A 144,179-nucleotide genomic window follows, 5' to 3' on the forward strand; every position below is an offset into this window, starting at 1 on the left:
CAGCCCTAGCCATTGGCCATGCTGGCTGGGGCTAATGGGAGTTGTAGGCAAAAACATTTGGAGAGATACTGTTGGCCACCCTGGACTACATATAAATTTCCCCGTTAGGGAAAGAAGTGGCTCCTTGAGTCAGGTCAGGGAAATATTATGGGAGGGGGGTGAAGACCATTCTCACAGTGTACTACAGTCATTATATCCAAATTGGGCCCCCATATGTCTGGGAGTTAAGTTCCAAGTATGGAACTCCCAGCCAAATCTTGTTGACAGGACAAACATGAGGACAACATAACCAATAAGTAGCCCCTATTAGAAAGCAGTTCTTACTCATTATTTGGGTCTGAATGATTGCTGTATTTCAGAGGTGGCCAACGGTAGCTCTCCAGATGTTTTTTGCCTACAATTCACATCAGCCCCAGCCATTGGCCATGCTAGCTGGGGCTGATGGGAGTTGTAGGCAAAAAACATCTGGAGAGCTACCGTTGGCTACCCCTGCTGTATTTGATCTAGGTAAACTTTCTTTCCAGTCATAATGGCTTGGATCCTATGACATTATCCTTGGATCCTATGGCATCATCATATTGCTCTATGGCTACTATGGAGGCTTTCCGCTACTGCAGAGTTCACTTACTTTGCTGTGATGACTGCACATGGAAGTACTAGCAGCAGAGAAAGCAAGCACTGGAATGGAGGAAAGTGTCCACAGGAACCAGGGTGAGGGAAATGATGCCATAGATTCAGGAATACTGAGACATTTAGAGTTGATTGTGTAACATGTTGATGTGTGGCTTGTCTTGCTTTCTTATATTATCTGAAGCATACCCATTCTCTATTTGGTAGTGCCTTACTCTTCTCCTACACCTCACTCTATGGATGACATTATGTTTGTGGAAATTGTCAAGAAATTGAGGTCCCAAGATGTAAGTCTTGGCAGGTTGCATATTGTACTGTTTTAACCCTGGTCTGTAAGTCTTTTGATGGGTTAGTCTTTACTTCTGTATTGTTGAAATTCTTGTATTAAGTGTAACCACCTGGTGAAGTGCCAAAAAGGTTGGGGACCACTGATATATAGGGAATTCATGTTTCAAGTCTTTATGCCAGTTCTTAATGTACGATGGAATGTCAATTAAATAATTAGATAATATTTTATATATGATTGAGATAAATTTTTTGCTTATGGATTTTAATTAAAAGTTCAAAGGGTGTAAGGCTACTTATTTAGTCTGTTTAAGAGAAGACTTGGAGATTGTGGCTGATTTCACACTGTGAAATTGACATGATTATATCCTGTTCAGAAAAAATCTGCTAAAGTTTGTACCATTTCTGGGCAATCAGACGGCTGCTGCTGAAATGGCAGGATCCTGGCAGTGGTTGCCCATTCACACTACTAGCCCAGCTCAACCACGGACCACTACAGAAAGGGTTGTCTCTTTAAAAAGCCCCCCCCCCCCCCGTGTGTGTGCTCAATCAGAGAAGCAGAGAAGCACACCTCGGAGAGAGGTCAGGGGGGGAAAAAACAGACCTTGCTGGAAATGGCTTGGCGCGATCACAGAGCTCTTCCGCTTATGAGTTGCCCCAGGGCATTCAGACAGCAGCTGATTATACAATCTACATCTGATTCAGGGGGATGTTACAGGGAAAAGCCACGTAGCTTTTTAATGTAGACAGAAGGTGCCTGGAGATGGAGTGAGAACGGGTGCAGCTCAGAGGGCAGATGTGCTCATGTGATCGTGCACTTTTAATCCAAATGGGCTAGGTCGGGGCAAATCTCCTGTGTGAAACCACCCCAAGTGTCTCATTTGAAAATATTGATACCATGCTATGTTGAAATTGCCTTTCTTTTCTAAATTTTGTTTACTTTCAATGACTCCACCTTTAACTATATCTATGCTCCTGTGTCACAGAGTGGTAAAGCTGCAGTACTGCAGTCCTAAGCTCTGCTCACGACTTGAGTTCGATCCCAGCAGAAGCTGGTTTTAGGTAGCCAGCTCAGGTTGACTCAGCCTTCCATGGTCAGTAAAATGAGTGCCCAGCTTGCTGGGGGGAAAGCGTAGATGACCGGGGAAGGCAATGGCAAGCTACCCCGTAAAAAGTCTGCCGTGAAAACGTTCTGAAAGCAATGTCACCCCAGAGTCAGAAACGACTGGTGCTTGCACAGGGGACTACCTTTTTATTTCCATTGGAAGGATACAAAATAAAAAGATATAAAGAGGTAAAATAAAGGCCCGGATTAAATCAAGTTTTTTTTACCAAGACAGGCATAGATTTTTCCAGTGCTTTATTTTCTCAGAGATAGTGTCTTGGATTTTGTTAATGTTTAAGGCTACAATATCATTAATTAGAAGTGGGATCAGTAAAACAAGATGTCTCCAATATTGTTGGACTCATTTATATTCAAAATGAGAAGTGAGTTCTTGTTTTAGAGACGTAGATAAATAAACTAGGTAAAGTTTTGATTTTTTATGATTAAGGCTTACTGACATTTTACTAAAGTTGTTAAAACATTCGTTTACTGCATATAAAGAAACAATGGGATTGGTTACGTATAATACTGCATCATCTGCGAAAAGGGATAACTTAAATTCATTTTGGTTAATAGTTATTCCTGAAATTCTTTTAACATCATGTATTAATTGAGCAAGTAGTTCTAAAGAAGAAGAAGATATTGGATATCGGATTTATATCCCGCCCTCCACTCCAAAGAGCCTCAGAGTGGCTCACAATCTCCTTTACCTTCCTTCCCCACAACAGACACCCTGTGAGGTGGGTGGGGCTTTCAAGGACAACCTCTGCCAGAGCTATGGCTGACCCAAGGCCATGCTAGCAGGTGCAAGTGGAGGAGTGGGGAATCAAACGCGGTTCTCCCAGATAAGAGTCTGCACACTTAACCACTACACCACACTGGCAATAATAAACAATAAGGGAGAGAGGGGGCAACCCTATCTGGTTCATCTAGTAGGGAAAAAATAATCTGAGTGTGAACTGTTGATTTTATTTTTAATTTTGGGAGCTTTATGAATGGTACAAGGTTTAAAAAGGTGTGCCAAAATCCATTGTTTCTAATAATTTAATTAAGTACTGTAGTTAATTTCAATAGAATCAAAGGCTTTTTCCAAATTGATAGATAAAAGAATAGAATGAATTTTCTTTTGTTGGCAATAATTAATAATGTTGAGAGATTTGCTTGTGTTGTCTGTCATGTTACGGGAAGGAATAAAGCCTGTCTTGTCTTTATGTACATATAATGAAATAAAACAATTTAATTGAGCTACTAAAATAAATGAAGATATCTTGAAATCTTGATTCAGTAACGTGATGGGGCAATAAGCTTTTACATACGTTATGTCCTGACCTGGTTTTGGGATTAATATCATAGATGAAAATTTCAGGAATGTTCAGTATTCCTTAGTTTTGTTTTTGTCTAATCTCACTAAATATACATATTTACACTCTTTGCATGAAAGTTTCATTGTTTCCAGTGGATATCTTATATTGTTTATGTTCACACCGGTTCCAGTTGTATTTATTATTAATATAACAATTTAGGGCTACAGTCTTGATGTGATGGAATTACTGTTGCCCGGCAGGTAAGTCAGTTTTTCTATGTCAGTGCTGCTCTGTGTTGTAGGTAAGTGACTGGTGTCACTGTCCCTCTCTCCCTCCCTCATAATGGGAACATTTTCCAACTGTTGTACAAAATGGCTGGGAGCCAATTGAATGCTCTAGGCCAAGAGCCACAGGCCAAGAGCCCTTATGTTCTCACCCTTTGGCTCATGCCTCTTTCAGAGGCCTGTCTTTTTGGAGTGTTCTACAGTTTTCCTAATGGGAGTATCCAGTATCCTATTGGGACCCAATTTGGTGTAGTGGTTAAGTGCACAGATTCTAATATGGAAAATCTGGGGTTAATTACCCATTCCTCCACATGAACCTGCTTGGTGACCTTGGTTCAGCCACAGTTCTTGCAGAGCTGTTGTCTCAAGAGCAGTTCTCTGTGAGCTCTCTCAGCCCCACCTACCTCACAGGGTGTCTGATGTGGAAAGAGGAAGGAGACTGTAAGCTGCTCTGAGACTCTGAGGGAAGGGTGGGTGTAAATTAAATCTCCTCCTCCTCCTCAACAGGATGAGAATGACTGGGCTAAGGATCAGCATAGGTTGGGTAGTGTCATGATCTGTGCTGTGCTGAGACAGAGGCCTAGTGGGCCTAGGGAGCCTGTGTCTCAGTACAAAGAGACAGCCTATAATCCTCAGAATGCTTGGTGCTGGTTTCAGCCAATCAGCGTCCAAGTAGGCTCCGAGGAGAACTGCTTAAAAGCACTCCCTGGAGACAAATGCTGTTCTTTTCCTCCTGAGAGGTCGAGCAGGAAGAAAGGCTGCTGTTCAGAAGGAGGACCCTCACTCCGAGGGAGAGAGTGAGCAGGCCAAGACCTAGGGCCTAACAGACTAGGACAGTTAAGTTTAGTCGCGTTAGGGGTAGGCTTGCCAATCCCCAGGTCCCAGCGGATCTTCCGCTTTCCCAGACTCCTTCTCACCCCCAGTCAGCTGGCCGGTGGGGGGAAGCCCTACCCCCAAAGGACTATGTGCCTTTGCACCTCCGGAAGCTTCAGTCTCCGATTGAAAGGCTTCCTCTTGGGATGGTGTGTCTGTGTTGCTGTGAAGAAGCTGGCAGCAACTCATGAGTAGAGAGGCCAGTCCCCTGCTTGACTCACCAGAAACGGGTGGGGGAGGGTGGGGGGAGGGAAATGTCTGCTGAGCACTTCATTATTCCCTATGTGGAGATCGATTCTCATAAGGTATAATGGGGAATTGATCTGGAGGTTTCGGGGGCTCTGGGGGAGCTGTTTTTTAAGGTAGAGGCAACAAATTTTCAGTATAGTATCTAGTGCCTCTCCCCAAAGTACCCCCCAAGTTTCAAAATGATTGGACCAGGGGGTCCAATTCTATGAGCCCCAAAAGAAGGTGCCCCTATCTTTCATTATTTCCTATGGAAGGAAGACATTTAAAAAGGTGTGCTGTCCCTTTAAATGTGATGGCCAGAACTCTCTTGGAGTTCAATTATGCTTGTCACACCCTTATTCTTGGCTCCGCCCCCAAAGTCTCCTGACTCCACCCCCAAAGTCCCCAGATATTTCTTGAATTGGACTGAATTGGAATGAAGCCATTGGTCCATCAAAGTTAGTATTGTCTACTCAGGCTGTCAGTGACTCTCCAGGGTTTCAGGTGATGTCTTTCACATCACCTACTACCTGATCCTTGAACTGGAGATGAACTTGGGACCTTCTGCATACCAAGGAGATGCTCTGCCACTGAGCCAGCTTTTCCTCCTCTTATTCCTGTACCTGCCCGGTTTCTGCTGCCCTGTGCTTGCTCCTGAGTAGGTCTTTTCTCCTAAGGAGAATTTTGCCCTCAAGTACATCTTTTCCTTCCTTGGGAACTGTTTCTAACTGTCCCTCCTCCTATCTGCTCCTGCCATGCCCTCACCAACTTCCAGCATATTTCATTCTGCTCTATTACCATGCTACTTGGGACTTACGGCCTATGTTTCACCCTTTTCCCCCAGGGTTAGGGGACCCAAGGATATTACACACTAATTAAAAAATTATAGAAAAAAGCAAAGTATAAAGGTTCTACAAGCAGAGGACCAGGTTTGTGTTAAAGACCTCCCTTAAAGACTTCATGGTACTATTCTAGTATAGGCACTGAAACATCACCATTATTAAATTGTATCTTACTTATTGTTTTTGTAAGATGCTGATAGTGGAAGATCATTCCTACCACTCTGAGCTTCATCATTTCCTCCCATCTTTGAATGCTGAATAGGCAATGCTGGTGATAGGGGGGCACAATAGGGTAGTTGCAGTGCAGACAGACAATTTCATCAGCTTTCCCCTTTTCTCTGCAGCCACCTGTGTTGCCTGGCAGGTCCCCCAGTTCTTGGCATTGCCTTTTGGGCATGAAGAATGGACTACAGGGAAACGGAGAATTCAAGAAAAATCTGTTGCTATCAGAGGAAAGGTCCTTGCCCTAAAGAGATAACAATCTAAACTTCAGCATAGAAATATGACAAATGAAGGAGAAAAAGGTGGGAATAAACAGCGGAAGAATATGTGATCTATAGGAAAATCTGAAAGTGATTTATTACACGAAAATGCACATCTCTCACAGAAATCCCATTTCTGTGGATGGGAGCTGCTTAAGAATAGGGGATTGGTTCTGTGCAGATGATCCCTATGGATCATGTTGTTTTTCATCTATCACTACTTGTTCCTTATGCATATTTATTTGCCAAATATTTATTGTCTTGAATTTCAGTCTTGAATTTCAGTCTGTTCATTGGTAAGCAAATTTCCATCTCCCTTCTCTTGCTGTTTTGCCTTACTGTGGATTTCTAGCCTCTCTTTAGAATTTTTTTTCAAGACGGGAGTGTTTTACCTAAAATATGTAGCTGAATGTGTATGTAAATGTTTATCTTACTTCACTGTTTCTGAGTGCTAAAGTCATACACTATTCCCTGAGGTTATATGAACGGGTGGGTGGCTTTCTTGGGGTGAGGAAAATGGGAGACATAAAAGCACTGGTCTATGAGATCACCAGCTGCTGTCCAGCCTGGACATCTGTGCATTCTGGCATCACATCTATTGAAAGAGATGAAGCCTGTTATGCCACTAAATATGTATTCAATAATAATTCAAAGAAACAACAACATAACCCCCCCCCCCCTGTTTTTTCTTCATTGCATCATGCTGGTGACTGGAAGATCATTTTTTTTGTAATACATAATTTTGAGAGTATCTCTTGATTATGTTCATGTCTGTTCAAGAAAGGTTCTAGAATAATGTATGGAACAATAATGCTATTCTAACTGGTGAAACATGGAGTACTGTTTAATTTAAAAAACAGTTTCTATTCAGTACAGTCAGGTACTTTAAAGGCGTTATTCTGGGTAGGGGGACCTATACATTTAAGTGCTATGTGTGAGTGATGTCATTATTTTTTTTCAAAAAGCTCCATGACTATCTGTAGGAGCTAGAACATGTTACAATGGTTTTGAAAAATCAAAGTATAAACGCCTTTAGTGAACATAATGGTATGAACATCAATATCATCTAGCTAATCATTATCAACACTCAGTGAACCTTTTACATACATATGGCACATATGCTTCAGCTGGTGAAAGAGGATGATCTGGAACTGGGGACCACTGTCAAGGCCACCTTGGACACTGTTCCCTCAAGGTGCAGTCTTTCCTGGAGACCTGCTGCCATCTGGTTGCCCATTTCTGGTGCACCATCTAGTCTGCCTATCTGCTGCATGAGAGGCAGGTGGAGGAGGAAAAGGTACTCCATGTATGTCATTATTGTGCATTTGATAGAACGGAACACCATGCAGGATTTCATCTCCTCCATGGCCATCAGGGAAGAGGAGTTCAGCATCTGCTCCAATGACTGGCTACTATCCCAAATAGTGCATATCCTCAACAGTCGGCTTTTAATTCATGAACTGATTCATGCCCATCCCTATTTATTAACATATTTTAAAACCCTCTTTTCTCCCCAAAAACTGGGACCAAAATGGGTAACAAGTAAAAAAAAAAATTAAAATAGATAATTTAAAATCCAACAACAAAATGTAGCCAATGGAAACAATTCTTCAGCCTACAAAACTGAGAACTGATGATCCACAAGACCTTCTGAATATCTTCTGATATAATTCATACTTAAATAAATGTCATTCAAATGGTCTAAAACATTCATCAGACTTATCAGTGACAAAAATATGTGGCAGGAAAAAACATTCACAATAAAACATATAGAAGTAGTAGCTATACATAGTCAGACATAGGTTGGACTTCAGAAAGGCAAACTTTGACAAACTTAGAACTATGCTGGGTAAAATCCTACGGTCAGAAATACTTAGGAAGAAGGGAGTTCAAGAGGGGTGGGAGTTTCTTAAAAGTGAAATACTGAAAGCACAATCACAGACCATTCCTATGAGAAGAAAAAATGGAACAAGCCTAAAGAAACCAAGTTGGCTCCATAAACAGCTCTCTAAAGACTTGAGAAATAAAAAAGACTCCTTTAGGAATTGGGTCTTATAACCAAGGATGAATATAAACAAATCACTAGTGCTTGTAGAGAAAAAGTTAGGAAGCTAAAGCTCAGTATGAGCTTAGGCTGGCCAAAGATGCTAAAACAAAACAAAACAAAAAAAGGTTCTTTTCTTATGTTCAGAGTAAGGAAAAGAGCAAGGACATGGTAGGCCCATTGCGAGGACAGGAAAGTGAAACTGAAACAGGTAATGAAGAGAAGGCAGAACTGCTCCTACTTTTCCTCAGTCTTCTCTTCTGAGGGAAACAATGCTCAACATGGCAAAAACAGAACATATAAGGAGGGTATGAAGTTCCAACCTAGGATCAGCATAGGGGAAGTACATAAACACCTAATTTCTTTAAATGAAACTAAGTCCTCAGGGCCAGATGAACTGCATCCGAGGGTTCTAAAAGAGCTTGTGGATATAATTTCTGAGCCTCTGGCTATTCTTTTTGAGAATTCTTTGAGAACAGAAAAAAGTACGGGAAGATTCTTGGAGAACAGGAGAAGTACAGGAAGATTGGAGGCAGGCGAATGTTGTCCCCATTTTCAAGATGGGGAAAAGGAGGATCCGGGCAATTACCGTCCTGTCAGCTTAACATCTATACCTGGAAAAGTTTTAAAACAAATAATCAAACAATTGATCCTGGAACATTTAGAAAGGATGGCTGTGATTACTAAGAGCCAGCATGGTCTTCTCAAGAAGAAGTCATGTCAGGCTAACCTGATCTCTTTTTTTGAGAAAGTTATTTTATTGCTGAATCAGGGGAATGCTGTAGACATTGTTTATCTTAATTTCAGTAAGACTTTTGATAAGGTTCCACATACAATCCTTGTTGACAAGTTGGTAAAATGTGGTTTGGATCCTGTTACCGTTAGTGGATCTGTAACTGGTTGACAGATTGCACCCAAAGAGTGCTTGTGAATGGTTCCTCATCCTCTTGGAGAGGAGTGACAAGTGGAGTGCCTCAAGTATCTGTCCTGGGACCTGTTTTATTCAACATCTTTATAAATTATTTGGATGAAGGAATAGAGGGAATGTTTATTAAATTTGCAGATGATACTAAATTGGGAGGGGTTGCAAACACAGAAGAAGACAGAGACAGGCTACAGGATGATCTTGACAGGCTGGAAAACTGGGCTAAAACCAATAAAATGAATTTTAACAGGGATAAATGTAAAGTTCTGCATTTAGGTAGGAAAAATCCAATGCATGGCTATAGGATGAGGGAGACTTGTCTTAGCAGCAGTATGTGCAAAAATGATCTATGGGTCTTAGTGGACCATATGCTGAACATGAGTCAACAGTGTGATGTGGTGGCTAAAAAGGCAAATGCAATTTTGGGCTGTATCAACAGAAGTATAGTGTCCAGATCACGTGAAATGATGATATCACTTTACTCTGCTCTGGTAAGACCTCACCTGGAGTATTGTATTCAGTTTTGGGCACCACATTTTAAGAAGGATATAGACAAGCTGGATCGGGGCCAAAGGAGGGCAATGAAGATGGTGAGGGGTCTGTAGACCAAGTCCTATGAAGAAACATTGAAGGAGCTGGACATGTTTAGCCTGGAGAGGAGGCAGCTGAGAGGTGATATGATCACCATCTTCAAGTACTTGAAGGGCTGCCATATAGAGGATGGTGTGGAATTGTTTTCCGTAGCCCCAGAAAGTAGGACCAGAACCAATGGGTTGAAATTCAATCACAAGAGTTTAGGAAGGAACATTAGGAAGAACTTCCTGACTGTTAAGAATGATTCCTCAGTGGAACAGGCTTCTTCGGGAGATGGTGGGCTCCTTCCTTGGAGGTTTTTAAACAGAAGCTAGATGGCCATAAAGTAATAAATCATGAAGTCCATCAATACATCTGGTGCTTTAAAACACATATGACTCCACCCCCCCCCCCAAAAAAAAGATAAGATTTTGTCACAAGGATTTTACAATCTAAAGCTTAACAGATGACAGAAAACAGACAACAATGAGTGATAGGAAACATCCATACACATTTCTATCATTTTAACAGAGGGAATGTCAAATATTAATTATCTTGCCTTCCAGAGATATATTTTAGACTCCCAGTCCATGGATGAGTACAACATTTGGGGGCATAAAGTCTTCAATATAAATATTAAAAACCCTGTCTTTAATGTGTATGTTCTTAAACAGAGTAGCTGCACCTGAAACTATTCATGCAAAAGTTTCAAAGTACATCCATAAAGTAAAATTGGTTTCAATAAGTACTGTTGCCTGTATAGTTATCCAGACAGAGAAAGAGAAAGCAAGAGAAAGTTAGTATTTGGCAGATTCCAGACACAGCTGAAGACATGCTAAAAATAAATCTTCTTTGTTTCTCTTCTTAATGGCCAGTCATTAAGGCAACTGTGCAAATGTAACATATCGTGAAGGTCCCCTTAAGAGCTTCTTTCATCCATCTTTATTATTTATTGGTTCAAATCAGATGACACATCTGAGCTACTTTATAGCTGGAGGTGCGGCTGATGGACCGTTTGCCCTATCTGACCTTGGAAAGGGCAACTGTAGTTTAAAGATGTTTATAAATGGTAAATTTCATGGCTAAGAATGATGTGAAAATAAATTGAGTGCACTCCTGCAATGATTAAAAGGAGGACGTTGTATAAACAGGATACTGCACTGGGTAAGCTTCTGAAAAGTACGAGACTATGCTGGGAGCCAAAGTCGGCTGTGAATCAATATGTTCTACAAGTTGATCATTATAAAGGATTTCTGTCATTGCTGTTGGTGGAAACAGCATTCATTTTGAGGGTAATGGCCACAACATATAACAATTGATTACCTGTGGTCTGTTGACGCTGAACATTACAGAGAAATATGAGGTGAACTGTAATGCCTTTAGTAATTGAACAATGGAACAATTCATCACCACTCTAAACAATCTCAGCCCTACCTAGCTAAGATATTGTTTCTTTCTTTTTATCCGCTGATCGATGAAATAGTGCATAGGTTTGTGCTGAAAATATTTAATTTGTTTTGAATTCATCGCCCTGAATGTTGCAACCTGCTTCCTGCTTGCTTTGAGTTTCAGCAAGCTCTTCTCTGTACCATTTTACTTCTTCACCTCAGCTTAATTTGCCTGCACTGCCATGTTATCTAGTTGATAAAATTTTGCCAATGACATCAATAAATTATGCTGGACTTGAGTATGTCATAGATGTCACTGTGTAATGTAAACACATTAATCTGGGCCACTATGTAAGCCCTCTTATTTCCAGTTTAGCAGTGCTGTTGATGGGCCTAAAAGAATGACAGCAGAAAGCCACTAGAAACCCTCCATTGAAGACTTGACAACTTATACTACCACAAGGTTCTAAATGTATGGCTTGCTTTTCTTCCATGAAAGAACTCAAGCACCTTGCATAGGATTCCTAGGAGGTCTCCTGCCCAGGCAGTAATGAGACCAACTTAACTTCTACAAGATTGCTGTACTATGCATTTTCCATACCTGCGACCTTATAGGCACTCAAGAATCATTGTGCATTCAGAAAATACATGACAAATGTTAATGCCTTTCCTGTTATCAAAGATGACCCCAAATGCATCACCCACATTTTAAAATTAGTGAATGTAATGGAAAGTTTTTACTGGGATATCTCCAGAGACTGAGGTTGTGTCCACACCCTCCTCAGTGAGCATGAAGAGTTTATCTCACAGAGGAAAGCCAAATTATATTTAGATCATTACAGAGATCTTTAACAGTGCAGGGAAGAAAAGAAACTACACACTCTATTTCCGTCATGATGTTAGTGAACCTTATCTGGACTGTGTTCAGAAAAAAATATATATAAATGCATGTCTCACTATATCATAGTAAGTTGAAACGTTCGGGCTAAAAACAGAGGAAAGATGGAGTTAAAGAACTCAAGATAGAAACAGATGCTCAGAGTTTGGAATCTATCACGATATATGCAGCATCACCAGCAGGAATTTCTGGGTTTGAAATGGTGTGTATTCAGACCCCTCTTTCTTTTGGAGATAAATGTGCTTATGCATCAGCTGAAAATTCTTACCCGTTATAAATTAAGCAAAAACTGCCCTGTTACTCCATGGAAGGGAAATATTATCCATTGGAAACCGTTATAGCTGATCTGCAGTCCCTGAAAAGCTGGGAGTAAATTTCCATTAATTGGAAATGACTTCTGGGAGAAGGGAGAGTTCTGGTTGGGAAGACTTGCTGTTCTCTCCTGACTGACAGGTCTCCTCATCTACAAAACTATTAGTCTGCAAGGGTCTTGAGATTTTGGAATAAATGTTCACAGAGTCAGAATGGCTTCTGAGGTATGGGGGGAAACTACGGAAGACCAGCAGCTGTCAGTACTTTCCATTGCAAGTTCCAACCCAATATCTAGAAATGGAACATTCTAACAGACCATGCAACAGTAGTCATTCCCTTATAGTTTGCTTTTGTTGTCAATGCAAGGGGCACCTTAAGTATTCAATATGGATGTGGTCTGAAAATGGCCTAGGAGGTCCAACACATTTTGAATTCAGAACAGGGAATTTCTCAAATATGAAGGAACTAGATGAAACATAAATGAAAGGAAGAGACAAGAGTGTCAAATAGGGACACTTAGGCCAACAACAGACAGACAGCTCAGAGCAGCATCAAGCCACCCTGGAAGTAAGCTGGCTGGAAAAGGAGCAGCCGGGAGCCTCCAGATGGCCCACGTCCAACCCCTGGAACAAGAATGGGAGGGATGGTGGCTCAGTGGTAGAGCATCTGCTTGGGAAGCAGAAGGTCCCAGGTTCAATCCCTGGCATCTCCAAAAAAAGGGTCTAGGCAAATAGGTATGAAAAACCTCAGCTTGAGACCCTGGAGAGCCGCTGCCAGTCTGAGAAGACAATACTGACTTTGATGGACCAAGGGTCTGATTCAGTATAAGGCAGCTTCATATGTTCATATGTATATATGTTCAATGGATTGTGTGCATTCTGGAGGAGCTTCCAGAGTGCTCGTGGCATCTTGGCCATTCCCTGGGTGATTTCCCAACTGTCCAGACAAAGTGCCTTGAAGCCACCTCAGAATTTAAGCACCACTTTGTAAGTGGTGCCTTTCTGAGGTGGCTTCGATCTGGCCCCAGACAGGCTGTGTGCACAGCACTGGCCGATGGTGCATGGCAGCCTAACCAGACTGGTGGTCTGCTGCCCCCTTCCACAGCACCCCCCATGGTGCCAACCCCCATGCCTTCTCCCCCCATGATGCCACACCACCCCACACTGCCTCCTCCCTCCCTTCCCCACCCCAGGTCTATTTTGATGCTGGGAAGGGCGATCACGCGCCTCTCCTAGGTTGTCTAAAGGGCCCCCCTGCCAATCAGTTGATTGACTGGTAAAACCAAGCCGCATCCTCATTCAATACCTGGGCAGGCCAGCAGCACTGCTGCAGTGGCGCCCTTTCGGGATGCAGTTTGTTAGTGTGGCTGCTGGCCTGCCCAGGTATTGAGTGGGAATGCAGCGTAGTTTTACCAGCCAATCAGCAGATTGGCAGGGAGGCAGCCTTTAGACAGCCTGGAAGCAGTGTGTGATCACCCTTCCCGGCATTAAAATAGACCTGGGGTGGGGAAGGGAGGGAGAAGGAGGCGCAGAGGGCAGGAAGGGAGGAGGAGGTACAGGGGGGGCAAACTAGGAGTTTGCCTAGGAGGGAGAGGGGGAAGGCCGAATTAATCACCCCCACCCTGCCAGTGCCCTAGGCAGCAGCCTAGTTTGCCTAGTGGGCCAGCCAGCCCTGTGTGTGTGGGACGGGGACGGAAGGCAGATGTGTGCATGTGTATGGACTTTTTTTGATCTGCCTGCCTACTATCCTCGGGGTGGTTCAAACCTCCCATCTGTTATCACCTTTACAGTGTTAGCTTTACAGCAAATACCTTTGGCAGTAGAATTTACCTGGTTTAACAGCATTGTTCAGGGCAAGCCAATCCCCAGATTTGTTTTGTTCTGTGGAAAATACATCAAATGACTTGAGAATGGAAGTGTGCACAGGAATGTGTTTAATTTCTTTCATTTTTGTTATTAATTCCAAAATGGAATATTTTATTATTGTGCTGTTTCATTTGTTTAGTGTCATTACTGGTTCTTTTACTGTTGTTTTGTTTTCATAATTTTATTTCAAAATTACTTCCCAATGGATTCAATGGATTGCCCCTCCCTTCGTGGTCTGTACCTTCATGATTATCCATCGAAAGAGGGAAAATGTTGGGTGTTGTTTCTTGCAGTACTCCCATAGTACATCCATGCTGCCAGATTGCAGACAGATAGAATAAAGGGATCCTCCTTTTTGAGGCAATGAAATGCCCCCATTTTTAATATTAAAGTCTATGAGAGGACTCATAGGAAACAGGGCTTTGCCCCCCCAGTCGGAATGAAGAGGCTGACACAGTGTTGGATAAAAACTGGGCTGCTTTATTAAACATAACTTGAATGAGCTAGAATGGCAAGAGGTCTAGGCCTAACAGGACAAGCCCTGGGGTCAAACCCAGGACCCCGCCTTGTCCTGGGATGGCGAGCCACCCTGCCCCCAGCACAAGCCCAATATCATCTGGCTAGTGCCAAGCAGCCAGGCCCAAACTCCACCACCACCTAGGCTGGCATCCAACCCACTGGAAGGATCTGCCCCGGTGAGGCTTTGTCGTGACCTGCACTTCCAGCATTGAGCTGTAAAGCCCATCTGCAGTTCGTACAGGCCACCAGCACCAACCGGTGCAGAGCCATAGGTGCTCCCCTAAAAGACTGTAGCCAATACCTCATCCTGCCACCACCAATGCCAAGCCTCTGCTTAGGCATTCGTGCCCACCGGGCAGCCCAGAGCCGACCGCAACCCCCTCCTCAGCTCGTCCAAAAAGGTCCAGTTTCCCAGTTCAGATAAATGAACCCCGTCCAACCTATACAGGTCGGCATTCTCAACCCATATGGATGGATGGGGAAGGAATATACCCAAGCCCCTTTCCATGGCCTTTTGCAAGGCCTGGTTGGCCTTGCGTCTGGCATGTTCAATTCCCCCAGGATACAAGGGCAGACCGCCAGACCCTACATGGCAGAATTGCCGACCATACCAAAAGGGACCCCCGGCCATCTCTGCTTAATGGCTTGGAGATCCTCCTGTATCTGCAAGGCAAGGGGCCTTCCCCTTCATAAAACCAAGGTAATTACCACCCAGGTGGATGACCAGGATGTGCGGAGGAGGCGCCACCTTCCCACGAAACAACAGCAGCATGATACCAGGCCACCACAGGCCACGGCGACCAAGCCACTTCACTGTCGCCCACTTGCTGAGACCCAGCTGTGTACCAATTGGCAATCTCTTAGCCTGGTGAGCTGCCCAGAGCACCATACTGTGCCCGCAGATGAGGATTCGATGCCTCTCACTACGAGCCACAGCACCTGAAAAACAGAAAAGAGGTCACAACCCGGAAAACATGCAACGGGCAACCAAACTGCTAATATGCCCCCCGAAACCCTCATTTAAAGACCAACGGGCGCACGTATAACCTATAAGCTGATGACCACCACTGGCCCATCTGCTGTATAGTGGGGGGGGGGTGTAACCCATTGCTTCTGCTATGGGCACGGCTCCAATTTTGAATGAATGGGTTCCAAATTTTACACCCCCTAATCCCAGCTCTGCCAGCACCTTACCTGTCACCACCCAAAATTGATACTTTGTAAGGGGGGGGGCCTCCCCATGACAAAACAAAGGGCCATCACCCTCACCCTTGAGCGATATATACTGTTCCAGGGCCTTGACTGGGCACAGCTCCACTGATGCACATTGGCCGATCACTATGACCAAGTCTTTCTGATGCTAGTCAGTTTTTTGACTGCCTGACTGTCAGCCTGACCTTTCCTCCAACAAAATTTAACCTCATCCACGCGCAGTGCCCGGTCAGAATTATCCGCCTTTGACTGCACCACCAGCTCACTGATCCGCAGTGCCGCGAAAAAAGTGACCAAAAAGGATGTGTGAAAAAGAGAGGCCTCAAAAGAAGAGGAACCTACCTCAGGCAAGACCCTATAAAGCCCCAGCAGTACCGAAAGGGATATTGGTTGCTGAGTGTCTGCCCTCGGCCCCCGTCCTCTTGCCCAGCCTTCAGCATCTCCTTACCCTGAAATCGCCAGTGCCCTCAGAAAGGCCCTGTGCTTTACTAACAAAGGCCAGCACTGCCAAATGACCCTTGAAAGACTTAAGCCCTAACCCTCTGACCTTCTGATAAATGTAAAATTGAATAATGTGTGCCACCGGGACCGGCCAGCTGTCCAGAATCCCAGCCGCCCTCCTAAAAACCCCGGAACTGTAACTCCGCCCACTCATAGGCTTTTTGGGTACTAGATGCCAAAGCTAGTTGGATTGCCCTACTGGCTTCCGCATCCCAATCTGCTAAAGTTCCAGCGGCATTCGTGCTGGTCGCTGGTCCGCTTCCAAAGCAAGCTGGCGAAAACGCTCCATCTGTCGGCGAGATAGAGCGTCCTCCACCCCATTGCAAACTCCTGGAACATGCCATGCAAGAAATAGGATGTTCAGCCAAAGGCAACGCAATGTAAAAGATCGCACCAACATCACCACAGCTGATTTTGATGACAATGAGTTGATAATATGTATAACTGCCATGTTATCACACCAGAAGTGCACCGTGTGGTTGGCCAACTATTCCCCCCAAAGCCAGACAGCTACCACAATGGGAAAAACTCCAAAAAGGTTAAGCCCTGCATAACCCACTGTCCAACCACGCTGTGGGCCATTGCTCCGTGCACCAATGCCTCCAAAGTATGCTCCAAAACCAGTAGCCCCTGCCGCATCTGAAGATATCTGGAGCTCTGCTTCTACCTTCAAGACCTCGTGCCAAAATGAAATTCCATTGAAGGAATACAAAAATTCCTCCCCTACCTCCAGATCCATCCACAAGCCTGCGGTCATTCGCACTCTGTGGTGAGGGAGCCGCAGGGACCCCATGACGTCACATAGGCTCCTCAAGAAGGCTCTACCTGGAGCTACAACTTTACACGCAAAGTTGAGATGCCCCCACCAACTGCTGAAGCTCCAACAGCGACACCTTATGCTGCCATTTAAGAGAAGCTAATCGAACCCTGAGGCCCGCCATTTTATTAGCAGGCAGCCGTGAAGCTTGTTGCGTGGTATCCAGCTCAATGCCTAAAAGGGGTAAGCACTGAGCTGGGGCCCTCAGTCTTTTCGTGGGCCAGAGGCACCCCAAGCTCTTGAGCCAAGCCCTCGAATGACTGCAATAACCCGGCACCTTGTCCAGACCTGACAGGACCCACAAAAAGATAGTCATCCAGGCAGTGAACAGTGTCACTCAACCCCAACCTAGCCCAAAGTGCCCATTCCATAAAGGAACTAAACCGCTCAAAAGTGGTGCAGGACACTGAGCAGCCCATGGGTAGAGCCCTATCCATATAATACTTCCCGTCAAAGGCGAAGCCCAGCAAATCGAAATCCCCTGGGTGTACTGGCAGAAGACGAAACGCTGACTTAACGTTGCATTTTGCCATTTCAGCCCCCACATTGCAACCCCTAACCACTTTGACCGCCTGGTCAAAAGAGGTGTACCTGACGGAAGAGAGAACTTCCGGAATGGAATCGTTCACTGATCCACCCCTAGGATAAGACAAATGACGTATCAGACAATATTCCTCCGGCGCCTTCTTAGGCACCACTCCTAAGGGGGATACCCGTAACATGGGTAATGACGGGGTCTCAAAGGGGGCCAAGGACCCTCCCCTCCGAGCACTCTCTGGCTATTTTTGCCCTGACCACGTGTTCCATCCCTACCACCGAATGAAGGCTGGGGGCCAAACAAGGAACCCTAGGTCCCTGATACGGAATCCTACATCCATGAGTAAAACCATCCATCAGGCAGGCCCCATCAGCTGTCAGGGAGTAATCACACAACAGCCGCCTAAATGCCTTCAAACAAATGGGACTGGGTCCCTTTCCCAGGTGGCTGCCAGTTACCCCCCAGGCGTCTGGGGCCAACCTTTGTTTTTGATTTACTGCAGGCTGAAAAGGCGTGAGGCCCTTCTGCACAACAGGCACTCATGTTTGAATTTACAGGCCTTTCTGGAACACACGCCCTTAGACGTGAATTCCCAGCAGAGCAGCCGGGGCTGACCGACTGGCCTGCAGCACTGCGGGCACCTGCGCTGCTCTGTTGTTTATGTACCAGGTGGCCACTATCAGCCCTGTCCCTCATATTGGATTTTGCCGGGGACATCAACCGGAGCCAGAGCTGTTGGTTGATCTGATCCCAAGGGAGCCCTGGGTTGACTGCAGCCCTCATCCTAAAGGCCTCACCATATTGCAACCACGCCGCCCAACAAAATCTTTATACGCGCGGTGCACTGTCACAATATTGAAACAGTGCCACAGCCCATAAATGCTGCGCCCTTGCTATTACCCCCGCGTAGATCAAGAAACCCGGCAGCCAAGTTGGACCAGGTCCTATCCACTTTTCGCCGCTTCAGCTTCTCTTTCTCATTATCATCGAGGTTCTCCTTATCTTTCTTTTTGAGCTCTCTGAAGAGAAGGCTGAACACATCCACGTATCTGCTCCTCAAAATCTTATCCCAGGTTGCAACAGTTACCCCCGAGGGGCAGACAGCCACTGCCACAGCCGGAGCAGGCTGTGCTACTTCCCCCACTGTTCAGTGGGTGACAAGCTCTCCACCGGATACCCCCCTTCCCGTATCTGCGTCGTCCTCCAGGTCCGGTTCCTGCCTCATGTCCACACTAACTGCCCTGCCCTGCACAGCAGAAAGGCGAGCCCGAACCTCTCTTTCAAAAGTTAACCTGGACAACCGACCGGGTGCCTGGCGACGCCCCTCCCAAGTGGGAGCCCCAGTAGCACCCCTCTGCTGTTCTAGAGCATTCAGTTGACCGCTAATGGCCTGCCTAAGCTGGGCCTCCACACCTGGGGCCCCAGGGGAACTAGACTGCTGAGAATGCTTCTTTGCAGGCTGCTTCCCTTTAGGAGTGCCCTGACCCTTCTTGGGCACCATGGCCTAACTATGTTCCACCCTCAGAAAAAAGATGGGCCCACCAGAGGTGAGCTAGCACCCCACCTGAACCCTGGGTGAGTCTAACAGAGATGCAATAACAGAGAAAAAGGGGGGGGGGTGACCCACTACCACCTTACCCCCAACTATAATCCAATGAAAGATGAGGGGTGGTGAGAGGAAGGAGGGTGAGAAGGACCCAGCACCACCTGCCTGCCCCTACCAGCCATACCACCCTATGAAAAGGGGGGGGGGTGAGAAGGGGGGCCCTCCGGACTAAATCCCCCCTGATGCTCCCAGACACAGGCGCTCACGGTCCCCTAAATATTTATTTATTTATTTGAGATTTATATCCCGCCCTTCCCATGAATGGCTCAGGGCGGGATATAAATAAAGCCCAGCTTCCCAGGGCTGTGCCTGCTGAATGGAGGAACTGCTCCTGCTCCCGCTACCGCCGCTTGCGACCTCCCCACGCTGCGTAGGACAGCCACCGACAGCTGGTCCAACGACGTCCGCCTTTTGCCCAGCACTTGTGCCGCCCATGCTCCACCCTGCTCAGCCCCACTTGTGCCGCACCCGCTCATCGCACGCGCTCCTTGGCTCCCCCCAGAAGCAGACAAACAGAATGTGGCTCTCCTCGCCGAGAGCCGCAAACGAACTGCGTGCTTCAGGGCAGGGCCGGGGCTTTATAGCCCTGATGCCACACCCCCTTTTTAGTCCCCGGAAGGCCAGGGAATCGACGCCAGCCTCCCCTCTTTCCGGGAGGGCAAACACAGCCCCCAGCCTGTAATTGGCGTTGCCAGTCTGGCTGGGAGGGGGTCGGCTTTTTGGTAGGGAAAAGTCCAGCATGAACTCATTTACATATTAGGCCACACCCCCTGATGTCACCATTGTTTCACATAGGGCTTTTTGTAGAAAAGGCCCAGCAGGAATTCATTTGCATATTAGGCCACACACCCTGACGCCAAGCCAGCCGGAACTGTATTCCTGATCAAAAAAAGCCCTGATAGGAAATATTCCAAATGCGCAATAATAGAGGAAGCAACATGCAGAGAGGGAATTTGGCAGTGCAGCTACTTCACTTAAAAGTCAGTAGCACTAGGAAGAGGCAGATTAAAAAGTCTTTGGTGGCAAAAGGAGGACAAGGCACATGGAAAGGCAAGCAGGCAAAATAAGAGCTTGAGGTACATTTACTGGAGATAAGGTTTGGAGAGCAGCTGGCAAGCAGAGAAGCACAGACTGCAAGGATAAATTTAGCATATTTGGAGAGGCAGTGGGATGAGAGAGGAAGGCAAATTAGTTACCCATACCATTCAGGATTTGAACACTTCACACTTATATATAATCTGAATAGCTACAGTTTACAGTTAATAAAGAAAAATCAGAACTGAGTTTCTCCTCTTCCTTCCTCCTAAGAAACACAGATTTCTTTATATTCTTGATAGGAAATTGCTTGGCTGCCTTGTAAAATGAAACCAGTACAGTCAGAAAGGCAATACTGCAATAATGAAAGACAAAGAACAAAACAAAATAAAGTCATGTGTCTTTTTTCATTATAGTCTCTTTAGGAGTGAAATTTGTTTAATTTGCGCATCAATTACATATCATAATTACTATAATTAATAACAAAAGAAACACACAAGACTATTTCAATACTGATTGATGGTTGCCAGAGTTTTTTTGTAGAAAAAGCCCAGCAGGAATTCATTTGCATATTAGGCCACACCCTCTGGTGCAAAGCCAGCCGGAATTGCATTTCTGCCTAAAAAAAGCCATAATGGTTATATATGATGTTTGCTGGCTTTTAATTACGTGAAGATATGAAGGCAGTCAATGCAGTTAGTTACCTAATACAAAGTACAAGGGAGGGCTTTCTAGAAAAATCTGAAATCTGTCTTTTATTACTAGGATCCTGTAGTGGATTTTTAGCCTAACACCATCAATGTATGTTTCTTTTCAAAATGTCCTTTTTCTTTTTGGGGGGTGCTTTTCATTGTGCTGCACAATTTTATTTTTACTTATGTTAAGACATGAGGAAGAAACTGCAATCCCTATAGTGCTTTGAAAAATCACACACACACGGAAACCCTCCCAATCCAAATAAATTAGCCCCTATTACCATTGCTAAGGAATATAGAAAGGAACAGCAAACAGTAGGATTTTTTTAAGAAGTAGTGTTGATTTAGCAGCAGTTTATATGTTTGATGATTGATTCAAGTCAGTGTTTTGACTACAGAGCAAAGTGGTGTGCAGCAATGCCTGGACAGGGGAGAAGTCTCCACTGGGCTTTGTGACAGTACTCATATGTGAAAGGCAATTGTACAATACTGGGCTGTGTTGGAAAGAAATGCAGCAGTCCTTCAAACGGCCATGAATGGGCCATGAGCCACTGAACCAATGATTTTAAAAACCCAGCTGTGTGGTGGTGGCATGTGATCAGGATGCAATCCAAACCACCTGGTGTTTGAGCAGCCACAGTGTCAAATTCTTCTAGGAGACTTGCTTTAAAATGCACACACACACACACACATATTAGAATAAAATGTGTCCCGCCTGTTAAAAAGAGTACAAATAACTCAAAGATGGTGCTAACATAGTTAATTAATAGTGTAAAGGAAGCCTTTGCAGGGGTGTTGAACTCATTTGTTACGAGGGTCGAATCTGACATATATGAGACGTTGAGCTGGGCCATGTTGAGTTGGGCCGAGCCATGTTGGGCCATGTGTGTACCTATTTAAGATTAGGTAACAAAGATATAATTTTTTATAAAACACAGACAAACATAAATATATATTTTTAAAAAATGTAAAACATGCTTAAAACATTAGCTCTCATTGGTCTTAAAAGACGCTTTCTTTTCTTTTTATTTCTCCCATGGGACCCAGGGAACTGGGTCAAGGAAGCTCTGGCTCTTTTCTTTCTTCCCCAGGGAACTGGGGGGACCCTCAGCCAATAGAAGGAAGAGAGGCTTGGCTCAGTAGCGCTGCTGTGTGATTGAAAGAGCCTAGCAAAGCAAGCTCTCCCTCTCCCCATTCCTCCCCAAGGAGGAGCCTCAGCCAGTGGGGAAAAGAGGATTTACTCTATAGCTCCTGTGCAATTGAGCAAACCTTGCAAAGCAAGTTGTTATGCAGAAGAAAGCAAGAGAGAGGAAGAAGGAAGTAGATGATAGCCAGTTGCTCAGGGGCCTGACAGGAGCCCTCCAGGGGCCTGATTCGGCCCCCAAACTGCATGTTTGACACCCCTGTCTTAAAGATTAGAAGGCTGCCTTAAAAAAGTGAAAGCTAAATAAACATCTATGTTAATATATCAGAGTTAGAAACTACCTGGTAAGGCATTAGTATCATTAGAATACAAAGATGTGAAAGGTTCACTAGAGAAAATCAGTACAATTGCAAGGAAGCTAAATTATTTCTGCCCTGTATTGTTGCATCTATTTGAGAAATACTATCTTAACTTTTTCAGGGAGGGCATCAGAGATGCTGAGTCAAATATAGGTGCTGGAAATTTTAGAGATAAATGAGAAGTTACTAGATCCAAATGACATATATACTTGGCAGTTCTTAAATAATTCAGATGTGAAATTCTTTGTCATATAACACAAATATTCAATTTATCTCTAGGATCAAAACATTGGAAGCCAGCCAAGGTATCATTTGTCAGGATTAAGACAATCATTATTGATGCTATTATGATGAAACATACAGAAGAACAAGCATTGTGAAGAATAATCAGCATGGCTTCTGCAAGAAACAGCCTACTTTACGCAGAGTTTGATGCTCATGTGGATAGAGTTCATGTAGTATGTATGTATATATATCCCAAAAACATCTTAACAAAATATATAAACAGGAGTTATGGACCAAGAAGGACATATACTATTGTTTACAAGACAGGAAGCAGAGGACAGGACTATAAAAGGGTAGGACTCAGAATGGACAGAGGCAGGGGTCATTTTGTAGAAAAAGAGGTGCTGGAGCTCATTAGCACAATTCATTTGCATAACTCTTTTGCATATGCCACACACCCCTGACATCACCAGAATGTGTACTGAATGATACCAGCTCATTATCTGCCTTAAAATGCTTCTTGAATTATAATTTTCATAATAAAACCTTACTTCCATCATACTTTTTAAATTACTTTCTCCTATGTGGCCCCAGTAACATAATGAAGACTTCCATCTGTCTGCTTTTTGTGTTTTGATTATTTCCCCATTTTTTGTGGGGAGAATATTAGAAAGTTTGTCAAATCTTAGAGTTCAGCAAAATTCTCACATGGGTTTGAACAATGGAGCCCAGAAGCGAGTATTTGGGGGGAGGTTTAAGAAAGAGAGAGCACAATACAACTTAGAGGTTCTGGATCTCTGCTCCTGTAAACTCCTGCCCAAAATGAGGCCTGGACAGAGGCAACCAATAGTGGTGCCCAAGGATCTGTTTTGGAACTAGTGCTGTTTCATTAATGATCTGGACATAAGGGTAGGGTTGCCTGGTCTGTTTGAGATGCCAGTGGGGTGGTGGTGGGACATTTCAGCAGCCAGAAGTGTTACCCCCAATGTACTGACAACACCGGAAGTGCCATTGCACTCAATGCCTACATCATGCAAAAGTGATGTAGGCACATCGGGGCGACACTCTGGTTTTTAGGTAAAACTTTATGGTAAAATCACCCTCAAACCATCGTTTTGCCCTAAAACCAGACATTTCCCCTGCATCCCCTCATCACTTCCATTGGCACATTGTGTGATGCTGTTGGGGGGAAATTCCTCCCACCAGCCAGCTGGCTGGCAGTAGGCATTAGCCTGCATAACTGGGGAAGTAGTAGCCTACCCAAACTGGGAATAGTAAGCCTACTTGAGGATGAGCAGTGATGGAATCAAGCTGAAGGCGACATCAAATTATGATTAAAATATTAAGAACCCCCAGATCTCACAAAATTTAACGAATGTGCAACAGAATTAGATTAAATGCACCGGACTACAATAAAATCCTAATGTTTGTATTTATACTGGTGAGGTCTGAATTATTTGTGGCTAGTGCTTCCTAGGAAAGCAATCAAGGAGCTGTAGCTAATCTTTTAAACTATCAAGAGAGGAACTAAGGGAGTCAACCATACCCCAATACCTTTATATAAATCAAATGGTTAGTGTGGCTACACTAGGAATACTGTGTACAGTACTGGTTGTCCCAACTCAAAAAGGATATAATAAATTTTGGAGAGGTACAAAAAAAATGAAACCAAAATGACCAAGGAAGGAGGATCTTCACAATTTTAAAAAAAAAAGCTGTATGATTTGTGGCTTTTTAGTTTAGAAATAAGATAATTAAGGGACAATTTGTATGTGAACTGGCAGATACATCATAAGGATTTGCTATTGCATTTAAAAGGTAAAAGCAGCTATGATTATTTGAACCAAAACTGATGCATGGGGAAGGAGTTATTAGAAATGAAATTGTCCTCCATATGTTTCACCAGAAGAAACATACATTTCTCTACATGGTACATGCACTGCTGATCTCTTTTGCTGAACTGAGGCACATGTCTTCTAGTTCATCTGATTGGCCAAAGCTTAGCAATTAATGAGCCTTGGGAACTTTCAGCAGTGAAGCTGGCAAGAACTATAGTTGTGACCTCAGAGGCACCTGACTGAATGCTTTTCACAGTAAGAAAAATCTGAAAATAAAACCCGTGAGAACAAAAGTGTATTACAAATGGTATCCTGGTTGCTTAGGTCATTCCAAAAATATGTTTTCTTAAGCAAGAGTGCAATCCAAGAACCACCCACTCAGACTCTGATCTTCCTATATGAAGTTATATTAAACAGTAATTTCTTTTCCTTTAGTAATTGTTTTTATGGTCAGTTGAGTTGCAAGTTTATTAAAGAACAGTTCTTTTATTCCCTTTTTGGAGTTACCAGAGACTTTTTATAAATTATACTTATAAATGAGTGTTCCCATTTTTACTGCTTCATTTTGTTAAAGTCATAATAATGAATGTCTTGTTTTTTGCAATATGTGAGAGACATATATTGCAAGCTGGTTGTATATATATAAAACCAGCTTTATAACAGGCAACACTTGAAGTATATGCATCTAAATTCTAGTCACCCAGAAACAGAGAAATGTAAGGAGTTTGGCACAGCTAATTCCACTGGTGTCTGTTGAGTCTGACAGAAGAGATACAGTTTACATTGCCAACTCATTGGGATCCTTCCAATTTGTCTGAGATTTAATTTTCAAGGGCAGAAGACAATCCTTGACAATTACCAATTTCTCACTAGCATTGGTTTGCCCCCAGGCTCCTGTTTTCTTCCTGTACAAGGGATCATTTCCCACGAGTTGCTCCACGGATGCATTTTGATTCAGGGCTCCTTTCAATTCCCTGTGTAGCACTGTAATCCTTAAAAGACAGCATCACAAAACCATGTAGGGAACTGGAGAGAGCCTTGCTTCAAAATGTGCCCACAGAGCAACTGGTGGGAAATTGATCACTTGCTCCAGGGGAAACAGAAGTCTGGGGGTGGAGCAACGCTAGTGAGAAATCGGTCAGTGTCAAACTTGAAATGGATTCCCACAATGGTAATACTCCCAAAATTTCAGGAAAATGGATCTATGCTACACTATATATCTTGCCTTGCAATGTTACTACCCAACACAGTCATATTTGTTATATGTTCCTTGTTTGGTCTAGAGATGTCACAGTACCCAAGGAGGTCCCCAGAGGAGTAGGAGAACAGGAGAAGTCTTCCTTTGTAAGGAGACTGGTTATATCATTCCATAAGCATTTCACACCGCCTACTCCAGAAAAGTATCACTGTTGTAATTTCCACTGAGGCAGTGGCAGTTGTTTCAACATTTCCCCTCATCTGTAGTGCTATACATTAGACCAAACTGGGGATATGAATACAAGGAGATGGTAGATGGGATCATACATGCTGGCCCCACCCTCAACTTATACACACACACACACACACACTGTGGCTAATAGCCACTGATGGACCTCTGCTCCATATTTTTATCTAACCCCCTCTTGAAGGTGGCCATCCTATATCTGTTCTCTTCATAGGTAAAGATTAAACTTTCCAGCATCAACCATGTATAGGGTACATCTCTTTCTCTCAGAAAGCTTGTCAAAGTTTGATATTCTCTCTTCTTTTGTCTCACTGGCCATGGTACCTCTCTCAAGATTTTCACCAAATTTCCTGCTATCATCACTGGTTTGTCTCTTGCTTGCTTCAAAATGTCATCTCTGGTTCTCTTTCTTGTAAGCTTCAAGTAAATTTTGCTAGGCAATTTATTCCATCTCGTGAAGCTTGATGGTACACGTTTAACTTGATCAAACTCTTCCTGCACCCTTTCAGGAGCCACCTATAGAATTTCTGCCAGTGCCTCACTTAGTATTTTTTGTAAATCTTCAGTTTTTTCTTCTGGTACATTTTGGAACCTCAGCATATAGGGTGCTTATCTATTTCCAGCTGTAGCAGTCTAGTGTCATGAACATTCTGGTCTTTTCCCAGTTGTTCCATCTTTCATGTATTGTCTGTCACCTGTGCATCCAGTAGTTTTAAAGCTTTATTAGTCTCTGCTGTCTGTTTTCTGTTCCCTAGGAGCTCTTGTTTAATCTCTGCCATCTGTTCTCCTATATTGTCCACTTTGCCAGTCAACTGTGCTATTGCAGTTAATAGAGTATTTTGCATCTCTTTCATGTCTCCCTGCATGGTTGTAAACTTCCCTGGGCCAGACAAAGAGCTGGGTGAAGGTATTGGTGGTTTACCTTCTCAATTATCTTTTTTTTAGTTGTTTCTTTAAAGCCAGTCGCAGATTTATTTTCCATCCTTATTAAAATATTTGCATTCACGACCACAAATTCCGTATGCTGCTTCTTAGATAATTTGTTTTAGGACTCATTGTTCCTATTTATATTAGATAAGCTAGTATCTGTCAAACAATACAAATGTTATACAATAATCTTAGAACAACAACCTTTTAACTGCTATTCACAATTTAGCAAACCCAAAACAATGATAAAACTTATATTAAACAAAAAAAATTTAGAACAACATCTTTAGTGCCACCTAGCCAAAACAATTCAACTCACTGATACTCGTCCTTGATACGGGATTAATGACGATGTCATTGTTAGAAATCAGCATGTTTAAGGCTATCCAATTTAGAAAAGTTACACCACCTGGGTCTGTAACCATACTCTATACGTTTGATTTCTTTCATCACTAACTTCTCAAAGACTGTTATCGAACTATCAAAATGTGGCAGTACAAATACCGATTTAGTTTTAAAGGGAGACTCCTGTATCAAGGGGCGCCTCTTCCGAGCGAAAGAAGTCTCTAAGTTTCAATTGTCTGACCCGCTTCTTTTGCTTGAAAGAGGTGTCCTTGATACGGGAGTCTCCCTTTAAAACTAAATCGCAGATAAAGGGGGAAGTATAGTCATTTTGCATAAGAAGGATTACTTTATAGAAGTTTATCGTCAGCTTTCCGATGAAAACTATTGCAAACCCCTATATATGGATCCCACAAATAAAATAATGAAACTTATTGAGATTGTAGTGGTAGAGGCGGTGGAATTAGGTTACATTACTGAAAAGGTTGCCAAATCTCTGTGGAAAATGTACCCTAGAACTCCTGTCTTCTATAGACTTCCCAAGATCCACAAAAGTGGTTTTCCCCCTCCGGGACGGCTGATTGTTTCTGCATCAGCTTCAGTCTTGGAGCCTTTAAGTCAATACGTTGACTTTTTCTTAAAACCTCAGGTTTCTAAGATTCAGACCTATACTAAGGACACATCTGACTTCATTGCACAAGTGGAAAGCTTGACGGTCCCGGCTGATGCTGTTTTGGTATCTATGGATGTTACATCATTGTATACCAATATACCCCATGAGGAAGCCAGAGCGATATTGCAGAGAGTTTTGGATAATAGACAAGATAGTGAACCCCCCACACATTTTTTATTAGAGCTTGTTGATATTATTTTTGAAAACAATTTTTTCAGATTTGATGATCGCTATTATCTGCAAGTTCAGGGGGTCTCTATGGGGAGTCCTTTTTCTCCCAATTTGGCCTGCTTGTGCATGGCAGAGTTAGAAAACAAATTCTTCTGCAATTCAGATACTAATCCATTTTATGAGTCCATAATTTGGTTTAAATGATATGTAGATGATGTCATAGCTATAATCTCGCATGAATCAGTAGTTACTCCTTTAATGGAGTGGATGAATAATATACATCCCTCTATTAAATTTACATATGTTGCTGACAGACAAACTATTGCTTTTTTGGATACGTGTGTCTTTAAGACGGAGGAGGACACCTTAGTGGTGAAGATCTATAGGAAGCTCACGAATAGAAGTGCCCCATTGCATTTTTGGTCCTGTCATCCTGCACATTTAAGGGCTAGTTTGCCCTATAGTCAGTTGGTAAGGGCAAAACGTAATTCAACTAGGAGACAGGATTTTGAGCAGGAGAAGAACGGGATTTATGAGCAATTTAGATCCAGGAGTTATCCTAATAGGATCTTAACAGAAGCAGTTTGTAAGATCAATCAGACACAAAGGACCACGTCGCTTGACAACTCCCGACAGTCACAGGGAAAGAACTTGGATAATAAAATGATTTGTGCTATGCAATTTTCTCCGCTTACTCAGTCCATTTATAATATCATTTAAAAAAATGGTTTCTTGTTAGGGATCTACCTGGATGTCAGGAGATACCACGAATGGGTTTTAAAAGAACTAAGAACTTGGGAGAATTTTTAGTAAGGGCGGATTTTGCACAGTCTGGACAAAATGTGGCAGGAACAGGAGGTCATTTTAAATGCGGTGCCTGCTTAGCATGTGGTCTGTCCATACAAACTTCGGTGTTTGTTCACCCAGAAACTGGTTATAAAGTATTTTTAAGGGATACCACAACCTGTGCTACTCAAAAGTGTATTTATGCAATTCTCTGCCCATGTAAAAAAATGTATTTGGGCTCCACTACACGTACCATTTGTACGCATGTATTGGAACACAAATCGAGATTGAAAAATCATGTGATGGATGCTCTTTTGATGGAGCACTTTATTCAGTTTAGACATGATCCTGATTCCTTGCACTTTTGTGTACTTAGTAAGTTTCCAACACAGCTGCATGGGAAGATAGACAGCAGCAGACGGCTACATCAACAGGAAATGCGAATGATTTTCAAAATGAGGACTTTAACTCCCCATGGACTAAACAATGACTGGGACCTAACATGTTTTTTGTAATTGTAATCATAGTCAGATGTGTATAGGTTTTGTTTTTTCTGTTCTGTAAGTTCTGTTTTGGACGTTGCCATAGCTGGTCATACTGTATCTTTAAGGAACGCTTTAAACTTGTTACACCTGTTGCATATAAGCCACCAGTGCTGTTTCAGTTTAGCACCTTTGGAGTGCCTTTTGACAAAAATGAATTGGTGTTTTTTGGCCCAGGGTATAAAGAAATTGCTAAAAGGTTTGTTTTATGAATCAGTTTTTGCAATAAGTATACATGTTGGATTATGTGTATATGGTTGAAATTTTAGGATCTTATTATGTATTTAGGATTGTTTGCAGCTTGAAGAAGTTCAGGCGAAACAAGGGTTCCAGTACAACCTTGTCTGCCCAAATTTGGATTATTGGCTGCATCCATCAATAGACATTGATCAATTTCATTATTGCACTGGGATTTCAAGGAATGAACTGAGCAATTTGCCACAGAAAAAGTGTCAACTCTTGGGTCGTTTTCGCACTCACCTCCAGCCAGCGCGACCCCCCTCTTCACCGCACAGGATCTGCGCGGATTTCGCACTAAACGCCGCGGAGCAGCCTTTTGCGCCGGAAACTCCCGTCGCAAAAGCCACGCAAACGCCAAACTGCTTTTTGGCGATTTACGTTTGAGCGGCTTTTGCGACGGGAGTTTCCGGCGCAAAAGGCTGCTCCGCGGCATTTAGTGCAAAATCCGCGCAGATCCTGCGCGGTGAAGAGGGGGGTCGCGCCGGCTGGAGGTGAGTGCGAAAACGACCTTGGTGTATACGTTTCCTTTTTGTATCAAGGACTAATTGGATGGTTGTTTATGAAGTTAATACATGTTATTGTTTTTCAAGGTTGTTGAATTGGTTTATTTTGAAATGGAAGCTGGTGTCGCGGTAAGCTGTGCGCTTTGTTCTGTTTATCTATTTTTACCGTGATTCTCTTTTGTGTTGTATCATCTGGAGGTTGGCAACTTCACAGATGGCATTAAAATATCCTAAAAGCAAGGGCACTTTTATATCTAATTCCCAAGTGTGCCCCTTATCTGTGGATATCCATGAATTGGGGGCATACTCAGTCCAGGCTTTTCTGTAAATGTGGGTGACCCCCTATGCTTGCAGAAAAATTTGCAAAGTTTTAAAAATACATTGGGGGGTTAAATCTCCCCCAAGGAAGTTACCATAGAGCAAAAGGAAAGGGGCCTGGCATTTGCCATGAATCTGCCAGTGGTGTGTGTGTGTGTGTGTGTAAGCCTCAGCAGGCCTGCTTGAAGCAGCTGCAGGCAACCAACAAGTGGAGAGGGAGGGAAGGCAGCAGGTCCACTGCAACAGTTCATGGCAAGCTGCCAAGAGTAGGGAGTTGGGGAAGGAAGCCTTGGTGGGCCTATTCAGAGCAGCCTTGGAGTAGCTCCAGGTAAAGGAGGAGGATGGGGGGGAGCTTCAGCTGGCTCACCAGGAAGGAAGCCTTGGTGAACCCACCTGGGGCAGCTCTGAGCAAGCTGCTGAAAGCCAGCAAGAAACTGGGGGAGGGGGGGTAGATGGGATTTCTGCCATGAGTCTAGTGGATCCCCATTTGTAACTATCCTAATGCACAACAGTAACTAACACAAAAAAGGAGATGTTAAGGCAAGGGGAAAAAAATGAAACATCACCATGTATTCAACCAAATGTCCAGGAAAAGGGTATACCTTATGCGGGTGGTTGGACTAGATAACTCTGGCGATATCTTCCAACTCTATGATTCTATGACTCAACTTTATTGATAAAGTAGTTTAATGTGCATTAAGGAGGGCATTGTTGTAAGCTGCCCTGAGCCTGCTTCGGCGGGGAGGGCAGGATATAAATCCAATAAAATAAATAAATACACTGAATTAGGAATAGTATTCTTGAGCCAGTCTGTGAAGTGGTCAGAGTGTTGGACTAGGATCTGAGAGACTGAGGTCTGAATCCCTGCACTGCCATGAAAGCATGTTGGGTGACCCTGGGCCAGTCTCTAGAGAGCCAGTTTGGTGTAGAGAGCCAGTTTGGTGTAGTGGTTAAGTGTACGAACTCTTATCTGGGAGAACCAGGTTTGATTCCCCACTCCTCCATTGCAGCTGCTGGAATGGCCTTGGGTCAGCCATAGCTCTTGCAGGAGTTGTCCTTGAAAGGGCAGCTGCTGTGAGAGCCCTCTCAGCCCCACCCACCTCACAGGGTGTCTGTTGTGGGGGGGGGAGAAGATACAGGAGATTGTAAGCCACTCTGAGTCTCTGATTCAGAGAGAAGGGCAGAGTATAAATCTGTAGTCTTCTTCTTCTCACACACACACGCACACACTCTATCCTCATAAGGTTGTGTGAATAAAAAAGCAGAACAATGTAAGCTTTTTTTATCCCTATTATGGAGAAAGGCAAATATATATATGAAGTAAAAGAAATAAATTGAGAAAACTGGAGAAAAAAAAAAGATCTGATATCTCTTGTGACAGTCAGTAATCCTGGACATTTCATTATTAATCCTGTAACCTGGTCTAAGCACCTTGAGTGACAGGGGATTCAAAGGGAATTCTTCAGTTGAGAGTGTCATTTGGAAATTGACAGTGAGAGAGCAAAGCAGACTGTGAGAGGATCGAGAAGGATGCTGAGTTAGGAACATGGAATGTGTAGCCCATTCCTATCAAGACTGAGAGAAATATTTCATAGTGAAGGGGGTGATTCTATCAAGTCTGAGGAGGAAACCTCCTAGAAGACAGAGGTAATGCCTAGCCAGTAGATAAGGAAGGAAACTGGAATTTGTATAACTGGAATTTGAATTCACCATCTTTAAAGCATATAAAACTAAGAAGCTTATGCTTATGTAAGAAAAAACTACCAAGAAATATCTCTCCTCAAGTTATAAAGATCTGTATGAATAACATAGTTACTTGTTTGTGACAAATTATCTGGTGTTTATTTCTATACAAAGTTACCTCATTCCTGTTGCCTGTTCACCTCATAAGTCCCAAACCTGATTCCTACCTGACAATTTCCCCTCAAAGTTAAAAAAAAAATGTTAGTTTTGATTTACCATTGGCCTCTTGTTTACCATTATTAAACCAGGCTGAAAGAAGGATTTTAGTCTCTCCCTTCAGTTCCCTAGACTGGGTCAGCATTTACCAATATGCATTCAAACAACTGGGCAGGGCAGCCAGAGAAAAACAAAGAAAAAAGAAAAGGGGGCTACTCAGTAAGAAAGAGTTATAGGAAAATCCTGTAATAAAGAGCAAAATATTCATATCCCTCTTTGATTCCCAGCTAACAACAGCAGAAGACAGAAAGAGGGGATTTTACTTGATTTCCCATTGATTCTGTATCACCCTGTCCTGTGCCACATTTTGCTTGTGATGATCTTTCAGTCCTGACTGGGAAGTTTTGGACAAACAACACTGCTTGGTGACATGGGAAAATATCTGCTCTGTTAATACCTTTTGTGAGCTCCTCTGGCAGATCTAATCCAAGGTACCATAGAAGGATGGGTAGATGATTAAGTCCAACTCTGTGTTGGGAAGTTCCTGGAGATTTGGGGGGTGGAATCTAGGGAGAGGAAGGACCTCATCAGGGTGTAAGACATAAAGTCTGCCCTTCAAAGCACTCATTTTTTTCAAGGAAACTGATGTCTGTAATCTGGAAATCAGTTAATTCTAGGAGATGTTCAGGAAGTGGGCAACTTTACTAAAGACATAAGAGTTGATAATGTATAATTGCTTCATGAATGCAGATAGAACTGGAAGTAGCAAATAATATAGGACAGAGAAGGAAGGACTGAAAATATAAACTGAGAGATGGAGTATCAGTGAGAAGTCTCAGTTCTTATCCAACTGTCCTAATAGCATAATCTGGTATTACATATGCTTTCAAGATTTGAAAATCACCACAAATCAAGTCTGGGGGTGGGGGGGGGGAAGACATAACAGCATAGAAAATGCTGAAATGCCATGGGCAGAATACAGTGTTGTCTGGATGGTCCATAAAAATGGAGTGGGGGAAAAATCATTACAATTGTGGACTAAATGGCTGGTGTGGAACTAACCTCTGAATAGAAGGCCCAAAAGGAAATTTAACTATGGGAGTTTTTTATCGCCCACCAAATCAAAAGAGAGAGGACGATTATAATATGATGGAAGGCTTAAAGATAGTGGCTAAACGTAAAAACTGTGTTGTAATAGGTGATTTTAACTACCCGCAGATTGATTGGGTCAATATGTGTTCTGGTCGAGAGAAAGAGATTGAGTTTCTTGATGCTTTCAATGACTGTGCTATGGAGCAGATGGTCTCAGAACCTACCAGGGGTGGGGCGATCCTGGATTTGGTCCTAAGTAATGCCCAAGACTTGGTGAGAGATGTAAAAGTGATTGCGCCACTTGGGAGCAGTGACCATAATGTTATTGATTTCACCATTTGTATAAATAAGGAGTTGTCCAAAAAGACCGCCACAACCACGTTTAACTTTAAAAGGGTTAAATACACTGAGATGAGGAGGCATGTGAGAAGGAAACTGAAAGGAAAGGTAAATATGGTCAAAACCCTTGGGGAAGCTTGGAGACTATTTAAAACTATAATCCTAGAAGCTCAGATAAAATACATACCACAAGTTAGGAAAGGCACAAACAGGCATAAGAAAAGGCCTGCATGGTTAACAAACAAAGTAATGGAAGCTGTAAAAGGTAAGAAGGACTCCTTTAAGCGGTGGAAAACCAGTCCGAGTGAGATTAGTAAAAGGGAACACAGGCTGTGGCAAATCAAATGCAAGACTGTGATCAGGCAGGCAAAAAGGGAGGAGGATAGGGAAATGGCTGAGAAGCTGAATGCATCTTTTGCTTCCGTCTTCACTGTGGAAGACGAGAACATTTTGCCCGCCCCAGAACCACTAATTTTGGAAGGGGTGTTGAAAGACCTGAGTCAGATTGAGGTGACAAAAGAGGAGGTCCTACAACTGATAGACAAATTAAAAACTAATAAGTCACCGGGTCCAGATGGCATACATCCGAGAGTTCTGAAAGAACTCAAAGTTGAACTTGTGGATCTTCTAACAAAAATCTGTAATCTTTCATTGAGATCTGCCTCCGTTCCTGAGGATTGGAAGGTAGCAAATGTCACCCCCATCTTTAAAAAGGGTTCCAGAGGAGATCCGGGAAATTACAGGCCAGTCAGTCTGACTTCAATACCGGGAAAGTTGGTAGAAACCATTATCAAGGACAGAATGAGTAGGCACATTGATGAACACGGATTATTGAGGAAGACTCAGTATGGGTTCTGTAAGGAAAGATCTTGCCTCACTAACCTGTTACAGTTCTTTGAGGGGGTGAACAAACATGTCGACAAAGGAGACCCGATAGATGTTGTTTACCTTGACTTCCAGAAAGCTTTTGATAAAAGTTCCTCATCAAAGGCTCCTTAGAAAGCTTGAGAGTCATGGAGTAAAAGGACAGGTCCTCTTGTGGATCAAAAACTGGCTGAGTAATAGGAAGCAGAGAGTGAGTATAAATGGGCAGTCTTCGCAGTGGAGGACGGTAAGCAGTGGGGTGCCGCAGGGCTCGGTACTGGGTCCCATGCTCTTTAACTTGTTCATAAATGATTTAGAGTTGGGAGTGAGCAGTGAAGTGGCCAAGTTTGCGGATGACACTAAATTGTTCAGGGTGGTGAGAACCAGAGAGGATTGTGAGGAACTCCAAAGGGATCTGTTGAGGCTGAGTGAGTGGGCGTCAACGTGGCAGATGCGGTTCAATGTGGCCAAGTGCAAAGTAATGCACATTGGGGCCAAGAATCCCCGCTACAAATAGAAGTTGATGGGGTGTGAACTGGCAGAGACTGACCAAGAGAGAGATCTTGGGGTCGTGGTAGATAACTCTCTGAAAATGTCAGGACAGTGTGCATTTGCAATAAAAAAAGCCAACGCCATGCTCGGAATTATTAGGAAGGGAATTGAAAACAAATCAGCCAGTATCATAATGCCCCTGTATAAATTGATGGTGCGGTCTCATTTGGAGTACTGTGTGCAGTTCTGGTCGCCACACCTCAAAAAGGATATTATAGCATTGGAGAAAGTCCAGAAAAGGGCAACTAGAATGATTAAAGGGCTGGAACACTTTCCCTATGAAGAAAGGTTGAAACGCTTGGGACTCTTTAGCTTGGAGAAACGTCGACTGCGGGGTGACATGATAGAGGTTTACAAGATAATGCATGGTATGGAGAAAGTAGAGAAAGAAGTACTTTTCTCCCTTTCTCACAATACAAGAACTTGTGGGCATTCGATGAAATTGCTGAGCAGACAGGTTAAAACGGATAAAAGGAAGTACTTCTTCACCCAAAGGGTGATTAACATGTGGAATTCACTGCCACAGGAGGTGGTGGCGGCCACAAGCATAGCCACCTTCAAGAGGGGTTTAGATAAAAATATGGAGCAGACGTCCATCAGTGGGTATTAGCCACAGTGTGTGTGTATATATAATTTTTTTTGCCACTGTGTGACACAGAGTGTTGGACTGGATGGGCCATTGGCCTGATCCAACATGGCTTCTCTTATGTTCTCTGTCTCTACGAAACATGATGACTATCTGACCTTGTATTAATTTCCTTGTTCCCTGAAGGCAAAAGAAAATTTGTATCTTCCTCCTGTACATCTGCGGAGAAGTGCTGAGATGAAAACAAGACAGGGAGTTCTAATAACAAGGTATAGTTCTGAGTTTCCTTTTCATGCCCTGCTGCAACTTTGGGTGGGAAAGGAAGCTGTCCTGTTTCTGCAGAGAGTGTTGCCATTACCCCTGGCAACATTAAGGGGAAAGTGTGGATTGCCACTTCAGAAGTTCCTTGCTTTCATTTTTCTTTTCTCAGAAACTGTATTAATCCCATGGCACCATGTGGGCAGCGATTCCCCTCAAATTTCCTTGTGTCATAAATCAAACATCCTAAACATAGTCTAGGATAATAATGAAAGTTCTTTGATGTTAGTCTAATTTCTAATAACACTAAATGCAGCCATACTTAGAGCATTACCCTAACTAGAAACATACAGTGCTCTCTGATATTGCTGGAACTCAGAACTTTTTAAGGTGCCTGAAGAAGCTGAATAGGTTGATCCATTAGACCAATTTAAATTAGCACAAAATCTTCAGTTAGAAGGAACTTCAAAGGAGTTCAAAGAAAAACTACAACACTTTCTGTATATCTATGATGGGACACCACTGGTGCCAGCATCAAAGGTAAAGAGCTTAGGGGTGCTCCTGGAGCCTTCGTTAACAATGGAGGCCCAGGTAGCAGCCACTGCCAAATCTGCATTTTATCATCTTAGGCAGATAAAGCAGTTGGTTCCATACCTGGAGCGTAATGACTTGGCAACAGTGATTCATGTGACGATAACCTCCAGAATAGACTACTGTAACGCCCTCTACATGGGGCTGTCCTTGACTCAACTCCGAACACTGCAACTGGTGCAAAACACAACAGCCGGGTTGTTATTGGAGCTACCTGTATGGGAGCACATCTAACCTGTGCTGGAAACGTTACGCAGGTTGCCTGTGGCATTCTGGATTCGTTTCAAGGTACTGGTCATAACCTTTAAAGCCTGGGACCTGCCTACCTTCAGGACCGCCTCTCCCCATATCTGCCCCAGAGAGCACTACGTTCAGGGTCTGAAAATCTCCTTCAGATCCCCAGATTGAAAGAAGTTTGATTGTCCACCACTAGAGCCAGAGCATTTGTGACAATGGCCCCTGCTCTGTGGAATGCCCTCCCCGAAAACATCAGGGCCCTACAGGACATGCCACAGTTCCGTCGGGCCTATAAAACCAAACTATTTAAGCTTGCCTTCAACTGTTAAGGGGAGGTAGCAAATGCCCCACAGCACTGACAAATACAGATATTCAGGAATATCGATGTGCATCTTGAATTTTATGGTTAAAAATGTGTGGAATTGATTCTTTGTATATTGTTTTTAATATTCTATGTTGTTTTTAACTGTTATTAGCCACCCTGAGCCCATTAGGGGAGGGTGGAATATAAATTTGATAAAATATGGATCCTATTCAGTGTCAGTTTCAGGTATGCATTAAGAGTGTGTATTAGGCTGTATCCAAACCCAACAAAATTCTTTCAACCAAATATACATTTGAGTAATTTTTTTTACTATCCAAAATAGCCAAGCCTCGCAAATCCTGAAAATATGTAGGATTTTCAGGACCATTAGATAGATGAAGTTAAAAAGTCATTTAAAGGCATCCAGGTGAACTTGCCACTTGGAGAAGGCATTAAAATGAACCCTTTAACTCCCTCAGAGTGAACTCATGGCTTTCAGAATACATTTAAAGGGGCTACAATCCCTTTAAAGGGACTTCAGTTCCTTTAAATCCCTTTCTCTCCCTCCAGGGAAGATAATGGAAGATGGGGACAACTTCTTTCAGGGCCCATAGAAATTGAGTTCCTGCTCCAATCTTTTTGAAACTTGGGGGAGGGGTGAGTGAGGATAGGTGCCAGCAATTATGCTGCAAATCTGGTGCCTCTGCCTCAAAAAATAGCCCCCCAAGACCCCCGGATACCCCTAGCTGCCTGGAGAATGGCCTGGAGAGATTTTGGTTCTCCCTCCCACCTTCACCCCTGGAGAAGGTAAATTATGAGCTTGGGCCCCAGCTGGCCCCATTTTTACCCAATTCTCCCCTCCCTTGCCTGTCACCTGCCTGTCCCTCTCTTGTGTCCTCTGCCTTCCCAGCGCCCCTTTCCTGCTGGCCTGGGCTCCTCTGGCTGGCTGCTCCTTCTGGGGCCCAGAACACCCAGCTTTGCCACCTTTGGCAGTGAGAGGGAGAGTAGAAGAACGTGCATGAGAGAATGGGAAATCGGCAGATAGAGGGGGCAGCACACAAGAGAGGGGGACAATCACAGGCCCACCAGTCCTGCCTGTGAGGAAAAGCCCCCTACTTTTCATACATGTGGACATCGTGATCGCCAGTGTGGTTGCCAGGGTGCCTGGAGATTTGACTCTCACACATCTGCTCTAAGAAGTGGACTTTGCTTACAGTCTCTAAGGCTTATATGGCAGCTTTGCATTCTACATCTCTGAAGAGTGTTAGCCAGAACTACAGACATGCTCCAGCTGCTCCTTGTGTGCCCAGTCTTGGCCACTGCAGTGGAAGAAGCCAGGCCACCATGTTTCCAGCCTGGCTCCATGGACCTAAAGCTAACAACAGCAGAATCCATCTTGCTTTCCTGACCCAAGCATACCCCACCAGGCTGAACTCATTCCTTCTTAGTGGGAAAGTCACACGTACACACCCTGAGCCTGCAAGCAACCCATTTACCCCATGAATGGATTAACAGCTCCACTGTTGATCCTAATTGCTCAGCAATACCAGAACAATAACTCTTGTCCAGCAGAAGATGAGATAAGAGGAGGAACATCTCCTGTCTTCATCAAGTCTTTTGTCTTACCCGGGTGGTACCTAGGCCAGTATTTGATTCCCTATTGTCACCTTCCCAGAGCAGGTGATAATCCCATTTAACCTTAAGTATCCAGCCATTCCCATTTCTCACCCCAGTCTAATACCTTGGAGCCGCCCCAGGCAGCATTGCAGCTTGGAAATTTCCAGCTTCACAAGACTAAGGTGAAGTTCATTGGTCAAAACTGGCATCCAATTAGGTGTCAGCAAGGGATGTCCAGCCCTCTTGGTCATCGCAGAGCCTCCCCCTGCTCCTCCCCAAGACCTCCCAGCCCCTGAAGGGTCTGAGGGAGCCTATTTAACCTCTGACCCAACTCCACTCATGTGTGCATCTAACAGTATCCCAGTTCCACTGTCTAGATCCATCCCCAATTCTGGCCACAGTGTTGGGTCCATTTCCCCTGTCCTCTTATGTCGCCATTGGAAACCTTCCCTGAAGACGACGATGGTAAATATGACCCTGTTTGTCTACCCATATATGTTACCCCTATCAATCTATCTGTATTTCCTTAGACCTGTGTGAATGTGTGAGTGTTTTGTATTTTTACCTTGTATGAAAGAAATATTATTCTAAATAAATTACAATTGGTTTTCATTAAATTAGAGTCCATGTTTATTGAGCATTGACTATCTGAATGGTTGAGCCTGGTATACACAGATAACAAAGATTCCTATTGGGCCAGCTGTCTCTCAATCTAATTCCCCAATCTCATTTTGAGAGCAGTTACCCTAACATGCCAGTGACACCACTGCCCCACTGAGTAGGGCCTGGACGGCGGGGAACCCTCTGCCGCCCCAGGGTCTGCGTTGCTGCTGCTGCTGTTGCCCGGTGCCATCTCCATTGCCAGCCCTATAGCCATCCGGATGCCCCCTCCAGTGCACCCTGCTCAGTTGCCCGCCGCCACCCACTGTTTTCCAAACCCTTGGTCTCCCCCACCCCTCCACAGTGTGCTTTTCAAGCCCGATGAAGTCCAAGAACACAGGCAGCCTCTGCAGTAGCAAAAAAACCCCAAACCAAAACAGATGTGGTGGTCCCTTCAAAATGATGCCATTGGTTGTTCCCATGGAATCTTCCCTAGCTGGCAGCCTACTTAAGAGAGAACTAGGGCTGGGAGGGCTGGCTGCTGGAGGGAAGAAGAAGTCAAGCCCCATGCCCCCCCCCAATTTTTTAGCTCCCGAGCCCCTCCACCCAAAATTTTCTGGCTACAGGCCTGTATATACATACATTAAAAGTTCATCAGCATACTTTCTTGGTCTTAAATGCCTGATCAGAAGTAAGTGCCACTGAGTTCAGATAGGTCAGGCAGAAAACAGCTGACCTGTTCTTCTCTTTAAAAGCAATAGGCAGAAATCAGCAAGTAGAACTTCCACTCTTTGCGGCTATGAAAGGTCTCTGCACTTTTCTTGAATTTTACATAACTTTATCTCACCCAGTACTTCCTGTATTGTGTGACTTTTTTATCTTTCTGTTTATAACTGCCATGTAAATGGCTGAGCCATTGCATTGCATCTGAAGAAGTAGACTATTGTCCATGAAAACTTAGGCTGGAATGCAATCTTGTTACTGGACCTCTATTTATTTTTGCTGCTACAGGGTGACTTGGCTACCTTTCTGGAATGACCATTGCAAAAAGATAAACATTATTACCTGCCCATCAACTTACTATTAAAGGCACAGTTAAAGTAGCCAATGGAAACTTCAGCAAGGTTACTCCAGGCAAAAGTATATAGAATGGCTCCCCTAGTTCTAAATGTATACTTTTGGGATCAGGGCTTGGCATTCAAAAACATAATTGAATGTCTCTAAGAAACTGTTGCTGTTAGTTAAAGCAATCAGTAGTAACTCATTTGACCAGTGTGTAGAGATCTGCAGGGCAGAGATTCCTGCTGAAGAGTCTGTCTCTGATTAATCAGAAATTGCTCACTAAGCTTTTGATGTTTAGGATATTGAAATAGGTTTTTTGCTTCCCCCACCCCAACTCCCACCACTGTTGTGTAGATGTTTGTATGCTTTGCTAGTTGTAACTGGTTTGTTTTTTGTCAGGTCACTGCTTGAGTCAGGTCAGGGCTTGGCTTGGCTTGACAACAATGTCCTCTTTCAAGCTGGCCTCACAAGAGATAGTGCTAACGTTCAGCTTGTCAATTAATGAGCCAAAAAGTGGGTCACATCTCCACTGGAAAGCCTAGGATGGTCACGTTTCCATTTTAAAATGGAAACAAATGTGAAAGCCAGCATTTGAGATACATTTTTGTCCATCACATAAAACATCTAAATTCCCTTTGAAATAATGTGTCCATATTAAAGGCTTCTTCCAATAGGCTTGAACAACTAATATAGTACTAGCTACAATACGCCACTGCCCCTAGCATACAATAGAGCCTTACAAGGTCTTGAAAATACAAAAACCATGTTGGAAGCATCATGTTTTCAGAGATATCAGTGCCATCTTGATTCCTAAGCATAAGCACTCATACTTCCTATGCTTTGGTACAAGCATAGACTTGAAAAAAAAATAAAGAAATTTAGGCATTTCCTAACTTATAAAAGGAGTATAGGGTTAATAATTTGAAAACTTCATATCTCAGGGTAGGGTTGCCAGATCCAGGATGGGAAATCCCTGGAGATTTGAGGACAGAGCCTGGGGAGGTTAGTGGGAGTGGCCTTAGAAGGGTATTGTACCATACAGTCCTCCCTCCAAATTAGCCCTTTTCTCTAGGGGAACTGATCTCTGTCATCTAGAATTCCAAGAGATCTCCAGCACCCCCACAAGTTGGCAGCCATATCTTAGGGATATTTATGTATTTGCATGCTATTTTTCCTCACTTCGAACAAAATTACACAAAAAATAGAATTTCTACAAGCAAAGGTTCACAAGAAACTTGCAGGGAAGAAACATTCCACACATACACACTGTTGCTTCCTTCCCTGCCCCGCACTCCATCTCTTTGTCACTCTTCCTTTCCCCCAAAAAATGTAAAAATTCATTAAATTTTAAAAAGTATATAAAATGAAATAAAACATTTGGTCAAATAGGAGAAAAGCAAATGCATTGGCACAATTAGCATATTATAGAGATGGAGAGAGAAGTTAGGTGGATATAGGCATAGAAAGAGATGGATAAGAAAGAAAAACATAATATTCCTCTCTCTGTGTCATGACCCCCTCTGACCAGCCCAGGGACTCTGACTCCAGGCCCTCAGGAGAGGAGACTAAGGCAGATCAGAGGGACCAATGAGGGACAAACACTGCACTGGTGTCTGCTGCCAATGTTCTGGCAGAGCCAGAGGCCCTCTGAGCCTGCAAAGGAGACTTTGCCACCATCCTGTGAAATAACCACCTGGGCCAAGATGGCACAAAGAGGGTGAAATTCTAGACTTCTGCTTTCAACCCCATCCCAGAGCCAGGTTGTGAGACTGATAATTTTTCACTGGATCCAGACCAAAACACAGTACAACCACAGGAGCTCAACACCTGCAGACAGGGTAGCCCAGCGTGATTACTTCCCAGCTTATATAGGGAAGGATGCCTTGTAAGAACAGCCAGTTCACTAAGTATGAGCCTGTGCTCCAGCTTCAGTCTGCATTCTCAAATTGCAAAGGCCAAGCCTAAGAGCCTTACTCCAGAGGAGCTCTGACCAGGTCTGCCTACAGAACACAGGACATTCTCTTTCCCTCTCCATCTCTTCTCTGTCACCCTTTCTCTCTCCTTCTCCACTGTTCTGTCACTCTTCCACCCCTTTCTCAAGAAAGCCCCTTTGAACAGCTGAGTCATGGTGAGGAAATTTAAAGGGGCTTTTTTGGGCTGCCAGCACTGCCCATGAAAGCCCCTTTATGTCAAGACCCCCTCAAGTTCAGTGAGTCACACAGTCCATTTCAGTGGCAGAGTTTATTCACCAATACATGTGGAGGCAAAACAGGGTTTTGCAAAAACTAATTCACACATCCACTGCCCTCTTATATATGTTATCATAACAGTTATAACATTCAAGCACAAGAGGGAATTAAGAGCGGGGGATTTTGGCAGGCGACTGGCACCCTGACTCCTCTCTCCCCCTTCCTGGGAATGCAGGTGTCTTTATCTAATTCACTAATTCAGCAACTGACTGTGACTGTCTCGGTCGGCCTAGCTTCAGTAACAAGTTGCACAGATAGTAATGCAGCAAAGCGAGATGGGGGAAGGGAATAGCAAGTGATTGATGCACAGCACATTTCTCAGAGCATAAAACATGGCAAGGACTTGACACTTTAAACATTTCAGCTGAGAGGAGCAAACTGCTTCCCTGGCTTAAAGGGGATTTCTTGATGTAGTGTATCAGTAAACAACATGCGCCCATGCGCAGGGGCAACTGGGCCGTCCCAGACGCCCCAGCGCCGGGCGCGGAATCCCCCGCCAATCAACAGCTGTGGCGGGAAGTTCAACAGGTCAGGATTGGCCTGACCGGCCCAGTAGGCTGTACCGGGGATTGTATATAAGTGGGACCTGGCCCGCGTGTTCTCCCCCTTGCAACGTGCTCCTAATAAAGAATGTTGCCCTACTTGCGTCTCCCGTCTGAGTACGTTACACTGGTGACGAGGATGGAATTCTAGCCTCATCGGCTACGAAGGAGACCAAGGGCCCCACCCGGCCACGACCGCCGCCGCAGCCACCATGGCCAGCCAGGGCGGAAACACCGGTCACGTTGAGCCGTTCGACCCCGCGAATCCAGAGGCCTGGGAGTCCTACCTGGAACGGGTCGAAGGCTACTTGAGGGCCAACAAAGTCGCAGAAGACAGCATGAAGAGGGACGTTCTCCTGAGCGTCTGCAGGGCGGCCACATTCGAGATCGCCAAGGGTCTCTCAGCCCCCGCCCGCCTCACAGAGAAGTCCTTCGCGGAGGTCAGCAGACTCCTCACCGGCCATTTCCTGCCGCAGCCCTCACGGGTGGCCCGCCGGTTCCTGTTCCACAAAAGGGACCAGGCGGCAGGAGAGTCGGCCGCTGACTACTTGGCGGCCCTGCGCAGGATTGCCGGGAATTGCAACTTCCCTCAGATGGAAGAGACTCTGGCCGATCGCTTCACGTGGGGCCTCCGCGACGAGAGGCTCCAGCAGAAGCTCTTCGCCAAAGAAGAGCTCACCCTCCAGAGCGCCTTCAACGAAGCAGTGGCGTTCGAGAGGACCGCGAGGACCTTCCCCAAGGCTCGGGCAGACGCCGTCCACCGCGAGGAGCTGGACCACGACCGCCCAGAGGAGGAAGAAGCCTACCAGCTGCGCCGCCCAGCCGGGCCACCCAACAGAGCAGCCCAACGCCCCCGAGCGCCCGAACGACCCCAGCGATGGAGAGAGTCCCCGCCACCAAGTGCGCCAGCTGCGGCGACCCCCACGACAGGAGGGACTGCCAGTACCGGACCTGGGACTGCCGGAGCTGCGGGAAGACTGGCCACATCGCACGGGCCTGCCGTGCCATGCCCAACCGGCGGAAGCCGACCACGCATCACGAGTCGGCGGAGTTCCACTCCACAGCCTCCACGACCATGCAGGTACTGAACTTGCCCCTCGCCACCCCCGATAAAATAAAATTGGCGGTCCTCATCGAAGGGAACCCCTGCCAAATGGAGGTGGACTCGGGTTCCTCCATCTCCATCATAGCGGAGGAAACCCTGAGGAAACTGTGCCCCCGCCAGCGGCTGCAACTAAGGCCGGCGGACTTCATACTCCGGGACTTCCAGAAGAATCCGGTGCAAATCGTGGGGTGGGCCCGGGTGCAAGTCGAGCGGGAATCCACCCAACGGAAGAAAAGACACGAGCCATCGTGCAAGCCCCGGCCCCCACCTGCAAAGCGGAGCTACAAAGCTTCTTGGGGGTACTTAACTTTTATCACTCATTCCTCCCCCACAAGGCAGCCCTAGCAGAGCCCCTTCACCGCCTGCTGGACAAAAAAGCCCCTTGGGTTTGGGGCAAATGACAAGCCGCCGCGTTTCAGGCGGTCAAGGATGTCCTGGTGTTCAATGCGGTGCTCCACCATTTTGACGAGGGCCTCCCCGTCATCTTGGCTTGCGATGCGTCGCCTTATGGGGTGGGAGCAGTCCTGGGGCACCAACTCCCGGACGGGAGGGAGGTACCGGTAGCGTACTACTCCCGCACACTGACACCAGCAGAGCGCAATTACGCGCAGATAGACAAGGAAGCTCTGGCAATCGTGGCGGGGGTCCGCAAGTTCCATGAGTATCTGTACGGGCGGAGGTTCACCATAGCTACGGACCACAAGCCCTTCTTAGGTCTGCTGGCCCCAGACCGACAAACCCCCCAAATTCTGTCACAGCGCGTGTTGAGGTGGAACCAATTCCTCAACTCCTACACTTACACACTGGTACACCGGGCCGGCAAGGCTATGGGTCACGCGGACGCGCTCAGCCGCTTGCCGCTTCCGGAAATGGGTCCAGACCCCGCTCCCGCACACCAGGTCATGCTGATGGAGGGCCTCCCAGAGCCGTCCCTACACGCAGCGGAGGTCGCCAAGGCCACCCAGAAACACAAGACACTGGCATGGGTGCTCGACTGGGTGGTAAGGGGCTGGCCAGAGGGGAACATGGGGGAAGAATTCAAGCCATATAAGGTCAGGAGGGAGGAACTAGCAGCCCGCAAGGGGTGCCTACTATGGGGAAGTAGGGTGGTGATTCCGCCCCCGCTGCAAAAGCGTGTTCTAGAATCCCTCCATGAGACCCACCCCGGCATAGTCCAAATGAAGGCCCTAGCCAGAAGCTACGTTTGGTGGCCGGGGATGGATGGGGAGATAGAGAGCTGGGTCCGCAGGTGCCAGACGTGCCAAGAGTCGCGGCCCGAGCCTCCTAGTGCCCCCGCCACTAGGTGGGAGTCCACCAGGAAACCATGGTCGAGACTCCACCTCGACTTCGCGGGGCCATTCCAGGGGCAGATCTTCATGATAATAGTGGACGCCTACACCAAGTGGCTAGAGGTCATCCCCGTAGGGTCCACCTCGTCCGCAGCTGCAATCCGAGCGTTGCGCAGGGTTTTAAGCACACACGGTATCCCGGACACCATAGTCTCGGACAACGGGACCGCGTTCACGTCTGCAGACTTCCAGGCGTTCCTCCAGCGATATCTGATTAGGCACATAAGGTCTGCCCCCTTCCACCCAGCCACCAACGGTCAGGCGGAGCGGATGGTCCGCACCACCAAGGAAGCTCTGGGCTGAATAATACAGGGCGACTGGGACCACCGACTAGCGGCATTCCTATTCGATAATAGGATCACCCCCAACCCGGTCACAGGGGTTAGCCCGGCCGAGCTCCTCATGGGGCGGAAGCTCATAACCCGGCTGGACAGACTACACCCCGACCGGGCGTCAGACACCCGCGAGAGCCCCGAGGTCCGGGACGCAGTCAGGGGGTTCTTCGCGGGCGACCCGGTTTACGCCCGGAACTACGCAAGGGGGCCCGATTGGGTGGCGGGCCGAGTGCTACGAGTGACGGGGTCCCGCCACTACGATATATCAACCAAGGGGGGCCAGGTACTACGGCGGCACATAGACCAGTTGCGGCGCCGCACGCTACCGGAGGAGCCGGCGGACACAGAAGAGGCAAGATCCGGGGAGGAGCCAACCAGGGGCCAACCTGAGGACGCGGCCCCAACACCCATAACGCCGGCGCAGGAAGCACCGGAACCGACAGAGCCCGAAGGATCCACAGAACTAGTCCGGCCGCCTCCGTCCGCACCAGGGCCCACCTAAGCACCAGCCGCGGTAGCCGTGCCTCCCCCACAGGACCTCCCCAGACGGTCCACCCGGGAGCGCCGACCTCCCGCGTATCTTCAAGACTATGTTCATTAACCAGGGGGGGAGGGGTGTAGTGTATCAGTAAACAACATGCGCCCATGCGCAGGGGCAACTGGGCCGTCCCAGACGCCCCAGCACCGGGCGCGGAATCCCCCGCCAATGAACAGCTGTGGCGGGAAGTTCAACAGGTCAGGATTGGCCTGACCGGCCCAGTAGGCTGTACCGAGGATTGTATATAAGTGGGACCCGGCCCGCGTGTTCTCCCCCTTGCAACGTGCTCCTAATAAAGAATGTTGCCCTACTTGCGTCTCCCGTCTGAGTACGTTACACTTGAGCAGCTCGCTCTTTATACAGCTGATCCAGCACTGCCTAAGAAAGCTTTTTAAACATCTGATCCATGCAGTGAAGTCTGCTCAGCAAACTGTTCTCACAGATCAGATGTTTAAAGGAGCTTTCTTGGGCAACCAGCCCCAGGCTTGGAGCCATTTAAACTCCTGCTTCTGCTCCCTGAGGGTTTTCATATGAATCAGAAAGCAAAGCAGGGGTTTAAATGGCTCTCAGAATTTAAACCAAACAGCTCAGCTTTATTTCATGAAAAGCAGAAAGCAGGGATTTTAATCCCTGCTTTCTACTCTTCACAAACTGCCATGAACTAGCACAAACTACATCAAAATTCTTGAAAGTTTATGGTGGTTCTTCAGTTCATGAACATTATTTCTAGAACCACAAGCAGGCCAAGATTCTTGCTGAACTTTAGTTGGTCAGCCAGTTTGTGCCCATCCCTAGTCTTTGTGTGGCACTGGTCTTTTGATTTAAGTATCTGCAGGTGGGGCCGTGTTGACTATTAACTATATTTATATCATTTTCCTCAAAGACATTTTTCAGCATTAATTCAGAAGTTCCTGATGAACTTCTAAGTAATTTTGCAATTTTTTTAAAAAAAATAATGTTCTGGGGAAAGGCTGTCTTCTCTACTCAGGACCACCACCCCTCCCCGATTAATATGCATTTCATACATCCTATGACTCCCACCATTACTGGTTATTTTATTGGGAGTCCTAAAGAAATCAATGTGTATTGTAGTGTAGTGTTATGGTGAATTTTTAGGGTCTTATTCCATCCCACTAATGCCAGGAGGGGTGTTGAATGACCTGAGTCAGATTGAGGTGATGAAAGATGAGGTTCTATGACTTGATGGATGAATTAAAAACTAACAAATCACCAAGCCCAGATGGCATACATCCAAGAGTTCTGAAAGAACTCAAATGTGAACTTGTGGGTCTGACAAAAATATGCAAACTATCACTAAAATCTGTCTCAATTCCCAAAGACTGGAAGGTAGCTAATGTAACCCCCATTTTTTAAAAAAAGGTTCCAGAAGAAATCCAGTAAATTACAGGCCAGTCAGTCGAATGTCAATACCAGGTAAATTGGTGGAATCCGTTATTAAAGACAGAATTAGTAGGCACAGTGATGAGTTATTGAGTAAGAATCAGTACAGTTTCTGTAAGGGAAGATCTTCTCTCTCTAATTTTTCACTGGATCCAGACCAAAACACAGTACAACCACAGGAGCTCAACACCTGCAGACAGGGTAGCCCAGCGTGATTACTTCCCAGCTTATATAGGGAAGGATGCCTTGTAAGAACAGCCAGTTCACTAAGTATGAGCCTGTGCTCCAGCTTCAGTCTGCATTCTCAAATTGCAAAGGCCAAGCCTAAGAGCCTTACTCCAGAGGAGCTCTGACCAGGTCTGCCTACAGAACACAGGACATTCTCTTTCCCTCTCCATCTCTTCTCTGTCACCCTTTCTCTCTCCTTCTCCACTGTTCTGTCACTCTTCCACCCCTTTCTCAAGAAAGCCCCTTTGAACAGCTGAGTCATGGTGAGGAAATTTAAAGGGGCTTTTTTGGGCTGCCAGCACTGCCCATGAAAGCCCCTTTATGTCAAGACCCCCTCAAGTTCAGTGAGTCACACAGTCCATTTCAGTGGCAGAGTTTATTCACCAATACATGTGGAGGCAAAACAGGGTTTTGCAAAAACTAATTCACACATCCACTGCCCTCTTATATATGTTATCATAACAGTTATAACATTCAAGCACAAGAGGGAATTAAGAGCGGGGGATTTTGGCAGGCGACTGGCACCCTGACTCCTCTCTCCCCCTTCCTGGGAATGCAGGTGTCTTTATCTAATTCACTAATTCAGCAACTGACTGTGACTGTCTCGGTCGGCCTAGCTTCAGTAACAAGTTGCACAGATAGTAATGCAGCAAAGCGAGATGGGGGAAGGGAATAGCAAGTGATTGATGCACAGCACATTTCTCAGAGCATAAAACATGGCAAGGACTTGACACTTTAAACATTTCAGCTGAGAGGAGCAAACTGCTTCCCTGGCTTAAAGGGGATTTCTTGATGTAGTGTATCAGTAAACAACATGCGCCCATGCGCAGGGGCAACTGGGCCGTCCCAGACGCCCCAGCGCCGGGCGCGGAATCCCCCGCCAATCAACAGCTGTGGCGGGAAGTTCAACAGGTCAGGATTGGCCTGACCGGCCCAGTAGGCTGTACCGGGGATTGTATATAAGTGGGACCTGGCCCGCGTGTTCTCCCCCTTGCAACGTGCTCCTAATAAAGAATGTTGCCCTACTTGCGTCTCCCGTCTGAGTACGTTACACTGGTGACGAGGATGGAATTCTAGCCTCATCGGCTACGAAGGAGACCAAGGGCCCCACCCGGCCACGACCGCCGCCGCAGCCACCATGGCCAGCCAGGGCGGAAACACCGGTCACGTTGAGCCGTTCGACCCCGCGAATCCAGAGGCCTGGGAGTCCTACCTGGAACGGGTCGAAGGCTACTTGAGGGCCAACAAAGTCGCAGAAGACAGCATGAAGAGGGACGTTCTCCTGAGCGTCTGCAGGGCGGCCACATTCGAGATCGCCAAGGGTCTCTCAGCCCCCGCCCGCCTCACAGAGAAGTCCTTCGCGGAGGTCAGCAGACTCCTCACCGGCCATTTCCTGCCGCAGCCCTCACGGGTGGCCCGCCGGTTCCTGTTCCACAAAAGGGACCAGGCGGCAGGAGAGTCGGCCGCTGACTACTTGGCGGCCCTGCGCAGGATTGCCGGGAATTGCAACTTCCCTCAGATGGAAGAGACTCTGGCCGATCGCTTCACGTGGGGCCTCCGCGACGAGAGGCTCCAGCAGAAGCTCTTCGCCAAAGAAGAGCTCACCCTCCAGAGCGCCTTCAACGAAGCAGTGGCGTTCGAGAGGACCGCGAGGACCTTCCCCAAGGCTCGGGCAGACGCCGTCCACCGCGAGGAGCTGGACCACGACCGCCCAGAGGAGGAAGAAGCCTACCAGCTGCGCCGCCCAGCCGGGCCACCCAACAGAGCAGCCCAACGCCCCCGAGCGCCCGAACGACCCCAGCGATGGAGAGAGTCCCCGCCACCAAGTGCGCCAGCTGCGGCGACCCCCACGACAGGAGGGACTGCCAGTACCGGACCTGGGACTGCCGGAGCTGCGGGAAGACTGGCCACATCGCACGGGCCTGCCGTGCCATGCCCAACCGGCGGAAGCCGACCACGCATCACGAGTCGGCGGAGTTCCACTCCACAGCCTCCACGACCATGCAGGTACTGAACTTGCCCCTCGCCACCCCCGATAAAATAAAATTGGCGGTCCTCATCGAAGGGAACCCCTGCCAAATGGAGGTGGACTCGGGTTCCTCCATCTCCATCATAGCGGAGGAAACCCTGAGGAAACTGTGCCCCCGCCAGCGGCTGCAACTAAGGCCGGCGGACTTCATACTCCGGGACTTCCAGAAGAATCCGGTGCAAATCGTGGGGTGGGCCCGGGTGCAAGTCGAGCGGGAATCCACCCAACGGAAGAAAAGACACGAGCCATCGTGCAAGCCCCGGCCCCCACCTGCAAAGCGGAGCTACAAAGCTTCTTGGGGGTACTTAACTTTTATCACTCATTCCTCCCCCACAAGGCAGCCCTAGCAGAGCCCCTTCACCGCCTGCTGGACAAAAAAGCCCCTTGGGTTTGGGGCAAATGACAAGCCGCCGCGTTTCAGGCGGTCAAGGATGTCCTGGTGTTCAATGCGGTGCTCCACCATTTTGACGAGGGCCTCCCCGTCATCTTGGCTTGCGATGCGTCGCCTTATGGGGTGGGAGCAGTCCTGGGGCACCAACTCCCGGACGGGAGGGAGGTACCGGTAGCGTACTACTCCCGCACACTGACACCAGCAGAGCGCAATTACGCGCAGATAGACAAGGAAGCTCTGGCAATCGTGGCGGGGGTCCGCAAGTTCCATGAGTATCTGTACGGGCGGAGGTTCACCATAGCTACGGACCACAAGCCCTTCTTAGGTCTGCTGGCCCCAGACCGACAAACCCCCCAAATTCTGTCACAGCGCGTGTTGAGGTGGAACCAATTCCTCAACTCCTACACTTACACACTGGTACACCGGGCCGGCAAGGCTATGGGTCACGCGGACGCGCTCAGCCGCTTGCCGCTTCCGGAAATGGGTCCAGACCCCGCTCCCGCACACCAGGTCATGCTGATGGAGGGCCTCCCAGAGCCGTCCCTACACGCAGCGGAGGTCGCCAAGGCCACCCAGAAACACAAGACACTGGCATGGGTGCTCGACTGGGTGGTAAGGGGCTGGCCAGAGGGGAACATGGGGGAAGAATTCAAGCCATATAAGGTCAGGAGGGAGGAACTAGCAGCCCGCAAGGGGTGCCTACTATGGGGAAGTAGGGTGGTGATTCCGCCCCCGCTGCAAAAGCGTGTTCTAGAATCCCTCCATGAGACCCACCCCGGCATAGTCCAAATGAAGGCCCTAGCCAGAAGCTACGTTTGGTGGCCGGGGATGGATGGGGAGATAGAGAGCTGGGTCCGCAGGTGCCAGACGTGCCAAGAGTCGCGGCCCGAGCCTCCTAGTGCCCCCGCCACTAGGTGGGAGTCCACCAGGAAACCATGGTCGAGACTCCACCTCGACTTCGCGGGGCCATTCCAGGGGCAGATCTTCATGATAATAGTGGACGCCTACACCAAGTGGCTAGAGGTCATCCCCGTAGGGTCCACCTCGTCCGCAGCTGCAATCCGAGCGTTGCGCAGGGTTTTAAGCACACACGGTATCCCGGACACCATAGTCTCGGACAACGGGACCGCGTTCACGTCTGCAGACTTCCAGGCGTTCCTCCAGCGATATCTGATTAGGCACATAAGGTCTGCCCCCTTCCACCCAGCCACCAACGGTCAGGCGGAGCGGATGGTCCGCACCACCAAGGAAGCTCTGGGCTGAATAATACAGGGCGACTGGGACCACCGACTAGCGGCATTCCTATTCGATAATAGGATCACCCCCAACCCGGTCACAGGGGTTAGCCCGGCCGAGCTCCTCATGGGGCGGAAGCTCATAACCCGGCTGGACAGACTACACCCCGACCGGGCGTCAGACACCCGCGAGAGCCCCGAGGTCCGGGACGCAGTCAGGGGGTTCTTCGCGGGCGACCCGGTTTACGCCCGGAACTACGCAAGGGGGCCCGATTGGGTGGCGGGCCGAGTGCTACGAGTGACGGGGTCCCGCCACTACGATATATCAACCAAGGGGGGCCAGGTACTACGGCGGCACATAGACCAGTTGCGGCGCCGCACGCTACCGGAGGAGCCGGCGGACACAGAAGAGGCAAGATCCGGGGAGGAGCCAACCAGGGGCCAACCTGAGGACGCGGCCCCAACACCCATAACGCCGGCGCAGGAAGCACCGGAACCGACAGAGCCCGAAGGATCCACAGAACTAGTCCGGCCGCCTCCGTCCGCACCAGGGCCCACCTAAGCACCAGCCGCGGTAGCCGTGCCTCCCCCACAGGACCTCCCCAGACGGTCCACCCGGGAGCGCCGACCTCCCGCGTATCTTCAAGACTATGTTCATTAACCAGGGGGGGAGGGGTGTAGTGTATCAGTAAACAACATGCGCCCATGCGCAGGGGCAACTGGGCCGTCCCAGACGCCCCAGCACCGGGCGCGGAATCCCCCGCCAATGAACAGCTGTGGCGGGAAGTTCAACAGGTCAGGATTGGCCTGACCGGCCCAGTAGGCTGTACCGAGGATTGTATATAAGTGGGACCCGGCCCGCGTGTTCTCCCCCTTGCAACGTGCTCCTAATAAAGAATGTTGCCCTACTTGCGTCTCCCGTCTGAGTACGTTACACTTGAGCAGCTCGCTCTTTATACAGCTGATCCAGCACTGCCTAAGAAAGCTTTTTAAACATCTGATCCATGCAGTGAAGTCTGCTCAGCAAACTGTTCTCACAGATCAGATGTTTAAAGGAGCTTTCTTGGGCAACCAGCCCCAGGCTTGGAGCCATTTAAACTCCTGCTTCTGCTCCCTGAGGGTTTTCATATGAATCAGAAAGCAAAGCAGGGGTTTAAATGGCTCTCAGAATTTAAACCAAACAGCTCAGCTTTATTTCATGAAAAGCAGAAAGCAGGGATTTTAATCCCTGCTTTCTACTCTTCACAAACTGCCATGAACTAGCACAAACTACATCAAAATTCTTGAAAGTTTATGGTGGTTCTTCAGTTCATGAACATTATTTCTAGAACCACAAGCAGGCCAAGATTCTTGCTGAACTTTAGTTGGTCAGCCAGTTTGTGCCCATCCCTAGTCTTTGTGTGGCACTGGTCTTTTGATTTAAGTATCTGCAGGTGGGGCCGTGTTGACTATTAACTATATTTATATCATTTTCCTCAAAGACATTTTTCAGCATTAATTCAGAAGTTCCTGATGAACTTCTAAGTAATTTTGCAATTTTTTTAAAAAAAATAATGTTCTGGGGAAAGGCTGTCTTCTCTACTCAGGACCACCACCCCTCCCCGATTAATATGCATTTCATACATCCTATGACTCCCACCATTACTGGTTATTTTATTGGGAGTCCTAAAGAAATCAATGTGTATTGTAGTGTAGTGTTATGGTGAATTTTTAGGGTCTTATTCCATCCCACTAATGCCAGGAGGGGTGTTGAATGACCTGAGTCAGATTGAGGTGATGAAAGATGAGGTTCTATGACTTGATGGATGAATTAAAAACTAACAAATCACCAAGCCCAGATGGCATACATCCAAGAGTTCTGAAAGAACTCAAATGTGAACTTGTGGGTCTGACAAAAATATGCAAACTATCACTAAAATCTGTCTCAATTCCCAAAGACTGGAAGGTAGCTAATGTAACCCCCATTTTTTAAAAAAAGGTTCCAGAAGAAATCCAGTAAATTACAGGCCAGTCAGTCGAATGTCAATACCAGGTAAATTGGTGGAATCCGTTATTAAAGACAGAATTAGTAGGCACAGTGATGAGTTATTGAGTAAGAATCAGTACAGTTTCTGTAAGGGAAGATCTTCTCTCTCTAATCTTTTAGAGTTATTTAAAGGGGTAAACAAACATGTGGACCAGGATGACCCACTAGATGTTGTTTACCTAGACTTCCAAAAAGCTTTTGATAAAGTTCCTCATCAAATAAACTCAGCCATTATGGGATAAGAGGACAAGTCCTCTTGTGGATTAAAAACAAGTTAATTAACAGGAAACAGAGAGTGAGTATAAATTAGCAGTTTTCACAGTGGAAGGTTGTAAGCAGTGTGGTATCACAGGGCTCAGTGCTAGGTCAGGTGCTTTTTATCTTGTTCATCAATGATTTTATATAAATGGTACTTAGCATTAAGAGTATCCTAGTGCACACTGCAGTGCTCCAGCAAATGTTTTAGGAATGGTTCTTCAGATTTATATGCCTCAGGGATCTTGGAAATTATCAGCCAATCCTATTCCATCCTTAGTTACAAGGAACAACCAGCCTTGTTTATAGCACCACACCCCAGGAATAGCGTGAAGAAGGCAAAGAAATATCCTCAACAATAACCAGTTTGAGGACTGCTTAAAAAAAAAAAACTCCCCTGAAACCAGCTTGACTTCAAATGTTGACCAGTTAGTCCCATGCTGATCAATAATGGGCAGGTGGGTGAGTCAAAAGCATGTAACAAATGCCTACTTGGGATGGGTAAAGTTTGCTTATAAGAATCTTCCTAGCACCCCGCAATGGACTGGGAGTCAGCCCAGCTTATTCAATAGTGTTTCATGTTACCTATGAATTAAATGGGCTTGCACCAATGGATTATTATTATTTTTTTGCTACTTTATTTTATAGCAAGGAGCTCCTAGGGTATGTATCTTTTTTTGCAGAAACCTTGGTATATCTCTTAAAGCTCTTTTTCTCCTCTTCCCCACTTAATTACTGCCTAAGACAAAGTCTTAGAGTTAAAAAGTCAAAGGTCAAGCCCCACCTGTTCTAACAACCTCTCATTTTCTGAGAGATGGTAAACAATGGATGGAGATAAGGAAGAGATTATGGCAATTCTGTCTTCCAATGAAGGTACTGAAAAAACAGCTAGGCTTGTACCTTTCATACAAAGAGAAGGAAAACAAGGCTAAAAGTGTATAGACTATATGGTTGTGTACATAAAAACATGCACCGAGACAAGGGGAATGACTGGGTAACTAGTTACACTGTGCTGTTGTCATATATTGGTTCCCAAACAGCAAGGTAGATTAGAATTGCTTTTTTAAAAACCTTTTCTTAGTGGACTAGTGTCTTATTTTAAAAAAACATAGGCTGACCTTTACATTCAACAGAAGGGGAACATAAAAGGAACAAGGGCTTAAAGCACAATCTGATGGCCCTGTCAAGGTGGGTGTATGGGGACAAGCAAGGTAATCGATACACTAAGTATGACACAAATGTTACATTTGGACCCTTGGATATATTCCTCTAACCTTGGCACCTTCCCCCATTGCAAGGAGCCTTCTATGATGCAAGAAATTGTAAGTAATAAGAGGTAATACATACATGTAGAACTCTGGAATATGTGCTATGATTTACCATAGATTGGAATAAACCTTCACACTCATGCCTGTTCCTTCAGCCAACAATGTGGAGGAGAGGCCTGTTGCATCAGGAGAAGGCATCACTGCTTGTAGAGGGGATCCAGGAGACCCAACCCATACAATATTGTGACTGCCCTAGAGACAGTCACTTGAAAGGAAAAGAGGAGGGAGCATATAGAAAACATGAAGATGCCATGTACAGAATCAGACTGTGGGTTTACAAGGTCCATATTGCAGGTACAGGTCTTTCATATCACCTTATTATCTGATTCTTTGAATCAAACAATTCTGGGGATTAAACTTGAGACCTTTTCTATGAAAAGCAGATGCTCTACTGCAAAACCATTAGCCCTCATCCCTTCCCTAAACACAATATATACCTTGTAAGGTAATTTGTCATAGATGCTAAAGGCAGCAGGGAGTGGGGGATGGAAGTCAGTGAAAAATGAAATCAAAGTACAATTTCTTGCTCTTTTGGTAGGGTGGGGAATGATCTGCCAATGGAATGCATAATCTACCACCATAACCATGTTATACAAATGTTACTTTTTATAGTTCTAGAATATTTTCACCTATTAATGTGATGATTCCTTGCTCATGCAGAGAATACTGAAAAATGACTCTCAGATTGCACATGTCTGTGAAGTTTGCTCCAGCACAGTGTGAGGTCCTGTGGCATGCTTTGTGGATGGTACAATGCTTTGTTGACGCCTCTAAAATATGGCTTCTGCAAGAGATTGTTTGCATTGCTTATGCAGTTGGGCTGGTTCAAAATCACCACAGCTGCACAGCAGCCCTTGTCAGCAAGCTGTATTTTATAAAAGGGGAATAGAAGAGAACAGGAAAAATGAAAGATATGCTGTACAATGATATAGCATGTACAAAGATATAGCATTTCATGTGCAACTGATTTAATGAAATGGGGACTGATCTCTGTAGTGTGGAAATGAGCTGAAATTCTGGGGGATCCCCAAGTCTCACCTGGAGGTTAGTACCCCTAGCAGAGAGAAGAAAGATCAGGGAAGGTGGAGTCCTTTGTGAGGCTGGTTAAAAAATAGGAAAGGTTTAGGATAAGAAATCATACGTATAACTGTTAAGCTGTACCTGCAGTTTTTTGAGCCCTAGTAATGTATATCTCTGGGGAAATTGTTGACCTATTTGGTTGTTTAACGGTCCTGGAGTTGCTTTTGCTTCAGTATTTGCTTACTTCACACCAACTTGCCTTGATGCAATCTGTTATATTCTTATGAACTCTTACTCTAAGGTAGATCTGGGGGGTGCATGCAGTTCTTCCCTACCCTGTTTCTAGTGTCCCAACTTCATTTTGTGTTAAATCAGGGTAAGAATTTTGATTTGCGGCTAGAGATGCTTGAGCATCCTCTAATTCAGCTCACACAACCTGCTCACCAGTTGAGAACAGGGAGCTGATTGTTTGGCTAGCTGTTCAGAGAGGCCCAGACAAATTTGGATGGGACTGTTTCACATGATTACACTGCTTTTTCACACTGCACTTCAGCCAAACTGCTTGTTGTTTTCTCCATTTTTGTAAAACTGAAATTACTGCTATTGTACCATTACACTATCCTTGGACATGAAATAAGGAGAGACAACACCATAAACGGGGATAATCAACTTTATTTTCATTGCTCAAGAGGGATCTGCAGTGCACAGAAGCCAAAAACCCCATTCCAGAGTTAATTGCAGTGCAGGCAATTGGTGGTGAGCAGAAGAGACAAGCCTCCTCTGTAGTGTACATCTCTGATCTTAGGGATGATGCCACTCTGCCTCAAAGCCCTACATGAGTATTGGTCATGTTCCTCTTTGCAAAACCTTCTTGGTGCTTGAGGGAGGTGTGCCACATCCATTCCCTCTAGCCCTGAAGTCTATGGGTGAAGGATAGTGGCTCCTCTCCAGGGATTCCTGTCCCAGTTCCTTGACGGTACTGCAGTCTAGACTTCTGGTCTGAGGGTTACTGTTCATACTCCAAACTGATGCCTCAGAGTGCTCACCTGAGTTGTACTATGCACCATTAAAGCAACATTTTCCTGCACTACTGTTATACCACCTTATAAGCCCTATTCATACACATGCTTTTGTGGAGGGCATAGCCAGGCAGCACTGCAGTGCAAGCAACCCTCAATAACACTAGGCACTTGTGATATTGGAATGTTGGAAACTCTGTGCCAGGCTTGGCAAACACAAAATGGAGTCTGGCCTCATTTTGGTCAAGCTGACCCAGCTCTCAGACACACTGTGACCCCCAAGCACAGCACATATAAGCCTCTAATGATTCAGATAAGTATGTTTCCATTTCCTTATCTCTGGCTAAGGTGTGGTCCCTGAGTCTGGGAGAAAAGCAAGCACTTAGCTAATCTTATCATCCTCTCACCTTCTAGGAAATGCATAAACTAAGAAAAGTCCTTTTCACATTGAATCTCTGTCCTCTCATCAAACCTTTGTCTTCTGCCAATAACACCTCTGGATGTATCTATATCAATATTTCCTGCCAACATCCTGTCTCCAACTCCCGATCCTCCTGCTCAACCCCAGATATTAATTATCTTCCTGTCCCCTCTGAAGAATCTAATCATCCTAGCTAGTTTCATTCTTCTTCCACCCCTTTCTAGAAATGAGCTGTCAACACCTATTAGGTATACCCATCACCTAGCTTCCTGAGACCCTTGGTTTGTCATCAAAACTTATCAAAGTGCCCTGGCATACATTGCCTCACAACCCCATAATCTATTCATACATTGTTTCAAGGCATATCCTGACCACTTATGCCTCAGGATATGTTTTTGCCTGCTTAAGGAGGCACTCTGGACATGCTCAGTGTCCTGTATTGGTGTCTTCAGACTTGCACTCTTCCACAGGATACACCTTCCACAGTAGAATGCTGGTCATTCTGCTATTCTTCTCCAAGTATTTTTTCACCCCACAAATCTCATCCCCTATTCGCTCCGCTAAAACCTATTTTCTGGTGCTCTTGTGCACATGCATTAATTTAATTGTGTTTGTGTGTGTGTATTTTTATCATATTATTTTGTTCTTAATAAAAATACTTTCTTTACCATAATTGGTTTGGTTATTTCAAAAATATTTCTCTCTCTGAATTATTACCAGTATACACTAGGAGGCATCTTGCTCCTAAAGCTCTACCTGGGTCTTGCCTCTGCTAATTCCCCTCATAAAAGAGGAGACCCCCCGCAGAATTTCTGGTAACACTACTCTTACCACCAGGGGGATCAGTTTGTACTTTGTCCCATGTTGTTCTCACCCAAGTGAATTAGTATGGTGTGGGAGACACCTTCAGATGGTGGTGCAGAGCTGGTAACTACTAGCATCACAGAATACTCTTTCTCCCAAGCAGGCCTCATTTGGGGCAAGAGCTCACAGGAGCAGAGCTCCAGAACCTCTAAATTTTATTGTGCTCTTTCTTTCTTAACTCCCCTCCCACAATAATTGCTTCTAGGCTCCATTGTTCAAACCCCCTGTGAGAATTTTTCTGAACTCTAACTGTGACAAACTTTCTAATACTTTTCACCACAAAAAATGGGAAAGTAACCAAAACATATGAAACAGACATGGAAAGCTTCATTGTGCCACTGTGGCCACATAGGCAAAAATAATTTTAAAAGTATGATGCAAGTAACATTTTATTATGACAATAATAATTCAAAAAGCATTTTAAAGTAGATGCTAAGCTGATATAATTTAGTACACCTTCTGGTGATGTCAGGGGTGTGTGGCATATGCAAATGAGTTGTGCTAATGAGCTGCAGCACCTCTTTTCCTACTAAATGACCCCTGCTCCCAAGCCACATGATCCTGATCACATCATTTATGCCCAGTTGTAAACAGAAGCCTCCAGCAGCTGCCATGGACTTAGACAAACACCAAACAGTAAGATTTTTTAAATGTAGTGTTTATTTACAGATAATAGAATGTCTGGTTTTCTCATTCTTTTTAAAGCAATTGGCTGCAGACCAGTAGGACTCTCATATGAGACTTCTTGGACTTGTGAACCAAGCATGGGCTTGGATCCAGACTAGCATTTCTGCAGGTGCAAGGAGTTCTGCCAGAAAGCCTCATTCTTCCACCTCATCAATTCCCTGGTGGCCCAAAATGCCCCCCAAATTCTGTGCCTGGGGGACCCCATGGGACAGGATTTGAGGGGGGATGCCAGGTTGCTGTGGGAAGAGAGAAGTGAGAACATTGCATTCCATGGGTGGAAATCCTTGCACCCATGAAAATGCTAGTCTGGATCCAAGCTGGCATGACAACACAGAAAAGACTGCATTACAACAGTTTGTAAATAATTTTGTAAATGAGTACACAAATGAAAACTGTCACAAGGAAAAGGATTAGTCTGAACAGTCCTATCATGTGATTTGAGCAATAGGGAATTTGTCCATCACTGTCTGTAGCTTTAAAATGTGGAACTTTGTGAGTTACGGTAATGGATGTCACTTTTGCTTCATTCTCAAATGTTGTGTGAATTATGATAACTATAAAAAGTACAGCCAGAAATCACTGGTTAACATTAGAGCAAAAGCAGTATTTTCTGTAGCATTCTTGACTTCTAGTCATAACAAACGAGTCTTGAAACAAGAGACAGTGCTAAATAAAGATGCTTGTCATTTTTTTTTAAAAATATGAGCTTGTTAAAATTTCAGATCTATCTTATGTGAGTGAAACGATCATTTTCTTTCATATAGAGTGAGCATGTTTTGGCAGGTCACTACTTCAGAATGCAGAAAGACAACTTGCAATTAGAAACAAAATCATTTGGATTAACTGGAGAGTAGGATGGAACATTTTCTTTGGGTTTGCTCGCATTTTATCATTACAATAACATTTCTGCCCTGGGGTGTAACATGGGTATTTTGACAGCAAGGAACCACACTTTGACAACTTTAACTGAGGATTTTTCCCTCTGGTTATTGAGTGCCTCCAAACATGTCACAGCATAAGCCATTATGTTAATAATGTACACATGCTTTGTTTGCTCCAGCACAGAGGGTAGAGGTTGCTTTTAAGAATCTCTCTAGCACCCCCTCTCTCTGGTGCTAGAGAGATTCTTAACAGGATCTTTAGCCTTCTAGAAATAGGGTAGCATCTTTCTTGACACTTGCCTTCTTCTGGTAGGCTGTTATATCCTAATCTAACAGCAATGAGTTGCATCCTACCAGATTTTCCACACAGTCCTCCAGATTACCCTCTGCATTATTCCTGCCATTTTTTTTTTGTCCATGGATCACAGGGGATGAAGAGGGAAACAGAAGTGGGATTAAAAAGAATCAAAGCCTAAAGGAGAAATGGACCCACACACTGACTAGGAAAAGCCTGAGTTATTATTAGTCCTCCTGATCATCCAGTGGTCACAGCTGCTATTGAAGCTGAAAACCCTTTTATTTGAATGAGAGCAGCTAACAGTAAGGCCTGCCTTACAATGGTACCACCCACTTTTTAACAAGCTCATTGGGTACAACTAGGATTGCCAAGCTCCCACCAGGGGTGGGGGGTCCCGCAGTTTGGTGGGTCCCAACTCGCTGGCATGGAGCAGGCTGCTGGGGGGATCCCCACTCCCAAAGAGCCCCATCATGATGCAGAAGTGGTGTCATCACGCAGGGCACATCATACCAGGGATGCTCTAGGATTCATGGTAAAACTCTATGGAGTCCCCACAGCAGCAGCAGAAAGACTTGGCAACCCTAGGTACAACAGAAAGTGCTGGCAGATGCCATGGTGCCCTTGGGCATCATGTTGGGGAACTCTGATCTAAAAACATTGTTGGCAACTGGATCGTTATTTACCGACCAAGCTTGAATTTTTGATTAAATGCTGATTGCCAAAAAGAAAGCTTTGGAAACTTCCCAACAACTCAGGCCTCCATTTTTGTTGTTGTTATACATGCATTACTTTCTAATCACTTTTGTTGTCTGCTATGCTATAGGTATCATAAGGGTCAGTGCCATTTCCAGAGGCATCTGTACATGAGAGTCAGGGCAGTTATAAAAAGGACAAGGTATGCATAGGTACAGGAAGAAGTTCCGTCAACTATTTTCCCTTACAATTCTTAGAGGACCGATATGTAAGCTACTGAGCAAGAAAAAAAAATCTCTTGCATGTGGGCCTGATCATATTTGGCTTGCATACAGGTTTTTGCATGTTAACTGGTCATAAGAACATAAGAAGAGACCCGCTGGATCAGACCAATGTTCCATCTAGTCCTGACTTACACAGTGGCCAACCAGTTCTTCTGGAAGGTCAATGACAGGGCATAGAGGCCAACACCTTCCCCTGATGTTGCCTCCTGGTTCTAGGATTCAGAGGTTTAGAGACTCTGAATGTGGAGTTTCCCCTCACTCACCATGGCTAGTATCCACTGAATATCCTCCATAAAGCTGTTTGCTGTTTATTCCTGTGGCCAAAACTACATCCTCTGGCAGTGAATTCCACATTTTAATCACTCTCTCTGTAAAGTAGTATTTCCTTTTGTCTGTTCTGAATCGAAGGCCCATCAGCCTCAGTGGATGCCCCCAAGTTGTAGTATTTTGGGAGAGGAAGAAAAATTTGTCAATCTCTCCATCCCATGCATAACTTTATGAACCTCTATCATGCCCCCACTTAGTCATCTCTTTTCTAAACTAAAAAGTCCCAGACTCTTCAGCCTTTCCTTGTAGGGAAGGAAGAAGATCCAAACCCATTAATCATCTTGGTTGTCCTCTTCTGTACTTTTTTCAGCTCTGCAATGTCCTTTTTGAGATATGGTGACCAGAACTGTACTTAGTATTCCGAATGAGGTCACACTATAGATCTGTACAGGGGCATTTTAATAGCAGCCATTTTATTTTCAACCCCTTTCCTAATAATCCCTAACATAGAGTTTGTCTTTTTCACCACTGCAGCACATTTTCATTGAGCTATCCACTATGACCCCAAGACCCTTTCCCCTCTCACTCTTTGCTAGGGTTGCCAGTAGAGAATTCCATGGTTTTGGGGGCTTCTCCCCATTGTGGACCTGCTAGTCAGTGGGAGAAACCTCTCCTCTAAACAGGGACATCACCACACAATGCCCTGAACATGATGACATCAACCCAAAGTGACATCATCGTATTGGGGATATCACACTGGGACAGTCTGGTTTTTGGGAAAACTTTATGGCTTAAGTCCAATTTAACCATAGAGTTTGACCAAAAAAACAGAGCATCTCCCACATGACATCCCTGATGCAATGACATCACTTCTGGGTAACATCATTGTATCAGAGATATCACATGACATTTCCGCCCATTCCCTGAATGCCCCTCAAATCCCCCTGCTGAACCAGCAAGGGGACTGGGCAACCCTAGTCTCAGCAAGTTCAGATCCTATTAGCCTATACTTGAAGTTGTTTTTTTTTTATCATGTCCCCTGCTGTGTCACCCTCCTTTGTGGGCTGAATTATATGCCGAAATTTTACCTTCCAAAAATTGTCCTATCTAGGCTCTATGTAGGTTCTGAGATGAAACACATGAAACTACCTTAGAGTGAATCAGACCACTGATCCATCAAGTCAGTATTGTCTACTCAGACTGGCAGGGTCTCAGGCAGAGGTCTTTTACCTCACCTATGACTTAATGAGGTCATGAGGTGTGTGACAAGGAGGCCAGCTGACTGCAGTGATGTCAGTACATGTGACTCCTATGTAACCAAAAGGGGCGGACAGGGGGAGGAGAGGAGGAGGCTCCCAGGAGTTTGCTAGGATTTGTGGGACTGGAGGGGCTTAAACAAAGGAAAATTGCCTTAAACAAAGAAAAGGAGTTGGTTAATTTAGAGCCAGATTGCTATCTTATTGTAACACCATAGCTACCACAATGGAGGTTGTTCTGCATGATGGCTTTAAGAAGATGAAGAAGAAGATATTGGATTTATATCCCGCCCTCCACTCCGAAGAGTCTCAGAGCGGCTCACAATCTCCTTTACCTTCCTCCCCCACAACAGACACCCTGTGAGGTGGGTGGGGCTGCTGAACCTTTCTGAGAGTTCCACCTCCTTGTCCATTGGATAGTATGTGCAGCTGCATAACAATCCCTGGATGAGCGCCACCACCTATTTTTCTACAAAATGACCACTGACTACTCGGAATTCCATCACTTTGACTATAAAGATTTTTGCTGGCAAGGTGATGTCTCTACTTTTTATTATACTGCCTAAGTTTGCCATAGATGTCCTCCCAAGGAGCAAACGTCATTTAACTTCATGGCTACAGTCACCATCTGCAGTGACCTTGGATCTCAGGAATGTGAAGTCTGTCACTGCTTCCATGTCTTCCCCTTCTATTTGTCAAGCAGTGATGGAACCAGATGCCATGATCTTAGTTTTTTTGATGTTGAGTTTCAAGCCTACTTTTGTGCTCTCCTCTTTCACCCTAAAGAGGTTCTTTAGGTCCTCTTCACTTTCTGCCATTAGAGTGGTGTCGTCTGCATATCTGAGGTTGTTGATGGTTTTCCCGGCAATCTTAATTCCAATTTGTGCTTCATCCAGGCTGGCATTCCACATGATGTACTCTGCATATAAATTAAATAAGCAGGGTGACAATATACATCCTTGTCGAACTCCCTTTTCCTATTCTAAACCAATCAGTTGTTCTATATCCTGTTCTGACAGCTGTTTCTTGACCCTTATACAGGTTTCTCAGGAGACATGTGAGGTGGTCTGTTACTCCCATCTCTTTAAGGACTTGCCACAGTTTGTTGTGATCCACACAACAAAGGCTTTAGCATAGTCAATGAAGCATAAATAGATGCTTTCTCCATAACCAGCGAATTTGGCAATTTCATCTCTAGTTGGCAATTTCATCTCTAGTTGGCAATTTCATCTCTAGTTGGCAATTTCATCTCTAGTTGGCATCTCTAGCCGCCCTGAACCACTTGGTGGGAAAGGCGGGATATAAATCATAAATAAACTAAACTAAACTAAAAATTTGATCTCTAGTAGCTCTACCTCTCCGAAACCCAGCTTGAACTTCTGGTAGTTCCTGATCAACATACTCCTGAAGCTAGGGTGGCCAGACCGTCCCGGTCTCCCGGGACTTTCCCGGTTCTGGCCACCAATTCCCGGCTCCCGGGCTGCCTATACCGGGACCATTACAAAGTCCCGGTATAGCCAGTGGGAAGCCGGCGGGCCGCGCGCGCGGGCGGGGAAGGCGAGGAGTGAGGCAGCCAGCGTCCCTGCGCATGCGCACAGTGGTGTGCGCACACGCAGGGACGCTGGCTGCCTCACTCCCCGCCTTCCCCGCCCGCGCGTGGGGTCCGGAGAGGCCGGCACTGGTCCCTGGAGGCCTCCAGAGGCCAGCGCCGGCAGCGTGGAGAGGCCTCCGCTGGTCCCTGGAGGCCTCCAGAGGCCAGCGGAGGCATCGTGGAGAGGGACGCTGGGACGCTGGCTGCCTCACTCCCCGCCTTCCCCGCCCGCGCATGGGGTCCGGAGAGGCCGGCACTGGTCCCTGGAGGCCTCCAGAGACCAGCGGAGGCAGCGTGGAGAGGCCAGCGCTGGTCCCTGGAGGCCTCCAGAGACCAGCGCCAGCCTCTCCGGCCTCCACAGCCGCCGCCAGCCCCGCCAGCAGCCCGGAGGAGAGGCCGCCACCGCCCTGGATCCAGGTAAGCCAAAAGCGGGGGGGGGGCGGCTGGCGGGGGGGGCGGCTGGCCTTCCTTCTTTCTTTCCTTCCCTCCCTCCCTCCTTCTTCCCTCCCTCCTTCCTTTCTTCCTTCCTTCCCTCCCTCCCTCCTCCCTTTCTTCCTTTCTTTCTTCCTTCCCTCCTTCCCTCCCTCCTCCCTTCCTTCCTTCCTTCCTTCCTTCCTTCCTTCCTTCCTTCCTTCCTTCCTTCCTTCCTTCTTCCTTCCTTCCTTCCTTCCTTCCTTCCTTCCTTCCTTCCTTCCTTCCTTCCTTCCTTCCTTCCTTCCCTCCCTCCCTCCCTCCCTCCCTCCCTTCCTTCCTTCCTTCCTTCCTTCCTTCCTTCCTTCCTTCCTTCCTTCCCTCCCTCCCTTCCTTCCTTCCTTCCTTCCCTCCCTTCCTTCCCTCCCTCCCTCCTCCCTTCCTGACGGAATGGGCCACTGGCCTGATCCAACAGGGCTTCTCTTATGTTCTTATGTGACACAGTGTGTTGGACTGGATGGGCCACTGGCCTGATCCAACAGGGCTTCTCTTATGTTCTTATGTGACACAGTGTGTTGGACTGGATGGGCCACTGGCCTGATCCAACAGGGCTTCTCTTATGTTCTTATGTGACAATACTGACTTTGGTGGACCCAAGCACTGATTCAGTGTAAGGGAGCTTTTTGTTTGTGACTGGAGTGGACAATACTGACTTTGGTGGACCCAAGCACTGATTCAGTGTAAGGGAGCTTTGTGTTTGTGACTGGAGTAGACAATACTGACTTTGGTGGACCCAAGCACTGATTCAGTGTAAGGGAGCTTTGTGTTTGTGACTGGAGTAGACAATACTGACTTTGGTGGACCCAAGCACTGATTCAGTGTAAGGGAGCTTTGTGTTTGTGACTGGAGTGGACAATACTGACTTTGGTGGACCCAAGCACTGATTCAGTGTAAGGGAGCTTTGTGTTTGTGACTGGAGTGGACAATACTGACTTTGGTGGACCCAAGCACTGATGCAGTGTAAGGGAGCTTTGTGTTTGTGACTGGAGTAGACAATACTGACTTTGGTGGACCCAAGCACTGATTCAGTGTAAGGGAGCTTTGTGTTTGTGTCTTCTGGTGCAATTTTGTTCTCATATCCTGTATTTACTTCATCAGTATATGGGATAAGGCACTTTCTCAACTGTGCTGCATAATGCAGCCTATTTATTTTGTCCTGTTTGCTCTGTTGGCTCTATCTGCGCCACCTTCATCACTTTCGGGGTGTGGATCCCCCAGTGGGGTGGTCTCGCGACTCCCTCCGCCGGCTGTTTCTGATAGCCCTGCGCCCCCTCTTTCATTTGATATGTGTCCCGTGCGGATGCCACCCTCCCGCCGGGAGATGCCGCAAAATGAGCCCCCTTGAGGCTTATGGCGGCAGGGCTCGGGGGAAGCGAGCTAGACTGCTGTTCTTTTGAGGGGTCATAGAGTGTTTCGAGCCCGTCCCTGTGGCATCGGTCCCATCGTTGTGGGGCCCAGGGGGCCGGCGCAGCGGCACGCTGAAGCAGCCTGTCGGTCACTTCCGGGTTCCTGTCCTGCATCTCGACCTGTGACAGGCTGCTTCGGCGTGCTGCTGCGCCAGCCCCCTGGGTCCCACAATGATGGGACCGATGCCACAGGGACGGGCTCGAAACACTCTATAACCCCTCAAAAGAACAGCAGTCTAGCTCGCTTCCCCCGAGCCCTGCCACCATAAGCCTCAAGGGGGCTCATTTTGCGGCATCTCCTGGCGGGAGGGTGGCACCCGCACGGGACACATATCAAATGAAAGAGGGGGCGCAGGGCTATCAGAAACAGCCGGCGGAGGGAGTCGCGAGACCACCCCACTGGGGGATCCACACACCGAAAGTGATGAAGGTGGCGCAGATAGAGCCAACAGAGCAAACAGGACAAAATAAATAGGCTGCATTATGCAGCACAGTTGAGAAAGTGCCTTATCCCATATACTGATGAAGTATATACAGGATTTGAGAACAAAATTGTTTCCGGCGGTGATATTTGGGGGATTTTTGGGGACGTCACAGGAAGTGCTGTGAAGTCACTTCCTGTTTCCGGCAGTGGCATTTGGGGGAAATGATGTCATTTGGGGGAAGTGATGTCACAGGAAGTGATGTCACTTCCCGTTTCCAGCAGGTGACGCGGGGAAATGATGTCACAGGAAGTGGTGTCACTTCCTGTTTCCGGCGGTGGCATGACGTCACTTCCGGCGGTGGCATGACGTCACTTCCTGTTTCCGGCGGCGCGCACGCTTTGCGCGCGCGCACCCCTACCTTCCACCCCCCCCCAAGGTGTCCCTGGCTGGCCTTCAGACATTATGGTCACCCTAGCTGAAGCCTAGCTTGTAGGATCTTTAACATGACCTTGCTGGTGTGTGAAATAAGTGCAATGGTGTGATAGTTTGAACATTCCTTGGCATTACCTTTCTTTGGGATTGGAACATAAACTGACCTTTTCCAATCCTGTGGCCACTGTTGCATTTTCCAAATTTGCTGACATAATGAGTGCATCGCTTTAACAGCATTGTCTTTTGGACTTTGAATAGCTCAATTGGGATACTGTCATCTCCACTCGCTTTGTTGTTAATAATGCTTTCTAAGGCTCATTTGACTTTACACTCCAGGATGTCTGGCTCAAGATCAGCAATTTCACCTTTGTGGTTGTCAAGGACATTGAGATCCTTGTATAATTCTTCTGTGTATTCTTGCCACCTCTTCCTAATCTCTTCTGCTTCTGTTAGTCCCCTATCATTTTTGTCCTTTATCATGGCCATCTTTGTACAAAATGTTCCCTTGATTTCCCCAATTTTCCTGAAGATCTCTTGTCCTTCCCATTCTATTATTTTCCTGTTGCTTTGTATTGTTCCTTCAGAAAGGCCTCCTTACCTCTCCTTGCTGCTCTCTGGAAATCTGCATTCAGTTGGGTGAATCTTTCCTTTTCCCCTTTGCCTTTCACTTTCCTCAGCTATTTGTAAAGCCTCATCAGACAGCCACTTTGCTTTCTTGCATTTCTTTTTCTTTGAAATGATGCTGATTGCTGCCTTTTGTACAATGTCATGAACCTCCGTCCATAATTCTTCAGGCACTCTGTCTACCAACTATAGTTCCTTAAACCTATTCTTCATCTCCACTGTATATTCATAAGAGATGTGATCAAGGTCAAACCTGAATGGCCTAATGGCTTCCCCAGTTTTCTTCAGTTTAAGCCTGAATTTTGCAATGAATAGCTCATTATCTGAGTCACAATCAGCTCCCGGTCTTGTTTTTGCTGACTGAAAGGAGCTTCTCTATCTTTGACTGCAGAGTATGTAATCAGTCTGATTTTTGTGTTGCCCATCAGATGATGTCCATGTGTAGAGTTGCCTTTTAGGTTGTTGGAAGAGAGTGTTTGCTATGACCAGCTTGTTCTCTTGACAAAACTCTATTAGCCTTTGCCTGATTTCATTCTGTTCTCCAAGGCCAAGCTTGTCAGTTGTTCCAGTTACTTTTTGACTTCCTACTTTGGCATTCCAGTCCCTTATGATGATGAGAACATCTTTTTTCTGTGTTAATTCTAAAAGGTGTTATAGATCTTCATAGGACTGGTCCACTTCAACCTCTTCCGCATCAGTGGTTTGGGCATAGACTTGGATTACTATGATATTGAATGGTTTGCCTTGGATACAGAATTAGAATACATGAATGAGAATATATCAAATAGCTTTGAGTTATGGTATATGGTATAGAATGCAGAGAGCAGCTTTCTTCAATATATAATAAGATTGTGAGAAGGCTGAATCAATGAGCGTTAATAGGAGAATAGGGATGTTACATGTCCCTATTTTTATCTGGGAAATGTTGAAGGGTATACAGTTTGAAGTTACAGAATGATGTGATGATCCAAGAATCCAAGTTGCTCTGAGCATATCTGTCCCCCAGATTTATATTGGCTTGATAGACATTCCCTCTCCCACCAAGGGAATAGTAACTATTATTCTGGGAAGGGAAACACATTATAGATCTCTAGTAGAAAATTCTGAACACATGTTCCTTACCAAACTACAGTTCCCAAGGTTTTTTAAAGAAGACTTTAATGGTTAAATTTATATGAAAGCAATATGCATCTATAGAGTGTTCTCAGTTTCACGTTGCCTTTGTAATTCCACAATGCTGTTTAAAAGCATCAGATCCTATTGGGATATGAAGCAAGATCTGCTAATGTGTCCTTGCATTGAGAATTTGAATATGCTCACCTTTATATCCAATCTTCACATTTCTCTGAAACGAAGCACTGTTCCTTGTATTGGTGGTCTAGAAAAGGGGAAAAGAAATTAATGTATCCCAACAACCTTCCTCCTTCTACACAAAGTCCCCTGTATTTGACAAGCTTTCCTGGACACATGGAAGGAATCTGCTGTGTACCATCCCATTAACCACCTGCAAACATTTTAGTGATGCAATCTCCATGGTACGTTATGTATTTGTTTTCATATTCTGTACAGTATTTGCAATATATTTTCAATCATAGCAAAGCTCACTTTCATCCATCAAAGCCAAATGTCTCCTTTCAGACCATTTGTTTACCCTTTTCAATACCCATCCTTCATTTCAGTTCCTGTCCCAAGGCACACACTGTACTCCTGTTGAACGTCCTCCAACCAAGCAAAAATATATTATTTTAACAAATGGAGCTGGGTTCAGTAAAAATTACTTCTATGTTCAAGGCAAATTAAGCACAGAGGAAGAGATTCTGTTTGCATTTCGGTCCAAAGAAGAAGAAGAAGAAACTTAGCCTGTTTCATCCTGCCCCATTGCATATATATCAGCAATGCTTTCCTAGGAATGGTTTCAGATTTCTCATTCTCACAATTTTGACCTGCAACCCCCCACTTTTAATTTTGATTTTCATTTGTTTTTAATCTAATATTCTGTCTCCTTCCAAGCATTTTTTCTCATAAATGTACACATTTTAACATTGTGATTCATACATCAAAATTACACATATAAATTATTGCAACAAATTAAAAGCTTGATGGAAAATGATATTAAATCGGATGGAATTAGACGTGAGCAAACAGAATTAGAAAGAGTCCTGCTTGGAGATAATGAAAAATTGATATCGAAAGTATATAAACTATTATTGAAATGGTCTACAGAAGAAGAAGTAGTAAAGTCTCAAATGGTCAAATGGGCAATCAATGTGAATAGAGAAATACAAATGGATACGTGGGAGCACCGTTGGAAGAACTCGATGAAGATTTCAACTTGTCAGAGTATTAAAGAGAACAGTTTTAAGATGATGTATAGGTGGTATATGAGTAAGAAAATGCCGGATAGATGTTCTTTTTTTCACATGTGGTGGACTTGTGAAAAAGCGAAAGAATTTTGGATGATGATACAACAAGAAATCTCCAAAATTTTGGGTTATGACTTTAAAAAAACTGCAGAGAATTTTTTGCTTGGATTACAATTAGAAAAATTTCCACAGGAAGACAGGACATTAATTTGGTACTTGCTCTCAGCTGCTAGGACATTGTATGCGCAGCTGTGGAAACAAGAAAAAATACCAGAGAAATGGGACTGGATTATGAAAGTTTTATCGTGGAGTGAGATGGACAAACTAACTAGAACTCTAAGAGACTATGATCTAGATATATTCAAAAAGGAGTGGAAGAAATTTAAAGGATACATGGAGAAAGAGTGGAATGTAAAAAGACATTGGACAATTTTTTAGTATTGATGAGGGGAAAAAAATATTGAACTTTGATTAGTTACTGGTACCTTTAGTATTGAACTTAAATATATAACTTCGGGGAAGTCAAACAAGGGAGGGAGGGGGGATTGAAACATCATATGGGTTAGTACAGGAAATTTATAATTAAGTTTTGTAACCATATGTTATCAATAAATTGTTAAAACACAAAATTACACATATAAATAACGTAAGAACATAAGAGAAGCCATGTTGGATCAGGCCAATGACCCATCCAGTCCAACACTCTGTGTCACACAGTAGCCAAAAAACAACAACAAACCCAAGTTCCATCAAGAGGTCCACCAGTGGGACTAGAAGCCCTTCCACTGTCCCCTGCCGCAAGCACCAGAATACAGAGAATCACTGCCCCAGAGAGTTCCAACGGTAAGCTGTGGCTAATAGCCACTTATGGACCTCTGCTCTATATGCTTATCCATTTCCCTCTTGAAGCTGTCTATGCTTGTAGCCACCACCACCTCCTGTGGCAGTGAATTCCACATGTTAATCATCCTTTGGGTGAAGAAGTACTTCCTTTTATCAGTTCTAACCAGACTGCTCAGCAATTTCATTGAATGTCCATGAGTTCTCGTACTGTGAAAAAGGGAGAAAAGTACTTCTTTCTCTGCCTTCTCTGTCCCATGTATAATCTTGTAAACCTCTATCATGTCACCCCTCAGTCGACATTTCTCCAAGCTAAAGAGCCCCAAGGGTTTTAACCTTTCTTCATAAGGAAAGTGTCCCAACCCTTTAATCATTCTAGTTGCCCTTTTCTGCACTTTTTACAATGCTATAATATCCTTTTTGAGGTGTGGTGACCAGAATTGTACACGGTATTCCAAATGAGGCCGCACCATCAATTTATACAGGGGCATTATGATATTGGCTGATTTGTTTTCAATTCCCTTCGTAATAATTCCCAGCATGGCATTGGCCTTTTTTATTGCAGTCACACACTGTCTTGACATTTTCAGTGAGTTATATACCACGACCCCAAGATCTCTTTCTTGGTCAGTCTCTGCTCGTTCACACCCCATCAACTTGTATTTATAGCTGGGATTCTTGGCCCCAATGTGCATTACTTTGCACTTGGCCACATTGAACCGCATCTGCCACGTTGACGGCCACTCACCCAGCCTCAACAGATCCCTTTGGAGTGCCTCACAATCCTCTCTGGTTCTCACCACCCTGAACAATTTAGTATCATCTGCAAACTTAGCCACTTCACTGCTTTCATTTTTATATTTTTGTATTGATTTTAACTATAAAAAGAAAAAAGCATAAGCATAAATACAGAGACATTAAAGAGGGGGAGGGGTGGATACAAAGTGGGAAGCCAGAAACAAAGAATAATGCAAATATATCAGTTACATTTCTACCTCCAAATGAAATACCCAATTCTTTCTACCTGCAAGTATTAAGTTTTCCCCTTATATTTTACCATCTTTATTTTCCATTATAGACTTTTTATTAAACTATTACTTAAAATACAAGTCTAAACTATTCTTCTTCAGCACATATAAGTATAGAAAAGTCCGAGAAGTCTCAACACAGAACTAACTGGCTAAACTTAACCATGTTAAAAATATAGACTAGCTTGTTATTTTAACAATGTCGTCATTAAAATGAACAAAGGAAACAAATATCATTATCCTTCTAACTTACTTATTTCAAGCAGAAAGAAAAAAAAACAGATTTAAAATACCATAAAATGTAGAGAGAGAGAAAAGTAACAAGCAGGAAAAAACCCATAGTAATTCACCTGTCTCAGTATAACCAATTTCTCCAAACAAACATATTAAGAGCAGATCTACCAGATTACAGAATAATTGTGTTGTCTGCCTTCTTAAAAATTGATCCAAGTTAATTATTTATTTATATAAAATTCTTTTCAAAACTTTTCAATCCTTTAACTCTTATATCCACATTGCTCTAGGAGGAACAACTTAGTATGACCCAAAAATCTCACTTGGCCTTTTAAAATCGCTTGTCAGTTCTTATTGAGAATTCCATATCCAATTACCCACAGAGAGAGAAACAGTTCTAAGACCCTTCTTCCTGAAAGATTTCCATGTCTTAATTTTTTTGCTGAGATGTACCTTCTCTCTCCTTAATGCAGTCATCTCTCTCGGTGAAAATAGTAAGGATCCCACGTCACTTGTTCCTCTTGAAAAAACTTCAATCAGTCTCGATTTTCAGTCCTTCTTTTTAACAGTGCAATAAGGTTCCATTTTGGTTTTCTTCTGTTCCTTTCCCAGCGGATCACTCTCCATTTCCAATTCCGCAGACGTCACCGAGATCTTTTTAACACTCTGCTCATGTAGATTTGAGATTTCGCTAGCTTTCAACATAAAAACTCCCATTTGCTTTTTAATCAACTCTGGTAATGAACCAATATCTTGCTTTAGAGAAGTTATGGTAACCATTATATCTTTTTTATAAAACATTTCGCTTGGTAATGCCATTTTTCTCTACCAAATAACTCAGTCTATTAATCCAAGTTGAAATGTAACTCAGAGACCCAGTTTGCCTGTCTCTCCAAATTTCCTCCAGCCGTTTATTTTGGTTGTTACCATTTCAGTTGCACTCAGATGGCAAAGATAAATCTCTCTAAAATACATCTTGTTTTTATTCAGACCATATTATAGCCAGATAATAGTCTCATTAACATATATTCAATTATAATCCGGGTTGATTTGAGTATCTATATTCAGTCTAATTTAAATTGTTGCCAATACTCAAAGCTGTTGTCTTTTCGAAGCCTCATTCACGGGAAAGTGGGGAGGGGGGGAATCCACCTCTTTCCCTTCCTTTGAACTGTCCCGTTTGTTGTTATGTAAAACGACCCATTTAGCCAGTGGTATTGAAAGCAAACTTACTTGCCGAGTAGAATTGCCGTGCTTGAGGTAGGAAAGCGATGCATCAGAAGCTTCTTAAGAAAAAGAAGAGCAAGCAGTCAGATGTTCACCTCTTACAGCTGCTGTTATGCCCCTGGCTTCTTGCAAAGTCCCATGCCGAAAGGAAACCCTTGTCCTCCACTGTGAAGACTGCCCATTTACTCTCTGCTTCCTATTAATTAGCCAGTTTTTGATCCACAAGAGGACCTGTCCTTTTACTCCATGACTCTCAAGCTTACTAAGGAGCCTTTGATGAGGAACTTTATCAAAACTTTCTGGAAGTCAAGGTAAACATCTATTGGGTCCCCTTTGACCACATGTTTGTTCACCCCCTCAAAGAACTGTAACAGGTTAGTGAGGCAAGATCTTCCCTTACAGAACCCATGCTGAGTCGTCCTCAATAACTTGTGTTCATCAATGTGCCTACTCATTCTGTCCTTGATAATGGTTTCTACCAACTTTTCTGGTATTGAAGTCAGACTGACTGGCCTGTAATTTGCTGAATCTCCTCTGGAACCCTTTTTAAAGATGGGGGTGACATTTCTACCTTCCAGTCCTCAGGAATGGAGGCAGAAGTCAATGAAAGATTACATATTTTTGTCAGGAGATTCACAAGTTCAACTTTGAGTTCTTTTAGAACTCTTGGACGTATGCCATCAGGGCCTGGTGACTTATTAGTTTTTATTTTGTCTATCAGTTGTAGGACCTCCTCTCTCGTCACCTCAGTCTGACTCAGGTCTTTCAACATCCCTTCCAAAATTAGCGGTTCTGGAGTGGGCAAAGACTTCTCATCTTCCACTTCGAAGACGGAGGCAAAAAATGTATTCAGCTTCTCAGCCATTTCCCTATTCTCCTTCAGCAATACTTTTACCCATTGGTCATCCATGGGCCCCACTGCCTCCCTCTCTGGTTTCCTGCTTCTAATATATTTGAAGAATTTTTTATTGTTGGTCTTTATGTTTTTTGCAATATACTCTTCATAGTCCCTTTTTGCCTGCCTGTTCACAGTCTTGCATTTGATTTGTCACAGCCTGTGTTCTTTTTTATTAACTTCACCTGGATTAGCTTTCCACTGCTTAAACGAATCCTTCTTACCTTTTACAGCTTCCTTTACTTCGGTTGTTAACCATGCAGGCTTTTTCTTATACCTATTTCTTATACCTATTTAACTGAGCTTCTAGGATTGTAGTTTTAAATAGCCTCCAAGCTTCCCCAAGGGTTTTATAAATAATCTTTCCTTTCAGTTTCCTTTTCACATGCCTCCTCATCTCAGAGAATTTACCCTTTTTAAAGTTAAAAGTGGTTGTGTTGGTCTTTTGGGGCATCCCCCTATTTATACAAATGGTGAATTCAATAACATTATGGTCACTGCTCCCAAGTGGTGCAATCACTTTTGCATCTCTCACCAGGTCTTGTGCATTACTTAGGATCAAGTCCAGGATCACCCCACCCCTGGTAGGTTCTGTGACCATCTGCTCCATAGCACAGTCATTGAGAGTGTCTAGAAACTCTCTTTCTCCTGACCAGAACACATATTGACCAATGGTCCCTCTAAGCGGCAGACTCTTGTGAGCAAAAATTCTACTCTGTGAGTTACTGGCTTTTAAGTTGTGAGCTACTGGCATTAAAGTTGTGAGCTACTGCATAAATTATTGTGCTCTGGGGTCATCCTTCCTGAGTTAAGACAAAAATGTGTGAGCTGGAAGCTAAAAATCTGTGAGCCTAGTTCACACTAACTCAGTTTAGAGGGAACACTGATATCTGCGGGTAGTTAAAATCACCTATTATGACAATCAATCTGCGGGTAGTTAAAATCACCTATTATGACAATCAATCTGCGGGTAGTTAAAATCACCTATCATGACACAGTTTTTACATTTAGCCACTATCTTTAATTCTTTCATCATATTATATCTTCTATCTTTTGATTCGGTGGGCGATAACAAACTCCTATAATTAAATTTCCTTTTGGGCCCACTATTTTGACTCAAAGCATTTCTAGAAGGAAATCTAATTATCTGACCTTCTCAATCTTACTTGACTGTATACCCTCTCTTACATACACAGCCACCCCACCTCCAACCCTTCCCACCCTATCCTTCCGATATAATTTATATCCAGGAATCACCGTGTCCCACTGATTCTCCTCATTCCACCAAGTTTCTGAAATTCCCACAATGTCTATGTTTTCCCCCAACACTGAGCATTCCAACTCCCCTATTTTACCTCAGACACTTCTAGCATTTGTATACAAACATCTATAATTTCCCAGGCAAGTTAGGCCTGCAACCTTCCTCCTGCTGCCTCTAGACTTTGGCAGACAGTCTATACTGTTTGTCACCATCTCAGTAGACAACTCTGATCCATTGCCTGGTAGAAAAGTAACAGCTCACCCTTCATCTCTTTGAGATGAGTCCTCCCAAACCAGACATTTCATCTCCTGTCGGCTTCCCCCCAAGATTCGGCTTTAAAAACTGCTCTGCCACCTTTTTTATTTTAAGCGCAAGCAGCTTGGTTCCTTCTGGGGACAAGTGGAGACCATCTCTTTTGTACAGCTCCCACTTGTTCCAAAAAGCATCCCAGTGCCTAACTTAAACCCTTCCTCCCTACATCATCGTCTCATCCACACATTGAGACTTCTAATTTCTGCCTGTCTCTCCAGCCCTGCACGTGGAACAGGTAGCACTTCTGAGAAGGCTACCTTGGAGGTCCTGGCCTTGAGTCTGCTGCCTAGCAGCCTAAATTTTTCCTCCAGGGCCTCATGACTGCATTTCCCCACATTGTTGGTGCCAACATGCACCACGACCACTGGCTCCTCCCCAGCACTGTCTATCAGCCTATCTACAACATGCATAATGTCTGCTACCTTCGCACCAGGCAGGCAAGTCACCATATGATCAGTACGTAATTTTGCTACCCAGCTGTCTACTTGGCTAAGGATCAAATCAACAACTACCAAGACCACCCCCCCTCCCTCCCTGCCCAGGGATGGTTCCTTGGTGCGAAAGGATTCTCGCTCACCATCTGGAGAATAGGTCCCTTCTGATGGCACATTCCTCTTACCCTCTGCACAGTGCCCTGTTCCCTCTCGACCCTCATGCTCCCTGGCAGCACCTATTTTTCTACAAAACAACCCCTGGGCCCAGGCACTGCTTCTATTAATGGAGGTTAACTCCTCATTGTTGTTGTTATTGTTGTTTTTATTATTTCAGATTTTTCTGCCAACCTGCAGCTTTTCTGGGATTTGTAGGTCTTTGAGACCCTTTTCAGGTTTTTAGAAATATCTTCCTTGCCCCTTCACCGCTCCATTCATCAGATTTAAGTATCCTCAGATTTTGTCAACTTCACTATTAGTATGTCAAGCTGGGGACTTGCAAGTCCTTGCAGGGTGCATCTAATTTTCCTCTCCCCCATTATTTTCTCTTTCCCTTTCCTGGCAGTCTCTTGTCCTCACCTTCCCTGCTGTCGTCTCTCCTTCCCAGCCACCAACCAACCAACCTTTATTGTACTTCTGCACTCATCTTCAGATATATTATTTACTTATTCCATAAATAGCCCACGTCTTTCCACAATGGAGATTCAAAGCAGTTTACTTAATTTTCTCCTCCATTTTATCATCACAACAATCCTGTGAGATAGTGTAGACTGATAGTGTATGAGTGGCCCAATCTCACCCAGTGAGCTTTCACAGCAGAGTTAAAATTATAACCTGGGTCTTCCACATCTGATCTGGAACTCTAACAAACACATTACATTGGTTTTCATGGGGTGTAGGATTGTAGCAAGCAGCTGGGCTTGAATAAGTCATGCAGGTTACATGGTAGCAAGCCATCTGGTGATTGCTGGCAGGCCTGGCCCCAGTGAGTCCTATCTCAAAAAACAAATTTCTCAGGTTTGTAGAAAGATTTGTTTTGTCTGCCCGTGGTAACTATCCCTAGATGTTCATATCCTCAGATGGGGTCACATTGAGACTTAGATATACTGATACAACAGAAATAAAATAGGGGCCATTTGTTTATCTCTACATTTTCCCCCCATAGATCTTATATACTCAGAATGATTTACGTACAACTTTCTGGATCAAGCTATAGGTCCATCTATTCCAGGTTCCTATTTACACCAGATTCCTGTTGGTTACACTCAAGCAGGTCAAGCACTTAACAGCACTTCCTAGTTGTTTGTCCTTAGAATCTGTTCTTTAGATGTATGCTGCCTCTAAACAGGGAAGTTGCATTTAGTTCTCATGGCTAATAACCCCTGAAACCCAGGTTGTTTCTTTATTTTGCTACCAGTAACTAACAATATCTTCCATGACTAGGCCTGGAGTCGATAAAGATTATTACTAAAAAGCACATAAAATGCAACATCTTGATTTCATGGTATCGGACGTAAAAGCATGACAACAATCTTGTTATCTGTACAACTGCAGGCTAGCATCTTTTGATCTGCTTTGAGAAGTTAATTACCATTCCTGAACAGAATCATTTCCGGACATAATGTTTTACATTTCTTTAATGCTTCATTACCAAAATCAATGCAGCGTGAATAAACAGAAGTCTGGCAAATGGGCATTGAGTGTAGCTTCCATAGATAGCTGTTGATCGTTATCTCGAGACAGTTTAGAGTTTGCTGAAAATCATCTGAACCTTCTGCTGTTTCATTCACTGTGGTGGCATAAGTTTAATTACATTTTCTTGTCATAGGTTGCCTGGAATTGTTGGGATACTGCCTATTATGCAGAAACTCAGTGGGAAACTGGAAGCTGTAATAACACGTATTCCTTGTTGAAAATCCTCTGCACTCGTTTTTTAAAAGTTTGCATACATATTAAAAGCATGTGATAATAAACATTTGCAAGGTTCACTTTAAAAGGGAAAGTGTTTCAGCAGAGATGGTGTAAAGAATCAGTGGTACAGCATGTACACTGCATGCTAAAAAGCTGGGGATGCTCATGGGTAGAAAAGTCAATAGTTTTGCAAAATAGAATTGGCAAAAAAAAACCCCCCTCTGCTGTATTTTCTTGGAGAGTTTTCTAGTAATTTGTATGAAGCTCCTATTCATATTCAGTCTAGCTAATAATGAAACAGAGACAATGGTCTATATTTCTAATTGAATAACAAGTATAATTGCTTAGCTAAGGGCCTTCATCCAACCTCGTAAGAACATAAGAGAAGCCATGTTAGATCAGGCCAATGGCCCATCCAGTCCAACACTCTGTGTCACAAATATATATATACACGCACACACACACACACACACACACACTGTGGCTAATAGCCACTGATGGACCTCTGCTCCATATTTTTATCTAACCCCCTCTTGAAAGTGGTTATGCTTGTGGCCGCCACCACCTCCTGTGGCAGTGAATTCCACATGTTAATCACCCTTTGGGTGAAGAAGTACTTCCTTTTATCTGTTTTAACCTGTCTGCTCAGCAATTTCATCGAATGCCCACAAGTTCTTGTATTGTGAGAAAGGGAGAAAAGTACTTGTGAAGTATTCTTAAGAAGGAGATTTGATTTCTGCTGATTCCCCCTCCCACTGCAGCCCACTGAGAAGATCATGTCCCCACCCATGCCAGATTCTCTTGTTGGGTTGCTAGCTATTGGTGGCAACCCTACCTTAGGAACAACATTGTGTATAGTGGTGTTGTAGCATAGCGAAATTGATGGAAATCACCACCCCTTCAAATCAACTTTATGTGCCCTCAAATATCTTTACAGTGCAATCCTAAGCAGACTTGCATCCTTCTAAACCCATTGACTACTATTTCTTTATTAAAGGCTTGTCCAGTGTCCCCATTCAGTATCAGCCATTTGGAGCTACCTCCCACCTCTTGTGAGTAATGTAAGATTAGCTCTTCCTTGCAAGCAGAGCAGGAATCTTTTAGGCCCTTTTCAGATTATTTTGGGAACAGAATTTCTTTTTGGTTGTTTTATATTTCTAGTTCAGTGTGTTGTGGGGGTAGTTAAATAGGCCTCGTTTTAGGATGGGGTAAACCATAAATGTGGGTTTATGTTTTTTTAGCAGACACCATGAAGTATCTCATGGAGGAAGACTTCATGAACAAGCCTCTCATGATTGACAAGCTAAGGCAGAGATGTCAAACATAAGGCCATGGGGTCATATCCAACCCCTGTAGAGCTCAGATCTTCCTTCTCTTGCTTCCTTTTTCAGGGCTGTTGCTGCAGCCGCACTGTAGCTCCCCCCGCCCTCAGCTCCCTCAGTGGCTCTTTGCTTCTTATCTCTTCCCTTCCCCTCCCCCAAGAGAAAGAGAGCGAAAACAAAGTTGGAATCCTATGGCAGCTTTATGTCCAACAACATTTTATTCAAGGTATAAGCTTTTGTGTGCAAGCATACCTTCTTCTTGGGGGTGAGGAAGGGAGGGAAGGTGGATGGATTCTTCTGACAAGCACAATGTATCTTGAGGAAATTATTTTGGCTTATTCTGATAATTTTTTTTAAAGTTTGGGTTTCTTTGTTCCTATCTGGATTTTAATTTCTTTCAAAGGGACCCTGATTAGGAATTAGAACAGTTGGATTGGTCCTTATATCTTGGAGAGTGGAACGATTTCAGATAATAGCACACAGCAGTAATGAGACAGGAAAACTAGGTCTCATTTCATTCTTGGATGATGCATTGTCTTGAGCTTCATTATCAATTGCAGTTCAGCAGTCTCTCTTTCTAATCTCCCTTTGAAAATTCCTTTGTAAGAGCACTGCTACTCTTAGGTCAGCAACTGAATGTTGTGGTTTCTAATGTCAGACTTATGTTCATTTATTATTTGCATCCTTCTGGACTGAATCCTCCTGGATGGAATTGAGACCTAGATTTCCTGTCTCATTACCAATGCTGGCATCTCCACACCTACTACCCTTCTACATAACACTCCTAACTCTTACTCAAGAGCAGTGGCATTACTTTTAATGGGTTTTCATTTATGAACATAACATCGTCAGCAAATGCTCTATATTTATAGGAAAATTCCTTCAATTTCAGTCCCTCTATCTCTTTATCCTTCTGTATTTGCATCAGCAAAATTTCTAAAGTCATTATAAACAACAACGGAGATAGAGGGCAACCTTGTCTTGTTCCTTTGCTGATCATCATATACTCCGTTAAATCTATATTAATACAAAGTCTTGCCCACTGTTCAGTGTATACTGCTCTTACCATTCTAATAAAATTCTCTCCCAATCTCAATTTCTCCATCACCGCAAACATAAAGTCCCAATTTAAATTATCAAAAGCTTTCTCTGCATCCACAAAGAATAGCGCCACTTCTTTTTTAGGATGTCTTTCATAATATTCTACAATATTTACAACAGTTCTAATATTGCCTCTTACTTGTCTCCTTGGAAGAAATCCTGCTTGCTCTTCTTTAATAAACTTCATCAAAAATTGTTTAAGTCTTTCTGCTAGTATCCTCGTGTATATTTTTTAATCCACGTTTAACAATGAAATTGGTCTATAATTTTTTACATCTGTGAAATCTCTATCTCCTTTTGGAATCAAAGAAATCACTGCTTCTTTCCACGTATTCAGTACTTTCCCCTCCATTCTTACAGTATTCATCAATTTGTGCAGTTTGGGTATTAACCCTTCTCTGAGGACTTTATAAAATTTTACTGTAAATCCATCTGGACCAGGTGCTTTTCCCATTTTCATTACATTTATTGCTGCTTCAATTTCAATTTTTCTATCGGATCATTTAAGACTTTTTCCATATTTTCTGTCAATGGAGCCACATTAATTCTTTGCAAATATACCTACAACTTTTCTTTACTTATTTTTGATTTTTTAAACAATTTGGCGTAATATTTTAAAAATTCCCTTTTTATTCCTTCCTGATCTACAATTTCTTTTCCACCAACCTTTATTTTACTTATAATTTTAGCTTCTCTATTCTTTTTTTTCAATTGCCAAACCAAATATTTACCAGGTTTATTTGCTCCTTCAAAAGATTTCTGTTGCAGTCTTTTCAGGTTCCACTCTACTTCTTTATTCAACAAATGTCCCAGTTGTGTCTGCAACATTGTAATCTCCCTAATAATATTCTTCTTCCTGGGTTTTTTCCTTAGTTCCATTTCCTTTTTTTTTTAATTTCATTTTGAATGTCTAGCATTTGTTTTTCTTTTGTTTTTTTATCTTTATTATTCAATGTAATTAAAATACCATGCATCACTGCTTTATATGCATCCCATACCATTTGAAATTCCATGTCCTCAGTTTCATTTATTTGAAAAAAAAGTTTTAGTTTCTTTTTCTAGAGATATCACTATTTCTTTGTTTTGTAGTAAATCTTCATTTAACCTCCACCTTCTGTTTTTTTTTAATCGACTTAGTTGACCACATTAATGGGTTGTGGTCTGCTCTTACTTTAGGAAGAATCTCTATGTTTTTAGCTATAAGTCCTAAGTCTTTTGTACACCATATCATATCGATTCTTGAAAAAGTGTTATGTCTTGCTGAGAAAAAGGTATAGTCCCATACCTCAGAGTTGAACTTCCTCCATAAATCCTCCAAGTTTTCTTGTTTAACTAATTAAAAAAAAGATTTTGGCAGTTTCCCTTCCTTATTATTTTTTTCCTCCCTGATCTATCCAATGTATTTTTAATTGTACCATTAAAATCTCCCATTATCATAATTTGTTCATATGACACTTGATCAAGCTGTTGCATTATTGCTTTAAAAAAAGAGTCTTTCGCACCATTTGGTGCATATAATCCCAGCAGCAGTGTTTTGGGGGGTTTTTTGTATTTAATGCTACTTCCACTGCTAAATATCTCCTATCATTATCTTTAAAAATTTCTTTTGGCTCCAATTCCTGTTTAATATAGAAAAGTACACCTTTCTCTTTTTGTTTAGCCAATGAATAAAATTCCAGACCCAATTACTTATTTCATAAAAATTTATAATCCATTTGTTTAATATGAACTTTTTAAAAACAAATTATGCTGCATTTTTGCTTTGTAATCCACTGAAATGTTGCTTTTCTTTTTTGAGGTGAATTTAGTCCATTTACATTCCAAGATACTAATTTGTAATCCATTGTGTTTTCTTCTTTAAGCTGTGTCGTCAAATTCTTTATGTTCTTCCAAAAATCTTCTCAGTTCTTGTACACTTGTAATTGTAATCCTTCTGCCTTGGAGTTCAAAGCTCAAACCTTCTGGTAGAATCCATCTATACCTTATATCATTGTCCCGTAATTTTCCTGTTAATTTTATAGGCTTTTCTATCAGTCAGTACTTTCCTTGGCAGCTCTCTCATAATCCTCACTACGCTGCCTTCCACCACAAAGTTCTTTTCAAAGCTTTTAGCTATAATTCTTCCCACCATATTCTGTGTCACAAATTTTACTACCACATCTCTTGGTAATTTATTTTTCTTAGCGTAGAGAGAATTGACTCTATACACATAGTCATATTGGTATTTTGATGTTTCTAAATCATCTTCCAAAAAATCCACAATAATTTTTATTATATAATCCTTCAGATCTTGTACATTCTCAGGTACTCCTCTCAGACGTACCAGGTTTTCCATCAGCTTACAGTCCTGCAATACAGCTTTCTCTTGCACACTTTTTAAGGTGCAATCATATTCTTTTACTTTTTTCTCCACATCATCCACTTTTTTTTGATGTTACCATAGTTTCATTTTTAAGATATTCAATTTTTTCTCTAAAGCTACTGTACTAGCTTCAATGTCCTTTTTAATTTCTTTCTTGAGTTCCTTCATTCCTTTCATCAGCCTTGCTTCCATAGCCTCTAACTACTTCTGCATCTTTTCCATTGACATGGCCCTTGTACGTATTGGCTTGTGATCTGACATTAAAAAATACTTGAAAACTTGATCTCAGCAAATTGAAAACTATATATCAGATTTAAAAGAGCAAGACTTGCTCTTTCCAATGAGCCTAAAATCACCGCTCCTGGGGCACCCCAAGCTGAGATATTAATATTTCAATTTTTAAAAATATCCAAAATGGCAGTCACGACTTTTCTTACCCCTTTTTTCAAAAAATGTTCTTCCTTTTCAGGCCTTTATAGTTGCTTTTAACAATACTGTCCAATAGTGTTAACTTTATAATGTCCAAATATGCCAATTCCACCAATTTTTGAAGTCCCAAACACTTTAAAATAATATTCTATTTGCCCTTCCTTTAATGGCCACCGATGTCTTTCTATGGTTTTTCAGTCCTAGAGTAGGCTGGCTGACTTGCAATTTGACTTTCTTCCAATGGTTACTTCCTGCTTTACTTGCCTCCAAATCCCGTTCTCACTGGTAATCAAATCACGGGATGATACAAAACATCACTTCCTGTGGAATTATACTGACCAGCAATGCTATGACGATGGGGGTGTTTTTCAGAAACCGCAAGTATTCAAAACATTCTTGTTTTTTTCACTTTTAAACTGTTCTTTAATATTAAATAGTCCCAAATTCACCCCTTCTCCTCTTCTTTATATAAACATGATATAGTCTTTTTGCCACCTTTTAGTTATTTTTGTAAATCCTTATTTTAGTCCCAGAGTGAAAGATAAAAATCAATACCTTCAACAGCAGCTATCCAAGTGGACACAGTCCTAGTTGTAATCCAGATATTATTTGTAGTATAGAGGTGCTGGATCCTGGTGAGTTTAAGTCAATTTAATGACTTTGGAGACCCTCCGCAGACGATGTAACGCACTTGTCACCTGAGATCCTTCAAAGCTTCAAAGGAGTCCCCTCCGGAGCTCCCTTTCCGCCAAAGTAAATCTCCTCCAAGTTTCCCATGCATGTCTTGGACTATTCTCTAGATGAGAAAAGTAGGTAGTAGGCATTGAATTGCCTTCTCTACCCCCACACAGAGGTTCCAGCTGCCTCCCTTGTGAGAAGCAATTCAGCTCTCCATTTTCCAGCCCCCGGAAGTCCTGAAACCCTAGTGTTTACCAGTATTGGTGGTAGTGGAGGAAATGCTGCTTTCAGTATTCCATTGGGTATTCGGAACAGGAAAAGGTGGATCCTGGGCCATTCCCAACTTTGAACCAGGACAGGCCTGTCTGTAATGCTGGTGCAATTTGTCAGCTCAGTGGATAGGGTAAATCACATACTTGGGTGGGAAGATTAATAAGGCGCAAATCAGCTGTTCATGGATCACTTGCTAATGTGTTGCAGCATCTTCATTAGTGCATGGAAAGGGTACAATGACAATTGAAGTCAGTGAGAGCTGAAGCTGAGCATTTCTGAGGGCACCTGCTTTTATAACTTGGACAGTTCAAATCCAGGCTTCACCAATCTTGGAGGGCAGGTGGAGGAGAGCCTGCTGAAGACTCCTGGTGAGTTTAACACCTCCTCAAACCAATGAACCATAAACTGGGTCAGAAATCAAACAAATCACAAAATGAAATTAACCACAATTTCCCCCATTCAGACTGTTGTGAAGGAGATCCCATTTTCACTAATCTCTGAAGTAAAGACTGACCACCAATGTGATATGAAAAAAAGACCTACTAGAGATTCAAGACATTTCCTTTATGGTATCTCTGTTCCAGAAAAAGAACAGAAGCGAGTCTATCCACTGAAATTAAATAAGGCCATATATTTTTGCCATTGGGTAAGCAAGTCAGATAAAAGCATAACGAAAGAGCAAATACTTTCTCACTTCCAAATGTCTGCTTAAGTAAGCTTATTCTAACTGTAATTTTTTTTTTGAAGGAGGTGGAGTTTAGCCCAATTTTGGCATGGGAAGCAGTCTTTAAAGCTTTTATTGATATTACTTTTATTGGGCTGGTTTGAAGTAATGGCATACCATTAAATTGGTATGGTAGGCACAGACATATTTTACACAGCTGGAGGCTGTCAGTCCTGGGAATAGCATATGAGAGGGGCTACATACAAGCAGTCCCCTTGAAGCATTTACAGGCACCCTGGCCCTTGTCCAGATTTATTATTATTATTTCCCTTGGAATGCCAGAAAGTAGGGCTCTGTTTCAGTTGCTGTTCTGATTCTCCTCCAGTCTCTGTTTTCATAGACATTGCCTAAAAATGCCCATGAAAGTATATATTTTCATCTACTTTCTATGGAAGATATACTGTGAATTCTTTTCTTTAAGCCTTAGGGCAGGATTGGGACAGGCAGACTATTGTACAAATCAGTGTTACTCAAACTTGCAAAAAAGCTGTGCCTGTTTTTTTATTTGTTTGTTTGCAGCCTATGGGCCCAACAATGATAGCCTCAGACGTCACATCCCATTCCTGAAAGCCTCCCCTGGCAAATGGAGAGGCTAACTTGAAAGCACTCTCTTTGATGGATCAGAGGAATGCTATAGACATAGTTTATCTTTATTTCTGTAAGGCTTTTGATAAAGTTCCACATAATATTCTTGTTGACAAGGTGGTAAAATGTGGTTTGGAGCCTATTACTCTTAGGTGGATCTGTAACTGGTTGACAGATCACACCCAAAGAGTGCTTGTGAATGGTTCCTCATCCTCTTGGAGAGGAGTAACGAGTGCCTCAGGGATCTATCCCGGCACCTGTTTTGTTTAATATATTTATAAATTATTTGGATAAAGGAATAGAGGGAATGCTTATTAAATTTGCAGATGATATGAAATTGGAAGGGGTAACAAATACAGTAGAGGACAGAGACAGGATACAGGATGATCTTGACAGGCTGGAAAATTGGGCTAAAACAAATAAAATGAATTTTAATGGGGATAAATGTAAAGTTCTGCATTTAGGTAGGAAAAATTATATAGAATGGGGGAGACTTGTCTTTGTGGTAGTATATGCGAGAAGGATCTAGGGGTCTTAATGGACCATACACTGAACTTGATTCAGCAGTGTGATGCAGTAGCTAAAAAGCCAATGTGATTTTGGACTGCATCAACAGAAGTATAGTGTCCAGATAACGCAAAGTGAGAGTATTGCTTTACTCTACTCTGGTTAGACTTCACCTAGAGTATTGTATTTAGTTTGGGCACCACAATGTCAGAAGGGTATCTGTAATGTGTCCAGAGGAGGGCAACAAAGATGGTGAGGGGTCTGGAGACCAAATCCTAGAAAGAAAGATTGAAGGAGCTGGGTATGTTTAGCCCGATCACCATCTGCAAGTACTTGAAGAGTTGTCTTCTAGAGGATGGTGCAGAGTTGTTTTCTATTGCTCCAGAAGGTCAGACCAGAACCAACGGGTTGAAATTAAAAGTTTCCAGCTAAACATTGGGAAGAACTTCCTGACAAAGCAGTTCCTCAGTAGAACAGGCCTCCTTGGGAGGTTATGGGCTCTCCTTCTTTGGAGATTTTTAAAGATAGGTGGCCATCTGACAACAATGCTGATTCTGTGAACTTCGGCAGATAAAGAAAAGGAAGGCAGGAAGGGTTGCATCAATGCTTTGTTCTTGTGGCCCGTTCTTACATGCCCTGGGAAATGTTTTTTTCCCCTTTGGCGCCAGGCAGCAATTTTTCTCCAGGCCAGTTTTGCCAGGAATCCTGGATAGTTTTCTTTTTCTTTTTGACCATCTTCTGGGCTTGGAGCAGGGGCCACTGGGGTATGTAGGGGGGAGGTCCTTCATTGTGCTGGGGGTTGGACTAGATGACCCTGGAGGTACCTTCCAGTTCTATGATTCCTCCTTCTTGGCACCTGGACTGCCCAGCCTAGCCGTACAGTCAGCCTTCTAAAGTGAAATGCCCAAAAGGGTTAGCCTGCCAAGAAAAGGAGAATGAAAAAAAGCATCCAGACAGGTAAAAAACAAGATGTAGTAGTAGAACCCAGAAACAAGGTAGAGGTGAGGTTCTGCCAACCAAAACTTCAAGTACCAAATCAAGCACCTGCAGTGATAAACAGGCTTGCCATTCCAGATTGGCAATTTTTCAGATAATTTTACTTCTATATGGTGGCGGCATTCAATATGGTGACTGGTCGGATATCTGGTGTTGGCAAATACAATCTGCTGGCTTCCATGGCATATGAGTTTATTGGGACCATCATAGACAAGCTGTACATTAAAAAACAGCTATTTTGTTTTAATTTAATTTTTGGAGTTATATCCCACCGTATCCCGCAAGTGGGCTAAGGCAGCTTACAACAGTAAATAATAATATCATAAAACAAGCATTACAAAATCAGGAGCAGCGCAATAAACAATCTTACAGACATAGGTGGCAAAACCACCCAACAGCATGTGACTGATGACTCTCTCTCTCTCTCGGCTTGACTTCGCGAATGAAGATTTAAGAAGGGTGCAGTAGTCCACGTCTGCTGCAGGCTCGCTGGTGGCTGACAAGACCAATGCGGGACAGGCAGATCCGGCCACAGTGGCTGCAGGGAAAAGTCTGATTTGGGGTTGGTCCTGTAGCAGTGCGATTCTTCCTCAATCTCCTTTTGTCCTCAAGACCAGCTATGCGTGCGTTCTCAAAGGAAGAGACAGCCTGGTGGATGGTGTGCCTCCATGCTTTGTGATCTGAGGCTAGGTCAGACCACTGGTGATGGTTGATGCGACAGGTGCCAAGGGATTTCTTCAAGGAGTCCTTGTACCTCTTCTTTGGTGCCCCTCTATTTCGATGGCCGGTGGAAAGTTCGCCATACAGAGCAATCTTGGGAAGGCGGTGGTTTTCCATCCTAGAAATATGCCCTGCCCAGCGCAGCTGCATCTTCAACAGCAGTGCTTCGATGCTTGTAACCTCCGCCCTCTTGAGGACTTCAGTGTTGGTCACAAAGTCACTCCAGTGGATGTTGAGGATGGTGCGAAGGCAGCGCTGATGGAAGCGCTCAAGGAGTCGCAGGTGATGACGGTATAAAACCCACGATTCGGAGCCGTAGATGAGGGTTGTCATCACAACCGCTTTGTAAACATTGATCTTTGTGCCTTTTTTCAGATGCTTGTTGCTCCACACTCTTTTGTGCAGTCGGCCAAATGCACGATTTGCCTTTGCCAGCCTGTTGTCAATCTCCTTGTCGATCTTGGCATCTGAGGAGATGATGCACCCTAGGTAGCTGAACTGCTGGACTGTCTTCAGAACTGATTCACCCACAGTGATGCAGGGAGGGTGATAATCTTCCTGGGGTGCAGGCTGGTGGAGAACTTCTGTCTTCTTCAGACTAACTTCTAGGCCGAATAGCTTGGCAGCCTCTGCAAAGCAGGACGTCATATGCTGCAGAGCTGATACCGAGTGGGAGACGAGTGCAGCATCATCAGCAAATAGTAGCTCTTGGATGAGTTTTTCCATTGTCTTGGAGTGATGACTAACAGCATGACATAAACACCATTATGGTGAAACGCTGGGGGAAGTGATGACTTTCAGAGGACACCCACTGGATTAATTAAAAGTCTGACGGAAGAGCTCCATCTTACAGGCCCTGCAAAACCTTGATAAGTCCCGCAGGGCCTGGATCTCCGGGAGCTCATTCCACCAGGTAGGGGCCCTGGCCCTCATTGAAGCCAGCCAGGCATCCTTAGGACCAGGAACTGTGAGAAGATGTTGAATAGCAGACCTCAGAACCTGGGGGGATTCATATGGGGAGAGGTGGTCCCGAAGATATGCAGGCCCCTGGCCATAAAGGACCTTAAAGGTAAGGACCAACACCTTGAGCTGGATCCAGTACTCAAGAGGTAGCCAGTGCAGTTCATGCAGCACCGGATGCATCCACGTCCACATAAGCCTCGATGCCAACAACCGGGTTGCTGTATTCTGCACCCGCTGGAGTTTCCGGAGCAGGATCAAGGGAAGCCCCATGTAGAGAGTTTCAATAGTCTAATGAATCACTGTGGCTAGATTGTGGGAAGTAAGGTAGGGGACCAAGTGCCGGGCCCACCTCAGATGGAAAAAGGCGGTTTTTGCAGTGGCAGTGGCCTCCATAGATAAGGAGGCATTCAGGAATACCCCCAGGCTCTTCACCTCTGTCAACAGCATCAATTGGGTGCCATTGAAGGGTGGGAGCCTGATCCCACTCCTCACCCCAAACCCAGACGCAGGACATCTGTCTTTGATGGATTCAGTTTCAGCCGGCTCTGACGCAACCAACCAGCCACTGCCTGCAATACCTCACCCAGTTCTTCAGGGGCAGAGTCTGGGTGGCCGACCATAAGCAGATAAATCTGGGTGTCATCAGCATATTGGTGACAGCCCAGCCCATATCTTCTGACCATCTGGGCAAGGGAGTGCATATAGGTATTGAATAGCACCAGGGAAAGGATTGCCTCCTATGGCACTCCATATTTTGGTGGGTCCTGCTGGGACAATTATCTTCCCCCCACCAAAGAGCCACCCCCTGTCCCCAACCAATTAGAAAATAAAGAAATTATAAAGGTGGTCAGCCATTGCAAGGCCAATCCCCAAATTCCCAAGTCAGTGAGGTGGTGGGCCAACACCTCATGATTGACCTTCTTGAACGTTGCTGACAGATCTAACAGTATTAGCAGCACCGAACCACTACAATCCAGATGCCTCCAGAGATCATCTACTAAGGTGACCAGCACCATCTCTGTTCTATGGGTGGGGCAAAAGCTAGACTGGAAGGGGTCCAGGGTGTCAGTTTCCTCCAAGAAAGCCTGGAGCTGCATCGCCACTGCCTTCTCCTCTACCTTGCCCAGTAATGGTAGATTTGATACTGGGCGGTAATTAGTAAGGACCAGAGGGTTCAAAGATAGTTTCTTCAGAAGAGGGCGAACCACTGCCTCCTTCAAAGCATCCCTGGAACATCCCTGGAGAATATGTGCAAAATGTTTTTGTACCTGTGTAGGAGTTCTGTGGTGCAGAGTGGTAAGCTGCACTACTACAGTCCAAGCTCTGCTCATTACCTGAGTTTGATCCTGGTGGAAGCTGGGCTCAGGTAGCCGGCTCAAGGTTGACTCAGCCTTCCATCCTTCTGAGGTCAGTAAAATGAGCACCCAGCTTGCTGGGGGTAAAATGTAAATGACTGGGGAAGGCAATGGCAAACCACCCCATAAAAAGTATGCGATGATGTGATGTCACCTGATTGATAATGTCTTGGTGCTTGCACAGAGGACTACCTTTACCTTTTTAGTCAGTAGCATTCATCATAGCACCAATTTAATAGTCTTTTTTCTGTTTTAATTTTTTAAACTGTTTTAATCATTGTTATTTATTACCGAATATGTATTTTTACTAATTAATTTTATTGTTTCTGGGATTTTATGCTGTAAGCTGCCTTGAGCCTGCTTCGGTGAGGAGGGCAGGGTATAAATCAAATAAATAAATAAATAAAATCATATTGGTGTATGCACAGAATTTACTAGGCTGAACTATAGTTCCAAAATCGTATTTATTTATTTATTTTTTGCATTTATATCCCGCCCTCCCCGCCGAAGCAGGCTCAGGGCAGCTAACAACATCATTAAATATCCACAACAAAACAATAAAACCACAAAGCAATAAAAACAATTATAGTAAGATCAATTAAAATTAACAATTACACTTTAAATATTGAACAGTTTTGGTGCTAAATTCTATACCATGATGTTAAGCAGCTCTGTACTTTAGTTGAGGGCCATTTGAAAAAGTGTTGTTTTACAAGCCTTGTGGAATTGGGCAAGTTCCCGCAAGGCTCTAACATCATCAGGGAGTTGGTTCCACCAGTGGGGGGCAGCAATAGAGAAGACTCGTTCTCTGGTAGCCTTCAATTTCACTTCTTCGGCCTGGGGATTTCTAATAGATTTTGTGATCCAGATCTCAGTACCCTCTGGGGAATATGTGGGGAGAGATGGTCCCTAAGGTAGACAGGACCTCGGCCATATAGGGCTTTAAAGGTAACAACCAGCGCCTTGTAGCGAATCTGGAATACTATTGGCAGCCAATGCAGTCTCCGCAGCCCTGGCTGCACATAATCCCGAACAGAGAGACCCAGTAACAGCCTGGCTACAGCATTCTGCACTAGCTGCAGCTTCCAGATTCGAGACATGGGCAGCCCCATGTAGAGGGCATTACAGTAGTCTAGTCTCGAGGTGACCGTAGCATGAATCACTGTTGCTAAGTCGCTGTGCTCTAGGAAGGGTGCCACCTAAGATGGAAAAAGGCAGATCTCGCAGTGGCTGCTATCTGGGCCTCCATAGCCAATGTGGGCTCCAGTAGCACCCCCAAGCTCTTGACTTTAGGCGCCAATATCAGTGGCGCCCCATCAAAGACTGGTAAAGGGGTTTCCCTTCCCAGGCCACCACGACTCAGACAAAGGACTTCTGTTTTCATTGGGTTCAGCTTCAGACGACTCAGCCTGAGCCACCCCGCCACGGCTTTCTGGGGCGGAGGTAGGCCAGCCATCCATCAGCAGATAAAGCTGAGTGTCATCTGCATACTGATGGCAACCCAGCTCGAATCTCCTGACAATCTGGGCAAGAGGGCGCATGTAGATATTAAACAACATCAGGGAAAGCACCGCCCCCTGAGGCACCCCGCAATTAAGCGGATGCCTCTGGGATGATAGTCCCCCAATCGCCACCCTTTGTCCCCGATCACAGAGAAAGGAGGAAAGCCATTGTAAGGCTAACCCCTGAATCCCCGCATCGATGAGACGGTGAAACAGCAACTGATAGTCGACCATGTTGAACGCGCTGACAGGTCCAACAACAACAGCACTGCTGGCCCGCCTCGATCCAGTTGTCACTGGAGATCATCTACTAAGGTGACCAGCACTGCCTCCGTCCCATGACCCGGACGAAAGCTGGACTGGTGTGGGTCTAGGGCGGAAGCATCCTCCAGGAAGCTCTGCAACTGTAATGCTACTGCCCTCTCTTTTATCCAAAAAGGGTAAATTTGAGACCGGCCAATAATGCGCCAATTTGGCCGGGTCTAATGTTGGTTTTTTTTCAAGAGGGGATGGACTATCGCCTCTTTAAGAGGTGTTGGAAAAAGCCCATCCGAGAGGGACCTATTTACGATATCCCGTACAGGATATTGAAGCTCCATTCGGCAAGCTTTAATCAGCCAGGATGGGCAAGGGTCCAAATCGCATGTGGTTGGGCGTACAGTTGCGAGGATTCTGTCAACTTCCTCCAAGCTGAGTGTTGCAAAACTGTCTAAAACCGACCCTGAAAACAGGCACAGAGCCTTGAGTTCACTTACTGTTTCAATTGTGGCAGGGAGGTCACGGCGGAGCAACAAATATAAATACATGGTGGCAGCGGTAGAAGCCTAGGTGCTAGGGCTCCCGTCTGAAAAATAAAATTAAATTAAAATAAAATTAAAATTAAATAAAAATAAAATTAAATTAAAATAACATTAAACTGAACAACTATCGAGCGAACGGGTGAACATCAACACCTACAACAATACTACAGAATACTATCCAGAAATCAACTCACACAGACGCCTCCGGGGCCCGTAGAGAGATCGGAAATGCAGCTGGGCCGACGCTGAAGGGGTGGTGGGCGTAGCCACGGACTTGCGTGTGAGAGAGCCAGGCGAGAGAACCGGGTGACACTGGGGAAAGAAGTGTGAGCCGCGCGGTGCGCCGGAGTGGAGAGAACGTGCCTGTGTGAGGAGTATGCTGGGCAGAGGGGGCCAGAGGCTGCCGTGGTGGGGCTGACGATCTGTGAGTGCGGTGTGCATCTGGAGGAGCGAATTGGTCCCACACCCCAACTTCCATCTTTCCCCCTCCTTTTCTTTCATCTTGTGGCTGCTAGCTGGGACGTGGCTGAACCAGCAACTGGGAACTTCCCAACCGGGATTGTGATTTCCCAGGCTAAGGCTATAGGGTTAACTCAGACAGCTGGGAGGACACAGGGGAGGTCTCACCCCCCCCCCCCCTCGCCACCCAGGTCGCCTGAGCTGTGATTACTATCAGGCCCCAAGGAAGTCACGCTTCCATGAACTGCACTGCACTTTACGACCTGCACAGCACTTTGAGGACGGCACTTTGAGAACTGCATCGCACTTTAAGAGCACAGCCTGAGAAAACAACTGCAATTATTTATAGACACTGCACTTTAAAATAATATCTTAAGACTCATAGCTGCTACCTACCTCCTGGTTTTAACATTTTAGTCTTTCATCTTATCTGACCACTATTTTGAATATATTTTAATTAATTAATTAGATTTTAATGGATTGATTAGTAATTTGGATTGTTATATATTTATATATTGAATTAGATATATTTATATATGTATTTTTAGCAGATTGATTAGGAAATTATAAGGGGCAGCTATTTATATATGTGCTAGAAATGGAAATTAATAAATTAATTTAACTAATCAATTCGAGGGAGTAGGGTTTAAATTAATTAATTTAGGGTTTAAATTAATTAATCAATTCGAGGGTTTAAATTAATTAATTTGACATATCATATAGTGAGCCAGATAACAAGGGGATAAAGCGGATGGTAAGACAAGAACTAAGTTGCAGACTGAGAATCTGGATGGGAGGGGGGAGACTGTCCTGGATTAGAAAAACCACACCGGGCATAGGTGTGCATGCAGGGCCAGGGGATTCCAGTGCTCCTGGGGAGGGGAAGATATGACAGTGGGAATAGACAGAAGAGCAACGGAAGGAGGCGGAGACAAAACAGTGCTCGGCCCCCTTCCAGTCTACTTCCCATCCTAACGGTGACAGGTAGTGGGGCCAAGAGGAAGTGCCCGTCTCTGTCATTGGTGTTATGCAACGCCAGGTCCGTGAAAAACAAGACCTCAATCCTTAGGGAGCTCCTGCTTCGGCAGGATGTGGACCTGGCTTGCGTGACTGAGACCTGGGTGTGAGATGGGGAGACAGTGGCTCTCTCCCAGATGACTCCCCCGGGTTACTCGGTCTTTCATCAATCACGGACTAGTGGATGGGGGGGGAGGGGTGGCATTATTCATACGGGAGGGTTACTCCTTCCGGGCTCTCCCGGCCCCAACGATCGAGGGTATTGAATGTGCTGGCCTAGCATGCGATGTCGGAGAGGGATTGGCGATCTGGCTGGTGTACCGTCCGCCTAGTACATCAGCCAGCACTTTACCATCCCTGATGGAGGCCGTGGCAGGCTGGGCGTTGGAGTACCCAGGGCTTATGGTCCTGGGTGATTTCAACGTCCATGCTGATGACGTGGCCTCCAATCAGGCGATGGATCTGGTGTCGTCCATGGCGACTTTGGGACTCTCTCAATTTGTCATGACACTCACGCATCAGGCTGGGCACACGTTAGACCTGATCTTTGCGTCTGGGATTCTAGTGAACAATATCGCGGTAGAAGCAGTACCATGGTCGGATCACCTAGCCCTCAAGGCCCGTATGGAGATGCCGCCCCAACCCTGTATGGGCGGAGAGCCTATTTTGGCTCGCCCGCGGAGCCTAATGGACCCGGAACGGTTCCAAACGGCCCTGCAGGATCCCTGGCCCCCTGGTGATTTCCTTGATGACCTGGTGGAGGCCTGGCAAAACTGGCTATCCAGGGCAATCAACGAGATCGCACATCGACGTCCTCTACGCCCTCGTGTGAAACTGGCGCCATGGTACACCTTGGAGTTACGCCAGCTGAAACAAGGGCTCAGACGACTAGAGAGGCAGTGGCGGAATACTCGTGATGAAGCGATGAGAACATTCTATAGATCGTTTATGAGATCTTACGAGATGGCAGTCAAAGCCGCGAAGAAAGCTTACTTTGCAGCTAGGGTTGCGTCTGGAAATTCGCGCCCAGCTCAATTGTTTAGAATAATTGGAAGTCTTACTACACTGCCTCAAGGCAGACCAAATGTGAGGGAATTAGAGATAGGCTGTGTGGCTTTTGCAAAATATTTTGCAGATAAAATCACCTCGCTCCGCCAGGACCTGCCTATAACATTGCATACAGTACAGGAACTTGAGGCGCCGTGCCTGTCTTCCGATTTCGCTCTGGATCACTTCAACCCGCTCAGCCTGGAGGAAGTCGACGGAATTCTCTCTTCTGCACGCCCAACAACTTGTGATTTGGACCCTTGCCCCTCTTGGCTGATTAAATCCTGCCAAAGGGAGCTTAGATGTCCTTTATGGGACATCATAAATAGATCCCTCTCTGAGGGGCATTTTCCAACACCCTTGAAAGAGGCTTTGGTCCGTCCCCTCCTGAAAAAAAGTACAGCAGACCCAGCTGAATTGGCAAATAACCGACCGGTCTCTAATTCACCGTTCCTTGGTAAAATTATTGAGAGGGCAGTGGCGTTGTAGTTGCAGGGTTTTCTGGATGATGCTTCCATCCTAGACCCTTGCCAGTCCGGCTTTCATCCAGGTCATGGGACAGAGACAGTGCTGGTCGCCTTGGTAGATGACCTCCAGCGGCATCTGGACCGAGGCGGCGTGGCGGTGCTGATGTTATTAGATCTGTCGGCCGCATTCGATACAGTCGACCATCAGCTACTGACCTGCCGCCTCTCCGACATAGGGGTTGAGGGGCTAGCCCTACAATGGCTTTCCTCCTTCCTCGAGGGTCGGGGACAAAGGGTGGCAATTGGGGGTAAGCTGTCCCAGAGGCACACACTTGATTGTGGGGTGCCGCAGGGAGCAGTTCTCTCCCCGATGCTATTCAATATCTATATGCGCCCCCTTGCCCAGATTGCCCGGAGGTATGGGCTTGGGTGTCACCAATATGCAGACGACACCCAGCTCTATCTGCTAATGGATGGCCAGCCTGACTGCGTTCCAGGGAATTTGGACCTGGCATTGCAGGCCGTGGCAACTTGGCTTAGGCTGAGTAGGCTGAAGCTGAACCCAACGAAGACAGAGGTCCTTTGCGTGGGTCGCGGTGCCCTGGGGAGGGAAATACCTCTCCCAGTTTTTGACAGTGTGCCTCTGAAAGTGGCGCACCGGGTCAAGAGCTTGGGAGTTCTACTGGAGCCTGCACTATCAATGGAGGCCCAGATAGCAGCCACCGCCAAGACGGCGTTTTTCCATCTGAAGCTGGCCAAGCAGTTGGCTCCCTTCCTGGAGTGCCGGGACCTAGCAACAGAGATCCATGCAACGGTCACCTCAAGATTGGATTACTGTAATGCCCTCTACATGGGGCTGCCTCTGTGCCGAACCCAGAGGTTGCAGCTGGTGCAGAATGCAGCGGCTAGGCTGATATTGGGGCTCCCAAAGTGGGAGCACATACAGCCGGGGCTACGCGAATTGCACTGGTTGCCAGTTACCTGCCGGGTTCGTTACAAAGTGCTGGTTATTACCTTTAAAGCCCTATATGGCCGAGGATCTGCCTACCTGAGGGACCGTCTCTCCCCATACGAACTCCAGAGAGCACTGGGGTCAGCAGGGAAGAACCAGCTGACTATCCCTGGACCAAAGGAGGCCAAACTTCAAAACACCCGTACACGGGCCTTCTCCATCGCAGCTCCACACCTATGGAACCAGCTCCCAGAAGAAGTGCAAGCACTGCGGTGCCTTGACCAGTTCCGCAGGGCCTGCAAGACCACTCTTTTCAGGATGGCCTTTGCTGGCTGAGAGACTGCTGTGGGTGACTTCGCTATTATCATTTATAAATGGAATTAGCACCTGGAAATCTGTTAATTGGAATGTTTTAAAGTTAATGTGATTTTAAACCCTGTATAATTTTATGAAATGTTGTTAGCCATCCTGAGCCCGCCTCGGCGGGGAGGGCGGGATATAAATAAAATTTTATTATTATTATTATTATTATTATTATTATTATTATTATTATTATTATTATTATTATTATTATTATTATTATTATTATTATATATTTAACACATTTTATGCCACCTTTCCACCCAGCTGAAACCCTCACTGGTAGGAATCTCTTTCACACAGACATATATGCATGCCCCACCACTACCAAGCACAATCACAGGCATATTGCTTGTGCAGAACATATTCTGGTAGGGCTTCTTCTACCATAGAATGGAATGTCGTGAGGTTATCCTCAAAATAACCACACTTGTAAATTGGGTAATTAGATTAATCCAAGGCAAAGAGGTCTATGAAGCATTGAGCCTAAATGGTACTTGGGGAGTAAGGCAGGCTGGAAAATTATTGTTGCACAGCAAAACAATTTGTTTTTTGTTCCAGGATTGTGCCTCAGTGTATTCATTAAAGCTTGGCAAGGACACATATGGATGAACATCAAAAGAATGTCTATTGGCTCAGTTGCTGGCAAGAAAGAAGATAGGACGATACGTCCAACAGGCCTACTCTACACAGTGAATCAATATGTACCATATGGAGAATGTGGAGTTCTTGCCCAAACATCAAATTACTGACCTTAGGGATTCATATCAACAAGAACATAGGAAGTCAACAAAATGGTACTAATGGTCTTTAAATAAAAATGGTAGGATATAATGAAATTCTATGTATTTTCATCAAATATGCAAGGTGAAATTTTCTAAAACATGAGCCATGTTTTGAAAAAGAGTTATGTGGGACCATAAAGAAGAACTGATGTGATGACTGCAAAAGTCACCGTGTCAATCAAGCCTTTCTGCAGTTTTGCCAAACACTGCTAAAACAAACATTACTGAGTGTACTTTATGAGTTCTTTCTTTCAAAAGAAGTGCTTTGTCTAGTCTTGCAGCTCCTTCCTCTCAACCTGTTCAGAATAAGTGCCTTAATTAATAATTGTTTTAACTGAAGACTCACAATTTATGAATGAATCAGATTTGCTTTTCCTAAGGAAAAAATGTTTTTTGTTCACTGCTGGTTGTTTCCTGCTTTCTATTTATAGCTGACTTGAATGACATTAATTTAATGTTCCACCCTTTAGTGGGGAGAATTCTAAGCAAGAACAGGTCTGATTTCATTCAGGATTGATTCTCAAAACTGTGGGGCTTGTGGAGGCAGCGTTTTCCTTTCGCTTGTGATGGCATGAAGAAACAGGATTGCACCCTGCCCAAAATCTCCATTGACAGAAAATCTCTGCTGACTTTTCTGCCTCTCCCTTTCCTAATGTAGCCCCAAATACAACCCCTATCAATCTGTATTGGGGATGTATAATTACTATAGCATAGTTTACCCATTCAGGTAGATTCAGTTCACATTCAAGTTGCAGTTAGAAGTAGAGAAAGAAGCCTAATCTAAAGAATACTGATGCCTGTCAGGTTCCCTAACAATTGGGTCAGAGTATCAGAAGGTTATGATGTATGGAGGTGTTCACCCATATTCAGTCATTCCTATTTCTTTGCATTCTATTGCACCCCTTATATTATACTCTCATAATTTGGACTGTGTATTCATTTTTTAACATGCTCCAGTGTGTAGCCACTTGTGCCTTCTTTGGTATTTCGCTTTTCACAAGATGCACTGGAGGAAGATGTTAACAATGGAACTGTTATCTGGTAGCTATGGCAGCATCTGGCTATGGCCAGATGACCCTGAACACCCAAAGAAGACTTTTTATGTTATATGTCTGATCCTGGGAACTTTAACAGTCAGGGGCTGGCTTTAGTTTGTGTGACTTTTTCACTCAGTATATTATTGGTTCTCTTCGTAAGTTACCTTATTCAATGGCAATGGCCTCATGGCATGAAGGCCCATTGCTCTATATTGATGTTTAATAAACAAATGACCATTTGCACATGCTCTGACTTGACTGGGATCAGTAACTGGCAAAACCTCATAATGCCTATCACAAGTAGCCAGATCAGGTCTCAGATTTAGTGTGAGTTCACAGGAACGCAGCTCCTGAACCTTTCTGAGAGTTCCACCTCCCCCTTCTGAGATAATCTGGTATCACATATGTGGGAATATGAGGTCATTGTTTCTGTAGAGGCAAATGTATATGTATCTGTCACCATGAAGGGCCATTTGGTGAAGTGGTACAAAATGCACAGAGAGAGAGAGAGATCAAAGAGAATATTTCAGGGTTAATACAATGAACGGCATCCTATTCAAGGAGATAACATATATGCACACTTAGAGCAATATAATGCCCCCAATGTCCAAGCATGCTGAGTTACTCTACTCCCATACTCTGTTCCTAGAGGGCAGGAAACCCCCAGGAACAGCATGAGGAAGATACCTTAGCCGAAATGAAGAAGAAGAAGAAGAAGAAGAAGAAGAAGAAGAAGAAGAAGAAGAAGAAGAAGAAGAAGAAGAAGAAGAAGAAGAAGAAGAAGAAGAAGAAGAAGAAGAATCATGACTATTGTTCCCTTCCCTGATCAACAGAATCCAATGTACCGATGCCAGATACATCAGTAGAATATATTGTATCACTGCCAGAAGCTAGAGAGACCCAAAATTGATTTCCACTACCATTCTGCTAGTGAACACGAATAGGTTGTGTTTTTGTTCTAGAAGCAGGAATCCTGGTGAGACTGATGGGTTTTTGTCATCATCATCATCAACACGACCACCATTTCTATATCGCTCATAGCCAAAGCTCTCTGGGCAGTTTACAACAAATATACAATAATAAATTACAGTAAATAAAAACATTAAACATTAATTTAGGATAACATGAAAACATTAATAAACAATGCATCTGTTTTATTTAAGAAAAGTATAATTGACCTTTCTGCATATGGTCTCCAAGGTGGTTAACAGACATTAAAAGCAAGGCCAATTAAAACAACTGGCAGTTAGAATAATTCCACAACTAAAAATCAGGAGCACAAGCATTGTGGCAATAAAATCAGCAGATCAAAGCTGGAAACCACTAAATGAAACACAAGGCTATTTATTTCAACTCAGAATAGTTTTGCTTTTTCTTATAAGTGAAAACCTGGACAAACATTTGTTCAGAGCTTGATTAAAATTTGGTAGACCACCAGGGCCAGTTAAATTGCTTTGGGGGTCATATGTACCTTACTGATCACCAAAAGGTTATCTAATATTATCTGGTCTCCACTGATAAATGTAGAGTTTATGTAAGAAAATTCTGTCTGACTTTGAAATTCATGTAATGTGACTGCTCTGCTTGTATGAACAGTACCACAGGACTAATAAACTCATCAAGGTAATCTGCTCTGGTCCATGAATAGGAACACTGCAATTTATAATTTTTCTATTCACAGAATGAACTAGATGCAGTCTTTCCTGGGCAGAAAAGATCTGGCCACTGTGGTGCATGGCTTGGTTACATCTAGATTAGCTTACTGCAATGTACTCTCCATGGGGCTGTCCATGGGTGTAGAATGCTGCAGCCAGGATGTTAACTGAGGTGGGTTGTAGGGACCATGTCACTCTTGTCTTGGCCCATCTGCACTGGTTCCCAACAATTTCCAGACACAATTTAAGAAGCTAGTGTGAATCCTTAGATTCCTATGCATACCTGAAGAAAAGTCTACTTCTTTATGAACCTACCTGCCTCCTAAGGTCAGCATCCGAAGCCCTGTTTGAGTATCCCTATACTGCTGCTAAGCTCCAGGTAAGGCCTGGAAATCTGGAATTACAACTGATCTCCAGCTTTTCTCACTTGAAAAAAATGACTGGTTTGGAGGGTAGACTTAATGGCTTTATACCCTGTTGAGTTCTCTCCCCTCCCTAAATCCCTCCCTCCCTAGGCTGAACCCCAAAATCTGTAGGAATACTTCTGAGATTAGGCGCGTGGCAACTAATGTTCCCTCTAAGCTGAGTTAGTGTGAGCTAGCTCACAGTTTTTTTGCCTCTGACTCACACATTTTTGTCTTAGCTAAGGAAGGGTGGCCCCAGAACAAACTAACTTATGCAGTAGATCATAACTTTAATGCCAGTAGCTCATGAAGTAGAATTTTTGCTCACAAAACCCGACAGCTTAGAGGGAGTATTGGTGGCAACCAAGGAGAGAGCCTTCTTGGTCTCAGGAAGGAAACTCTTGAAAATCAACCCCCCGCCCTCCCCGAGAGATTTGCCTGCTCTCTTCTGTTGCTTCTTTCTTCCAGTTCCCTCAGTGATCCCCCTTTCCTGCTCTGTGTTTAATTGTTTTTATGTACATACATTTTATCATATTGTATGGATGCTTTAACTTGGTTTTACAGTCTTTCATGCTCAAAATGTTGTTGCCTCCATTGAAGTAGATGGGAAGATCCTTGTACATGAAGAAACTGTCTATGCTCACCAAAGCATCATGCCTAGCAGGCTGAGGCTGATGGACAGGCAGCAGTTAAAAGTATTTTCCAGTCTGGATGTGGGCCTGGTTATGGGAATGAAATAGCCTAGGTCATCTTTGTTTGGTTTTGATGGCTTTTCAAATGTGTTTATTATGTATGTTTTCTATCTATCTATCTATCTATCTATCTATCTATCTATCTATCTATCTATCTATCTATCTATCTATCTATCTATCTATCTATCTATCTATCTATCAATCTATCAATCTATCTATCTATCTATCAATCTATCAATCTATCTATCTATCTATCTATCTATCTATCTATCTATCTATCGTTATTCAATGTATAACCTGCCTTCCCAAAAACTGGTTCAGAGCTACCTTGGTGACCCTGATGAGGGCAGAAAGGCAGGGTATAAATTTTATAAATAAATCAAGAACTGTATATTCATTGATTGGCAAACATGACTAGGAAGCATGCATAGGATGCTTGAAAGTATACTTTTGTCTAAATATTGAAATAATCCATTGGGAACATCTGTATTCTTACTTAATTCACTTGGGGGATAATGCTATTAGTGAATAGTCCAAGATTTCTGGATCCAGCCGGCTGACATTTTAATATAAATCCCTGTAACTCTCTGGCATTTTAAAAATTCTTCACAATTTGAAAACTTAAACTCATCTTGTCCTAGCCTGTCCTCAGATCTAGCATTTGTTTCCCTTGAAAAATACTGAGCATGTTTAGAGTATGAAGCTGGATTAATGTAGGTAGGGCTTCAGAGTCTAGAGAGCCAACCTTTCTGAAAGCTGAGAGTATCCAGATGGGCATATGATTTGCACCTTTGTCTAGATTTACCAGTATGATTTTTTTTTTTTTTTGCTTTTCCAAAGGAATGCTCAGAACTCAAGACTCAGACATTTTCCAGTATTTTGACTCTAAGAATTCCATTCTGAAGCACTTGATGAGATCACTGAGTTTCTGAAGATTGTGCAAATTCTTACTGCTGGAGGTGCTGAAGTGCTGTAGCGCGTGGCCTAATATGCAATGGAGCTCCTGCTAGAATTCCACCCCTGGAAAGGAGGATAACAAAACAAGCTGGCATAACTAAATTCTTACAGTCATAAAAGGGAGGCAAATAGCCCTGAGATACTAGTTTCTCACCGCTGAGCTCCAGCTACACAGGTCTCAGAAATTTGTGTTGGTTGTTGTTCATAAGAAAGGAGCCCTGCCAATCTTTTTTGGGCCTTCCTAGTGAAATGCAGAAGATTGTGTGTTGGAAAACCACAACATAACTTACACAAGGAACCAGGAAACCCAAAGTTTTGTGAGGGCAGAGATGCAAGGGGGAGGGGGGGTGGGATCTACATGGTACACAGTACTCACACCATTGAACAGTATCCAGTTTTTCGAGAACTTAACTTTCTTCTAAATTGAATTGCAAATGTTTGCATGTAAGTATTCTGAAAAAGGTTGCTGCCCCCTTCACATCCACTGTCTACCCAGCAGGGAAAACAACAGATTTCAAGAGCTTTCTTTTATTGTTTTTGGTCTTTTGGGGGTGGGGAACAGGGTGTGCTGAGCATATTTTGCTTCCCCAAGTGGCTGTGCCACCCACCCACCAACCCACTCCCTCCAAGTCTTCAGTGGCAGGAGGGGGGCATGCATCAACCTGTGCCCCCCCCCCCAGTTGTGAAGGCAGGAAGCAATACATTTTGGAGCCCAGAGGAGACTGATGAATGCTGCAGACTTCTCAGGAACAAAAGCAACACATCTCCTCAAAAATGTAGCTGATCAGAAATTATGCTTGACCTGCCCATTATGAACACAGTTCTAGATGTCTAGTGGAACTGTGAACATCCTCAAAACAGTGAGCATCCAACCAGTGGCCTTGCTGCATACCTCTTTTGCAGAGATGCAGTATTACTTAAAATACTGCTATGTTCTGCATTGTGAACAAATCACACATGTAGGTGTATGGGCTGTATTGCTATTCCTTTGCATTCTAATGTAGGCAATATGCTTTGCTTCAATGCCTGTAGAGATTTCTATAGCTCTGTCTGCCTGTTGGTGTAGGAGAGCCAGGTTGGTGTAGGAGAGCCAGGTTGGTGTAGTGGTTAAGTGTGCGGACTCTTATCCGGGAGAACCGGGTTTGATTCCCCACTCCTCCACTTGCACCTGCTGGAATGGCCTTGGGTCAGCCATAGCTCTGGCAGAGGTTGTCCTTGAAAGGGCAGCTGCTGTGAGAGCCCTCTCCAGCCCCACCCACCTGACAGGGTGTCTGTTGTGGGGGAGGAAGATAAAGGAGATTGTGAGCCGCTCTGAGACTCTTCGGAGTGGAGGGCGGGATATAAATCCAATATCTTCTTCTTCTTCTTCTTCTGTACAGGAAACAATAATTAATACATTGTGAGCTTTCATTCTAAAACTGAATAAACTAAAGATATTATCTGATCTGAAGTCACAGCAGAAACATCAGAACTGTATTTATGCAGTAAACTTGTGTCATTCTTCTGGCAAAAATCCAATCAAACTGCAGAAAATGCCCTACAGTGCAGTACTAGGCAGAGTAACTCCAGTCTAAAGTCATTGATTTCAATGGGATTAGACTGGGGTAGCTCTGCATAGGATTGCACCATACATTTTCTCAACATTGCAGATGGATGTGATATTTAGATAAATACTTATATATACATAGTGTCTGTGAAAGAGAAATAGACTTATAATGACAGTTAAAGGGCTGCTTAGAATAGAGAAGGCCAAGTGATGTTCCCTAATTAAAGTAATAGCAGGACAAAGAAATATATTCTCTACAATACAGCCCTCCTCCCCAGTGCACCCAATGTACCAATGTACATCTTTGGCACAAAACAGTAGGCTAAATCCAACCAGAAAGCACCTTAAGCTCCCAGGCTATAATTGTGCATCTCTTTTGATGAGTGCTTTGAAAACATCTTATGTAACTTGTAAGTTAAAAGACAGAATAATTACAGTAATCAGGAAGATCACAGGCTGAGCCTGGACTCAGCAGAGGGTTGCAGAGAAGTTGCACAAGGTATGCAGTGCTTGGCAAAGGGTTAGCCTTCTGATAATTAATGACAGTCTGGGTAAACTTCTAAAGTGTATGGTGTACCTTTCTTAGAGGAAATCTTTTATGCTGTACATCCATGGCACATGGATCAATCAGTCCTTCCTTTTGTTTTCCTTTTGACCTCATTGCTATTTCTTTTTATACATCTCCCCTCTCAACTTTGTCTGTGATGCTGAACACAGAGATACCAAACCTGACTTTTATTTCAGTGGAATTTCTTCCCTTGAATTCACAAGATATGGTGTGCATGGGAGACATTCATTAAAGTAGCTATACATAGCTATGACTGGTTTGCTCCTCCTGTATATTATTATTCGTAACTGCTGCAACCGAATATTATTTTCTCCAGTCAAAGCCCTTGAAACAGTATAGCACATATCCAAATCATTGTAGTGTATTATTTGTGCAATTGGTTTAAACAGCACAAGAGCTTGGGTATCCAAACATTGTTCTTGTTTCAAAAAAATCTCACATCAAACAGCAAGACGTTAATTTATCTGCATTGGCAAGTATGTGGTTTTTGTATATATAGTACAAAAATAAAGAATATATTCTGACCTGGGTAGCCCGGGCAAGCCTAGATCTTGTCAGATCTCAGAAGCTAAGCAGGCCTAACATGGCAAATACTGATGGGAAACCTCCAAGGGATACCAGGGCCAGGATGCAGAGGTGGGCAAACAAGCCACCTCTCTGAAACATCCAAGCCCCACTAAGGGCTGCCAGAAGTCAGCCATGACTTTCAGGCATTCACACCCTCCCCTCCCCCCTCCAATACTCACCAAAAATAAAATATAAAAATAAGGAATGTTTGAAGCATTTCAGTGCTGTTGAATGCGAATTCATCTATGCATATCCATATATTATTCATATATATACTATCCATTTGTTTATTTATCTGGATTAGGGATGAACACGAACTGAAAAATGAAGCACAGTTCAAGCACAAATTGGGCCAGTTTATGGTTCATTTTGGACCAGTTCATTTGGCCACATCATTTGCCGAACCCAAAAGTGAAAACTTTTTTTCCATGGAGGTTTGAGTGGTTCATTTTTATGGTTTATTCTCCAGGCAGCTTGGTGCTGATTCAATCAATTTCTAGGTAGTGCTGGGAGAGCCCTAGAAATACCCAAAGCAATTGTCCATAGCTTGATTGGCAGCTCTGGGAGTCAACCACAGAGCTCCCATTCTGCTCTATGGGAGCAGATTATATACCAGTAATATGCCTCATAGATCGCTGCCTTGATGCGGTGAGGGGGCTTGCATGGTTTAATGAGGCTGTGGGCTATACCATGGAGAGCCACCCGGGATGGACAGGCCACAGTGGAGAACTCAGACAAAATGCAATACACTGGAGAAGGAAATGACAACCCACTCCAGTATCCTTGCCAAGAAAACCCCATGGACAGTAACAAAAGGCTATAAGATATGGTGCTGGAAGATGATCCCCCCAGGTTGGAAGGTGCCCAATATGCTACTGGGGAGCAAAACAAGCGATGAAGACAGTATCCCAGTTGAGCTGGCAAAGTCCTTAAAGACGATTCTGTTAAAGTGAATAACTCATTATGTCAGCAAATTTGGAAAATGCAACAGTGGCCACAGGATTGGAAAAGGTCAGTTTATATTCCAATCCCAAAGAAAGGTAATGCCAAGGAATGTTCAAACTATCACACCGTTGCACTTATTTCACACACCAGCAAGGTCACGTTAAAGATCCTACAAGCTAGGCTTCAGCAGTATGTAGATCAGGAACTACCAGAAGTTCAAGCTGGGTTTCGGAGAGGTAGAGCTACTAGAGGTCAAATTGCCAACTAGAGATGAAATTGCCAAATTTGCTGGTTATGAAGAAAGCGTCTACTTATGCTTCATTGACTATGCTAAAGCCTTTGTTGTGTGGATCACAACAAACTGTGGCAAGTCCTTAAAGAGATGGGAGTAACAGACCACCTCACATGTCTCCTGTCACGGGCTGGGGCCAGGTCAGGCAAAGCCCAGGGGCAATCCAAGGCCGGTAGCTGGTGAGCAAAGAGGGTCCAATGTGCCAAAGCCAAATCACAGTCCAGGTATCGCAGGTCAGGGGTTCAGAAGCCAAAGTCAGGGGTTCCAGAAGCCAAAGTCGGAAGATGAAGTGGCTGCTAGAACGTCACGTAAGTGACTAGTTGCTTCCACAAAGCCTTCTCCCAAAGCCCACAGCTATATAGCCCTCTGCTGTCTGTTGCTCGTTTGGGCTAAGTGCTGACTCAGAGAGTGGCCAGGATCCTGCTAAGACTCACGCATCCTTACTCCTAGAAGAGCCAAGATCCTTTCAAAACTCAGGGCTCAGGGAGCGTCCTACTCGTGAGCGTGCTGCCCTCCTTCGATCCCTGAGGTCCTGGCAAAGGCGGTCACGCACCCGAGAGGGCGAAGCAGGGGGGCTTGGGTCTTCTCCCGCAGGGGGCAGGGGCACTGGTGCAGGTGGCCAGGGCACTGGTACAGGTGGCAGGGTCACAGTTTCTCCTGCAGGCTCGGCTTCTTCTGCAGGGTCCCCAGCACCCATGACACCTCCTGAGAAACCTGTATAAGGGTCAAGAAACAACTGTCAGAACAGGATATAGAACAACTGATTGGTTTAGAATAGGAAAGGGGAGTTCGACAAGGATGTATATTGTCACCCTGCTTATTTAATTTATATGCAGAGTACATCATGTGGAATGCCAGCCTGGATGAAGCACAAATTGGAATTAAGATTGCCAGGAAAAACATCAACAACCTCAGATATGCAGACGACACCACTCTAATGGCAGAAAGTTAAGAGCACCTAAAGAACCTCTTTAGGGTGAAAGAGGAGAGCACAAAAGTAGGCTTGAAACTCAACATCAAAAAAACTAAGATCATGGCATCTGGTTCCATCACTGCTTGGCAAATAGAAGGGGAAGACATGGAAGCAGTGACAGACTTCACATTCCTGGAATCCAAGATCACTGCAGATGGTGACTGTAGCCATGAAATTAAATGGCATTTGCTCCTTGGGAGGACAGCTATGGCAAACCTAGGCAGTATAATAAAAAGTAGAGGCATCACCTTGGCAGCAAAAGTCTGTACAGTCAAAGTGATGGTATTCCCAGTAGTCAGTGGTCATTTTGTAGAAAAATAGGTGGTGGCGCTCATCCAGGGATTGTTATGCAGCTGCACATACTATCCAATGGACAAGGAGGTGGAACTCTCAGAAAGGTTCAGGAGCTGCGCTCCTGTGAGCTCCCACTGAATCTGAGGCCTGCCAGTAGTAATGTATGGCTGTGAGAGTTGGACCATATGGAAGTGTTAGGCCCGAGCCCCCTCCTGCATCTTTAAAAGGGACTGTGTTCACTCTGACCCTGGTTCCAGACTCCCTGGACTCCCTTTTTGTGTTACCATTTATGGGCTGAGTTAACTCTGACCTAATATCAGAGATGCAGAACTCTTATTATTATGAACTTATATTGTGTGAACACAGGCAAACTGCTTTTATGAACATTCAGTGATAAGCAGAAAACACTGGGTACAAGAACTAACACAATATGGGCATTACCCATTTGCCTACTGTCCATAGGCAGTGATCATAACATGTGATCATAAGCATTTGGCAACTGTGCCAACTTCAATATGGACATTTTACTCCGTGGGGCCAAGAAGCAAACACCCCAGCTTGGCTAAGAGGCCTCCCTGCTAGTTCCTACCAGTGTAGTAACTGTGCTAGGGCTGCCAATCCCCAGGTGGGGGCAGGGGATCCCCCGGTTTGGAGGCTCTGCCCCCACTTCAGGGTCATCAGAAAGCGGGGGGAGGGGAGGGAAATGTTTGCTGGGAACTCTATTATTCCCTATGGAGATTTATTCCCATAGAAAATCATGGAGAATTGATCCGCGGGTATCTGGGGCTCTGGGGGGCTGTTTTTAGGGGTAGAGGCACCAGATTTTCAATATAGCATCCAGTGCCTCTCCCCAAAATACCCCCCAAGTTTCAAAAAGATTGGACCAGGGGGTCCAATTCTATGAGCCCCAAAAGAAGGTGCCCCTATCCTTCATTATTTCCTATGGAAGGAAGGCATTGAAAAGGTGTGCCGTCCCTTTAAATGTGATGGCCAGAAATCCCTTTGGAGTTCAATTATGCTTGTCACAGCCTTGATCTTGGCTCCACCCCTAATGTCTCCAGGTTCCACCCCCAAAGTCTCCTGGCTCTACCCCCAAAGTCCCCAGATATTTCTTGAATTGGACTTGGCAACCCTAAACTGTGCATTCCTCCTGCATAGAAGGATTCCAAATCAGGCTACCCTAAGGAACTGCCAAGGTATACAGAATGGCACTGCACTCCTGTGCAAGGAAGACAGCATCTAAGAATAGCTTTTAACCAGAAGCCATGTTGGATGGGAAAATCCAGACTCCATCTTGGGCCTGCACAAGCAACCAGGAGGACAGAGCTAAGACAACACTCCTGGTGGGTCAATGCAAATGCAAATGCAAATGTGAATAGCCAGCTCAGATTGAAGCTTTTTTTCCACTTGCTCCATGCCATCTATGCAAATGGGTGTTGTTCAAACAGGCCTGGTTAAAAAACTGGCTAGATCAGAACTAGTTGCGGGATAGGGCAGGTTGTTTGGGATAGATAGGGTTAATTGGCAAACAGCCTGGGGCATCAGGAGGCAAGATGGGGGCATGTCTGGAACAGGCCACCATATTCCTTGTGGCTGCGAGTGCTGTGAAGGAGTCCCCTTGGTGCTGAGCAGCATCTATCAAACCTGGTAGAAGCCTTGTGGCACATCAGAGAAAGCGGATGAAGCTTGACACCTCTCCGCGCATAACATTTGTACAAGACCAACAGAAGCACTGGCCAAGTTTGGGGCCATGCTGGACCTGCCAAGTACAGCCCTCCCTCAAATTGTCTGAATAAGCAAGTGACATAGCTCAGCTTTTTTTTTTTTTTGTAAATTAAGAATAAGGCCCATTGTGGAAAAACATACAATGGGCTCTAGAAAGAGACTCTGGGTGAGTGCTCCCCCCAGCCTTGTTGTCTTCCCACCTACCCAAGTGAAGGCATTCACTCCCCTCCCTCTTCAACGTGAGGTGATCTCTGCCATCTGGAGAGTAGCTGAAATTCTGAGTGATCTGCAGCCCACTCCTGGAGATTGGCAACAGTGGTTCCCCAGGTGGAAATGGCATTGTACCTCTCTGAGGTCCTTCCTCAAACCCCAACCTCTCCAGGCCCCACCACTTAAATCTCCAGGAATTTCATAACCTGGAATCGGCAACCCTATCTCCTTCCCTTTATCTGCCCCTCTGACTTCAGCTTTCCATCACCTCCCCCCTCACTGCAATCTCTACATAGGAAAGTCATAGTCTTTATCCATGGTGTGGGGAACCAAAGAAGCTTATATCATTTTCCTCTCTCCCCCACCCCCTTGATCTGTACAACAACCCTGTGAGGTAAGTTAGGCCAAAAGTCTGTGACTGGTCCAAAACCACCCATTCAGCTTCCACAGCAAGAACCTAGGTCCGGCAGACCCCACTCTGAAGCCCCAAATCCTATGTACTCCTCAGACTTCACCACAGAATCTCCAGGAATTTTCCCACCAACCTGGACCTGGCAGCTGTAGTCAGGACTTACCCCAATAAGTTCTGTCTCAAAGGCCTTTAGTAACACTTTTCAGACCAACAGTCTGTCTCTGATAACATTGTTGGTCTTAAGCACAGGACTTCAATCTCTCTCTGTCTCACTTTCCCTCCGTATCTCTCTCTCTGTGGCTGGTCTGTATCTGGTCAGGATGCCATCCCCCCACTCTTCCAGAGGAGGATAGGGAGGAGTCCTCAGCCAATCAAGAGAAGCCTTTTTCTTGCTGTTTCCCTCCTCCTCCTCCTCCTCTTCCCTCCCTCAGCCAATCAAGGGGAGGGTTTCTTTCTCTCTCCTCTATGAACCAGTGTGACAAGCAGCTCAGCCAATGGGAGAGTAGGGAGAACCAGTAACTGCCAGAACTAAGGTTGGTTGACTTTTACTGACAGAATCAGCTTTACTGGCTAGCAACAGCCACTCGGACAGGAGAGAGGAGCAGACTCAGTCAATGGCACACAAGTACTCTTGATTGTTTGATGAGCCAAAGGTTGACACACCACAGTCTCACCCAGTCTCAACCAATCAGGGAGCTCGGATTTGCCAAGACGAAAGGAGTTTTATTATTAAAGTTAAAAAACTAGACAAACCCACAGCCAGTTGTCTTGTATCATCATCTGGGAGGCTGGGGCAAATAAAGATAAAACATGCATGACTGCAAACCACTTACCTTTTTCTGCACTATTTTACTAAAGTACATCACTTAATCTTAGAAATGCCCATAGTCAAACTGGAATTCAAGGGGGATGGAAGTCAGAGGATAACACAGAATAAAAAAAATGAATGGGATGGGGAATTTTTTTTTAAACATTCTGCTCACTTTAACCACCACATATGAAGTGGGTCCCACTAATTTTTTTAATGTTTGCCCTGATCAGTTCCCCCCCCCCCCCCCCTTATCAATTTATTTCAGTTGTATAGATGGAACTTTGCACATGACAGGACTTTCCTGTTGCATCTTAATGAAGTCATTCTCTCCTGTCTGCACTGAACATTTTATTGCATAAAGAAAACAACCAGGAAGCCACTAAATTTATGGAGCTTTGTGTATATATTGTAGCCACTGGATTTTATCCCATCTCTTTAAAAATAAATTTAATTCCTTAACATTCATAAGTGTACCATAGTAATGGACTTGTTCCTGATATTAGCATTGAGGGGGGGGGGTGTTTAACATGAATTTTCAGACGTTTGCAAGCTGAGATTTCTTGGCTGTATCAGACAGCTCTAACACATAAACAGAGGGGGAAAATACAAATAGAGTTGCTACAACAAAACATACCATGTGTTTCTGTGTGGTAGCCTAAACTAAACCAGAAAAGACAAAAACAAGCCGGTTTCTTGGCACAAACATGACATATGGTACATTACATAAGCTGAAGCTGTGCCTGAAACGACTTTTTAAAATGAACCTCTTGCTAAGCCCTGGTTAGTTGACTGATCAGCTACACAAATTTTCAGCCAAGCATGTATTTGCATGTGGAACAAAGCAGGTAGATATAAGCATTGCACCTTAAAGAACTGTCCCAGATTGGACAGACATGATATGGTAATATGGAAGCTGAGCAAGTTTGGATTGGTCAGGGTCTAGATGGGAAGATAAAGCCTTGGCAGCCTTATTTTGTTGCCTTAATTTCCTCAGTGGAAGAAAGGTGAGGTAGATAAGTAATGGATATATTTATTTAAATAAATGTATTTATTTATTTTAGGCATCTTACAGTGCAATCCTAAAAATGTTTTCCTGGGAGTAAGCTGAACTGAATAGACCTGAGTAGAATTCTGAATAGATCTGCTTAGGACAGAACATTACCACCACCACCCAACACACACACACACTTTTCTCCCTGCTAGGAACCTAAAGTAGCTTACAAAAATAGGTAATGTAAATAAGCATTTTACAAAGCAAAAACAAACAAATGAAAATCCACATCCTTGGTTTGCTAGCCAGCACACCAGTGTTCTTTTCTCCTTTACTCACAATACAAGAACTCATGGGGACTCAATGGAATTGCTGAGCAGTTGGGTTAGAAAGGATAAAAGGAAGGACTTCTTCATGCAGAGGGATTAACACATGGAATTCGCTGCCACAGGATGGCAGCTACAAGCATAGATGGCTTCAAGAGTGGATTGGATAAACACATGGAACAGAGGTCCATTGGACTGGATGGGCCATTGGCCTGATCCAACATGGCTTTTTAAATGTTCTTATGTTCCCACAAAGTTGACAGGTTTTTAGCCTCTGACAAAACTCACAGGTTTTTAGCCTCTGGCTCACACATTTTTGTCTTATCTCAATAAAAATGACACAGAATAAAATATTTATGCAGTAGCTCACAACTTTAATGCCAGTATCTCATGATGTAGAATTTTTGCTCACGACACTCCACAGCTTAGAAGGGAGTATTGCAGCATGCTCAATGTCACAGGTTGCAATTTCTGCAAATAGTGAAGAGACAAAAACACAGCTCAGATGTCGTGAAGCTGGCAAGACATTCCCACAACAATTCCCCTCTTTGGAATTGAGTAAGTCCATATAGTAGAGTCTATTACAGTTTTAATGCAACTTAAAACTACATCAATGTGTGGTAAGGGTAAATTTTGATGATATTAACCTGTATAGAAAAAGGTGATGGATTTTAAAGTGGTATTCCAGGGACATTTTCAACAAAAATGTAAGTAATGGTGATCAGCTGCCCTTGATACATCACTTCCAAACTTCCCATGCAGTGAATGGCTGCCAAAGAATGTTGGATTCATTCAGTTTCAAAGTCACATTGTCAGTAAACATGAGATGATGGTGAGATTATCTGACAAAATTTTAATTTAATTTAATTCAACACTGGGATTTATATCCTGCCCATCCCATCAAAGCAGGTTCAGGGCGGGTAACAACATGAAACATACATTCACATCATTAACTATAAAAAAGTTGTTAATAAAACAATTTAGAATTCACAATCAACAACAGTAAAACCAGATGGCAGTGTTCCTTAATCTGCTCAAGCCTACCAATAGTGACTAATTTTATATGTGTTTAAAAATAAACAGTATAAAACAGTCTGGGCTGACAGATAGCAGGAGAGGCAAAACAAATCAATGAGACATCCCCATCCTCAACAAAGAATGTCACTGAAAAGCCTAGTGGAAGAGGTCTGTCTTGCAGGCCCCATGGAGATTCCACAGGACCCTGATCTCCCATGAGGAGCTCATTCCACCAGGTAGGTGCCAGAGCCAAAAAGGCCCTAGTTCTAGTAGCATCTAGACAGACGTCTTTTGGACTGAGGACTACTAATTGACAACAATTGGCCGATCTTAAAGCATGTCAGGGGACATATGGGAAGAGGTGGTCCTGCAGCTGTGTTGGTCCCTGGCTATTCAGGGTCTTAAAGGTTAAAACCAAAACCTTGAATCTGATTTGGAATTCCACTAGCAGCCACTGCAGTGTACAGAGAACCAGCAGGATATGAGCCTATATAGGTATCATTGACAGCAGGCATGTTGCTGCATTCTGCACCAGCTGTAACTTCTGGATCAGGCACAAGGATAGGCCCGCGTAGAGTGAATTACAATAGTCTAATCTGGAAGTGACCATCATGTGGATCACTGTAGCCAAGTCATTGGAAGAGAGATAGGGAACCAGCTGGCGGATCTGCCAAAGGTGGAAAAAGGCAGACTTGGCAGCCACTGTGACCTGGGCCTCCAGAGATAAGGTGGCATCCAGCATCACACCTAGACTCCTGACCTTGAACACAGGCTTCCTGCCCAAGGACAGGAGCCACATTCCCCCACCCAAGTCCCCAAGGCTCAGGTCCCCGTGTTCTTATGTACAGGACGTCCATCTTAATCCATAGAAGATTGAGGTCATGTACATAAGAACAAAAGAGAAGCCGTGTTGGATCAGGCCGATGGCCCATCCAGCCCAACACTCTGTGTCACACAGTGGCCAAAGAAACCAGGTGCTATCAGGAAGTCCATCAGTGGAATAGACCTCCTGATGGCAGCTGGTTTTTTTGGCCACTGTGTGACACAGAGTGTTGGACTGGATGGGCCATTGGCCTGATCCAACATGGCTTCTCTTATGTCCTTACATTCTTATGAACAGGACCTCCATCTTCTATGGATTAAGTTTCAGCTGACTCCACCTCAGCCAACCAGCCACGTCCCCAATGCCTGGTCCAAAATATCTGGGGCCAAGTTCAGCCATCTGTACATTAACAGATACAGCTAGGTGTCCTCCACATATTGATGGCACTCCAGCCTGAGCTCTTGGATCAGCTGGGCAAGAGGTTGCATATAGATGCTGAAAAGCATCAGGGAGAGGATCACTCCCTGAGGAATCCCACAACTCTGTGGAAATCATTGAGAGATTCTCTCCCCTAGAGCCACTCTCTGTCCCTAACCTTGGAGGAAAGAGGAAAACCATTTCAAGGCAACCCCCTGAATCCCCACATCCCCCAAATCCCCACATCAAAGGGAGCTTTGACTCTCAAAAGTTACACTGGAGATCTAGTTCATCTTTGAAGTGCTACAAGACTCAAATGTTGCCCTTCTATTGTAGACCAGCCTGAATAGACGCCTAAAACTGAAGAGTAAAAGTGACAGATCATTGCTTTCAAGCAGAAGAATAAAGATCATGTTAAGATTGTAGACTCCCTAAAGCATGTGAAGAGAATTCACCTGATGTATGTGCTGATACCTTTGACCAGCAGATTTTTCAGACTGGTCTGAAGTTTAACACCACCATTTTTTCTAGTTCGAGGATATGATAGGATCTGGTGAAACTGTGGATTGGTCCATTGAATCATCTGTCACATGTCAAACCTTCCTTATAATCCTTAGGGCTAAATGTCTAATATAGAGAGAGGGTCACAATCAACTAGAATTGTGCTCTCTTCATTGGATTAAATATTTAAATATGTTGAACAAGATGTTTTTAAATTATCTGTTGTTCTGATCACTCCATGAATCATGTATTTGCTAAATAGGACATTCTGTAAGGATGAGCACTCTTTCATCAATGAAAGCCAAATAAACAGAGTTCTAGTTAAACATTATTATTGTTCAAATATAAATCAACATCTAGTAATATTTGTATCTTTTAATTATTCTGATGTCTGGTTGAAAGAGGTCAGAGGAAGCAAGAGGGAATGAAGAGTCTGCAGATATGTCACTGACATGGAAGATTTCTAGTCAGCAGAGTAACATAGGCCTTGCCACAGTGCTGTAGGTCATTATACCAATACCTCCCAATCAAGACACCTATATATGAGTTAAATTAGCGTTATTAATGGCTGATGTACATCAAATAAGCAGTCATACTAACTGTAGCGCAATCCATGGCTAACATACAAAACATCATGTTTGCCAGTATTCTGGGCAAACCTATCCTGGCTCAGATTCTGGCCAGTTTATCACAGGCTTAATTTAACCTCACTTGCCATGAAACAGTTCTGGGAGATGTTAAAGCTTACTAAGCTTGCCGAGTTCCCACTGGGTTCAGGGGATCTACCACTCTCAGTGGGTATTTCCCTCTGCCTTCCAGCAGGGTGAACAGGAAAAAAGAGAGGGAAACAATGGATGGAAGTGTTTTCTGTGCATCATCAATGACATTCAGTCAAAGCTCTATAGATAAACATTATTGGCAAGAGCTCCTTCTAGTGGTGAGTCTCCTACTAGTTGCCAGCCTTGAGCTGGCAACTTACTCCATCCAGTATGCAACACCAGAAACTAAAGGCATAGCTGATGCTGCTCAGTATTAAGGGTGCCCCCTTCATAATTTCTGAGCTTCTTGAACCTATGGCAGGCTAGCTTGAGAATGGCCATTTACCCTTAGACATTTCAAGGTACTTGCCAATTAGTTGTACTTGTGCTGTAGCAAGCAACTTGCCCTATTCCTTCTGGCAGTAGTTATAATCTAATCAGCCAAAAGACAAGGCTTAATTAATCTGTACCACCAGTCCTTAAAATAATGTGTAATAGGTTAAAAAGAAAAAAGGCAATTAGAATGAGCCAAACCAATTAAAAGTCAAAAGCCAAACCAATTAGAAAGAGGCTCCAAAAGGTGATTAGCTAATCTGATATTACTGAATAGTGTGACCATGGCCTCAATTCCCATCCAACTTTTGGAGAGCTGTCTATCGACCAAACTTTTTGACTCATTCTCTGCAATGCTGGAAGATGTCTTCCATCCAAAAGATGCCTCTTTTGCTGTTGGTATAAGAGGGTCACTCCAGTCTGGTTCCCACTCCTAAGGGCCCCAGATACTGTACTGTGGGAGATTTCTCATTTGAGGAGGTGCCCATGAAAGTCTCAGGGCCAGGCTACTGACCAGAAAGCAAGCCACATTTGCAGGAAGTATAGCCAGATGAGGATGACGGGGCAGAAAGGGCCAAGGGATACCAGAGGTAGGAGGAGGCAGACAAGTATGAGATTGAGGAGTCTGGGTTGGACACCCAATCAGTCATTGCCCTGGGTCTCCTGGACTCTAGTAGGTCTTAGTCAGGGCAACAATGGACTAGATGTAATCATAGCCCTAGTGCCACAATTAAGGTCATTCATGTAGCTGTACAAGGAAAATAAAGGAACAACGTTTGAGTCCAGTGGCACCTTTAAGACCAACAATTTTTTATTCAAGATACAAACGTTCATAAGGTATAAGTTTTCATGTGCAAGCAAAGATTTGATCTAATACCACCTGGCTTTGCCTGGTTCCTGTGATGGAGGCCCAAAGGTTCGATATACCCCTGCCAACTGGGAATAACAGAACAGAAGCTAGAGGCTGTTTTACTGACAGTTTGTTTCTCTCTATCTGCATTGGAAAGTCACCATTTAGATTACATAATGAGTTCACCTCTGTCTTGGAGCATCCTGAAACATCTACATTTATTTAGGTGAAGTAGGTGCCAACTCCGCTGTTGTCTCGATTTTCTTGAAACCAGTTTTGAACTGGAGTTTCTGCAGATTCGGATCTAAAGCTGTAAATCTAGAAATTTTCCTCCAAATTTTCGAAGTTTCCTCCCCAAAGCCCTGTCCTTGCAAGAGTACTGATTCAGGAGGTTGCTAGGTGTGTTGCTCAGAGATGTGTCGGTGTGTGCTCTCTTCCAAGCTGGGTGAGAACATGCCCTACCAGTGGCCAGCCAGGGTGACTCAGAGGAGAACGCCTCTGCAGTGCGGTCTCAGAGATGCTCCACACCTCTGAGAGTGCACTGCACAGGCCTGGCTCAGCAGGAGCCCACCCAGCCCTCCTTCCCCACCATGTAGCCTGCTCTCCCCATGGGCGGGAATGTGGCAGTTGGGCAGGCACCGGTGGGTAGGCTCACAGCAGATGCCAGCATGGGGTGTCTGAAGCATTGGGCCTGTCTAGCACTGGGCCTTCCTTTGCAAAGGAAGGCAGTCTCCAAGTGGTGGAAAGGTGCCTCACTGCCCCCTTCACCTGCCTGGGTCCTGGGCAGGCAAAAGAGGTGGTGCGCAGCAGCAATGTGCACACAGCTGCGTGGGGCAGAGTCCTTGCCTGGGGTGGCAGGACCCATGGCCAGTGTATCAGAATAGGAAAATTAGGTGGTGGCCTGGGGTGCCATCTTGCCTACAGGGTGCCCCCTCCCCACCACTCTCACCTGAGAGCGGCAGGATGGCACATCAGCAGCACTCTCCACCAAGCTTGGTTTCCCTTGCAAAGGAAGCAGGGCTCGGAGGATAACACACTCTGCCCAGCTGCTCTTGCCTTGAAAGCAAGAGCAGCCAAGCAGGGCACATTCTTCTCCTCCGTGCTCAGAGGAGAAGAGTGCGTCCTGCCCTGCCTGGATGTTCTTGCCTTCAGGTGAGAGCAGCCAAGCAAAGTGCCGCCTTCTCCTCTGAGCTCAATTTCCCTTGCAAGGAGAAAGAGGCGGTGTGCGGCAGCAATGTGTGCACTGCTGCGTGGGAGGCTGAAGTCCTTGCCAGCAGCAGCATCTCTCCCCTGCTCCAAGTTGTTGGCAGCTCTGCCCACTTCTCCTCCCCCCTCCTGGAATAAAAGCCAGTTCCAACCAGAGCCAAAGCAAAGCCCATTTGGGGGTGGTTGAGAGTATGTGTGCAACAGCAGCACCTTGACTAGGGATTCAAACCAGTTTGGTATAGTGGTTAAGTGTGCGGACTTCTATCTGGGAGAACCGGGTTTGATTCCCCACTCCTCCACTTGCACCTGCTAGCATGGCCTGGGGTCAGCCATAGCTCTGGCAGAGGTTGTCCTTGAAAGGGCAGCTGCTGTGAGAGCCCTCTCCAGACCCACCCACCTCACAAGGTGTCTGTTGTAGGGGAGGAAGGTAAAGGAGATTGTGAGCCGCTCTGAAACTCTTCAGAGTAGAGGGCGGGATATAAATCCAATATCTTCTTCTTCTTCTCACACACACCCACCTATGACTGGGCAATCTGGAGAGACAGCTGAATTGAACTGTGACCTAAAAATGTGCTGACAGTCATAGGGAACTGGAATGCAAAAGTGGAAAACAAAGCAGAAAGAGATTCAGACTGGGAAGGGCCGCCATGACAGAGCTAGAAAAGATCCCTAAGTGCAGGGGTGTGTCAATTGTTAGCCCTGGACCCCTTCTCCCACCATTAGTGGACTGTGTTCACTCTGGCTCTGATGCCAGATTCATAGAACTTTCTGCTATTGTGGACTTGTGCTACTAAAATCATGGGCAACCTGCCTAACTGGACACTCAGTTTTGTTAGACACTGAGTATTGGGTCTAAGTGCCAGCCCAATATGGACATTTTACCGGTGTGAACCATACAGCAGTACTTGAAAGCCAGTTTCCAGACAGTTCCTGCATCTGCACTGCTTTGGTATGACTGTCTGAAACTTCTCCCATTAAAATAGAGAAGCTAATGGTCAACAATAGACTCGCTGTCAAGTCTTCACACTCAACAAAAAACAGTTCCTGGCAACCATCAAAGCAAGTGTCTGGCACAATGGAAACACCCAGAAAGATTATCGGTATTAAGGACTTAATCCAGTCATGTAGACTGCCCCATTATGTTTGCTCTTCTGTCACAATAGTTAGCTATTTGGTGCTAAATTTTCCACTCATATTTCTTTGTTTTAATGATGGTTTGCAATAGTAAAACCATCAGTGTCCATTAATCCTTTTGAAATTGTGGGATAAATTTAGACCAACTTTAGCCCCAGGAGTTTCCCCAGTGGTATCTTTTTTGCAACAGTCCTGGTTCCCTGCAGGCAGAAGTAAATCAGACTACACAAACTGGCATAAAAAAAAATGTTTTGATTTTCTGACATATGTGATAAAGGTCAACTATGTTCCAAAGAAACCCTTTCCCAAAAACTTAACACACAAGTCCAGTGGATGCAGTTGCAACAACTAAACCATCTTCTACATAGCAACTCTTTGAACACACAGCTAGACAGACCCCTAACAGCTTTTGAAAATATTATTCATAAAGACTACCAACAGCAAAAAGAGGTAATATCTATTATTTATAAAATCTTAAATTTTAAGAACTGGAAACAAACTTCTTCCCAACAAAGTGCTTGGAAGAAGAATTGTCTAGGGATATCTCAGAAGAACAATGGGCCAAGAAGAACAATAGACAGGTACTTTTTTCTGAACCCCAGTCAATAATTTGAGGATATTACAATTTAAGTTATGGGCTAGATGGTACCTTATGCCTCTTAGACTATTCCATTCTAAACACAAATCAAATCCTCTTTGTTGGGAGGAATGTAAGCAAATTGCTTCTTTTTACCATTGCTGGTGGAGTTGCCCGGTAATCCGACAGTTTTGGGACGATGATATACTTAAAGTTACTATTCCAAAAAACCCAGAGTTTGTTCTACTAAATGACTGTTCCAATTTTAAGTTTGCTCAGGAAAAATGGGATCTGGCCTGTTTACTCATAATGGCCGCCAAATTATTGATAGCTTCAAAATGGAAAAGCCCTTCTAAGCCTACTCAGTCACAATGTCTCCTGAAAATTTGAGATGTACTAGTGATTGATAACTTAGCTTCTCAGATAATCCAACAAGAAGTTCCACTATGCAAAAACATTTTTATAGAGCATTGGTTTTCTTTTTTTGAATATATTGAAAATATATTTTTGAATATATTGAAAACTCTAATAAAGAATATTGTAAAGTACCTGAAAAATACAAAAAATTGTTTTATTGATTAGAAAGGAGAGATTTAATACTTATATTATTCACTATCTATATGTATTTATAAATAAGTATATGACCCCTGGACCTCGCAGTTGTTAATTATGCTTTGTTTAAAGTTGTAATTCTTTTACTCTGTATTGATTGGTTATAGTAATGTTATGCTTATTGAATGATTTAAATAAACATAAAAAAAATCCTTTTGTCTATTTTCTTGGGAGTCATCTCTGGGAGTAAGGTCAGGAGTCACCTGATAGCGCATCCAGACACAAATTTGGCTATATTAACGCCAGGTGTGTCTCTTGTGGTACCCCCTACCCTTGCCGCTTGAGCCACCCCCATATCCTGATTAGTATTGTGCCCTTTATTGGCAAGTTATGCTGGTCATTTCTTGCTCCCCTTCTCTTCATCATCTTCACTTTTGGCTGGTGTTCCTGGATTCTTTGAGAGGTATAGTATTTCCTTGTTCGTGTTCTTTGTCCCTGTGTGTTTCTTTATCCCATTTTCCTGCTAGAACTGTGTGATTGTTAAAGTGATCTACCATTCTTGTATGCTTGCAATATTTTTTCAATAAAAATCCTTTAGTTCAACAGAAAAATCTCCTTGTTTTTTAGAAGGGTTTCCGGGTAAACGGACTCCTGTATGCACAGGTTATTGACCCCGCTCATTTGCCGTCTTTACCCACCAAAATAAATTTCCCCACACCTCTTATGAGGGCAATTTGGCTAACACATTGGCGGCCAAAATCAAGATAATTCATAAAACAGTATTGTCCATTTCTATGCATGGGTATGAAAGTTGGACAATGAAGAAAGCTGAGCAGAAAAAAGTAGATGCCTTTGAAATGTGTGGGAAGAGAATTTTATGGCTGTCCTGGACTGCCAAAAAGACAAATAAGTGGGTCCTAGTTCAAGCCTGATCTATCCCTTGTAACGCAAAGCAACTTAATGGCACTCAATACGCACACATCCTTTGAGTGAGGGGTATAAATCCTGAGAATTTCATCTCTATGAAGGGGAGTTAAAATTGGGAGTTAAAATTGGAACTGTGTTCTGTTTCAGTTGCCTATAAAACTGTGGTGCTTTTTCTTATCTGTCTGAAAGTTGGCTGGCAGGATCCCATGAATGAGGACAGTCTCTGAACTAGATAGAAAGCAAAGCAAAAAAAAAAAAAAATACCTTACAGGCAGAAATGTGTTTCCTATTGAAACCAATAGAAAGGAAAATAAACAGACTAAAGAAAATGAATTGGTTTATATAACAAATACAATGAAAACTCCCTAATTTTTTGCAATAACATTTTTTATAAAAAGTTTGCATTTCTAGCATGCTGAAATTGTTGTTCAGTGGGAGTAGACACAGAACTGCTCTAAGGATGAAAGCTCTGCTCAGGACATCTTTCACTGTGTCTTTTTGGGGCAAGTCAAACCTTCTCTCATTTCTCTCCCCACACCCACGTTTGTAAAATGAGAAGGATGGTGAGCTCTTCCCATGTGCAGACAACTGAGGAAAAGTGTAAAAAGTTTGGCATATTCACATTTAAATGCATGAGAAGCAAATCTTTTCACTCCATTTAATCTACTGTTCAATGCTCATTGATGTAATTGCAGAACCCTACAGAATAAATGATCAGTGTCTCACAAACCGATTTCGCACACAGTTTACCTTGCGGTCACGTTCCTCTTCTCCACGCAGCGTCCGTCAGATTTCCCACTATCTGCGCTGGAGTTACAGGAAGTGTCGCGGCTTTTGTGTAGCAAAAGTAAACTGGGTTTTAGCGGTTTACGTTCACTACGTGAAAGCCGTGACACTTCCTGTAACTCCAGCTCAGATAGTGGAAAATCCGACGGACACTGCGCAGAGAAGAGGAACATGACCGCGGGGTAAGCCATGTGCGAAATCGGTAACACTCTCACAACTAAGATCTAAGCCATACTGAAAACCCATGCCAGACTTTTCTGCATAAGGTGAAATTTGGAACAATTATTTCCTCTGGAATGATCTCCAGAAAAGCAATCTCTTTGTGTTTATATCATGCTTAGAAGTGTCAAAAGAACTTCATGTATACTTTCTCAGTAATTCCTAGAACTATGTTTCATACATACCTCCATATTACTGATATGGCCACGGAAAGTGAAGCTTGTTCAGCAACATACAGTAAGTCCAAGACTTAAAATCTGAAACAAGGGCTTCTTTGTTCAAGCTTTACCTCTTACCCACTATGCTGTCCTTCTTATATCTGGTGATGCCTTGAGTGGGAACTGATTTTTCACAAGTAGTAGGTACTGTCTCCTGCTTCGCTTTCAGCTAGGAAGTCACAGTTCTGTAGATCATTTGTCATAAGGTCAACTTGCCTACTCAACCTAGTATTGGATGACTTTCATTTTCCCAGAAATCCTTAGAACAACTAATAAGAACAAGAATTTAAGAAGAGCCCTGCTTAATCTGATGAGTGGTCAGTCTAGTCGAGTATCCTGTTTAGGATTGCGAGCCTCTTTTGGAGGTGGGGGATCCATTCCCCCAATTCCGTTTCCTGCTGCCACTCCAAGAAAAATAGTTGTTAAAAGGCTGTCAGACCAATTGTGTGACATTGCATCCAGTAAAACCCAGAAGTGATGTCATGTCCTTCTAGGAACTGCTGGAAACTCTATAGTAGAACTGGTGGTTTCTAGTGAGGACTGCCATCAGTTCCAGGTTTTTCCCTGAAGTGATGTCACAGTTGCCAAAACCCGCTGCTCATATCACCATTCTCTTGATCTCCTGCTAGTTGTCAGACCATGCCTAACAACCCTCATCCTATCTCATACAGTGTTCAACTGGAGGGCAAAGGACAGGACATAAAGGCCAAGGCATTTCCTGATGTTGCCTCTTGGCATTGGTAGATTAGATTAGATTAGATAATTTTATTTATATCCCGCCCTCCCCGCCGGGGCAGGCTCAGGGCGGCTAACAGTAACAGTAACATTCCATTGTATAAAAACAGGTTACATTCAACATTAAAATTCTAATAGATTTAAAATTAATTACAGTTATAAAAGTGCTAATGCTATTGCTATTTGTTCTTTATTATGATGGCGGTATCATTAGTACTTAATTTTCTACATCATCGAAAGCCAGTCGGAAGAGGAAAGTCTTGCAGGCCCTGCGGAATTGTTCAAGATCCCGCAGGGCCCGCATTTCCTCTGGAAGTTGGTTCCATAAGCTCGGGGCCACAGAGGAGAAGGCCCGATTGCGGGTGCATTGCAACTTCACCTCTCTTGGTCCGGGGATAGTCAGCAAGTTTTTTCCAGCTGACCTCAGTGCTCTCTGGGGTTCATATAGGGAGAGACGGTCCCTGAGGTAGACAGGTCCTCGACCATATAGGGCTTTAAAGGTAATGACCAGCACTTTGTAACGAACCCGGTATATAACTGGCAGCCAGTGCAGCTCGCGCAGCCCAGGCTGTATGTGCTCCCATTTAGGGAGCCCCAACAGTAGCCTGGCCGCTGCGTTCTGCACCAGCTGCAGCTTCCGGGTTCGGTACAGAGGCAGCCCCATGTAGAGGGCATTACAGTAATCCAGTCTCGAGGTGACCGTTGCGTGAAGTACCGTTGCCAGATCTTGGCGCTCTAGGAAGGGAGCCAACTGCCTTGCCCGCCTCAGGTGGAAGAAGGCTGACTTGGCAGTGGCTGCAATCTGGGCCTCCATTGATAATGAAGGCTCCAGTAAAACTCCCAGACTCCTAACCCGGTGCGCCGCTTTCAGCGGCGCCCCGTCGAAGACCGGAAGAGGTGTTTCCCCTTCCCGGGCGCCCCGACCCAGACAAAGGACTTCTGTCTTCGCTGGGTTCAATTTCAGCCCGCTCCTCCTCAACCACATTGCCATATCCTGCAGGGCCCGGTCTAGATTCTCAGGGACGCAGTCAGGCCGGCCGTCCATTAGCAGATAGAGTTGGGTGTCATCTGCATATTGATGGCACCCAAGTCCGTATCTCCTGGCAATCTGGGCAAGAGGGCGCATGTAGATATTGAATAATATTGGTGAGAGAACTGCCCCCTGAGGCACTCCACAGTCCAGTGTGCGCCTCCGGGACCGCTCGCCACCAATTGCCACCCTTTGTCCCCGATCCTCGAGGAAGGAGGAGAGCCATTGTAAGGCAGACCCCCTCACCCCTATATCGGCGAGGCGGCGGGTCAGTAGCCGATGGTCGACCGTGTCGAACGCGGCCGACAGGTCTAACAACATCAGCACCGCCACACCGCCCCGATCCAGATGCCGTTGGAGATCGTCTACCAGGGCGACCAGTACTGTCTCCGTCCCATAGCCCGGGCGAAAGCCGGACTGGCAAGGGTCTAGGATGGTAGCTTACCATCTCTGAATGTGGAGGTTCCCTTTAGTCACCATGGCTAGTAGCCACTAAGAGACCTATCCTCATTAATCTAACCCTCTTTTAAATCCAGTAATGCTGTGACTGTATGGTTTCAATGCACAAATTATTGGATTGAGTCCCTGACATCTAAAGTTACAAGGAGGATCTATCAAGTGTCCCTGCCATTTTGCCTGTGTTCTATATTATGTTACATATGCTGGGTACCGTTTTGCTTTGCTCTGGGAATGTTGGAGGAGTGTGACTGAACCTGCTTAGCTAGCCATTCAGTAACATCATAAGTAACTGTTCTTCCCTGTGGTGTATACTGGCGCCTATTTCTCATGGGTGTGCTATTTCCTTGCTGAGACTACTTAACTGTCTAGTTACTGGGGGCTGGGTGAGAAAAAATTTGTGTTTCTTTTTGCGGGCTTTGAACTGGTACTTTTGGCGGGCTATGTAACAATCTTAGAAGGGTATAACGATCTGGCCATCCCCAGCTGAGCCAGATCCGACACAAATCCTCATGCTACTGTTATCTGTCTCTTAATAAAGTTAACTCTTTCTAAAAGAAGAAAAGTCTGTTTATATTGAAGATAGTCCCAGAGCTGACAGGATCGGGTAGTAGGCAGTGTGGATGACCCCCATCCAAGACTCTAGAGCAGGTATGTCCAACAGGTAGATCGCGATCTACCAGTAGATCGCAGAGGGGTCAGAGGTAGATCACTAGCCCCACTTGGTCTCATGGTTTGCTGGACAGGTGTTAGGGGTTTTCTGATGATTGTTTGGTATGGTGGTATTTGATTATTGGTGCCAGAATGATGAATTCTTATTTTTACCTTTAGAACTGTATGTGTGGTTTTGGCATCATCCAGAGGACTTTAGTTCCTGTTGATCTTTAATACTTTGGGACAGTGACAGTTTCAGTCCTAGCACCCTAGCCACCCCAGTATAATGAAGATGAGTGTTCCAAAGAAGAGCAAAACCCACCACTTTCATGATGAATGGGAAATGGACTACTTCTTCATCATGGTGAAAGACAAGTGTTGTTGTCTACTTTGTAACACCACTGTATCCTTGCCCGAAAAGGGTATTCTGGAGCGTCATTATAAGGCTCTGCACAGCAATAAGTTTGATGCTGATTTTCCACCCAAAAGTGAAATTCGTAAACTGAAGCTCAAAGAACTTAAAATCTAAATTGGCTGCACAGCAACAGTTGATGGCAAAGCCAAGGTCACATTCAGTCAATGCAACCATGGCATCCTTCAAGGTCAGCAACCTGATTGCAAAGAAATGCAAAGCTTTCAATGAAGGAGAATTTGTAAAAGATTGTTTTCTTGAAGCAGCAGACAATCTTTTTGAAGGATTTAAGAATAAGAAAGAGATCATAGCTGCTGTTCAAGATGTATAATTGTCAAGAAACACCATCATGTGGCGAATAGAAAAGATGTGTGAAGACTCAACTGAACAATTGTTGGAGGATGTTTCAGTTTGTGTTGCTTTCTCACTTCAACTGGATGAATCTACAGACATAAGAGACAGCCCAGTTACTAGTCTTTATCTGGATGGTTTTTGAAGACTTCAGTGTTAAAGAAGAACTACTTGGAATGATTTCTTTAAAAGGGAGACCTACCGGTCAGGAAATATTCGGCTCTTTCCATTCTTTTGTGACAAAGTGTAATCTTCCATTGCATAAACTTGTTTCCATCACTACTGATGGAGCAAGAGCAATGACAGGTGAGGTTAACGGTTTCATAGGCCTCTGTAAACAGCATGACGATTTTCCAGATTTCCTTTCTTACCACTGCATCATTCACCAGCAAGTTTTGGCAAGCAAGAGACTCAATACAAAGACTGTCATGGACATCACTTTCAAAATTGTAAATTCAGTTTGTGGAAGATCATTTCAAAGACAGCTTTTCAATCTTACTCTTGATGAAGGATCCGCGGAAATCATTTTGCACACAGATGTAAGGTTGCTAAGTACAAATTTCTGCAAAGATTTCATGATTTGCTGAATGAAATAAGGTTTTTGAAAGAGGGGGGAGATGACAAAGCAGAGTTGGAAGATGAGGAGTGGTTATGTGATCTGGCATTTCTTGCTGACTTTACAGTTGAACTAAGTGATATGAACATTGAACTACAAGGTAAAAACAAATGCATTGGCGAGATGATGAGTACAGTTTCATCCTACAAGAGCAAATTTGAGCTAATGATGATTGACCTTGCAAACAACACTTTTGATCATTTTCCTAATACGCAGGACCATCTGGGACAATATCCAAATTTTGATTTTCAGAACGAGAAGTATGTGACAGAAATCTGCTCTGTTATCCAATTATTCGAAAAAAGATTCTGTGACTTCCAAAAAATTGAAAATTGTTGTTATGTTAAAAGATACATTAGCCAGTATTGTAGAAAGCTGACTTACTTGCATGGTAGAATTCCAGTGATTAAGGTAGAAGAATGATGCATCAGAAGCCTATTGCAAGAGAAAAGCAGTCGGGCAATATCCTCTTGCTGCCATCATGGCAATCGGGCAGCAGAGCACCAGATCAAACAGGAAAAACAGGGAACAACCGTCATCGTTTCTCTGGATCCTGTAGAGTTCCTTGCTGTCAGGAGCCCCCACCCAGGGCCCCCTCAGAATTCCAATTCGGGGCGGTCGTTGGAGCCAAGCTCCTCCGACCCTGCAATCTCAAGGCGCTGAAACCCAGAAGTCCAGGGTTCTCCAGTTTCTGCCAACTCACTTCTGTGTCAGCACGCTGCCACCCTGAGCCAGTGGTTTGGACTCAGCCATTGAGACTCTATTTGGCTTGTCATAGTGAGGTATTCATTGTTAAACCATGATTCCCCTCCCCCTATTTTTTTTTTTTAGTATAAATTCCCAGTTGTGCATATTTTCCATTGTGTTAGATATAGACTAGCAGTTCCAGTTGAGAGCCAGTTTGGTGTAGTGGTTAAGTGTGTGGAACTGTTTTGAATCCTCGCTTCTCTACTGCAGCTGCTGATGTGACCTTGGGTCAGCCACAAGTTCTCAGCTGTTCTCTCAAGAGTAGTCCTTTGAGGGCTCTCTCAGCCCCACCTATCTCACAGACTGTGGAGAGAGGAAGGGAAAGGAGATTGTAAACTGCTCTGAGACTAAATGAAGGGCAGAGTATAAACCCAATGATCTCCTCCTCCTCCTTCTCCTTCTCCATGGGCAGAAATCACTTCTCCTACAGAAATGATCATTTGAACCACGCTACTATTTCCAGTGGCAGAGAAGAGAAAGATTTGTTTAAATCTCCTTCTGAAAGCAAGACAGCTTAAAAAGTGCTCATTTATGACCTCTGCACTGAGCTTCACAAATCCTGAGGTTTTTTCTTTAATAGCCAAGCAGTCATAGAAAACTCAACTGAACAAAAAGGGCAAAAGATACCAGAATTGGTTGTCCATAACTTACATTTATCAATACTCTCTACAAGCCACAGCTGTTTTCTCTGAAATCATAATAACATAAGAGAAGCCATGTTAGATCAGGCCAATGGCCCATCCAGTCCAACACTCTGTGTCACACAGTGGCCAAAATATATATAAATCAAACCACTCAGTAAGACAATTTAATGTCCTCTTGTTCGTTAATGATCTGGAGTTGGGAGTAAGCAGTGAAGTGGCCAAGTTTGCAGATGACACTAAATTGTTCAGGGTGGTGAGAACCAGAGAGGATTGTGAGGCACTCCAAAGGGATCTATTGAGGCTGGATGAGTGGGCGTCAATGTGGCAGATGAGGTTCAATGTGGCCAAGTGCAAAGTAATGCACATTGGGGCCAAGAATCCCAGCTACAAATACAAGTTAATGGGTTGTGAACTGGCAGAGACTGACCAAGAGAGAGAACTTGGGGTCATGGTAGATAACTCACTGAAAATGTCAAGACAGTGTGCGATTGCAATAAAAAAAGGCCAATGCCATGCTGGGAATTATTAGGAAGGGAATTGAAAACAAATCAGCCAGTATCATAATGCCCCTGTATAAATCAATGGTGCAGTCTCATTTGAAATACTCATGGGCATTCAATGAAATTGCTGAGTAGTCAGGTTAAAATGGATAAAAGGAAGTACTTCTTCACCCAAAGCGTGATTAACATGTGGAATTTAGCTTCAAGAGGGCATTGGATAAAAATATGGAGCAGAGGTCCATCAGTGGCTATTAGCCACAGTGTGTGTGTGTGTGTATATATATATACACCTCAGAGGCACCTGAGGAGGCACCTCAGAGTGGTACCTTCTTAAGTGATACCTTGTCGAGCTGGCTCCAGATGAGGTGGGGACAGGTTGAAGGCAGGAGCGGGACGGCAGGCAGATGTGTGTGTTTGGATGCACTTTTTTGGTCCACTTGCCTGCCGTCCCTGGGGTGGCTTAAACTGTCTGTCTGAACCCAGCCTATGATTACAAATATGGTTCAGATAATGATTATTAGGGGCAGATAAGATACCTGGCTGAGCCATTGCTAGAGACAGAATGACAGGCAAGATGATGGACTTTTTCAAAGCATCATTTACAACAGTGACCCTCAAACGTTTTGGCATCAGAGACCGGTTTCGTGGAAGACAATTTTTCTGCAGGCCAGTGGGGGTGATGGTGCTGGGGTTTCTGCTACTCCAGGCTTCCCCCGCTCCCCATCCAGGACCCAGGCAGATGAAAAAGGTGGTGCTTTAGAGTGGCGGAGAGGGTGGTGGAGCTGCTCTGCCTCATTCCGAGGCTTGCTCCCCGAGGCTTGCTCCCCTGCCTCGCTCCACGGCCTGGTTGCTAACAGGTCATTGACTGGTACTGGTCCATGGCCTGTGAGTTGGGGACCCCTGCTTTACAATTAAGGTTGCCAGTTGACTTTTTTTTTTAAGTTGGGATAGATCCAGACAGTTATTTTTCTCAATTTCACCTTTCATCTTTGCCCCTGATGCACATAGCTTTTGTTCTTGTAGGACCCATGATCCACAGCATAGCTGGGGACCATTTAGTGTGATCAAAGCAAACCCTTCCTCTCTTTTATACCATGGGAAAAGCTGGTTAGATCCAACCTGTTGTTTGGGTTGCTTTTGTTACATTATTTATTCAAAACCTTTTAAAGTCTATTTTGATCAAATGATCCCAGGTGAATTTTAATTGTGATAATAAATTAGTGAATTTTAAAAAAAAAAACCTAGAAGAGAAGGTTATTTAAAAAAAAACCCCAGAAGAGTAGAAAAGGAAATTGCAGTAACATAAATCAATAAAATAACATACAAAGAAAATCAAATTTTATCAACACATCCTTTCCTTATAAAAGCCAAGCCATACTAGTGACAACTAACTTACCCTCCCTTTGGATGATCTGTGTGTCACTCAGTCCCTCCAGCCCCAGGACAGATTATTGAGCCACTGAAGGTGCTGCCTTCGTGTCCTAATGGCCTGTTGTGCCAGTTCCTCCATTTTCCCTCAGAAGAAGAGATTGAATTTATACCCTACCTGTCACTACCCAAAGGAGTCTCAGAGCAGCTTACAAGGAAAAACTAATTTATGCAGTAGCTCACAACTTTAATGCCAGTAGCTCACAAAGTAGAATGTTTGCTCACAAGACTGCACAGCTTAGATGGAGTATTGACAGCAACATGTAGACGTCCACTGGCATTAACAAAACAGAGGGATAGAAAGGTATGCTTTCTCTCCTGCAGTTTTCCACATGTCTCATTTGGGCCTGGTGTGATCACCTCCCAAGCTGCAAATGAAACTTATGTCAAATCAATAGGTACAGGGACATTTAAAGTTTGTGTCAGAACTCTCTCAGCTCCACCTACCTCACATGATGTCTGTTGTGGTGAAGGGAAGGGAAAGGAGATTGTAAACCACTCTTAGACTCCTTTGGTTAGCCAAGGGTGGGGTATATAATATCCCCCTCCTCCTCTAAATCCTAGTATCGATTTCATTCTCAATTAATTCAGAAGCAGCTAAAATGATTCTATTTTGTTTTCACACTAAATAGCACTATGGTTCCTACGGAGAAATGAATTCTGACTGCTAATTGATTAAACTTGGATTTGGATGCATGTAGGCAATTCCTGTTGAGTGTAAATTAAGTAAGACTTAATGCTTACTATATGCAAACATGCACCTCTCTTATGTGTCCCACATGTTATGTCATGTCTCATGCATCGTTCATTTTCTCAATCAATTCCAATCAAATATAGTATCATTCTATATCTAAATAAGAGCTCACAATAAGAAAGAACCAGGTAGAGAGTCTGCAGAAACCCAAATAGCCTACAAAGAAACATTAAATTAAACTTTAAAAGGCCCTAAGACTATAGTATAAAAATAGATACCTGTATTTCCAAAACTGGTTTTACATTAAGAAGTGGATAAGAAATGAAGTCAGTCTTATTATATCTGCAGGAAGCCATCAAAGTGATTTAAGCATTTCCTTACCTTACCTTAAATAGACTTCAAATTGCAGCAAGATATGCATTGTTCATGCAAAAGAGATTAACCTTTTCTAGGCACCAGCTAAATCTACTTATATGGCATGGACCTTGGGCAGGTTAAGGATCACTCATGGTTTACAGAGCTAAAGGCTAACAGCAGTGTCAATCTATGCTGGGCAGAAGGGCATCCATTGAATTTTTTTTGGACAGCCTAGAGAATTTTGTAGAATGGATACAATTTGTTCTGTACTAATGTTTTATCTAATTCTTCTGCTTGACTTTGTTGTAGTCAAATAGAAATATTGCTCTTGAAAGACAAGTAGAGGTCAGATATACAATATATATCTTGAAAATTTCCCCTTTAACATATGCATTTTGCCACCAAGTTAAAGTCTTAGTGGGCTTGAATCTCATCCAGTGTGTTCTGTTTCAAATATTATCATTCACAATTTTCATAGTGTCATCTTTAGTTCAACACCAACTTTCTCCTGTCATGATTGCTTCTACCGGTAACTTTCAGGATACAATGAGGGAAAAAAATAACTGCACTGAGTCTGGATCAAAATATTCCAAGAGGAATCTTGCATGCAAGATGTGTAAGCTAGGGGCATTTTCAAAGGAAAATAGTAAGTAGGAGGGGGCACAACCAGGGGAGATGGCCTACAGAGTTCATTTATGAGTGGTGGTGGAGGTTACAGGCATGGGAGGAGCTAATACCTTCTTCTTTTAAAATCACTTCAGAAGATAGCTGTGTCGGTCTGCAGTAGAACAGTCAGATTCAAGTCCAGTAGCACATTATAAAACCAACAAAATGTTAAGGGTATAAACTTTTGAGAGTCCTTTCTGATGAAAGGAGCTTTGTTTCTTGAAAGCTCATGCTCTACAAAATCTTGTTGGTCTCTAAGGCATTCCTTTTTGTGCTTACTCATTTTTTTTCTGCAAGTGCCCTCCCTTCAGCACACCGAGTTATCTCAGTCAATGCCTCCTTATGGCGCTGTGTAGAATCTGAGTGCACTGATATGTATCGCAGGCAGGAAGCAATAGAGGAATCACAAGCAGTTGCTGTGTGCATTCTGTGATCTTGAACCTAGGGTTGCCAAGACCTTCTTGGGAAACACCTGAAGATTTGATGATACTGGATTTATATCCTGCCCTCCACTCTGAATCTCAGAGCGGCTCACAATCTCCTTTATCTTCTTCCCCCACAACAGACATCCTGTGAGGTGGGTGGGACTGAGAGGACTCTCACAGCAGCTGCCCTTTCAAGGACAACCTCTGCCAGAGCCATGGCTGACCCAAGGCCATTCCAGCAGGTGCAACTGGAGGAGTGGGGAATCAAACCTGGTTCTCCCAGATAAAAGTCCACACACTTAACCACTACACCAAACTGGCAAATTTGTGAGTGGAACCTGGGGAGGGACTTCCATGGGACATAATGCCATGGAGTTTGCCCTCCAAAGCAGCTATTTTCTCCAGGGGAACTGATTTCTATAACCCAGATATTAGTTATGATTTGTGGAGATCTCCAGCTCTCACCTGGAGGTTAAGCATCCACACAAGAGAATCACGGTAATAGGTAGCAAAGAAATAAGCACAAAGCTTCCATGATTACCAGTCTCTATCAAATGCCACAAATAATAATATTATCAAAACTACTATATTGTGAACCAGACTATAAGCAAAACCAGTGCAAAAAATTATACAAATTGGAACATCATCAAACAACCATAGAATATAAAGTCCAACTTTAGAGCAGTCCAATGCTGTGTTCTTAGCCAAAAAGTCTTATGATATCCTGGAGAAGATTGATGAAGATTGATGTCACGTTTAGTCCAACTTTAAATTCATAATTCATAAGGCAGGCAGCAAGGATGTACTAATGCCTTGTTTCACTATTGCTTCTTCAAGCTTCAAAAATCAATTTCAGATACAAGGATGTGAACACCACAACAATAAAATTATCTTCAAGCAAATCAGTGCTGCAAGCAAATCCTTGATTTGCTTGAAGAGACTTGTATTGTGGATTTAAAATTGCTTACATTAATGTCCATGTATTGTATGATACTCTTCACCTTTACCCAAAATCAAAGAACTTCAAAGAACTTACAGGTAAGCATGCCAGGATCTGTAAAATTTGAAAATAAATTGTTTGCTGTTTCATTTTTAAATTAACAATTGTAATATGAGTTTTACTGAAAAAAATAAGTATGCTATAGGCTGCTTGTTTCATTCAGAAGTTCTTACAAGTATGTTGCTTTTAAATGAAAACATTCATAAGATTAAACTTTAGAAATAAGAGTTAAAAACTTAAATTGAGTTAACAGAAGAAGGCGGGATTGTGGGTTTCATCTGTCTGAGAGAGAGAGAGAGCCCTGCAGCTGAAAATTGCATAATTATGTTTTTTTTACCTAAGGCAAGTTCTGCCAGTGAACCATCATCAAAGGTATGCATTTAAGTAGGAAACCAGCATTTCTGGCTGGAAAGAAAGGCAGCATTATGTTGAGCTTGTTTACTTTAAGCTGCCCCAGTGAAGTTTTAGCACGAACTTCGGAGTTTGTCTCCTGCATGTTACAGAACAAAAATGAGATGAGGGTGGAGGGGAAGAGATGAAGTCCATATGCCCACCCTGGAGTGAATGTGAATATCTTCATGATTGGCTTAGAAGGTTTAACATTCATCATAAAGCAATGCTGAAGGATATTATCTCTGGACCAATAAATCTATACCTTTTTTGCATGGGTGGAAATTAACCTTTTTTTTGAATAGTAATTGAAACAGAACAGAACATGAAGCTTAACTATCTCAGCGGGAGACTTTGCTTGGCACAAGAGTGTACACAAGAGATGCTGAACTGACACCAACTGTAACCTAGAACAAAATTTGAGGCACATTTGGGATACTTCTGATCAGGCATAGTATGTCAGGAATTTTGCTTAGAAAGAAAAAACTAGCAAAATTTATCAAACAAGTTTCATGCGTCCATCAACAGCAACTGAATTCTGCCTCAGGCAAGTTCTAAGACAACATTGAAGTTTCCTCCTTGAGTAAAATGGAGGTATGAATTTGGAGGGAGTTACAGGCCACCAGTATTTGCCAGTTAATAAATGGATTAAGGCTCTCTCAGTTAATTTATAAATATTAAGAGTATGTATGGTTGATGGAGTTTTGTGTATGTGTGTGAACTCAGAGCCATTTTCAAGTTTGGAGGCACACAGCAAAACTTTATCCAGCAGAAATTCTCCCAGGCCCTGTTATGAAACATAAAGGGCAAACAAGAGAAACATTTACTAGCCTATGAAACTGGGGATCTTTCTCCTACCTGCCTAAATTTTGGTAGAGAAGCTCTCTTGGCTGAGGGGGAATGCATCTCCCATAGAAACCAATGTAAATTAGGGGTGTACATCCAGAAATTCCTGAACCAAAAATCAACATGGAAAAAAGCCTGTTTGAAGTGATTTCATGCTTTCTGAAACAATTAACAAGATTCTAGAATTCTTTGGGATTACAGAAATGCACCCCATAAATTTCCATGTGAGTGGTGCTTCAGGTTTTGGCCTTGCCTTGCTTGTTTCCAAAGACTTGTTTTCCTTCGAATGTATTGATTTCCCAGGCAATGGGAAAGAGACAGCTTTCATTTCCAATGGGAACTTTGGGAGGCATCAAGAGAATATTCCCAAGAGCCCATCACAAGTGTTTTACCTTGGAGACAAGCATTAGAGATTATCTCAAGGAAGAATAGTTTATGTGCTGGACCTTTCTAATATCTTTCCAGTTTATTAGCAAATTCAAAATGTCTTTGTTTTAAATATTTCATTTTTCTTCATTTCTTCTACTTCTAATAAATCTAATTGATTCGTTAATGGTTTAATCTCCTTCAGTTTTTTCTCATTGGCAGTGATTTTGTGTTCTTGTTCCAACACCTTTATGTTGTCTGTTATCCTTTTTATAGAGTTTTTTTTTCTTTTTTGCAGCTATTGCCAATAGAGTTCCACTGATGTAGGCTTTATTGGCCTCCCATTTTATTGTAGTGGTGGTTTTGTTTGCATTATTTATATTAAATATTCTATCAAGTCCTTCTTACATTTTTGTTTTATTTTGTCTTGTAGTAAACATGTATCATTTAATCTCCATCTTCTTTCTCTCTTACTTCCATTATTCCAGATTAAGGCAGGGTTCAAACTGCCGGCTTGGGGCAGCAACATGCTGACCTAGAAGTAAGCCAGCACAAACAGAAGTGCCTGAGGGCATCCAGACGGCACATAGTCTGCTGCTGGAACAGGAATGGGCCGCAGGCACCTTGGATGAGCATCCACAGTGCTCATGCACCTTACTGCTGCTCCCCAGGTGCTTCCTGGCCATCCAGACAGCCAAGAAAGGTGCCTCAGAAATGCCTCACAATGTTTAAGGCACTCTATGGATGGTGAGGGATAAGGTGAATATGGGCCGCTGGACATATTGTAAGCCAAAATATCCTCAAAACGAGGTTGGAGAATTGACAGGTAGGCACCTGGCTTAAACAGGATCTTTTAACCTATGTATACAGGATACACGTCCAGAAATTATTGCTTAAAATTACCAGGGACACTAATTAAGTAAAAACAATTAAAATTTATTCCAGAAAAATATAGGCATACGTACAAGACAAATAACTCATAAAACACACATACAGGCCTAAGAAAAATAGAGAGAGAGATAGAGACAACACATGGATAAACAAACAGGGTGATAATTACCGATCGTAGTCTTCAAGGAAGGCTCCAATGGCAACAAGCGAGGACTAGGGGGAGGGGACCCTCAACTGATCAGGAATCGGGGATGTATCTAGATAGTGGAACTGTGGTACTGCTAGATGCACACCTGTGAGGAGCTGGGTCACAGGTTATAAGGACTACCTTGAGCCCTCAGGGGACGGGAGGTACAGTGGTCAGCTGTTACATGACCTCAGAAAAAGGGGAGGCTCTGCAATGACCATAAGGGCTGGACTTCTACAGTAGCCAATAGCAAGTTAATTAGTAGCACCTAATTGGGTGCCCATAAATGGCCAATGAACAAGCTTGGGCCTTGGTTACCTGATTGGACTTCCATGTAACAATGGGCCAGGTTGGGAGGCTCCAGTATGACTGTTAAGGGAAAGAATGGAAAAAAATTGTTAAGGTGGGGGGTACCTAAGTCTATCAAACTTATCTAAAAAGGTGACAATAGATGGCCAAATTGCTACCTAGGTAATACCTATATACAATGGTCTATACAATGGAACTTGGCTCTGGGTGAAGATGTTCTTCCTCCTCTTTGTTCTTCTATTGGTACCAGTCTTTGTTTTGAGTTCCATTGGACAAAGGCTTAGGAGGTCTGGCAGGGTCCACGCCTAAGATAAGATTGATGGCTCCTATACATAGGTGACATCTGTTGAGTACGTGAGCCTCCCGGTTTGCTGTAATGGAGTCTGGCACTGCAGGAAGATAGCTGCTGCTGGTGTTAGCCTTCCAAGATGGATTCTCACCAGCAGGGTATAAACCCCTAGCTCCTTCCACCACCACCAATGCCAAGCCTCTGCTTAGGCATTTGCACCCCCTGGGCGGCCCAGAGCCACCTGAAGACCTTGCCGCAAGTCGCTCAAAAAGGCCCGATTCCCAGTATTGGACAGATGGACACCATCTGGCCGATACAACTCTACCGAATCCACCCTAATTCCAAGGTGGGGAAGGAAGGTACCCAGACCCCCTTCCAAGGCCTTCTCAGGGCCTGATTTGCCTTTTTTCTGGCCCGCTCAATCCCTGCAGGGTCCAAAGCGGCCCGCCAGACTCTCCAAGGTAAGATGGCAGACCAGATCAAGCGAACTCCAGCCCACCTCTGCACGATAGCCCGAAGATCCGCCACTGCCTGCAAAGACAGGGCCTTCCCCTTCATCAAACCCAGATCATTCCCTCCAAGGTGAATGACGAGTATGTGAGGTGGCAGACCGACCCTTCCAGTAAATAGCAAAGGCAGAAGCCCAGGCCAACATAGCCCCCTTCACCCCTGCCATTTCACCATAGCCCACTCGCTCAACCCCAACTGTGAGCCAACCGGTGATCTTCTGGAAAAGTGGGCAGCCCAGAATATCATACTGTGCCCGCAAATGAGGATCCGCAGCCTCCCCTGGCGAGCCACAGCACCTGTAATGAAACAACAATCAAACAACTGAAACAAAACAACCACATAACCATGCTAACTTCAGGCCCTTCAAGGAAACAACAATGGATGCACATAGGCCTGGTAAGCCACTGATCGCCAATGTCCCACCCTTTGAATGGCTGGCCCTGGGTAGCCTATCACTGCCGCAGTCGATGCGGTCCCGATCCGGAAGGAATGGGTCCCGTACTTAAAGTTTCCCAGTCCTAGCTTCTCCAGTGCCCGTGCAGTCATTGCCCAGAATTGCCCAGAATTTATACTTGGTGAGGGCCCCCCCCTGAATGGCAGAAAAACGGCCCTTGGGCGCTCCCTCGTACAGCCACGTACTGCTGTAAAACTTGTACCGGGCATAAACCCGCCTCCCGACAGGGACCGATCTTAACTGTGGTACCCTTCTGCCTTTGATCCGTTTTGGATTGCCGGACCTGCAAGAACACGTGTTCGTCCTTGAAAGTTACATCGCCACACTGCAATGCACTGTTGGGCTGGTCATTCCTAGACAGAGGTACTAGCTCACATACCCTTAAGGCGCAAAAAATGCCATGAGAGCAGCTGCGTGGAACAACGCAACTTCATAATCAGAACTGCACACCTCTGACCAAACTCCACCCAGCCCTCTAAGTGTGGAAAGGGAAATGGGCTGCCAGGCATCTGCATGCGCCCCTCGCTCCCTGGACCAGCCTTCCAACATCTTTTTTCCCTAAAATCATCAACAGCCAAAGGGTGCCTTGCGCCTTACTAATAAACGCTAAAGCGGCTAACTGACCCCAAATGGATTTTACCACTATTCCCCTGCTTTTCTGATGTACACAAAACTGTATCAGGTGCAAGACCGGGATGGGCCAGCAGTCTCCCAGCCCGGCAGAGCATCTAAATACCCTAAACTGTAAGGCCACGCTAAACTGTAAGGCCAATGCTAAAAGAATTGCCCTACTGGCTTCAGCCTGCCAAGCTGCCAAAGGTCCTGAGGCATCTGGAACAGCTACGGATCAGCCTCCGGGGCCAACTGACGAATGCGCTCCATCTGTCGGCGAGACAGAGCATCCGCACCCCATTATTGACCCCGGCCCATGTTTAGCTAAAAACAAAATGTTTAAACAAAATGTTGCTCTAACATGCTCCATTCCAACTATGGAACGAAGATTGGGAGCCCTAAAGGGTGCCCTAGGCCCCTGAAACAGGATCCTACATCCTGCACTGAACCCTTCCCACAAATAGACTCTGTCAGCGACCCTGGGATAATCTACCAGGAAACGCCTAAGAACTCTCAGTCGAATGGGACTAGGGCCCTTTACCAGGAGCTTGCAAATTACCCCCTCCTCCAGGGCGTTTTGTCCCTCCCTTTTGTTTGGCTTTGCTGCATGCCGAAAATGCATGGGACCTGCCGCATAATGGGCATTCATAATGGAACATGCATGTTTTCCTTGCGACATAAACTCCCAACATAACAGCCAGGGTTGAACCGGCTGACCCGCCGTGGAGCGGGCTGTTGAGGTACCAGTCTGTTTGTGCACCAAATGCCCACTATCGGCCCTATCACCCAAATTGGGCTTAGCCGGGGCCGTCAGCTGCAACCACAACTGCTGATTAATTTGGTCCCACGGCAACGTTGGATTAATTGCAGCTCTCATCCGAAAATTCTCGTTGTATTGTAACCAGGCCGCTCCCGCAAAATCGGTATACGCCCTATATATGATGTCACAATACTGAAACAATGGCGCAGTGCGACTTGGATGTGCCCTTGCAATCACTCCTGTGTGTATGAGAAAACCTGGCAGCCAATTGGCCCAGGTCCTATCAACCTTCCTACGCCTGAGCTTCTACTTCTCCTTCTCGTCCATTACTCATCTTTACTTTTCTCTTCCAATTCGCTATACAACTGACTAAATACGTCGACATATTCGCCCCTCAAGTTTTTTTTCTCTCGTCGCGGGGATCAAGTGATCCCCCAAAGGCATTGCCGAATCTCCAAAGGGGAGAGCCAAAAAGGGGAGTGACCCATATGGGTTAGGGGGGTAACCCCAGGGATTGCAAGGCACACTGGGCCATCTCAATGGTTGACCCATCGCCATCTGCCCACCCCAGGGCAACACCCCCGCCACCACTGGCACAGATGGCGACCCCTGAGTGACCTCAGACCCCGCAGCTGCTGAAAGTGGCTGATACGCACCTTCCGGTGCACCCTGAATCCACCCCCAAACAGAACTTCCTGACGCCCATGATGGCCCTGCCTAAACCGGAAAACCCTAATGTCCGCCCTGTTCCATTGGTGTAGACCCCGGCCTTGCCCCACCATGCACCGGCAATACGCCGGGGCCCCAAGGCCCCCAAGGCCATGCAGTGTGTTGTTGTGTGAATGCCCTCATACCTTCCAAAGCTGCCGGTGGCACTGCCACCGCCACGGGCTGGGCTGGCAGTTGCCTATCATCACCGACGTCCTCTTCCACTCCCTTGTTGCTCGGCACCACCTCCTTGTTTGCACTGTCCTCCTGGCTTCAATCAGGCATTGTCCTGGAGTCTGTACCCCCCTGCAAAGCAGAAAGCCTTGCCATCACCTCTCTCTCAAATGTAAGGGTCCCTGACCGCCCAGTAGCACTCCGACGCCCAGGCCAAACAGTGGACACCACCGATGTGCCCCGCTCCCTTTCCAGAGTGCTGAGGCGCTCCATTATGGCCTGCCTCATTTCGACACTGTCCAATTGTTCATCACCCGGGGCCCCCGGATGGACCCGCTTTCTCAGTCCCTTTGCTGGTTGTTTGCCCTTGGAAGGGCCCTGTCCCTTCTTTGGGCCCATTGCCTACAAAGGTCAAAGCCCCCAAATAATTACCACCCTCCTAAGGGAAAGGAACAAGACCACACCCCTTCCCTATGAATGAACCCCCACCCACTAATGGGACCCAACAAAAAATCCTTGAGAAGGAGGGGGGGTAAGGGATAGAATACAACCGCTCCCCTCAAAGCATACAGCCACCCACAGCCAGAGACTCCTCCCCAGGGAAAGACCGAAAGACGCGAGGCAGCAGCCCCCTGGCGTCCCGCTGTCCCTCCCAATGCCCGCACCACTTGTGAGCCGACGACTCCGCCTGACACTTCTCCACCCGCCGACGCTGCAGGAAGCTCCGCATTTGCACACTGTCCGCCGGTCTGAGGCCCGTCCCGAAAGAAGCGGCCCCACCCATACGCTCACGGCCGAAGGCAGCGGCATGCCTCTGAAAACTTCTGGCGAACTGAGCTGTTAACAGGTGGGCTGAGGCTATATAGAGCCCCAGCTCCGCCCCTCTGAAGCACCCGAACGTCCGGGAAGCAATGCCTCAGCCTGCATCCTTCCGGGGATGCAAAAGACGGCCCCGCGGCGCGTAGCCGCTAACGCGACCCGGCCAGGGTGGGGCTGAATTCTCAGAATGGTTTCATATACACTACAGACCACCAGTGTCACAAAAGAATGACCACTTGGGGGGTGAAGATACTGGCCCTATGCATAGAGATGTAGGTATATTCTATTCTTTCTATTCATAGTATATGAAATACAAATGACAGGGCATATAGCCAATCACTGTATTCTTTGAGTCACAGTTCTTGGAAAAGCTGCTCTCTCAATAGCAATTGTCAAAAAAGCTCTCTTAGCCTCACCTACCTCACAGGGTGTCTGATGTGGGGAGGAGAATGGAAAGGAGATTGTAAACCACTCTGAGACTTTGGATGAAGGGTGGGATATAAATCTAATCTCTTCATCTTCATCCTGAGGGCTGTTGAAGGAGGCAAATGGAAAGGGCCTGACTTAGCTATGGCCTGACTTTTGTGGTTCCAAGCATGGGAACAGAATTGGCTAAAGGCTGGGAACAGGGCAAAGAGCAGTGGGAAAATTGGGCATTCCCTTTCCCCCCAGGGACCAGTCACAGAGTCTCAGGGTGTCTAAGGGGTGGACTGTTATAGGGACTGTCATAGGGAGAAAGGGCTGGCTGCTTGCCTCTTGCCCCCATCCTTTGTTGGACAACTGTGCAGTTTGCCCACCCTATCGTTTAGGCCTTATGATGTTGGTAATGTGTAAAGTATGTAGCCATTTGAGGATAATTTGATTGATGGTAGTTCATAGTTTGCTATTGCTGCTGTTTTTCTCTGCTTTATTCCTAGTCACAACTTTTGGTGGTAACAGCATGGGGCTGGATCTGTTTATGGAAATCAGTCTTGGCATGAGGGCTTAGGGGAGCAAGGCTGTTCCAGGACTGCCAGCACTTGCCCTCACAAGCATATGGCAGGGGAGACCACTGAGGGGTAGTCATCCATGTGGGCTCCTGCAACTTGCCATCCCACAGTTCTCCACCCAAGCCAGCTGGTGCGCATCAACTGGTGTAGGCCAATCAATGTTCTGTATCTGGGGGGTCCATACTGTGCCACTATTTCTTACATCTGTAACCAATAAAATTGTGGCTATTTTATCCCACAAGTTATCTGAATCTGGTGTGAGTCTGGTTTTATTATGCTGGGGGGTTGGGTACATGCCAGCAGGACTACTCCCTCTCTCCCATCTAAAAGTTGGAGCTGCAAAGGTCTTGCTTTTGTAAAATGTACTTACTCAATAAAGATGGATTTTTTCATGAAACTGCTAGAATAAGGGGTTCTTATGGCCAACATTCTAGCCCCATTCAAGGGAGGTGAAGATACTGGCTCATAAGCAAACACTCAGAAACTTTCCTTCATGTAGCAAATATGATGTCTCAGCATATGAAGGGGCACTCCCTCATATTCCCACCGTCACAGCTTCCTTCCTGCCCTGCCTTTTGGCCTCATAAGAACATAAGAGAAGCCAAGCTGGATCTGGCCAGTGGTGTATCCAATCCAACATTCTGTGTTACACAGTGGCCAAAACCCTGATGCTATCAGCAGGTCAACCAGTGGGGCCGGAACTCCAGGACTGTTGCCCCCCAAGCACCAAAAATACAGAGCATACTGCTCCAGACACAGCGTTCCATCTATACCTTGCGGCTAATAGCCACTGATGGACCTCTGTTCCTTATGTTTATCCAATCCCCTTTTGAAGCTGTCTATACTTGTAGCCACTACCACTTTCTGCAGCTGTGAATTCCCCGTGTTAGTTAGTCTTTGGATGAAGTACTTCCTTTTACCTGTTCTAAGCCTACTGCTCATTAATTTCATTGAGTGCCCACAAATTCTAATGTTGTGAAGAAGAGAAAAAAGTACTTTCTTTACCTTCTGTTTTCCATGTATAATTTTATAAGCCTCTATCATGCCCCCCCACGAATAATCATTTTTCCCAACTAAAAAGCCCTAACCTCTTTAACCTTTCTTCATAGGGAAGGTTTCCCACTCCCTTAACCATTTTAGTTGCCCTTTCCTGCACTTTTCCAGTGCTATAATATCTTTTTTGAAGTAGGTATAGACAGTATTCCAAATAAGGCTGCAGCATAGATTTATACAGGGGTATCATGATAATGGTTGATTTGTTTTCAGTCGCTTTCCTAATAATCCCCAGTGTAGTGTTGGCCTTTTTGTTGCAGTCACACACTGAGTTGACATCTTAAGTGAATTAACTACCTTCTCCCCCTGATATAGTTGGAAACCTGCAGACTATAGTCATCCGTTTCTCTGGAGAAAACAACTGCTTTGGATGGTGAACTGTATAGCATTATACCTCTAGTGTTGCCAGATCCTCCTGGCAAACAGGGCAGGTGGGCAGGAGAGCCAGTTTGGTGTAGTGGTTAAGTGTGCGGACTCTTATCTGGGAGAGCCAGGTTTGATTCCCCACTCCTCCACTTGCACCTGCTAGCATGGCCTTGGGTCAGCCTTTTCTCTGGTAGGAGTTGTCCTTGAAAGGGCAGCTGCTGTGAGAGCCCTCTCCAGCCCCACTCACCTCACAAGGTGTCTGTTGTGGGGGAGGAAGGTAAAGGAGATTGTGAGCCGCTCTGAGACTCTTCGGAGTGGAGGGCGGGATATAAATCCAATATCATCTTCTATCTTCTTCTTCTACTTACCAGCAGGCAGGGGAAGCCTAGGCCAGCATCACATCAATGCTATTGACAATGCAGCAATGTTACTTCTGGTCATTTTATTGCCAGCAACACAGGGACGGTCTGGTATTTGAGCAAAAACTCTATGGTAACAGCTGCTTTTACCATAGAGTTTTTGTACAAATAGAAGATTATGATGATGATGATGAAGAGGAGGAAGAAGAGGAGGAGGAGGTGATTGGCTTTATACCCTGCCCTTCGCTAACCAAAGGAGTCTCAGAGTGGCTTACAAATCTCCTTTCCCTTCCCCTCTCCACAAAAGACACCCTGTGAGGCTGGTGGGGTTGAGAGAGTTCTCCCAGAACTCCTCTCGAGCAGAACAGCCTTGAGAGAACTTGTGGCTGACCCAAGGTCACATGAGCAGGTGTAGGTAGAGGAGTGGGGAATCAAACCCAGTTCTCCCAGATATGAGTCCATGCATTTAACCTCTACATCAAACTGGCTCTCCCAGAGTGCCCTGCATCATGAGTGATGTAATCACATCTGGCAACACAGCAACATCACTTCTGGTGTGCACCAGAAATGATGTTGCTAATCGCTTCTCGGCCTTTTGGCTAAGATCAAGTGCAGAAATGATGTTGCTG

Source organism: Heteronotia binoei, chromosome 1 (assembly GCF_032191835.1).
Source record: "Heteronotia binoei isolate CCM8104 ecotype False Entrance Well chromosome 1, APGP_CSIRO_Hbin_v1, whole genome shotgun sequence".
In the NCBI taxonomy this organism is placed as follows: Eukaryota; Metazoa; Chordata; class Lepidosauria; order Squamata; family Gekkonidae; genus Heteronotia; species Heteronotia binoei.